The sequence below is a fragment of the Perognathus longimembris genome, chromosome 3, assembly GCF_023159225.1.
Source record: "Perognathus longimembris pacificus isolate PPM17 chromosome 3, ASM2315922v1, whole genome shotgun sequence".
Lineage (NCBI taxonomy): Eukaryota > Metazoa > Chordata > Mammalia > Rodentia > Heteromyidae > Perognathus > Perognathus longimembris.
Genome location: NC_063163.1, coordinates 62,390,134 through 62,533,443, shown reverse-complemented (window position 1 = coordinate 62,533,443; position 143,310 = coordinate 62,390,134). Strand labels below are relative to the sequence as shown.

The window sequence follows — 143,310 nt, the reverse complement described above, 5'->3', positions numbered from 1 at the left end:
CACTCTGCCACTTGAGCCACAGTGCCACTTCTGGCCATTTTCTACATACGTGGTGCTGGGGAATGGAACCCAGGGCTTCAGTACATGAGGCAAGCACTCTTGCCACTAGGCCATATTCCCAGCCTGGGAGACTCTTATCTCCAATAAACTACTCACAAAAAGCCAAAAGTGGTGCTGTGGCTCAAATGGTAGAGCGCTAGCCTTGAGCCAAAAGAAGCTCAGGGACAGCACCCCAGCCCAAGTTCAAACCCCAGGACCAGTAAAAAAGAAAGAGAGAGAGAGAGAGAGAGAGAGGCTTGACAAGAGCTGGAGGCCCTGAGGTTAAGCCTCAGAACTTGCTCACTTGTGTGTGTGTGTATGCAATATACACACACAGATGCACATGTAGAGTCTAACAGGATTGGTGAATTATGGTGGCAAATTGCAGTGTGAAATTGATTACTACTTATTATTTACCTGTATGGCTCTAATCTAAATCACTCTCATTTATCTGGAAGCAACCATACAATCAACACAATAACAGCCCTGCAGCTTGAATTCAAGGACTGAGCACTGTCACTGAACTTTTGTGCTCAAGGCTAGTGCTGTACCACTGGAGCCACAACTCCAATTCTGGCCGTGTTGGAGATTCTGGGTAATTGGAGATAAAAGTCTCATGGACTTCCCTGCCTGAGCTGGATAGAAACTGGATCCTCAACCAGGCACAGATGGCTCATGCCTATAATCCTACCTATTCTACAAGCAGAGATCAGTGGATCATAGTTCAAAGCCAGCCCAGGTAGGAAAGTCTATGAGACACTTATCTCCAACGAACCACCAGAAAACCAGAAGTACAACTTGAGCTCAAAAGTAGTAGAGCACTGGCTTTGAGCACAAAGAAGCTCAGGGACAGGATCAGGCCTTGAGTTCAAGTCCTAAGATTGACAAGGGGGGAGGAGGAGGAGGAGGAGGAGGAGGAGGAGGAGGAGGGAGGAGGAGGAGGAGGAGGAGGAGGAGGAGGAGGAGGAGGAGGAGGAGGAGGAGGAGGAGGAGGAGGAGGAGGAGGAGGAGGAGGAGGAGGAGGAGGAGGAGGAGGAGGAGGAGGAGGAGGAGGAGGAGGAGGAGGAGGAGGAGGAGGAGGAGGAGGAGGAGGAGGAGGAGGAGGAGGAGGAGGAGGAGGAGGAGGAGGAGGAGGAGGAGGAGGAGGAGGAGGAGGAGGAGGAGGAGGAGGAGGAGGAGGAGGAGGAGGAGGAGGAGGAGGAGGAGGAGGAGGAGGAGGAGGAGGAGGAGGAGGAGGCAAAGAAGAGGACAGAAGCTAGATCTTCAGATCTAAGCCTCCTGAGTAGGTAGGATTACAGACATGAGCCACCAGCACCTGGCTCTTCTCAATCTCTCTCTCTGTCTCTCTCTCTCTCTCTCTCACACACACACACACACTCACCAACAAAAGTTTGTTTGACTGATGTTGACAGGCCAATAGAATAGTTCTGCAGCTTCTCATGTCTTTTTTAGCTTTTTTGAGCCTATTAGCCAAGAGTGGTCTGAAACTTGCAATCTCCTTCAGCTTCCCAGTGCTAGGATTATAGCTGTGTATCACTATACCAACTCTGTAATTTTTGGTCTTTTTTTATAATAGAAGAGAGCCCAAGTAATTTGTCAAAGATCAAAGAGCTAGGATTTAAGTCCTGGAAAATCTAACTGGAGAGCTTAAAAACACGAAAGACAAGGCTTTCTCTGGAAAACTTAAGGAATCACAATTACAATGTACTTATAAGTAAGGAAAAGAATCCAAATTAACTTGCTTATACTTGCTTTTTTTTTTTTTTTTTTTTTAGCAGTACGAGGGATTAAACACAGTCTTGTGTTTGTTAGGCAGGAGTAAAACTTAAGGCCTTGCCCATGCTAAGCAAGCATGCTACCAGTGAGCTATACCCCTAGTCAATCCCCTTCTACACTGAGGACAGACAAGGTATCTGAGAGAATAGGAGGGGTATAGTGGATTGAGAATGAAGGGAACACAAAATCCCATGTCTCCATAAACAAATACGTAGCTGTATCTCCAGCACTAACAGCACAGAGAGATGACACTAATCTAACAGATATTGGATGTCCACTTATAGTGCAATTCTGGGGACAAGACCATTTTAGTGGTTCACCCTGAGGGGCCTCAAGTAGAAGTTCCCTAAGGGCTGGGAATATGGCCTAGTGGAATGAGTGCTTGCCTTATATATATGAAACCCTAGGTTCTATTCCTCATTACCACATATATAGAAAAGGCCAGAAGTGGTGCTGTGGCTCAAGTGGCCGAGTAGCTAGCCTTGAGCAAAAAGAAGCCAGGGACAGTGCTCAGGCCCTGAGTTTAAGCCCATAACTGACAAAGAAAAAAAAGTTCTCCTAAGACTCCCCTCACCACTATACTATTGTGTGTGTGCGTGAGGTGCGCGTGCACACACGTGCCTGTTGTCTCTCTCTTTGTGTGTGTATACCTATATTGAAGCTTGAACTCAGGGCTTAGTCATTTTTCCCCTGAGCTATATTTGCTCAAGGCCAGTACTCTACCACTTGAGCCACAGCTCTACTTTCTGCATCTTTGGTGATTAACTGAAATTCTCACACAGATATTCCTGCCCCATCTGGCTTTGAACTGTGATTTTCAGATCTCAGCCTCCTAAGTAGCTAGGATTACAGGCATGAAGGTGGTGGTGCCCTCTGAATGCAAAAAACAATGATGACAACAACAAACAAAGCTCAACTGTGTGTGTGTGTGTGTGTGTGTGTGTGTGTGTGTGTGTGTGTGTGTGTGTGCATGCTAGTCCTGGGGCTTGAATTCAGGGCCTGGAAAGTATCTCTGAGTTTCTTTTGCTCAAAGCACTTTTTGGTAGTTTATTGGAAATATGAGTCTCACAGATTTTCCAGGCTGGCTTTGAACCCCAATCCTTAGTTCTCAGCCTCCTGAGTAGCTAGGATTACAGGTATAAGCCACCATGCTTGGCACAACACTTTTGGGTTTTTTTGTGGGGGGTATTTTTTTTTTTTCAGAAATAAGGTTTGAACTCAGGGCTTTGCATTTGCTAGGCAAATGTTCTGCCATTTGAGCCATGCCCTCAGACTTACTGACTTAGTTATTATTTTAGATAGGGGCTTAAGCTTTTTTGCCTGGGGCTGGCCTTGAACAAGATGTTCCTATTTACTACTCCAGCATAGTTGAGATTACAAACATGAGCTGCTATACCCATCTGACTCAGACTATTCATACCTTAGTTCCTGGAAAGCAGGCTGTTCTTCAGATACAATTTTGGCTTTGGAAGAAAAGGCTCTTTGTTTATAGTTGGATCTGCCCATCTACTATGGAACAGAATTCTCAAATAATCATGAAAATTATAGAGTAGGCCTATAAAAACAGGAAGAAGGTATTTGGGTGCAAGCGCCTATATCTACAATCCTACTCAGTCAAGAGGTTGAGGTCTTGGGGTTGGAGGCATGGCTCAGGTGGTAGAGCACCAGCCAATGAACAAAAGCGTTGGATATTGAGTTGGAGTCCCAGTCTTAGACAAAAGAGAAAAAAGAGGTTGAGTTCTGAGGATCAAGGATTGAAGCCAGCCTGGGCAGAAAAAACTATGAGATTCTTATTTCCAATTAAACAGGACAAAGCTGAGAGTAGAGTTATGGCTTAAGTGATAGAGCACCAGCCTTTTCCAATAAAGCACCCAGGCCCTGAGTTTAAGCCCAGAAACTGGCCAACAAAAGAGAAGAGAAGAGAAGAGGGGAGGGGGAGGAGAGGAAGAGAATAGGAAGAGGGAGGAAGAGGAGGAGGAGGAGGGTTATTATTTCTTTCTTTTTTTTTTTAATTAATTAATTTATTTTTGGCCAGTCCTGGGCTTGGACTCAGGGCTGAGCACTGTCCCTGGCTTCTTTTTTGCTCAAGGCTAGCACTCTGCCACTTGAGCTACAGCGCCACTTCTGGCTGTTTTCTGTATATGTGGTGCTGGGGAATTGAACCCAGGACCTCATGTATACGAGGCAAGCACTCTTGCCCACTAGGCCATATCCCCAGCCCAAGGATATTTCTTTTATTGGTTTTTGAAATTGCTTCTTAAGTATATATTTTGTTTCCTTAACTAGATTATTGGAAGGGTTGCCAGAAGGAGACTGCCATGGGTTAAGGCAGAGGTGGGGGAGGAGGAGGAGGAGGAGGAAGTGACCTCAGAGCCTAGGAAGTCTCTTTCTGCCCCCTTGAGTGCCAGTTACTTGAGTTTCCAGATGCTGGGCGGGACTTCCAGGGTGGGCTCGCCCAGTCTTGCAAGGAGAATGAAGGAGAGGGATCTGTGTTCAGTTTTGCTTGGAGGAAAAAACAAGAGAAGGGGCCATTTTTCTTTCCCAGGTGAGCACAACTACTATAAATACCTCTTAAGTGTCCAGTCAAACATTCAAATGCATTTCTTTTTCTTTCTGTGGTGGTGATAATATTGAGGACTATACTCAAGGAAAGTTCATTAGACTTGAGTCCTGTCCCTATTCTGGAATGGTTAATCCAATTTTAAAGTCATCTTTGAGCCAGCCAGGGTGGCTGATTTCTGTAGTCCCAGCACTCAGCCAAATGTCCACAGGTTTGAGGCTAACCTGGGTGAAATAAGTCTTGCCTCAAAATCAAAAATGAGGCTGGGAATGTGGCTTAGTGGTAGAGTGCTTGCCTAGCATTCATGAAGCCAGCACCACATATATAGAAAAAGTGGAAGTGGGGGTGGGGGGTGGGGCAGCCAGGTGCTAGTGTCTCATGTCTATAATTCCAGCTACTCAGGAGGCTGAGATCTGAGGATCATGGTCAAAGCCAGCAATGCAGGGTAACCCATGAGACTCTTATCTCCAATTAACTACCAGAAAACCAGAAGTGGCACTATAGCTCAGATTGGTCGAGCACTAGCTTGCACAAAAAAAGCTCAGGGACAGTGTCCAGGCTGTGAGTTCAAGCTCCATGCCTGACAAAATAAAAAAGAAAAGAAAAGAAAGCCGGGCCTGGGGATATGGCCTAGTGGCAAGAGTGCTTGCCTTGTATACATGAGGCCTTGGGTTCAATCTCCAGCACCACATATACAGAAAATGGCCAGAAGTGGCACTGAGGCTCAGGTGGCAGAGTGCTAGCCTTGAGCAAAAAGAAGCAGGGACAGTGCTCAGGCCCTGAGTTCAAGCCCCAGGACTGGCAAAAAAAAAAAAAAAAGAAAAGAAAAGAAAAAGAAAACAAAGCCAAGTTTAATATGCCCAGTATCAAAGCTTAAAATATGAGCTGCCTGTCTAGGTCAGTGAAACCCTCCTACCCCACTGCTCTGAAAATTTTGAGTTCTGCTGACTCCTTGGACTTCTGGCACAATTGCCAGTGACTCCTTTACTACTTCAGGACTTATTGTCTTTCTTTCTTTTAATTTTTTTAATTTTGTTTTATTTTGTCTTAAACTCAGAGCCTGAGCACTGTCCTTGAACTTTTTTGCTCAAAGCTGCTGTTCTACCACTTTGAGCTACAGTGCCACTTCTGACTCTATCACTTAAACCAGAGCTTCACTTTCAGCTTAAATTTTTTTTTTTACTGCTTAATTGCAGATAAGAGGCTTATGGAGCTTTTCTACTTGGGCTAAGTTCAAACCTGGATCCTCAGCTCTCAGGCTCTTAATAAGTAGGATTAAAGACATGAGTCATCTTCATGCACTTTTTTTTTCTATTTTGATCCCAAACTGGGACTCAAACTCAGTACCTGATACTTTTGCTCATTGGTTTGCACTCTACCAAGTGAGCTATGCCTCCTACTCTTTTATTTTTTCTTTTTCATGCCAGTATCGGGGTTTGAACTCAGAACCTTGTGCTCTCACTTGGCTTTTTCTGCTTAAGTCTGCACTCTTCTACCTGAGCTCCATGTCTGGCTTTTTGTTGGTTAATTGTAGGTAGAGTCTCACACTTGAGCAACAAGTCCACTTCTTGCTTTTTGTTGATTAATTGGAGATAAGAATCTTTTCTTTCTTCTTGTTCCTTTGTTCCGGTCCTAGATCAGGACTCAAACTTAGTACCTGATGCTTTCACTTAGTGTATAGTGCTCTACCAACTAAGCCATGCCTTCAACTCATATAGGATTGGTTATTTTTTTCCTATTTACTTATTTATTCATTCATGTTGAGATAGGAATATTATGAACTTTTCTGTCTGGGCTGGCTTTGAACCAGGATCCTCAGATTTCAGCATGGTTGCAGAACACAACCAAATTTACCATCGTTAGCGGTGGTATTTATTTTGTTGTTGCTATTGGTAGTAGATATCGAACTCAAGGTCTTGCACATGCTAGGCAAGCTAACACTGAACCACATTCTCAACCTTTAGCTACTTTTTTTTTTTTGGCCAGTCCTGGGGCTTGAACTCAGGGCCTGAGCACTGTCCTCGCTTCTTTTTGCTCAAGGCACTCTGCCACTTGAGCCACAGCATTACTTCTAGCTTTTTCTATATATGTGGTGCTGAGGAATCGAACCCAGGGCTTCATGTATGGGAGACAAGCACTTACCACTAGACCATATCCCCAGCCCCCCTTTTAGCTACTTTTTATATTTATTCTTTTTCCATAAAAATGAAAACAGTTTTGGATATGAATATCACAACACTTAAACATGTTTTTCCCATATTAAACTCAGGAAAATATGAGCTCTTCTCTCATTTTAATTTATTTTTCTTTTAGGTCTTTCGGAAGACACAGCCTCCTGGGAAACTGAGGAAACTGGGAAACTAGCCTTCTGTGGCTAGTGAGGGGAAGGCCCCTGAGCGAATCTCTGTAGACTTGCCCTCCAGCTGCCTCCAGGAAGGGTAAGTTAGCTTCATGCTCTGAATAGCCTCTCTGCTTCTCAGATGAGTAATAAAATATGTGGTTGCATAAGTCAGTATTGCTCAACCATTTGAGAAGATTTGTTCCCAGGAGAGCTCAAAGAAACACCACGAAGATACAGATCGCATTCTGCATTTAAAGAATTCTTATGTTGACACTTTATGTTATTAAGAATATTGCTCCAACACATTTTCCTTCTTAACCACATCCCCTGTTGACTTATTCCTATGCTGAGTGAGCTATGACAGCAACACCAGCTGTGTACAGATGTCTCCCTATATTCAATTCTGAGTTAATTTGTAAACATCAGCAGAAGGTTGTTATGTCTATATGATTGGAAACAAATTCATTGGAAGGGCAAAATTTAGCCAGGCAACCATGGCTCATACCTGTAATCCTAGCTACTTAGGAAGCTGAGATTTGAGGATTGGAGTTCAAAGCTAGCCTGGGCAGGAAAGTCTATGAAACTCTTCTCTAATTGGCTACCTAAAAGCCAGAAGTAGAGCCATGGCTCAATGTGGGAGAGCAATAATAGCCATGAGCTCAAAGCTTAGCAACAGCATCCAAGCCCTGAGTTCAGGCCCCAGGACACCCCCCTACAACACATTACCAGAGAAGGTGAAATTTTGTCCAGGTGCTGGTGGCTCATGCCTGTAACCCTAGCTACTCAAGAGGCTGAAATCTGAGAATTGTGGTTCAAAGCCAGCCCTGAAAGAAAAGTCCCTGTGAGACTTTTATCTTCAATTAACCACTCAAAAACCCAAAATACAGCTGTGGCTCAGAGTAGTAGACTGCTACCCTTGCATAGATAGAGCTCAGGGGCCCTATATTCAAGCCCCACAACCTAAATAAATAAATAAATGGTGAAATTTTGCTTATTATGTGCTCTAATACCTTCCATTCAAAATTGGGATTTTTTTTTTCCAGTCCTAGGGCTTGAACTCAGGGCCTGAGCACTGTCCCTGGCTTCTTTTTGCTCAAGGCTAGCACTCTGCCACTTGAGCCACAGCACCACTCTGGCCATTTTCTGCATATGTGGTTCTGGGGAATTGAACCCAGGGCTTCATATGTATGAGGCAAGCACTCTTGCCACTAGGCCATATCCCCAGCCCTTAATTTAGTATTTTACATTAAGTACTAATAAAACTTGATTTAGAAAGAAGAAAAAGCAAAAGTCCTAAGTCCTCTTGGTTCAACAAAACCAATTTCTCTAACAAAAATGAATATTTAAAAGTCACCCAGAACGTGGCACTGTGGCTCAAAGTGGTAGAGTGCTAGCTTTGAAGGAGAAAGCTCAGGAACAGCACCTAGACTCTGAGTCCAAGTCCCATGATTGACAAAGAAGAAGAAGAAAAGAAAGGGGCTGGGAATGTGGACTAGTGGCAAGAGTGCTTGCCTCGTATACATGAAATCCTGGTTCGATTCCTCAGCACCACATATATAGAAAATGGCCAGAAGTGGCCCTGTGGCTCAAGTGCAGAGTGCTAGCCTTGAGCAAAAAGAAGCCAAGGACAGTACTCAGATCCTGAGTCCAAGGCCCAGGGACTGGCAAAAAAAGAAAGAAAAATAATTGTCAAACGTCAGCCAGAAGCATTTGAGCTAATCAAAATTGCCTATTTATATTGTACAAGTACTAGGACTTGAAATCAGCACCTGGGTACTGTCCTTTAGTTTTTTCACTCAAGACTGTTACTCTACCACTTGAGCCACAGTTTCATTTCCAGCTTTTTGCTAGTTAGAAATAAGAGTCTTATTATGTTTCCTTACCCGGGTGGCTTCAAACCTTGATTCTCAGAACTCAGCCTCCTGAGTAGCTCGGATTACAGGTGTGAGCCCCTAGTGCCTGGCAATAAATATTTAATTGCTTACTTTTTCTTTATTTATTTACTTAGTTACTTACTTGCCAGTCGTGTGTTGCAAATTGTGGCCAGCGCTTTGTCCCGCTGTGGCCCAGAGCAAAGCAAGGATGGAGACCAGACCGTGTAACTGGTTTGGGGTACCAGGGGACCTGCAGGTTTGACACCAGCAACAGATCCAGAGGGTTCCGTGAACAGGTTTTTTTTTTTTTTTGTTGTTTGTTTTGTTTTTTTATTAAGCATCAAATAGGGAAGTATGTACAGAAAGCAAGGTAGCAGTCTCTTAGAAGTTACTGACACAGAAAGGGGGGAACAATCCTAGGATTGGTGACTTCCTGTAAACAGGAGGTGAAGGTGAGAAGCAACCAAACACAATTTCAATAGGCTCCTGCCAGGCTCCCAGGTCTGGGGAAGTTTGCAAGCAGAATAGTTTATACCTAGGGTGGAATCTGTGGCCTTTGTAATGCTAAGAGCAACAGATCTTTCCTCTCGGGCTCTCAGCCATTAAGAGTCCGAGAATGGCATTCCACTTCTCTTTGGCAGACTTCATGCCTCTGGACTTAAGGTTTCCACCATCCTGAGACTTGAACTCAGGGCCGGGGCACTGCTTCTGGCTTCTTTGTGCTTGATGTCACAAAAATTATAATGAAATTATGCTCAGGTGAGTTCACAAACAGAAGTAGAAACAAGCCAGGGACAAAGAGGCTGCAAAGTTCAGAGGGCAAAAGGGAAATACATAGATGCTTCAAAGTATTTGATACTTGATAACTTCAGGCCAAAAAGAATATCTGGGTTTGGAGTTGGAATTCAAAAAATATGCCCCAGAGCTAATAGCTTCTGAAAGTCAGAGGGGGCAGAGCAAGTCTAAGACCTGAGGCCAAAGATACTTGGAAGGGAAGGGGGAGAAACAAGTCAGGAGAAAGCTTGGTATTGGAGGCCTGTGGAGAATGGGCTTGTGACAGTGAAAGATGTCAGAGAAATAGAGATGTGAAGTCAACAGAGAAGTGGGCGGAAGAGATGGCATAGCTCTGTGATTATGTATTGATAAACTAAAAGCCATTGCTGTAACACACACTGGCTGTCCTGGCTACTCAAGAGGCTGAGGTGGGAAGATGGCTTGAACTTAGAAGTTCAAGGTCAGCCTGGACAACCAAGAGGGACTTTGTTTGAAAACAAATGGGCTCAGGCCCCAGTAGCTCACACTGTAATCCTAGCTATTCAGGAGGCTGAGATCTAAGGATCACAGTTCAAGGCCAGCCCAGGCACGAAAGGCTGTGAGACTCTTATCTCCAATTAACCATCAGAAAACCAGAAGTGGTAGAGCACTAGCCTTGAGCTGAAGAGCCCAGGGACAGTACCCAGGCCCAGAGTTCAACCCCCACTACTGACAAAGAAAGAAAGAAAGGAAAGGAGGGAAGGGAAGGAAGGGAGGGCCGTGGGAGAGGGAAGGAAGGAAGGAAGGAAGGAAGGAAGGAAGGAAGGAAGGAAGGAAGGAAGGAAGGAAAAAGGGTAGCCAGAAGCCAGTGTTTCATTTCTGTAGTCCTAGCTACTCAGGAAGCTGAGTTCTAATGATCACTGTTCAAAACCCAGCCTAGACAAGAAATTCCATGACATTTGTATCTTCAATTAACCAACAACAAAAGCCTGAAGTGGATCTGTAGCTTAAGTGCTAATGCACCAGCCTTGAGTGAAAAAGCTAAGGGACAGCACCCAGGCAATGAAGATCAACCCCCAATACTGGCATGAAATAGATAATAAGAACAAATAAATGAAGAAGAGAGTTCTAAGAGAGCAATAATACTTGGGAGGCTGGGAATAAGGCCTAGCGCTTGCAAGAGTGCTTGCCTCGTATACATGAAGCCCTGGGTTTGATTTCCCAAGCACCACATATACAGAAAACGGCCAGAAGTGGCACTGCGGCTCAAGTGCCAGAGTGCTGGCCTTGAGCAAAAAGAAGCCTGGGACAGTGCCTCAGGCCCTGAGTTCAAGACCCAGGACTGGCAAAAAAAAAAATAATAATTACTTGAGAATTATCCTAGGAAAAAAGAGAAAATTAATCTGAGCTCAAGTAGAGATATGAGATATACAAATTACCATACATATTAACATATATATATATATATATATATTTTTTTTTTTTTTTTGCCAGTCCTGGGGCTTGAACTCAGGGTCTGGGCACTGTTGGTGAGCTTCTTTTTGCTCGAGGCTAGTGTTCTACCACTTGAACCACAGTGCACTTCCAGCTTTTTCTGTGTACGTGGTACTGAAGAATCGAACCTAGGGCTTCATGCATGCTAGGCAAGCACTCTTCCACTAAGACACATTCCTAGCCCTCAATACTTTTGTTTGCACATTTCTAATCACTTGGTAGGTAGTTTCATGTGGATGAATTGTGTGTGGCAAACTTGTATATTCACTTGATAAACATTTATCGAAACACTTATATATCAAATTTGTTCACTTCTTCACCAGGATTTCAAGTGTGCAAAATAGAGTGATTGGCACCCAACTATACTGGGTACCAGGCATAAAACGATGAATGTGGACATTATCATGGAACTTACAAATCCTCTGGGATAAGTAAGGAATCCTAAGAGAATGCTACGAGGTAAATGACATTTGGGATTGTTATTATACTTCAGCCAAGAGATACTTCCTTTTTTTTTTTTTTTTGGCCAGTCCTGGGGCTTGGACTCAGGGCCTGAGCACTGTCCCTGGCTTCTTTTTTGCTCAAGGCTAGCACTCTACCACTTGAGCCACAGAGCACTCTACCACTTGAGCCACAGTGCCACTTCTGGCCATTTACTATATATATGGTGCTGGGATTCAAACCCAGGGCTTCATGTATACAAAGCTCTCTTGCCACTAGGCCATATTCCCAGCCCAAGAGATACCTTCTTGTGAGCCTTAGAATTGTGGTGATATGACCTGCTCTGAGAAATCAGGGGTTATTTCAGCTCCGACATGAGTGTACAGAAGAAGCAAATGAGATTAAGCACAGAAAGTATGGTACTGCTCTCCCACTTGAGGTTTTGCTTGTGAAGTTTTAGTTACCTGAGGTCAACTGAGGTATGAAAATATTCGATGGAAAATTCTAGAAATAAACAGTTCATTAATTTAAAATTGTGTCCCACTTTGAGTAGTATGATGAAATCGCAACCTTTCCTGCCTTCGATATGAGTAATCACTTTATCCAATATAGACACACTTTATCTACTGCCTGCCCATTAGATACTTAGAAGCAATCTCAATATCAGACTGTCATGATCTAATCATGCCTATATGTTGAGTATTTACTGTACTCAATTATGACTCCAAAGAACAATCATGGTGATGTTGGCATTTTTTAAATTATTTCAATGTTATTATAGAGGTGATGTACAGAGGGGTTACAATTACATGAATCAGGTAATGAGTTTATTTCCTTTCATATACTGTCATCTGTTCCTTCACTCTCTCCCAGTCCTTTCTTCCCATGTCCACCCATGAGTAGTATAGTTGACTTTCATCAGTGTCCAGTGAGCTCCACTGCTGCACTTTTTCACCCCCTTCCCTTGAGTTCTGTGCCCTCCCTCTGGCCCTCCAAAAGATATACACAGTTTATAAGGTAAAGAAGACAGAAGCATCAGAAAATTAAAAAAACAAATGGAAGAAAGTCCTTCATTTCCATATTTTAGGAGTTCATTTCAGTATTTATATTATTTTATATAAATATGGAGAGGTGCTTAGGCATTGCACCTTTGTGATTCTCTCCCAAGACTATCCTCTGTTGGTCTCACTGTATTTGAATATCTAGAATCCTGTGTAATTTGTCATATCCCCGTGCATATTAGATCTAACTTCTGTATATTATTTTTCTGTTTTTGTTCTTGTTTTTTGCCAGTCCTGTGGTTTGAACTCAGGGCCTGAATACTGTCCCTGGCTTCTTTTTGCTCAAGGCTAGCACTCTACCACTTGAGCCACAGCACTACTTCTAGCTTTTTCTGTTTATGGGGTGCTAAGGAATCAAACCCAGGGCTTCATGCATGCTAGGCAAGCCACTCTACTGCTAAGCCACATTCCCAGCCCCCTAACTTCTGCATATTAGAGAGAACATGCTCTGTTTGTCTCTTTGATTTTGGCTTACCTCATGTAATATGATTTGTTCTAGTTTCATTCATTTCCCTGCAAATGACATTATTTCATTCTTTCTAATGCCAGTGTACAATTCCACTGGATATAGGTACCACATTTTTTGGATCCACTCATCTCTTGTTGGGCATCTGGGCTGTTTCCATATCTTAGCTATTGTGTAAAGCACTTCCTTTAAATGAAAAGGTTTTTTTTTGACTTATGAAGGAAAGAAGAAAAACTGCATACTTCATTTGATGAGCTCTAAGGAAAGAACAAATATTCTACTCATGAAATTGTGAAGAAAAAAACCTGGGTGCCACTGGCTCGTGCCTGTAATCCTAGTTACTCAGGAGGCTGAGATCTGGAAGCCAGCGGGGCACACCAATTCAAGAGCTGCTCCAGAAAAAAAATAGAAGTAGAGGTGTATATTTAGTGTCAGCAGTGAGCAAAACAAGCCTAATAAGAGGGTGAGGCCCTGAGTTCAAGCCCCCAATAACAGTCTCTTGCCCCTGCCCCAGAAGAAAATGAAATTGTCAAGAAAGAAAAATAAAATTATTGCTAGTTTGGCTGTTGTACCTCAGACTGTAGCATGGAATGAGGGTTTATGTAAGATGGAAAATGACTGGGATTTTGTTGTAAGTTGCTTCAAATCTATATATTTGCTATTGGTAATACGACTATTTCCATGATATTAATTCTTCCAGTTCATAAGCATGGGAACACTTTCCATCTTTTAATGTCTTTTCATTTCTTTCTTCAACATTATTATTATTATGTGTTGTGCTGGTTCTGGGCCTTGAACTCAGGGCCTGGTGCTGTCCCTGAGCTTTTGTGCTCAAGGCCAGTGTTCTACCATTTAACCCAGAGCTGTACTTCCAGCTTTTTGGTGTTTAATTGAAGATAAAGTCTCATGGATTTTCCTACCCAGGCTGGCTTTGAATCATGATTCTCAGACCTCAGCTCTGAGTAGCTAGGATTACATGCGTGAGCCACTGGCACCTAGACGCTTTCTTCAAAGTTTTGTAATTTTCTTACCCCCCCTCCCTCCTCCCTCCCTCCCTCCCTCCCTCCCCTTTCTTCCTTTCCTCCCTCCCTTTCTTTACTCCCTCCCTTCCCTTCCCTTCTCTTCTCCTTCCTTCCTTCCTTTCTTCCTTCCTTCCTTCCTTCCTTCCTTCCTTCCTTCCTTCCTTCCTTCTTTCTTTCCCCTGTCACTGTCTCTCTCTGTCTTTCTAAGACCCAGACTCAACGAAATACCTGATTCTTTTGCTCATTGGGTAGTTCTTTAACAACTGAGCCATGCCTTCCAACCCCTAAACTTCCAACTATAGTTTTTATTGTAGAGGTCTTTCACCTCTTTGTTTCAGTTTATACTTATATATTTATTTATTATTTTATTTTTATTTTTTTGCCAGTCCTGGAGCTTGGACTCAGGGCCTGAGCACTGTCCCTGGCTTCATTTTTGCTCAAGGCTAGCACTGTACCATTTGAGCCACAGCGCCACTTCTGGCCATTTTCTATATATGTGGTGTTGAGGAATTGAACCCAGGGCTTTATGTATACAAGGCAAGCCCTCTTGACACTAGGCCATATTCCCAGCCCCGAGGAATTGTCTTTTGAAGGAAACATGTTACCCTTGTTTTTTATAAATATTGTGATTTTTTTTTTCACTCAGACATTAGTGCCTCTGGGGCTAAATGTTTAGTTAGAGGTTTCAGTTTCCTGTGTCCTTTGGGTTGGCAAATTCTCAGAGATTATTTAAGACTGTGTGTCAGGGCTGTGGCACACTCTCCTGTTACTAGATTGGAAGTGTGTGGCTCAGCTGTCAAGCGTTCTATTTCAATGCTCAGGAAAATGTGTGAAGATCACTTCTCTACTCAGTGTGAGGAAATGTCACTGCAAAACTTGTTGTGATTGATCAATAACAACCTGTTGGTTGTGGGGCTTGAACTCGGTCTGGGCACTGTCCCTGAGCTCTTCAGCTCAAGACTAGAGCTCTACCACTTGAGCCACAGCACCACTTCCAGTTTTCTGGTGGTTAATTGGAGATAAGAGTATCAAAGACTTTTCTGCCCAGGCTGGCTTTGAACTGCGATCCTCAGATCTCAGGTTCTTGAGTATCTAGGATTACAGGCATAAGCCACTGACACCCAGCTATGATGCTTTATTTTTAATAGCCGTGTCCAAATGTGTGTGTGTGTGTGTGTGTGTGTGTGTGTGCGCGCGTGCGTGCGCCAGTCCTACGGCTTGAACTCAGGGTCTGGGAGCTGCCCTTGAGCTTTTTTGCTCAAGCCAGCACTCTACCACTGTGGGCCAGGCTTTCACGTCCAACTTTTTCCTGGCTAATTGGAGATAAGAGTCTTGGGGAAGCTGAACATTGGTGGCTCACTACTCAGGAGGCTGAGATCTGAGGATTGTAGTTCAGTGCCATCCCAGGCACAAAAGTCTGTGGGATTCTTATCTCCAGTTAACTACCCCCAAACCATAAACTGGTTGGCTCAAGTGGCAGAGCAAGGCCCTTGAGCATAATAGCTCAGGGATAGCAGCCAGTCTCTGAATTCAAACTCTAGAACTGGCACCAACACACACACACACACACACACACACACACACACACACACACACACACACACACACCCAAGAGTGTGTCTTGGTGATTTTTCTACCCATCCTGTTTTCAAACTGAGATTCTCAGCTCTCAGTCTCCTAAATAACTAGGATTACAAATGTGAGCCGCCCTACGCCTGGCTCAATTCATTGGTTTTAAATTGCACACCATTTTGAGTAATGTGATGAAATTTCTTGCCTTCCCATGTTGTCCTGCACGGAGTCCTTTGTCCAGAACATGAACGCATAAGTTTTCCTTAGTCATGCAACTGTCCTTTAAGTCACTTGGTATAGTCTTTGTTATCAGATGGACTGTCTTGGTGTCTTCGTGTTTGTGTTTCTGCAATGCTGCGGGCACACCAACTATTTCCTTCCCTTCACCTCCTCTCATGACAGAGGCCTTGACTCATCTCTTATCATCACAAGAAAGATGAGAAGTGATTTTAAGAGAGACCACATTCACATAACTATCATTACAATATAGTGCTAAAACAGTAGATTTTGTTATTAGTTACTAGTACTAATCTCCTATTGTGCTTAATTTATGAATCAAATTTTATCATAGGTGTAGCTATGTAGGAAAAAATAGTATTTACAGGGTTCCTTGTTATCTGTAGTTTTCGTCACCCTGAAGGGGTCTATGATATAGTAATAAACTGTAGACTACATTTGCCTTTGTACTTAAGAATCATTTCCTTCCTCCCTTCCTTACTCCCTCCCTTCCTTCCTTGTTTGTTTGTTTGTTTGTTTGTTTGCCAGTCTTGGGGCTTGGACTCAGGGCCTGAGCACTGTCCCTGGCTTCTTTTTGCTCAAGGCTAATGCTCTATCACTTGAGCCACAGCTCCACTTCTGATTTTCTGGTGGTTAATTGGAGACTTTCCTGCCCAAGCTGGCTTTGAACTGGGATCCTCAGATCTCAGCCTCCTGAGTAGCTAGAATTACAGGCATGAGCCACCAGCACACAGCTAATATAAGCTTTTATCTAAGGAAAAAATATCAAGAGTGAGGAAAAGGTATGGTTTTTTTTTGTTTGTTTTGCTGTTCAGGGGCTTAAACTCAGGTCCTCTGTGCTGTCCCTATGCCTACTAGTGCTCAAGTTTAGTGCTCTACCACTTGAGCCACAGTTCTACTTCTGGCTTTTTTCTGAGTAGTTTATTGGAGGTCTCACAGACTTTTTTGCCTGGGGTTGGCTTTGAACTGAGATCCTTAGATATCAGCCTCCTGAGTAACTAGGATTAGAGGTACAAGTCATTGGTACCTGGCCTGGAAATAAGGTTTTGTTTATTTATTTATTTAGTGCTGGTACTGGGGCTTGAAGTCAGGGCCTCATGCACTTCCCTTAGCTTTTTTATTCAAAGCTGGTGCTTTACTACTTGAGCCACACCTCCTTTCCTGGCTTTTTGGTGGTTAATGAAGATAAGAATCTCACAAACCTTTCTGCCTGGGCTAGCTTTGAATGTGGAATTTTAGATTTCAGCTTCCTGAGTAGCTAAGATTACAGGTGTGAGCCATCACCCAGCTAAAAGAATATTTTAGAGTGGTAGATAAATGTGAATTTTCAGTCTCATGAATCAAAAATATTATCAAGTTAGGCACCAGTGGCTCATGCCTATAGTCCTAGCTACTCAGGGGGCTGAGATCTGAGGATCAGAGTTAGAAGCTAGCCCATGCAGGAAAGTCTGGGAGACTCTTATCTCCATGTACCAATGTCAGAAGTAAAGCTGTGGATCAAATGGTAGAGTTCTAACCTTGAGCACAAAAGCTTAGGGACAGCATCCAGGCCCTTAGTTCAAGCCTCAGGACTTGCACAAAAATCTCTATATATTATTATCAAACTTGAAGAATGAATGGCACAGAAGGTAATGGCACCATGTATGTTCTTAGGAATAGTGAACAGAATGACTAAAAAAGGTAATTCTGATGGGTTTTTAGAGAAAAGTGTGCCTGGGACAAGCATCCTGTAACATTTTATTCAGCTATATTAAATTCTACATGCTGTACATGCCCCTCCCCCACAAAAAAAAACAGCAAGAAAAATTTGGGGACTTTGGATGGGATTTCCCTAATCTTAAAGAGGAACACCACAAGTTGAACATTGTAATTGCAGCTACGGAATTAATTCTAAGCCATTTGATGATCTGACAAGCATTTTTTTTTTTTCAGGAATAGAACAATGCCTTAGGGAGAAAATCTCTGAAATTTGGGACTGTAGTTCAGAGATAGCCCTATGTTTTTTCTTTCTTTTTTTTTGCTGGTCCTGGGGCTGGAACTTGGGACCTTGGCCCTGTCCCTGAGCTTCTCTGTGCTCAAGGCTAGTGCTCTACCACTTGAGCCATAGCACCACTTCTGGCTTTTTCTGAGTAGTTACTGGAGATTAGAGTCTCAGGGGTTTTCTGGCCTAGCCTGGTTTTGAACCATAATCCTCAGGTCTCAGCCTCCTGTGCAGCTAGGATTTCAGGTATGAGCTACCAGTGCCGGGCCCTCATTTTCTTTCTTTTTTTTGTTTTTGGTATGGAACTCAGCACCTGGGCTCTGTTCCATAAGTTTTTTTTTTTTTTTTTTTTCCAGTCCTGGGCCTTGGACTCAGGGCCTGAGCACTGTCCGTGGCTTCTTTTTGCTCAAGGCTAGCACGCTGCCACTTGAGCCACAGTGCCACTTCTGGCCATTTTCTATATATGTGGTGCTGGGGAATTGAACCCTGGGCTTCATGTATACAAGGCAAGCACTCTTGCCACTAGGCCATATTCCCAGCCCTCTGTTCCATAAGTTTCTTGCTCAAGAATGGTGCTCGACCACTTGAACTACAGCTCCACTTCTGACTTTTACTGGCTAAGTGTAAATAAGTGTAAATAACAGTCTCATGAACTTTTCTTCCTAGGCTGGAAACCTTGATCCTTAGATCTCAGCCTCTTAATTAGCTAGGATTAGAGGCATCAACTACCAGCACCTGAAAGCCCTAGTTTTCTTTAACACTGTTATGCAGAGAGAAGAAATGCCACTTGTAGGCCAGACTGGAATTATATTAAAAATGCTTTTATCTTTTCCAACTTGTTAGGGGCTTATACTACCACGTCACTGCTTGTTTTTGGTCTGTTTTTACATCATCATATTTTAAGCCCTCTGTTTTACCCTTTAATTTTTTTTTTAGACTTTACTTTATTGTTACTGTAGAGGTGATGTACAGAGGGGTTACAATTACATGAGCCAGGTAATGAGTTTATTTCCTTTCATACACTGCCATCTGTTCCCTCATTCTCTCCCATTCCCTCCCTCCCATCTCTACCCACGAATTGTAGAGTTCCATGTCCAGTGAGCCCCACTGCTGTACTTTTTCACCTTTTTTCTTCTAGTTCTGTGTCCTCTCCCTCCCACAACCACGACCTGAATACACTGTATGTAAGGTAACAAATAGAGAATCATCAGGGGGAAAAAAAGCGTTTTGTTTCCTTATCTTTGGAGTTTGCTTCAGTATGTATATTATTTTATATAAATATAAATAGGAAGAGGAGCTTAGGCGTTACACCTTTGTGATTCCTTTAATTTTTTGTGCGTATACTGGGGCTTGAACTCAGGGCCTGAAAGCTGCCCCTTAGCTTTTGCACTCAAGGCTGGTATTCTACCACTTGAGCCACTTCTGGCTCAAGATCAGAGTTTTACAGACTTTCCTGCCAGGCTGGCTTTGAACCTTGATCCTCAGATTTCAGCTGCCTGAGTAGCTACAATTACAGGCATGAGCAACCTATATCTGGTAGCCCTCTGTTCTTTAATGAAAGTTGTACACACACACACACACACACACACACACACACACACACACACACTAGCTTCATTCTCCACTGGATATATAAAGTGTATGTCCATCGGGCTGGGAGTCCCAGGGTGTGGTGTTCATAGCGTCTGTATGGGGTGACATCCTGGTTGGTCACATCACATGCTCACAGAATGTGTCAGTGAAAAGCCCTCAGAATGTTCAAAAATTGAGACTGGCTAAAGTAAGATGGTTAGATGAATGTAATTCTTTCCTTCAGAGACTCAGATCCTCACACCATGAGGAATGCTCAGAGGAATGTGCTCTTTTGCTTCCAGAAAACCCTTCTTCTATCTTGCAGGCATGAGAGTGAATGCCAAATAGGCTGACTGAGGACCCATGCCAATGTGAGGGGCTCAGCCCTGACTGAAAATTCCCTGGCAGGGTGGGATGTTGATTTGCAATGAAGTCATTACCCTTGAGTTCTACAAAAAGACAAAACTGACAAATGGTTGACATTAGGACCGCTGGGTGAAAAAAAAAAAAAAAACACCACAAAAAAACCAAGCATTTGCTCAGCTGAAATTGGACTTTCAATCTGGACTTGCATTCATAGCCCCACTGTTAAATGCTAAGCATGAATGGAGCCCCACACAGGAGCACTAAGCCAGCTATTCAGTGGAAGTTCTCTTAGCTTGGCAACCACCACTCAATCACCATCTTCTTCACAATGCCCAAAGTCTCGTCTCATAACCATGCACTACTTGGTGTCTGTAGGTGTGTTCTTTAGTAAGATTGGAGGGGACTGGATGTCAGCCAGTAGCATCTATGGAGCTTTTGGGGGCTGAGGGATTGTGAAGAGAATAAACAGAATAGACTAATAGAGGAGCCCCACGCAGAAGAGAAACAATCACATGCTTTTTATAGAGAAGCCTAACAACCATATGCTCAAAGTTAACCCTCCAAGGAAGGTTTCACTACTCAGAGGGCATCACATAGAAATGCAGGCCTCAGCTGGAATCTGAAATGCAAATGCAGCCCACTGCTGGGAAAATAGAAACTTAGGAACATGGTTCCTGCAGGGACAGCCTGTGTAGCTCAAATTCAAGGGCTACAGGCCTGGAAACATCTTTGAAAAATAGCACCCCCAAATTAGGTTCAAAGACCCATAATTTCACACACACCTCCAAATCAGAACTGAACATTTTTTTCATATTGTCTACTCAGAAACACTTTCTGTTTTGTTGAGTGGCTATTAGTAAAAAGCAAAAGATTCAGCTTTGTGTGACAGCAAGATGAATGGCCATTTGGTTTGAAGATAGCTTGTGGCACTTAGGATGATAAGACAAAAGGTATTAACAAACTGCAAACATTCAACTACAGATTTTTGTGTTGCTTTTTATTTTTGTTGTGTGGGTATTGGTTGCTTGAATCTAGGGCCTTGCTTGGCTTTTTCTGCTCAAAGCTGGTGTTCTACCACCTAAGTCACACCTCCATTTCTACCTTTTGTTGATTATTTGGAGATCAAAATCTCATGGAATTTTCTGCTGGGACTGGCTTCAAACTGTGATTCTCAGATCTCAGTAGCTCCTGAGTAGCCAGGATTACAGGTGCGAGCCACCGGCTCCTGGCTTGTTTCTCTTTCCCCTCCCTCCCTCCCTCCCTCCCTCCCTCCCTCCCTCCCTCCCTCCCTCCCTCCCTCCCTCCTTCCCTCCCTCCCTTCCTTCCTTCCTTTCTTTCTCTTTCCTTCATTCATTCCTTTCTTTCTTTCCTTCCTTCCTTCCCCCTCCCTCCCTCCCTCATTTCCTCCCCCCTCCCTCTCTCCTCCCTTTCTTCCTTCCTTCCTTTCTTTCTTTCTTTCTTCCTTTCTCTTTCCTTCATTCATTCATTCCTTTCCTTCCTTCCTTCCCCCTCCCTCTCTCCCTCATTTCCTCCCTCCCTCCCTCCCTCCCTTCTTTCTTTCTTTCTTTCCTTTCTTTCTTTCTTTCTTTCTTTCTTTCTTTCTTTCTTTCTTTCTTTCTTTCTTTCTTTCTTTCTTTCTTTCTTCTCTCTCTCTCTCTTCTTTCTTTCTTTCTCTCTTTCTCTCTTTCCCTCCCTCCCTTCCTTCCTCCCTCCTTCCCTCCCTCCATTCCTTTTTTAGGAATTTTCATTTATTGGCAGAAGTGATACAACTTAACTTTTGCAAACTACAAAAATACACAGTAAATCAGTGTGCTCAGGTATAGGATTTGTGATGATGGAGGGCACCCTTCACCGTGAATAGAGGCCTGGGTTTGCTAGAGTACCAGGGTAGTGAAAACCTAGGTCCTGGCTGGATCAGGGACAATCTGCTCATTACAGTACATAGACAGGAGCAGAAATCCTCCAACAGTAAAGACCATAGGGATAATCTGGGAGTTTGTTTATAAAAGCAGAGTCTTTACTGGGTGCCAGTGGCTCACACCTATAATCTTAGCTACTCAAGAAATTAAGATCTGAAAGATGATCTTTTGAAGCCAGCCTAAGCAAAAAAAAAAGTCCACTAGATTCCATCTCCAAAATAACAATGAAAAGTAGGGCTTGAGATGTGGGTCACATGGTATGGCACCAGTTTAGCAAGCAGCAAGTCTCTAAGTCCAAACTCCAGTACTGACAAAACAAAACAAAAATGCCAGGCACTAGTGGCTTACACCTGTAATCCTAGCTACTCAGAAGGTTTAGAACTGAAGATCTGGTTTGAAGCCAGGAAGCCAGCCTGGGCAGGAGAATAAGTGAAACTCTTATCTCCAATTAACAACCTAAAAACTGGAAGTGGCCATGTCTTAAAGTGGTAGAGCACTAGCCCTGAGCAAAAAAGCTCATGAATGGGCTGGGAATATGGCCTAGTGGCAAGAGTGCTTGCCTCCCATACATGAAGCCCTGGGTTTGATTCCCCAGCACCACATATATAGAAAATGGCCAGAAGTGGCTCTGTGGCTCAAGTGGCAGAGTGCTAGCCTTGAGCAAAAAGAAGCCAGGGACAGTGCTCAGGCCCTGAGTTTAAGCCCTAGGACTGGCAAAAAACAAAACAAAATAAAAAAGCTCACGGGCAAATCCCAGTCCCTGAGTTCAAGCCCCAGAACCAACAAAAAGAGAGAGAGAGAGAGAGAGAGAGAAAGAGAGAGAGAGAGAGAGAGAGAGAGAGAGAGAGAGAGAGAGAGAGAGAGAGAGAGAGAAGGAAAAAAACCCAATGCATTTCTGTGTATTAGCAATGAGAGGGGCTGGGAATGTGGCTTAGTGCTAGAGTGCTTACTAGCATACATGAAGCCCTGGCTCAATTCCTCAGCACCACATAAACAGAAAAAGCCAGAAGTGGCGCTGTGGCTCAAGTGGTAGAGTGCTAGCCTTGAGCAAAAAAGAAGCCAGGGACAGTGCTCAGGCCCTAAGTTTAAGCCCCAGGACTGACCATAAAAAAAAAAAGAACAAGGTGGACATCATGGCATGTAGTTGTAATCTGAGCTATGAAGGAAGCATAGGAGGGAAGATCACAGTCTAAGTCTGGCCTAACAAAAAGCCTGAAAAATAACTAAAGTGAAAAAGGCTGAGGGCATGATTGAAGTGGTAGAGCACCAGCCTAGGAAGCCTAAGGCTTTGAGTTCAAGACCAAGTATCCCCCACACACACAAATAAATATATCTTTAGCAGTAAATTTACACAAGAAGCACAAGGTGTGTGTGTGTGTGTGTGTGTGTGTGTGTGTGTGTGTGTACCTAAAACAACAAAACATCAGGAAGTAGAGATCAAGAAAGGATCATGGTTTGAGTAGAGCCCAAGAAAAAAGTTAGCAAGACCCCATCTTAGCAAAAACCAAGCTGGGTGTGGTGGCATGTTCCTGTCATCCTAACTAGGGGGAAGTGTAGGCAGGAGGATCATGATCTAAGGCTGGTCCATGGCAAAAATGAGAGACTGAAAAAAAATCAATCAAAAGGGCAGAAGTGTGACTCCAGTGTTAGAAAGCCTGCTTAGCAAGCTCCAGGCCCTGAGTTCAAATCTTTGTAACACCAAACAAACCCAAGAAAACATTTTAAAGAAGCCAAAGTTGAGTTACATAAATGAAAATATACCTGCGCTCATGGATTGGACAATATTAATAATATTAGAATGAAAATAAGCTCAGCTGGGTATGGCAGTATACACTTGTAATCCAGTTTCTTAGGAGGTGGAGATAGAAGAACGGAAGTTTTTCAGATATCATGAAATCCTACCTAAAAAAAACCCACAAACTAAAATCTTCCACAGTACGAAAAGTGGAGGGAGGGAAGGAAAAGTGATAGAGGGGGTAAGGTTGATTGGCATACATTGTATTTGTGTATAGAAATGTCACAGTGAGGGAATTGGGCTCCCTCTGTGATGGGACCATTTATCTGTCTCGGGAACTGTTTACTCTCCTATCTGGTTGTTCCGGGCTGCCGGTAGCTGCTCACCGCTTTCGGTCTGAATCTGGAAATTTCGGCTGCTGGCATATGAAAACCATTCTCAAATTTTCCCAGTCATAAAAATGAAGCACTAAGCTTCAGTGTGCCTTGATTCAGACATCCCATGCTATGTCAAAGAACAGAGTTCCATGAGTCTTCTGCAACGTGGTGTGATGGCTTTGGTCTGGAGTATCGCTGGTGTCTGCAGTGAGGGAAGGAACAGATGCACTAGGTGCTGTTTCTTCTCCACATAAAATCTCTCGCTTGCTCAGATTACTGTTTAAAAATGGCTTTCAAACATGTCCTATGATTTCTTTTTTTTCTTATTTATTGTCAAAGTGATGTACAGAGAGGTTACAGTTTCATAAGTTAGGCATTGGATACATTTCTTGTACTGTTTGCTACCTCCTCCCTCATTCCCCCCTCCCCCCTTCCCTTTCCCTTTCCCCCCATGAGTTGTTCAGTTGGTTTACACCAAACAATTTTGCAAGCATTGCTTTTTGTAGTCGTTTGTCTTTTTATCCTAAGTCTCTTGATTTTGGTATTCCCTTTCACTTTCCTAGTTCTAATACCAGTATACACAGTTTCCAATGTACTCAGATAAGATACAGTGATAGTGCAGGTACAACCACAGGAAGGGGATACAAGAGGATCATCAACAATAGAAGCTATGGTTTCACATGGCATGTTGAAAGTAATTACAACAGTGATATAACAGTCATTTCCATAACATGGAGTTCACTTCACTTACCATTGTCTTATGCATTCATAGGGGCATAGCTATTAGGCTCTTGTGATCTTCTGCTGTGACTAGCCTAAACCTGTGCTAATTATTCCCTATGAGGAAGACCATAGAGTCCATGTTTCTTTGGGTCTGGCTCATTTCACTTAGTATAATTTTTTCCAAGTCCTTCCATTTCCTTACGAATGGAGCAATGTCATTCTTTCTGATAGAGGCCTAAACTTCCATTGTGTATATGTACCACATTTTCCTGATCCATTGGTCTACTGAGGGGCATTTGGGTTGTTCCATATTTTAGCTATGTCAAATTGTGCTGCAATGAACATTGTTGTGCTGGTGGCTTCAGTGTGTTCTTGTTTGTGGTCTTTTGGGTAGATGCCCAAAAGTGGGGCTGCTGGGTCATAGGGGAGCTCTATTTTTAGCCTTCTAAGGAATCTTGCCAGAGTGCTGCTTGCCAGAGTGGCTGAACCAGTTTACATTCCCACCAACAATGAAGTAGGGTTCCCTTTTGGCCACATCCCCTCCAACATTTATTATTGTTAGTTTTCTTGATATAGGATATTCTTACTGGGGTGAGATGGAATCTCAATGTTGTTTTGATTTGCATTTCTTTTATGGCCAGGGATGTGGAGCACTTTTTCATGTGTTTCTTGGCCATTCTCACTTCCTCATCAGAGAAGTCTCTTTTTAAGTCTTTAGCCCACTTGTTGAGGGGGCTGTTGGTTCTTTGTGGTTTTGTTTTGGAGGAATTTAATTTTTTTAGTTCTGCATATATTTTAGATATGAGGCCTTTGACCATTGTATGGCTGGTAAAGATCTTTTCCCAATCTGTGGGCTTTTTTTTTTTTATCTTGCGAGCTATGTCCTTTGCCCTGCAGAAGCTCTGCAGTTTGATGCAGTCCCATTTGTCCATCCTTTCTTTGATTTGTAGCATTTCTGGGTCTTTGTTAAGGAAGTTCTGTCCTGTGCAAAGGAGCCCAAGTATTTCTCCTACTCCTTCTTTTAGTGTTTTCAAGGTATCTGTTTTAATTTCGAGGTCTTTGATCCATTTGGAATTGATTTTGGTGCAGGGTGATATATAAAGATCTAGTTTTAGTTTGTTGCAGGTGTTTAACAAGTTTTGCCCACACCATTTGCTAAAGAGGTTATCTTTCTTCCATCCCATTTTTTTAGCTCCTTTATCAAAGATTAAGTAGGCATAGTTCTGTGGGTTCATTTCTGGGTCTTCAATTCTGTTCCATTGGTCTATAGGCCTGTTCTGGTGCCAATACCAAGCTGTTTTTATTACTATAGCTTTATAATATAACTTGAAGTTTGGTATTGTAATTTCTCCAGCACTGTTCTTTCTGCTTAGGATTGTTTTTGCTATTCTCGGTCTTTTATTGTTCCATATGAATTTCTGGATTGCTTCCTCTATTTCATTAAAAAAATGGTGTTGGGATATTAATGGGTATTGCATTGAATTTGTAGATAGCCTTTGGCAATATTGCCATTTTGACTATATTAATCCTCCCAATCCAGGAGCATGGTTCTGCCTATGATTTCTTACTCAGTGTTTTTCTTTTAACTAAAATCCATCTTAAAATTCATTAGATTATTCCAACACCAGTGTCATCAGTGGTGGTTCTTTGTTTGGCTGGTATTTTGTTTTATATTATGGGCTTATCAAATATGATGTCAGAAAACATGAGTTTACATCCACAGTACTTGTGATTTGTACAACCCTGAAAATAATTTAATCATTATATATAATTTAATTGCTTAAAGGTGTAAATAATATGTGCTCCAGAATATATTGTGAATATTAAACAAGACAGCCTTTCCAAATGTAGAGGAGCCTTCATAAAAACTGACTACTGTTCCTGATACTTTATTTTACTTATTTAGTTTGGTTATTATGTAACTACATAAATATGCAGCAGCCCCATGTTAAACTATCTCAAAATCTGAACTTTTATGGCAAGAGTGTTCTGTTATAAATGGACACCAACCCTCACTTGTAATAATTAGAATATCCCTATAAATCTACAATTAAACCCAATGGGTGGTAAAAGACAAAAAGCTACACTTGGACATGGTTAATCACAGGGCTCATTTATGTATATGATCATATAAAAATGATGTTTATTGAAATGAAAAAAAAAAGAAATGTCACAGTGAATTACCCCTTCTATGGCTAATATTTGCCAATATAAGAAATCACTGCTGGCTCCCCCCTGTAATCCTAGCTACTCAGGAGGCTGAGATCTGAGGACCAGGACTCAGAAGCCAGACCAGGCAGGAAAGGCCATGAGATTCTTTTATTTTTGCCAGTTGGAATGCTTGAATTTAGGGCGTTGTCCCTGAGTTTCTTTTGCTCAAAGTTAATGCTTTTTCTGTTTATGTGGTACTGAGGAATCGAACCCAGGGCTTCATGCATGCCAGCCAAGCACTCTACAACTAAACTATATTCCCAGCTCCATGAGATTCTTATTTCCAATTAATCGTCAAAAAAGCTGAAAGTGGAGATATGGCTCAAATGGTAGAGCACTGGCTTTGAGCAAAAAAAAGGCTCAGGGACAGTTACCCAGGCCTTGAATTCAAGCCCCAGGACAGGTGCAAAAGAAAAAACACACGCACACACAATTACCCTGGGTGCTGGTGGCTCACATCTGTAATTCTAGTTATTCAGGATACTTGAAGTCAGGCTAAGCAGAGAAAGCTTATCTCCAATAACCAGAAAAAAAGAACAGAAGTGGAGGTGTGGCCCAAGTGGTAGAGCTTCAGCCTTGAGCCCAAGATCTCAAGGCCCACAGTTCATCTTCACTGGCATGAGAACAGAATCAACAGAATTGAGTTCGGGCTGGGAATATGGCCTAGCGGCAAGAGTGCTTGCCTCCTACACATGAAGCTCTCAGTTCGATTCCCCAGCACCACATATATGGAAAACGGCCAGAAGGGGCGCTGTGGCTCAGGTGGCAGAGTGCTAGCCTTGAGTGGGAAGAAGCCAGGGATGGTGCTCAGGCCCTGAGTCCAAGGCCCAGGACTGGCCAAAAAAAATAAATAAAAATAAATAAATAAATAAATAAATAAAAACAGATTTGAGTTCATAAATAAACTCATTATGGCTAATTAATTTTCTATAAGGTTGTCCCAACTGTTCAATGGAGAAAAATAGTTGTACAGGAATGAGATATTGGAATGTGAAAGAATAAAGTTAGACTTACCTAAAACCACATATGAAAGTTAATTAAGGGTCTGGGAATGTGGCCTAGTGGTAGAGTGCTTGCCTAGCATACATGAAGCTCTGGGTTCGATTCCTCAGCACGACATACATAGAAAAAGCTGGGAGTTCAAAGCCTAGGCAGGAACATGAGACTCTTATCTAGAGTTAGTCACAGAAAAACCTGGAAGTCGCTCGAGTAGTAGAGTGGAAAAGGAGTAAAAGGAGTTCAGGGACAGTGCCTAGACCCAGGGCTCAAGGCCCAGGACCAACAAAAAAGAAAAAAGTAAGAAGAAAACTCACAGAATGAAGGAAAATATTTGAAAATCAGGCTATATATTTTAGTTGGAACTCTTACCACTCAACAGTAAACATATGAATAAACCAATTAAAAGGAGTGAAGGATCTGCATAGACTCATCTCCAGTACACATACACATATAGTTGATCTGTAGAGGAAGAGAGGCCAACAGCATTAGTCATTAGGGAAATACAAATAAAAGCATAATGAGACATCCCTTCCCACTCACTGGAATAAGTCTAATGAGAAGGACAGGTAATAACAGATGTCGACTCAGGAACTCAGATATGAAGAAATGAACTCACTCATTGGTGGGAATGTGAAATGCTACGAGTTTTACAGTTCTTCAAAAAGTTAAACACAGCTTCCCTACAACCCAGAAATCCATTCCTAGGTACATATCCCTCAAAAGTGAAAGCATATTTATACCAAAACTTGTTCACATATATTTAAGTAGAAACAACTTTCCTGGGCTGGGAATATGACCTAGTGGGAAAAGTGCTTGCCTCGTATACATGAAGCCCTGGGTTCGATTCCCCAGCACCACATATGTAGAAAATGGCCAGAAGTGGCGCTGTGGCTCAAGTGGCAGAGTGCTAGCCTTGAGCAAAAAGAAGCCAGGGACAGTGCTCAGGCCCTGAGTCCAAGCCCCAGGACTGGCAAAAAAAAAAAAAAAAGAAACAACTTTTCATGAAGCGGTGAGTAGATAAAGCAATTGTGGCATAGCCTTTCAATGGAATATTATTCAGTCATAAAAATGAATGAAATGCTGATACAAACTACAGTAGATGAAACTTGGAAACACATAAAAGAAGTAAGACACTGGGGCTGGGAATATGGCCTAGTGGCAAGAGTGCTTGCCTCCTGTACATGAAGCCCTGGGTTCGATTCCCCAGCACCACATATATGGAAAATGGCCAGAAGGGGCGCTGTGGCTCAGGTGGCAGAGTGCTAACCTTGAGCAAAGAGAAGCCAGGGACAGTGCTCAGGCCCTGAGTTTAAGGCACAGGACTGGCCAAAAAAAAAAAAAAGTAAGACAGGAATGACTACATATTATATGAGTCCAGTGATGCAAAATGTCCATATTAGGTCACCCACAGTCACAGAAAGCAGTCTAGTGGTTGTCAGGATATGAGGGGAAAGACAGCATAGGGTTGATGGCTAATGGTTTGGGGTTTCCTTTGAAGGTAATGAAACAACTCTGAAATTAAAGAGGGATGATGGCTGCCCAGTCTTGTGAATATACTAATGACTGAGTTGTACACTTAAAATCTGTGTGTAAATTATAACGGATTGAAATCTAAAGATTGTATTAGTGATATTAAGTTAATGATAACCAATTGAATTAGATACACAGAAATTCATAATAACCCAAGTAGTATCAGCATTCAAGTTTTTAATTATCTTTTCTTCAAATATCTGTTTTAAACTGAGTCCCAGTGTCTCAAGCCTGTAATCCTGGTTACTTGAGAGGTTGAAACAAGAAGGATCATGGTTCAAAACCAGCCCAGACAAATAAGTTCCTGAGATCCCCACTTCAACCAATAGTTGGACACAGTGACCACGTGCCTGCCATCCTAGAGCTTTATGGGAAGGGTGATCATGTCTCACTCACATACCTGGGCAGGAAGTAAGACTCTATCTCAGAAAAGGTCTGGAGGGGTGGCTCAGTGATATAGCACCCATCTCCCTAGGATGAGGTCTTGAGTTAAAACCCCAGTATTGTGTAACTCTGTGTGTGTGTGTGTGTGTGTGTGTGTGTGTGTTGCTTTTGCAGGCTGTTTGAAATCAGAGTCCTAATAAAGTCCATACTGTAAAATTTTATAATTGTTGAATATACCACAGCTCTGTGTGTGTGTGTGTGTGTGTGTGTGTGTGTGTGTGTGTGTGTGTGTGTGTATGCTGGTCCTGGGGCTTAAACTCAGAGCCTGAATGCTATTCCTGAGCTCTTTTGCTCAACCACTGAGTCAGAGCTTTACTTTTGTCTTTTTGATGGTTAATTGGAGATAAGCGTCTCATGGACTTTCCTCTTCAGGCTGGCTTTGAACCGTGATCTTCAGATCTGGTCTCCTAAGGAGATAGGGGTAAGCCACTGACACTCAGCTGAAGCTATAATTTTATTCTCCATTTTCATTTTCATTTTTTTTTCCTCTTTGAAGTTTTTTTGAAGACACCTGATAGCATATCCCACAGAGCTTCTCACAGTTTAGGTTGTGTTGCTTGTATTTTGAGTTTTAACATTTTCCTATGTGTTCTTTCTATTCTGTATGTTGGTAATTGGGCTGATCTGCTTATCAGATTCAGGTTGTGTGGGGGAGGGGAGCATGTAAGACATCAAATCTAGAGCCACCAGTGACCAGCCAGTGCTGCCCCATTTTGATGAATGCTTGCCTTTTCATGCCTCGTCTTTTTGAACAGTTTCTTTCTTTTTCACATGACAAGATGTTTTAGATTCATATTGCACATGAAGGAAATTTTATTTTAAACAAGTATATCTTTCTTTTCTTTTTGGTCTATCAGAGGGCTTCAACTCAGGGCCTCAGTGCTGTGCCTGATTCTACCATTTTAAGCCACAGTGCCACTTGCAGTTTTCTGGTGGTTAATTGGAGATAAGAGACTCATGGACTTTCTTGCCTAGGCTGGCTTTGAACCACCATCCTCAAATCTCAGCCTCCTGAGTAGCTAGGATTACAGGTGTGAGCCACTGATGTCTGGCTACAAGTGCATCTTTTCTTTTTTCTTTCTTTCTTTTTTTTTTTTTTTTTTTGCCAGTCCTGGGGCTTGTGCTAAGGGCCTGAGCACTGTCCCTGGCTTCTTTTTGCTCAAGGCTAGCACTCTGCCACTTGAGCCACAGCACCACTTCTGGCTTTTTCTGTTTATGTGGTGCTGAGGAATCGAACCCAGGGCTTCATGCATGCAGGGCAAGCACTCTATCACTAAGCCATGTTCCCAGCCCACAGGTGTATCATTTAAGGGAGACCTGAACCCCAGTTTAAGTGGAGCACAAGTGACTCATGGAAAAGGTGGGGTGGGGGAGAATGATAGAAGGGGTGATTCTGTTCAGGAAGCATTTAGATAAGCATGTTACACTGTAACTCCCTTGTGCAACCTTTTGAAGTTCAGAAAAAAATTAAATTTAAAAAGAATTGAGGAGGGGCTGGGAATATGGCCTAGTGGCAAGAGTGCTTGCCCCATATACATGAAGCCCTGGGTTCGATTCCCCAGCACCACATATATAGAAAACGGCCAGAAGTGGCGCTGTGGCCCAAGTGGCAGAGTGCTAGCCTTGAGCAAAAAGAAGCCAGGGACAGTGCTCAGGCCCTGAGTCCAAGGCCCAGGACTGGAAAAAAAAAAAAAAAGAATTGAGGAAGGAATGGTACTGGGACTTGAACTCAGGGCCTGGACATTATTACTTAGCTTTTTCTCTCCATGCTGGTGCTTTGCCACTGGAGCCATAGCTCCACTTCTGGCTTTGTGGTGGTAATTAAAGATAAGAGTCTCACAGGGTTTCCTGTCCTGGTTGGCTCTGAATTATCCATCCTCAGCAGTCATCGTCCTGGGTAGCTAGGATTGTAGGCATGAGCCACTGGTGTATGGCTAAATTAAATGAACATAAACTACGCAAGACAGACATCTGTCCACTTCAGCCCATGGTGCTTGTGCTCAGCAGATGGCATCAGTGTCGTCCGCTGCTGCACTCACTGACTAAAGGGGAGAACTAAAGGCTCACTAAAGGCTGACTAAAGGGGAGAACATTCGTCATGGATATGACTGAGTGGCATCCAAGGACACTGGGAAATTATAGGGATGAAAAGTTCTCACAATTATCTCTCTCTGGATATCAGCAAGCCACCATGCCTGTGCCAGAGGCCAAGTGGAATTGATGGTGGTGCTGAAGATAAGGAGGAGAGGGCCAGGAAAGAAGAAAAGGAAGAAGATGCAGATATTACTACCAACTGTGTCTACGCCATTCCCCTGGCCCTGCTAAGAGCTTTACAGACCTTATTCCAATTTTCACATTGGCTCACCCCACCATGCAGCCAGGAACACTGAGGCTGACATGATCTTGGCTGGCTTCTTTGAAGGGAAGTGTCTTGGAGCAGGGGAGGGGCGTGACAGAGTCAAGGAAGCTTCTCGAAGCTCCCAAAGGAGCCTGCTCCATTGCTGTTCAAATTCAAGTCCCGCAGTTAGGCTGGCTCAGGCAGGAGAAAGTGTTTGGTTTCACAGAGATATGCAGGGAGGATCTCTGTGGGGTCATTGTATATTTCTGCACCCCAGGATAGGGGCTTACACTCAGGGCCTCCCACTCTCACTTGTTTTTTTCCCTCAAGGCTGGCTCTCTACTACTGGAACCTACAGCTCCAATCTGGCTTTTCACTGGTTAACTAGAGATGAAAGTCTTGGGGACTTTTCTGTCCACGCTGGCTTTGAAGGACAATCCTTAGATTTCAGCTTTCCATGTATCTAGGTATGGGCCTCTGAAGCCCAGCTAAGTCATTACGTGTGTGTGTGTGTGTGTGTGTGTGTGTGTGTGTGTGTGTGTGTGCTAGTACTGGGGTTTTAAACTCCAGGCCTGGACACTATCACTTAGCTTCATGCTCAAGGCTGGTGCCCTCCCCCTGAGTCACAGCTCTACTTCTGCTTTTTGCTAGTTAACTGGAAGTGAGAATCTCATGAATTGAGATATCTGGATAGTGCCCATGATATACATGATCATTACTGATTAAATTTTTCTCCCTGTAAGAAAAAAATCTTATAGAAAAAAGCATCTTCACAAAGTAGATTGGCTCATCTCGGAAAACCACTTAAATGATTCAGGTCAACAATGTCTTTCATTCATTTGGCTAAATAAATTTGCTTCCTTCTAAAGTGAAATAGGGACAAGAGCAAAGACAGTGAGTATGGGAAATGAATGAGGCAGAAAGTAGAACTCTCCACCACTGAAGAGACTGTTCCCTGAAATAGTCCTGAAACAGTGAACATAAGGCTAAAGGTTACACAGGATGCTGTGAACAAAAACTGTCCTGTCTACACATATGGGCAGATGGCAGCCAGTCAGATGGCAGAAAGAGCTCTGAGCGCTTGAGTTACTAGGGAATATAATAGAGATAGAAGAAGAAGAAGAAGAAGAAGAAGAAGAAGAAGAAGAAGAAGAAGAAGAAGAAGAAGAAGAAGAAGAAGAAGAAGAAGAAGAAGAAGAAGAATTGCGGGCTGGGAATATGGCCTAGTGACAAGAGTGTTCGCCTCCTATACATGAAGGCCTGGGTTCGATTCCTCCGCACCACATATATAGAAAATGGCCAGAGGTGGCGCTGTGGCTCAAGTGGTAGAACCTTGAGCGAAAAAGCTCAAGACAGCACAGGTCCTAAGCTCAAGCCCCAGGACCAATAAATAAATAAGTAAATGTAACCGCAGGGAAGATTGCAATGGTGTAGCACATTTGAACAACTAACTTACAGTTGAACAAAAGGAGCACCAGGTACCTGGGGGGCATAACATAAGGATGCATACCGTGGAACTTCACTTCTCCTGAGGCTCTAACATGGTCACACTCCTAGAAGCAATTGTAGTTGCCAGGAGCTAGGGAAGGAGAGGAAACAGGTGTTGCAGTTCAAATGATATCAAGTTTCCATTTCCCAGGATGAATCAGTTCTAGAGCCCCAGTGTAAGACATTTCTTCTGGGGTCATTAAAAAGGGGTTAACAACTGGGAAATCGCTGAGTGGTACGGCATTTGCCCAGCATGTAGCAGGGTTCTGGGTTCACTCGCAACACTAAAAGACAAAAAGTGAACATTTATTAAGAGAATAGTTCATTAAGCTTCTAAAGGTTCATAGCTTTAATTCTAGCTACTCAGGAGGCTGAGATCTGAGGATCAAGATTTGAAGCCAACTCTAGGCAAGAAAGTCCTTGAGACTCTTATGTCCAAATAACCAGCAAAAGCTGGAAGTGCAGAAGTGGCTTAGGTGGTAGAGTGCCAGCCTTGGGTTAAAAAGTGAAGTAAGGCTGGGAATGTGGCCTAATGGTAGAGTGTTTGCCTAGCATGCATGAAGCCCTGGGTTCAATTCCTCAGCACCCATAAACAGAAAAAGCCAGAAGTGACACTGGCTCAAGTGGTAGAGTGCTAACTTTGAGCAAAAAGAAGCTCAGGGACAGTGCTCAGACCCTGAGTTCAAGCCCCCATACAGGAACACACACACACACACACACACACACACACACACACACACACACACAGAGTTTATATTAAAAATTCTTAAAACTGTTTCATTTTAAAGTTAATCAGAGAGTGACAGTCAGCAAGCGTCTTTCATTTAAAGTGTCTTCAATAGCTAGGCATTCAGCAGTGGCTCACGCCTGGAATCCTAGTTACTCAGGAGGCAGAGATCTGAAGATTGTGGCTTGAAGCCAGGCAGGAAGTCTGTGAGACGTTTAAACACCAAACAGCTGGAAGTGGAGCCGTGGCTCAAAGTGGTAGAGCGCTGGCCTTGATAAAAAACAAAAACCTCAGGGAAGGTAACCAGGCGCTGCTCTTAAGTTCAAGCTTCAGGAGGAGCACCTCTCCCCCAAAAGTACCTTTAAGAAGGATATTTCCTTCTTTTTATTTTTAAACATTAAATACAGTGTTCATCTTGAGCTTGGAATGACTTCCAATTCCGTTTCATAGCTGGCAGCCAGGAGTAGTTTCATATGAATTTCTGTCAATGGGCCAAGTTTGAGCTTTGATGAAAACTATGCAATACATTTGCAATAAATCTATTCTTTTGTTGGTGACATTGAAAATACTGAGCCTCCTGCAGAAAGTGAAGAATCTGAAGATCATTAGATCAGTTTTCATAGCACAGGAGGTCAGTGAACTGTTCACAAAGCACAAGGCGCAGATGGAGGGAGGTTCTGCTGAACAAGGAAAGATGTGGCAGGAGAGGATAGGGCAGATGCCTCCTTTCTAGTGGCTTCCAGAACAAGTGCTTTCTATCCTCCTCTACTGTGCCAGCTCCCTCCTTCCTGCTCCTTTGGTTCAGAATGATTGTCTCAAGTCTGGCTGGTGAAGACAGAGTTTTCAAACCTTCTGTGCTCCCGGATCTTCTCTCAGGCTGGGGTTCACAGGGATTCGGAAGCTTGGCTGAGCTACACCTCTCCCTAGTTTTTCTGCAGGACCTTCTTAGAATCTGTGTGTGTGTGTGTGTGTGTGTGTGTGTGTGTGTGTGTGTGTGTGTGTCCATGTTAGTACTGGGGCCTTATGCTCTCTCTCGGCTTTTTTATTCAAGGCTGGTGCTTTACCACCTGAGCAAAACCTCTACTTTGGGCTTTTTATTGGTTTACTGGAGGTAAGAGTCTCTTGGATTTAAATGCTATGCTGGCTTTGAACCTCAATCCTCAGATCTCAGCCTCCTTTGAGTAACTAAGATAATAGGCATGAGCCACCAGTGCCTGACTTCTCAGAATATTTTCTAATTCAGGAAATAAAACATATACAATTACGAAGGAAACCAGTTTTGTTGAAGCATCACTGTGTGTGTGTGTGTGTGTGTGTGTGTGTGTGTGTGTGTGTATGTGGTTAGCTTTTAAATTATTTTTTTTTGTCAGTTTTGGGCTTGAACTCAGGGCCTGCCTAATTGCTGTCCCTAAATTTTTTCACTGAAGGTTAGTGCTCTACCACTTTGAGTCACAGCTCCACTTCCAGCTTTTCTGGTGATTAGAGATAAGAGTCTCATGGACTTTCCTGTCCAGGCTGGCTTCGAACCATGATTCCCAGAGCTAAGATTCCTGAGTAGCTAAGATTGCAGGTGTAAGCCACTGGTGCTGGGCAGATAAAATATTTTTAGTCTATGTGCTAGTTTGTTTATTTATTCATTAAGATCGACGGTAGATCCATCACTTCCAAAAGTTCTTGGTAGAGATAACTACAGTAGTATTTCAGGAATAATTGTAACAATTATAATGTAATGTTAAAAATATCTAATTTTTATGGAAGGCAAAATTAGAGACTACCATAATTACTGAGCTATATTTTATAGTTATAGCAAAAGAAAAAAAAAAGCACTCAATTTCATCTAGAAGCCAGAAAAAAGAAAGCTGTAACTTTTCATCATTGAAGTTCACAATATGTGGGCTGGGGATATGGCCTAGTGGCAAGAGTGCTTGCCTTGTATACATGAAGCTCTGGGTTCAATTCCCCAGCACCACATATACAGAAAATGGCCAGAAATGGTGCTGTGGCTCAAGTGGCAGAGTGCTAGCCTTGAGCAAAAAGAAGCCAGGGACAGTGCTCAGACCCTGAGACCAAGCCCCAGGATTGGCCAAAAAAACCAAAAAAACAAAAAAACTGAAGTTCACAATATCTCTTGTGTTCTATTTGAGGTTAAAAAATCCCTGAACTAAGTTTGGTGGCACATGCCTGCCACCCCTTGAGAAGCTGAGCTAGAAGGATCATTTAAGCCAGGAGTGCAAAGCCAGACTGAGAAACACAATAAGACCTTGACCTAACAAACAAACAAACAAACAAACAAAACCAAAACCTAGGTGCTGGTGGCTCACGTCTGTAATCCTAGCTACTTGGGAAGCTGATATTTGAGGATTGTAGTTTGAACCCAGCCTGGGCAGAAAAGGCCCTGTGAGACGCTTATCTCCAATAAACCACTCAAAAACTGGAAGTGGCACTGTGGCTCAAGTAGTGGAGCACTAGCCTTGGGCACAAAGAGGCTCAGGGACAGCACTCAGGCTCCAAGTTCAAGACTCACAACAGACCAAACAACAACAAAAGCCCAGGTATGGACATGTGTGCACATGTTTGTTATCCTAGTACTAAAAAGGCTAAGGCAGAGAGATCAAGAGTTCTCCCCACCGCTGGGATATAGCTCAGTGGCAAAGCGCTTGCCTAGCAAGTGCAATGTTCTGGGTTTGATCCCCAGTATCCCCCTCACCCCCCCAAAAAAAGACCATAAAAAGAGTTCAGGCCAGCTGGGCACCAGTGGTTCCTGTCTGTAATCCTAGCTATGCAGGAAGCTGAGATCTGAGGATCAAGGTTTGAAGCCAACTTGGGCAGGGAAGTCTGTAAAACCATTAACCATTAACCAGGAAAAAGTGTGTGTGCGTGCATTCATGCATGGGTATGTGTATCTGTGAGTGCTGAAAGGGGTGACAGTGATCAATATGCCTTCTGTTTATAAACTGCTTGTTAAATGGGAAATCCTTTGTTAACTACTTAAAGATAATTAAGCTAGGAATGTGGCTTAGAGGTAGAGTCCTTGCCTAACATGCATGAAGTCCTGGGTTCAATTACTCAGCAACACATAAACAGAAAAAGCTAGAAGTGGCACTATGGCTTGTGTGGTAGTGCTAGCCTTGAGCAAGGGACAGTACCCAGGCCCTGAGTTCAAGCCCCAGGACTGGCCAAAAAAAGAAAGAGAAAAGGAAATTAGTTTTTTTTTTTTTTAATCTGGAAGTGGAGGTGTAGCTCAAGTGGCAGATCTCCTATCTTGAAAGAAAAAGCCAAGCGAAAGCCAGGCACTGGTATCTTAGGCTTGCCACTAAGAAATAATTTTAAAGTAGTAGCCGTGCACACAGGCTCACCTTCTTTATCAAATAAGTATTAATGAAGAGACTTCCATAAGGGAACACTTGACTGTTACTAGTAAATATACCAATTCCTATGGAATGAATCTCCTAGCATTTGGTGAGATCGGCAGCAGCCCTGTGGAACTGCCTTGGCTTTTTACTTCACACTGGGTAGAGTATTCCTGACTCCCCAGTTGTGGAGGCAAGGCAATCTCTTCCTCTCTAGTTAGTGACTTCCCAAGGTTGGGTAAGCACTTCCTAGACAGGGTCAAGTAGCTGCAGTCAAACCTGCTTTGTTCCTTCATTTGGTGATCAGCCAGTCAGTGTGTGCTCCTTGCATTCTAAGTTTCTCAAATGTGGTAGAGTTTTTCTGTCATGATGTCTTGCAGACTGTGGGTTCACATATTTGGATTTGTGTAATTATTCTCACACTGTAGTCCTAAACTCTACTTCCAGCTCCCCCCTCCCCCGCAACCTCTGCAAGCAGTTAACTGGAGATGAGTCTCACAGACCTTTCTGCCTACCTGGCTTTGAACCTCAATCCTCAATGCTCTGCTCTTGCTAGGATGATGGGTATGAGCCACCCGTGCCCAGTTTGGTTTAGATTTTTTGAAGTGTGTTAAGAAAGTATGACCCATACCAATGAGCCAGAGAATGTTGTAGTAAATCCACTATGTAAAAAAAAAAAGTCATAACAATAATAAAATGGGAAATTGGGCACCGGTGACTTACTTCTGCAATCCTAGCTATACAGGAACCTGAGATCTGGAGGCTGATAGTAATAGGGCCAGCCAAGTAAATAAATAAAGGAAATAAAATTTAAAAAGTGGGAAAAAAATAAGCCAGGTATCAGTGCTTCATGCCTGTAATCCTACCTACACAGGAGACAGCTCTAGGTTTGCTTGGTCAGGAAATTCTGATCTCCAATGAATCACCAAAAATCCAGACATGGAGCTGTGGCTCAAGTGGTGGAGCACAAAAGCTCAGGGAGAGTGCTCAGGCCCTGAGTTCAAGCCCCAGGATCAACATAATAAATAAAATATTAAAGTAATTAAAATTTAAAAGTATTTTTTAAAAGGTAATAAATACCTAGCTGAAAGTTTCTGAGAAGGTAACCAGGTGGCTATCCAAACCATGAGGGATTGAAATGATCATCTCTCTTCTGTAGTTCTAATGCAACTCCATCACATACAGCCCTTAGGTGCATTCAGGCAGGTGATGGGAAGCTATCAAAGATGTTCAAAGTGGTTGGGTTAGCTACTCTCCCACATCTCACCACCAGGTTATATCGGACCAGGTTATTGAAGACTTCTGTGTGTGTGCATGTGCACTGGGGATGGGACCCAAGCACAAGAACTTCCGCTGAACTGCACTCCAGAAACATTTCTTAAACATTTCTTTTTTTTTTTTTTTGGCCAGTCCTGGGCCTTGGACTCAGGGCCTGAGCACTGTCCCTGGCTTCTTCCCGCTCAAGGCTAGCACTCTGCCACTTGAGCCACAGCGCCGCTTCTGGCCGTTTTCTGTATATGTGGTGCTGGGGAATCGAACCTAGGGCCTCGTGTATCCGAGGCAGGCACTCTTGCCACTAGGCTATATCCCCAGCCCTTCTTAAACATTTCTAAGCAACATCAGCACATATAGTAAATCAAACCCGCTCTGTAAGCTTGATAAAGTTTTAGCTCTCTGTGTGTAGTTTCTGTGTCCATAATCTTGTTGTGGTAAATACAGCCACATTCCAGCCAAGACTAGCTCTAGCCTGAGTAGCCCTCACACATTCAAGCCAGATCCTAAGGGTGTAGGCTGCAGGCCTTGAATTCTTTCGTGTGTGTGGGTGCGCGCACGCGCGTACGCATGAGTATGCATGTGCATACCAATACTGGAGCTTGAACTTAGGGCCTGAGTACTATTCCTTAGTCTTTTTGCTGTAGGATGGAGCTCTGTGACTTCAAGCTTTGTGGTGGTGGTGAAGTGGAGATAAGAGTATCACAGATTTTCTGTCCAGGCTAGCTTTTTTTTTTTTTTTTGGCTAGTCCTTGGCCTTGGACCCAGGGCCTAAGCACTATCCCTGACTTCTTTTTGCTCAATGCTAGTACTCTACCACTTGAGCCACAGCACCACTTATGGCGGTTTTCTATATATGTGGTGCTGAGGAATCGAACCCAGGGCTTCATGTATATGAGGCAAGCACTCTTGCCACTAGGCCATATCCCTAGCCCCCTGTCCAGGCTAGCTTTGTCACCCTCCTGAGTAGCTAGGATCACAGGCATGAGCCACAGATGCCTGCTGACTGCAGTATTTTATTTTGTTATTATTTTTCAGAGGGCGAGACAATGTAAGTTATAAACATAGATGACATAGTTCCATACTTTTGCGAAAAGCATCAAAATACCTTTGTTATCAAGTGCACAGCTACTCAGGAGGCTGCAATCTGAGGATCACATTTGAAGCCATTCCCAGCAGACAAATCTATACGACTCTTATCTCCAATTAACCAACAAAATGCTGGAAGAGGGGTGTGGTTCAAGTAGCTGAACCCTAGCCTTTGGCAGGAGGATCAAGGAGAACCATATCAGCCACCATTAAACAAAACCCCTGTGGCTGGTGGGAAAATTTGAGGTGGGGTTTTTCAGAAGTATTTTCTCATGTAGTCTTTCTAGCAGGCTTCTCAGGTGATTAATTTCATCATCCTGGTTTTGCAATGAGAAAATGAAGACTCTACAGTATGAAAAAGCTTTGCCCACAAGCAAGTGGGCCATAGGCCTGAAGAGCATGAAAGCAAGTAAGGTTGCCAGCCCAATCATTTCATATAATGTCATTCCCAGAGGAATATTCACATTAAACTCAGGAAAGGTGGCTGTTTCTCAAACTTTATTCAGAATTTCCCAGAATTCTCAGGAAAGAATCTGTAAGTTTATTATGAGCACCAAGTGATCCTGAAACACAGGAACCCCTTTGTCTCTAAATTTCAATATGCTAGATTAGCAGTAGGACTTTCATGTAGGGATCTTGTTTATAAATAGAAATTCATGTCAGAAAGTTGGCTGACTATAGACAATCCAAGAATTATAGAAAATTAAGCTAGGCACCAAGGGCTCATGTCTAATGCTAGCTACTCAGGAGGCTGAGATCTGAGGATCATAGTTCAAACCCAGCCTGGGCAGGAAAGTTAATGAGACTCTTATCTCCAATTAACTTCCAAAAAGCTGGAAATGGAGCTGTGACTCAAGTGGCAGAGCACTAACTATGAGCAAAAATCCCTCAGGGACTATGACCAGGCCCTGGGTTCAAGCCCCAGGACCAAAACAATTATAGAAAATGGAACTAAAGGTATAGTTCAAAAGGTAGAGCACTGGCCATGAGCAAAAAAGGCAAGCTAGACTATGAGCCCTCTATTTTTTCTAAATACAAAATTTTCAGCTATTAAAGCAAAATAATGGGGCTGGGAATATGGCCTAGTGGCAAGAGTGCTTGCCTTGTATACATGAAGCCCTGGGTTCGATTCCTCAGCACCACATATATAGAAAAGGCCAGAAGTGGCACTGTGGCTCAAGTGGCAGAGTGCTAGCCTTGAGCAAAAAGAAGCCAGAGACAGTGCTCAGGCCCTGAGTCCAAACCCCAGGGCTGACAAAAAAAAAAGGAGCTTTTGTTGAAGTAACCATAAATACATCAAATATTTTAAAATGTGGAAAAAAGAATAGTTAACAGCCTCAAATTTCTTAATATTTAAATGATAATTTACCATTTCAGTGATTTTTATTTTTTGTCAAAACATAAATTTACTTAATTTTAAACTTAGATTAATGTGCTTTTGTGTTTTATAAAAAGACAAAATAAGGGCTGGGGATATGGCCTAGTGGCAAGAGTGCTTGCCTCATATACATAAGCCCCAGGTTCAATTCCCCAGCACCACATATACAGAAAACGGCCAGAAGTGGCACTGTGGCTCAAGTGGCAGAGTGCTAGCCTTGAGCAAAAAGAAGCCAGGGACAGTGCTCAAGCCCTGAGTCCAAGCCCCAGGACTGGCAAAAAAAAAAAAAAAAAAAAAAAAGACAAAAATACTTAGTAAAAAGGGCCAGTTTTGTTGGGTACTGGTGGCTCATACCTGTAATCCTAGCTACTCAGGAGGCTGAGATCTGAGGATCCGGGTTCAAAGCCAGCATGGGCAGGAAGTCTATGAGATTCTTGTCTCCAGTTAATCATAAGAAAACTGGAAGTGGAGCTGTGGCTCAAATTCAAAGTGGCTGAGTAAATGCCTTGAACAAAAGAGCTTAGGGACAGTGTGCAGGCCCTGAGTTCAAGCCCCATGACCAACAAGAAAAAAAAAAAGGCAAATTTGTACCAGCTAAGAAATAACAATTACAGTTGTCTAAATCATTTAAAAAAGAATAAATTCAATATGTAGAAGGAAAATGTGCAAAACACATAAGGAATTATAAGCCATAGGAAAAAATAAATGCATCTTCTAGTGATTATGAGTATTAAAAACTATCCTGGCCAAAAAATAAATAAATAAAAACTATCCTGATTTGAAAAAGAAGCTTCTATAAAATGTCAAACAGGCATTATTTGTCTTCAACGTGTTATTATAAATGAGAAATATTGTCTTGATTAAACAGCAATATCAGAATTTCTTAGCAAAAAATGTGGTAAACAGAAAAGTAGATATCTCTCATATTCAAGTTTTTAAGTGTGATCACCATTAAAATGTTCTCTACAATTGATAATAACTACATATACCAAAGTAAAATGATAATGTAAAATATCTTATACTTGAAAAAAGTACTTGAAACAACACTCAAATATCCTCAATGCCTAGATTCTAGAATAATGTTTTTAAAGTTCCTCCCTCATGATGATTATGGCATGTATCTGAATACTTAACCGTTTTTGGTTTTGTCAGTCATGGGGCTTGAACTCAGGGCCTGGGTGCTGTCCCTGAGCTTTTTCTGCTCAAGACTAGCACTCTACCAGTTTGAGCTACAGAGCCACTTCTGGTTTTCTGGTGGTTAATTGGAAATACTAGTCTCATGGATTTTTCCTGCTTAGGCTGGCTTTGAACTGCAGTCCTTAGATCTCAGCCTCTGAGTAGCTAGGCTAATAGGCATGAGCCACGAGTGCCTGGCTTCACTTAATTGCTTCTTAGGTCTTCTCAGTATTCAGTGATCACATTTTCTGTTATTACTAAACAACCATGACCTCTTCCCACAACACTGTTCCAGCGTGGGTTTTACAGGAGGCACCATGCCACAGTAAGAGCAGCTACAATGGCACTCAACAACCCCATGCTATAGCCCAGGTGGAAACAATGTCCAGTCAGTTTCTTGAATCTGGCAGGTGAGAAAGGAGGAGGACGAAACATTCCTGGCGCTGTGGCTCAAGTGGTAGAGTGCTAGCCTTGAGCAAAAAGAAGCTCAGAGACAGTGCTCAGGCCCTGAATTCAAGCCCCAGGACTGGCAAAAAAAAAAACAACAACAAAAAACAAAAACAAAAAACCAAAACAATCAAGTAGGTTACTGTCCAAGAGAAGCTGCAACAGGAGAATCCGGCAGCTAGGGATGTTGTAAACAAAGACCAGAGCCCTTGGTTGGGAGGGGGTGGTGAAGGTGCGGGACTCCCACTGCCCTACCCACTATAGCTGAGTTGGTATAAGCTCAGGAAGCTGTGAGACAGCTGTCTTTCCTTTACTGTCGGAAGTTGGTGAAGTTTTCCCAGCAGAGGACTTGGCACAGGGCCCTGCACTCTTGCTTGGCTTTTTCACTCAAGGCTGTCCATCTACTGCTTGAGCCCCACTTCCATTTCTGGGTCTCTTTGCTGGTTTATTGGAGATAAGAATTTCACAGACTGTTCTGCTCAGGCTGGCTATGAACTGCGTTCCTCAGACCTCAGTCTCATGAATAACTAGGATTATAGGCTTGAGCCACCACTGCCCAACTGAAAGTTATAGTTATAGCATCATTCCACATTTGCAGAATGAACTATATATATATATATATATGCTTTAGTTTATGTGAATTCATCTAGACAAAGAAATAGACATATATGTACACATTTTTTTTTTTTTTTGCCAGTCCTGGGCCTTGGACTCAGGGCCTGAGCACTGTCCCTGGCTTCTTCTTGCTCAAGGCTAGCACTCTGCCACTTGAGCCGCAACGCCACTTCTGGCCATTTTCTGTATATGTGGTGCTGGGGAATCGAACCGAGGACTTCATGTATATGAGGCAAGCGCTCTTGCCACTAGGCCATATCCCCAGCCCCTATGTACACATTTTTATATGTATATTTCCTTGTTTAGATGAATTCACATAAACTATAAAACACCAATATATTCATAATGGTTAATGCTTCCTGATAGGATTGTAATGACTTAAAATTTTCTTCTATTTCCTTGATTTTTCTAATAAACGTGACTTTTTTTTTTTTTTTTTTTTTTTTTTTTGCCAGTCCTGGGGCTTGGACTCAGGGCCTGAGCACTGTCCCTGGCTTCTTTTTGCTCAAGGCTAGCACTCTGCCACTTGAACCACAGCGCCACTTCTGGCCATTTTTCTGGCCATTTTCTGTATATGTGGTGCTGGGGAATTGAACCCAGGGCCTCATGTATATGAGGCAAGCACTCTTGCCACTAGGCCATATCCCCAGTCCTAAACATGACATTTTAATAAAATACAGAAAATATTTTTAGTGAAGTAATTGTTCCAATTACTGATACAAAACAATTGTTGACTTGGTACCTATGCCTGCAGAAATTTTTCGTGTGTGTGTGTGTGTGTGTGTGTGTGTGTGTGTGTGTGTGTGTGTGTGTGATGGAATTAGGGCTTGAAGTCAGGGCCATTATTTTCCCTCTTGAAGACATAAGCCTCAGCACGACCTTGTACACATCTTGTTCTCTTACAGAAAGCTGGGACTGGAGCAAGTTATTGAGTCTGGATCTTACCTAAAAGACATGGCTAGAAAAGAGTTAGAAAAGGGCTGGGAATATGGCCTGGTGGCAAGAGCGCTTGCCTTGTATACATGAAGCCCTGGGTTCAATTCCCCAGCACCACATATATAGAAAACAGCCAGAATTGGCACTGTGGCTCAAGTGGTAGAGTGCAAGCCTTGAGCAAAAAGAAGCCACGGACAGTACTCAGGCCCTGAGTCCAAGGCCCAGGACTGGCAAAAAAAAAAAAAAAAAAAAGAGTTATCTATTTCATCGGGACTTTTGAGTAATACATGCAGTTACTTATGTGATTAGTGACACACTTGTAATAAAAGTGGTACAGTTGCTCATGCCTATGTCATCCTAGCTACCTGGGAAGCTGAGATCTGAGGATCAAAATTTGAAGCCAGCCCAGGCAGGGAAGTCTGTACAACTCTTATTTTAAATTAATCACCAAAAGCCAGAAGTGGAAGTGTGGTTCAAGTGGTAGAGCTCAGGGATAGTGCTCAAGCCCTGAGTTTAAACTCCAGGACCAGCACAACAACAACAAAAAACTGGTATTATGAGAAAATAAACAATGGTGAAAATAAACAAATGTCTTTGCTTGAGAACTAAGGCTCCTTCTAGTTACCTAGCCATATTACAGAAGAAAAGCATGAAAGCTGAGGCAAGGCCAAGCCAGCCCACACCTATAGATGCTGGGCTTGGCATGTCACAGGACTCATGACCCCCCTTGCTGACTGCCCCTTCTCATCAAAATGGGGGAGGACTGGTTTTGTAAAAGTTACCTGCTAGTTTCATGTTTCAAGTTTAGCTTTGCTTGGGCTGGGAATGTGACTTAGTGGTAGAGTGCTGGTCTAGCATGTATGAAGCCCTGGGTTCAATTTCTCAGTACCATATAAACAGAAAAGATTGGAAGTGGTGCTGTGGCTCAAGTGGTAGAGTGCTGACCTTGAGCAAATGAAGCTCAGGGACAGTGCCCAGGTCCTAAGTTCAAGCTCTATGACTGGCCAATAAAAGAAAAAAAGTTTAGCTTTGCTCTTCCTGTATCTTGGTCATGATTCAGCACAGGTGAGGACGAGCGATCCTGGGAAAGGTTTAGGAAGATCCAGTGAGTATCAGGCCTATTTGGCTTGAACATGGCAATCATAGTGTGTGAGGGTAAGGAACCTGGATAAGGAAGAGGGGAGAGGAGGAGGCCCACTCTCTTCCCATGTGAGCAGACATCTACCAGGGCCCAGCATTACTTAGGACCAAACCACAGAAAAGAGTGGGGTGAATTGCTAAGCATGGCTATTTTTATGGCTGTACCATTGCCAGAAACGTTCTAGATTTTTAATGTGCTGTGTGTGCTGGTCCTGGGTCTTGCTTGAACTCAGGGCCTCATACATGCAAGGCGAGTGTCTGTCTCTGTCTCTGTGTGTGTCTCTCTCCTCTCCAGTACTGGAGCTTGAATCCAGAGCCTGGGTGCTGTCCCTTAAGCTATGCACCTGGCCTTTTTGTTTATATTTTGTTCTTAAGAGTCTTACTAACTTTGTCCTAGTTGGTCACAAATTCATGATTGTCCTATTTCTACCTCTGGAGCAGCTGACATTACAGATGTGTGTTACCACGCCTGGCTTAGCAGTCTGTCCCTTGCAAATTAGTATGAGGTATTTTGTTATAGAAGAATGGTCTACACCAAAAGTAATGGGCTATTTTTTGACACGAAGGCAATGATGTCACTGAAAGTTTAAGATGACTAAGAGGCACTAGATCATTTGAACAGGAAGTTCCATGGATAGTTTTATGTATTAAACAGATCCCTCGGGCACTGTACACTGAGTAGAGTGGAGACATCCAGACAGGGGGCAGCCGGCTCTCAGGTTGTGGTGAGTGGCTGGGTGGAGGAATATACCTCTGTCCAGGATACAAAGAGCACCTGGCAACTGTGGGCTCCAGTTTCTACAGTTCACAACTTCAGGGGTTTTTCCCTACCTGTAGGGATGAGTAGGAAGAGGAACAGCAGGGCAAAGACACAATGGCAAGAAGCAGAATGTCAGCATCAGGGCAGATTCTATCCTAGTGAGGAGGGTTTTGGAGGGCAAGGAAGGGGGAAAGAGGGATAATCAGAGTTAATGGGAGTTAGTCACCATGCCTAGCTATGGCAACTTGTTATTACATATGAGGTATATATATATATACACCCACAGGCTGGGAATGTGGCTTAGTGGTAGAGTGCTTGCCTAGCATGCAGGAAGCCCTGGGTTCGATTCCTCAGTACCACATAAACAGAGAAACCCAAAGTGGCCCTGTGGTTCAAGTGGCAGAGTGCTAGCCTTGAGCAAAAGAAGCTCAGGGACAGTGCCCAGGTCCTGAGTTCAAGCCCCAGGACTGGCAAAAAATAAATAAAATTTAAAAAGTATGCATATACATATGTGTGTGTATGTATATATGTATATGTGTGTGTATACACACGCGCGTGCACACATACACACACATACAAGCTGGGCATAGGATGCTGAAATTGGAGGACTGTGGTTCAAAGCCAGCCTGACATGGGCTGGGAATATGGCCTAGTGGCAAGAGAGCCTGCCTCGTACACATGAAGCCCTGGATTCAATTCCCCAGTACCACATATATGGAAAACGTCCAGAAGTAGCGCTGTGGCTCAAGTGGCAGAGTGCTAGCCTTGAGCAAAAGGAAGCCAGGGACAGTGCTCAGGCCCTGAGTCCAAGGCCCAGGACTGGCTAAAAAAAATAAATAAAGCCAGCCTGGCAGGAAAGTCTGAGACTCTTTTTTTTTTTTTTGGCCAGTCCTGGGGCTTGGACTCAGGGCCTGAGCACTGTCCCTGGCTTCTTTTTGCTCAAGGCTAGCAACTCTGCCACTTGAGCCACAGCGCCACTTCTGGCCGTTTTCTGTATATGTGGTGCTGGGGAATCGAACCCAGGGCCTCATGTATACAAGGCAAGCACTCTTGCCATTAGGCCATATCCCCAGCCCTCATGTCTATTATTGTCGCTACTCAGGAAGCTGAGATCTGATGAATGAAGTTCCAAGCCAGGCAGAGCAGAAAAGTCTGTGAGAGTCTTATCTCCAATTAAGCAACAAAGAGCCAGAAGTGGAAATGTGGCTTAAACCTTGAGTGTATAGAGCACGAGGCCCTAAGTTCAAGTCCCAATACCAACACATATGCACATGTAGAAAGATAATATACAAACATAAAATTTATATATTACATATACAACATACATATTTATATAAAATATTATACATTATATGCTATATATTACATATGTATATATACACACACGTGTGTGTGTGTATGTGTGTGTGTATGATAAACCAGTTACAGGAAAACAAATACTGCATGATTCTACTTAGGAGGCACCTGGAACAGTCAGGCTCATCAAGACAGACAGTAGCATGGAAGGAATTGTTAATGGGTACTGTCAGTTTTTTTTGTTTTTTTTTTGGCCAGTCCTGGGGCTTGGGACTCAGGGCCTGAGCACTGTCCCTGGCTTCTTTTTGCTCAAGGCTAGCACTCTGCCACTTGAGCCATAGCGCCACTTCTGGCCATTTTCTGTATATGTGGTGCTGGGGAATTGAACCCAGGGCCTCATGTATACGAGGCAAGCACTCTTGCCACTAGGCCATATCCCCAGCCCGGTACTGTCAGTTTGTAAGAGAAATCAATTCTATACATCTGTTTTTAACAACATGCATGTCCGTAACACTACTGAATTGTGCATGTATACCTGCTTGAAATGTTAAATTCTACATGCATTTTTTCGTTTTGTTTTGTTTTTGTTGCCAGTCCTGGGGCATGGACTCAGGGCCTGAGCACTTTCCCTGGCTTCTTTTTGCTCAAGGCTAGCACTCGACCTGTTGAGCCACAGCACCACTTCCGGCTTTTTTCTATATATGTGGTGCTGAGGAATTGGACCCAGGGCTTCATGTATACGAGGTGAGCACTTTACCACTAGGCCATATTCCCAGCCCCTTCAATGCATTTTTATGATTAAAAAAATCTGTACCTAGGGGCTGGGAATATGGCCTAGTGGCAAGAATGCTTGCCTCCCATACATGAAGCCCTGGGTTCAATTCCCCAGCACCACATATACAGAAAATGGCCAGAAGTGGTGCTGTGGCTCAAGTGGCAGAGTGCTAGCTTTGAGCAAAAAGAGACCAGGGACAGTGCTCAGGCCCTGAGTCCAAGCCCCAGGACTGGCAAAAAAAAAAAAAAAAAAAAAAGTCTCATAGAATTCCCTGTCCAGGCAGGCTTCATACCGCCATTCTTAGACATCAGCCTCTTGAGTAGTGAGGATTACAGACTTGAGCTACTAGTGCCCAGCTGTATCTAAATATTAACCTCACACATTCATGGGCTAATAAATATATATGAGCTACTATTAGTTCACCTACTGTTTTATACCTGGTTTTCAAATACCTGGGGTTGTTTGAAGTTTAAAGAAAATATGAAAGATAAAATCAAATTCTTTGTCATAGGGCACCCTACGCAGTAATTGTTTCTGTCTGTCTGTCTCTTCTGGTACTGGAATTTAAACTCAGGGCCTAACAATAGTTTGCATGCTCAAAGCTGGCACTATGTAACTTGAGCAATGCCTCTCATCTTTTGGTGTGCTGGTCTTAGGGCTTGAACTCAGGGCCTGAGTGCTGTCCCAGAGCTTTTTTGCTCAAGACTAGTGCTCTACCTCTTGAGTCACAGTGCCACATCCAGCTTTTTTGTGGTTAATTGGAGATAAAGAGTCTGGCCTGGCTTTGAATCACCATCCTCAGTTCTTGGCCTCCTGAGTAGCTAGGATTATGGACAGCATGAGCCACTGGCACCCTCTCTTGTGTTTATGAAAGCTCAATCTTTGCACTGTTTTTTTTTTTTTTTTTTTTGCCAGTCCTGGGGCTTGGACTCAGGGCCTGAGCACTGTCCCTGGCTTCTTTTTGCTCAAGGCTAGCACTCTGCCACTTGAGCCAGCGCCACTTCTGGCCATTTTCTGTATATGTGGTGCTGGGGAATTGAAACCAGAGCTTCATGTATACGAGGCAAGCACTCTTGCCACTAGGCCATATCCCCAGCCCAAGGATTATTTCTTTTATTGGTTTTTGAAATTGCTTCTTAAGTATATATTTTGTTTCCTTAACTAGATTATTGGAAGGGTTGCCAGAAGGAGACTGCCATGGGTTAAGGCAGAAGTGGGGGAGGAGGAGGAGGAGGAGGAAGTGACCTCACTCTGTCACTTGAGCCACAACACCACTTCTGGCTTTTTCTATATATATGTGGTGCTGAGGAATCGAACCCAGGGCTTCATGTATACAAGGCAAGCACTTTACCACTAGGCCATATTCCCAGCCCTGTACTGTTTATTTTTTAACATCTAAATATAGCATAAAAATTCAAATCAATGCATGAGCAAAATTTGCTATTTCAGCCACTTTTAAAAAACATAACATTTACCTTAGGTTTTTTGGTGTTTTGGGTTTTTTTTTTGTCAGTTATGGGGCTTGAACTCTGGGTGTAGGAGCTGCTCTTCAGCTCAAGGATAGTGCTCTGCCACTTGAGCCACAGCACCACTTCTGGTTTTCTGGTTGTTAATTGGAGATAAGAGTCTCACAGACTTTCTGGCTTTGAACCAAGATGCTCAGGTCTCAGCCTCCTGAGTAGCTGGGATTACAGGTGTGAGCCACCGGCAACCGGCTTCTTAGGTTTGCTTTGACATTTTTCTCATTTAGTGCTGCCAGCACCCAGTTATGTTGTAGACTTTATTTACTTATAAACAAATGAAACTCCAAACTGGTGAATTGGAGATAAGAGCAACAAAAAGTAAATAAACATTTGGACAAGAAACCCCAAATGTTTTCCAAGTGGTTGCACTTATTTACAATCTTACATGAAGTGTACTAAAACTATAGCTTTTCTATATCCTCATCCTGGAATTTATACTCTTTAAAATTCAATCTAGTTTTTACAGTTCTAGAATATGTATTTTAACTTACCCTTTTCTGATAACTAATGCTGTAGGGCATCACTGGCATCTTTTCATACATTTATATTTTGTTTTGTTTTATTTTTTGCCAGTCCTGGGGCTTGAACTCAGGGCCTGAGCACTCTCCTTGGCTTCTCTTTGCTCAAGGCTAGCACTGTGCCACTTGAGCCATAGCACCACTTCTGGCCTATTCTATATATGTGGTGCTGAGGAATCAAACTCAGGGCTTCATGTATACAAGGCGAGCACTTTACCACTAGGCCATATTCTCAGCCCCCATTAAATTAAAGAACAAATCTAAATAAAAAAGCAAATAAAGCCAGGTGCTGGTAGCTCACATCTGCACTCCTAGCTATTTAGAAGGCTGAAATCTTTTTTTTTTTTTTTTGCCAGTCCTGGGCCTTGGACTCAGGGCCTGAGCACTGTCCCTGGCTTCTTTTTGCTCAAGGCTAGCACTCTACCACTTGAGCCACAGCGCCACTTCTGGCCATTTTCTATATATGTGGTGCTGGGGAATCGAACCCAGGGCTTCATGTGTAGGAGGCAAACACTTTACCACTAGGCCATATTCTCAGCCCCCATTTTTTTTTTTTTTGGCCAGTCCTGGGGCTTGGACTCAGGGTCTGAGCACTATCCCTGGCTTCTTTTTGCTCAAGGCTAGCACTCTGCCACTTGAGCCACAGCGCCACTTCTGGCCGTTTTCTGTATATGTGGTGCTGGGGAATTGAACCCAGGGCCTCATGTATACGAGGCAAGCACTCTTGCCACTAGGCCATATCCCCAGCCCCAAGGCTGAGATCTTGAGAATGGCAGAACACCAGGCAGAAAAGTCCCTCTGAGACTATCTCCAATTAACCAGCTTAAAATCAGAAGGGGAGCTGTGGTTCAACGTGGTATAGTGCTAATGCATGACCAGTGTGTGGGGGTGGGGAGGGAACTAAATAAGGGCCTGGGAATATGGCTTAGTGGTAGAGTGCTTGCCTTGTATGCATGAAGTCCTGGGTTCGATTCCTCAGCACCACATAAACAGAAAAAGCTGGAAGTGGCACTGTGGCTCAAGTGGTAGAGTGCTAGCCTTGAGCAAAAAGAAGCCAGGGGCAGTGCTCAGGCCCTGGGTCCTAGCCCCAGGACTGGCAAAAAAAAAAAAAAATAGTAAATAAAAATCAGCCAGGCTGGGATGTAGCACAGTGGCAAAAGTACTTGCCTATTAAGTGCTAAGTCCTGGGTTCAATCCCCAGTACCAAAAAAGAAAAGAAAAAAAAAAAGTCAGCCAGGCACCAGGGGCTCATGCCCAGCTACTCAGGAGGCTAGGATCTAAGGATCTAATTTCACGCTAGCCTGGGCAGAAAAGTTCCTGAGCCTGTTATCTCCAATTAATCAGCAAAAAAGCCAGAAGTGGAGCTGTGGCTCAAATGCTTGAACATCAGCTTTAAGCAGAAAAAGCTAAACAATAAAGCTAATAAGTAAGAGCACAAAATCTTGAGTTCAAGCCCAAATACCAACATAAAAAATGAAATAAAATATGGCTGGGAATATGGCCTAGTGGTAAAGTGCTCGCCTTGGATACATGAAGCCCTCCCTGGGTTCGATTCTTCAGCACCACATATACAGAAAAACCCGGAAGTGGTGCTGTGGCTCAAGTGGCAGAGTGCTAGCTTTGAGCAAAAAGAAGCCAGAGACAGTCCTCAGGCCCTGAGTTCAAGCCCCAGGACTGGCAAAAAAAAAAACAAAAAATGAAATAAAATAAAGAATGCACACACTGAAGTAATGTAACTTGTGTTTAAATGTGATATGACAAAGCCAGATATTAGCCTTGCTGAAAAACTACCCTAACTATTCTTTTTTTTTTTTTGGCCAGTCCTGGGCCTTGGACTCAGGGCCTGAGCACTGTCCCTGGCTTCTTTTTGCTCAAGGCTAGCACTCTGCCACTTGAGCCACAGCGCCACTTCTGGCCATTTTCTGTATATGTGGTGCTGGGGAATCGAACCCAGGGCCTCATGTATATGAGGCAGGCACTCTTGCCACTAGGCCATATCCCCAGCCCCTACCCTAACTATTCTAAAACATAACTTCATTTCTACTGACGCAAACCATTAGAAAACTGTATTTTGATGATGTGATCATTTGACAAGGTTCAAAAATGAGATCTTGTATCTAAGAAATCTCTCTGACATCACCAATAAAACACTATTCCTTGACTGGCACTGGTGGCTCACGCCTGCAAGGTGTAGGAAAGTGCACGAGACTCATATCTGCAATAAACTAGTCAGAAAAAGCAGGAAGTGGCCGCAGTGGCTCAAGTGGTAGAGTGCTAGCCCTGGGCAAAATAAACTCCACAATGCTCAGGCCCAGAGTTCAAGCCCCAGGATGGGGGTGGGAGGAAGAGTTATTTCTTTGCAGTTTTAATGTTTTCCTTTTGAGTCGAGTGCCTTCTAGTGTCAGAATGGTCACACTATGGATGTTTTGAAAAATAGTTGGTATTAGAAATCATAGGACCCGGGCTAGGAATGTGGCTTATCTGGCATGCACGAAGCCACGGGTTCGATTCCACAACACCACATAAACAGAACGCTAGCCTTGAGCACTCAGCCAAGACCCTGAGTTCAAGCCCTAGGAGGGGAGGGGAGAGGGAAGAAAAAAGTCATAGAACCGGAGAGGAACTGAAATGCCGTCCTATAGAAACAAAGCCAGAATACTGTTGCCTGTATGACACATTTCATCCTAAACACAGTTAACGATTTTTAAAAAGCACCTAAAATGTACAGCTGCCCCTTATTTGTTTAGGTCGGCCGTGGGGCTTGACCTCAGGGTCTGTGCTGGCTGCTAGCTCGCCGCCGCTTGGCGCCCCAGCGCCGCGCCTGGTGCGTGAGCGCTTACTTGGATGTAACAGTCTCAAGGAGACTTTCCAGCCCGGGCTGGCTTCGTTCGACTCGTGATCCCCAGATCTCAGCCTCCTGAGTAGCCAGGATCACAGGGGTGGGAGGCGCCCAGCTCAGTCCCAAGGACTTTTCTTCGACCGACGAGAGTTCCTGGCGCCCTCCCGGAAAAGCCATTGCTCTGTCCTCGGGGCTTCCCGCCCCCTCGGGAGAATTGGTCTCCGCCGACGTCGGTATTTTGTTATTGCCTACCGCTGAGAGCGTGGCTGGGCACGCAGTGTCCCCAGCCTTCAGCACCTATGCAACTGTCAATTCAAATTCATTTCGGTGGGGAACTTTCAAAGCCAGCAACGTGACTCACTCCACCCATCCAGCTGGGGCTTCCACTACAAGTCCCGCCCCACGCACGCGCGTCTTGGGATGCTTCCGGAGAGGCGCAGGCGCGCTGGACGCGGACTCCGGAGCACAGTGAATACGCATGTGCATAACGACGCCCCTCCTCTTCTCCCCACCCAGCCCGACTCCACCTCGCCCCCCGCAGCCCTAGAAAGCCTCGTGCTGCTTCTCGCGAGAGAGCTGAGGCCTCAAGCTTGCTGCCGGGGTCGGGGGTTACGGAGATCCTCTCGGAGGCCGAAGAAGGAAGATGGCGGTGGAGTCGCGCGTTACCCAGGAAGAAATCAAGAAGGAGCCCGAGAAGCCAATTGACCGTGAGAAGGTGAGGACCCCGCATCGTGGGAAAGGGGGAGATGGGGGTCTGCCCTGGGCAGAGACGAGGCGTTTTCATTTTGTTTTTTGTTTTGTGGTTGCTCCCGGAGCCTTTCGGAGGCCGCCGCGAGCGCCTCGGGAAGGTAACTTCCGCCCTTTCCTCTTCTTGTTCTTCCCCAGACCTGTCCGCTGCTGCTGCGGGTCTTCACCACCAACAACGGCCGCCACCACCGCATGGACGAGTTCTCCCGCGGAAACGTGCCGTCCAGCGAGCTGCAGATCTATACCTGGTAAGCGCGCCCCGGGGGCCGGGCTGAGGCGGGCGGGCGGGCGAGCGAGCGGGCCCGGAGCTGGGCTGCGGCCGGCGGAACGCCGCGCGCCTCGGGGCAGGCGAATAGGGGTTAGTAGTACCGCGGAACCGGGGCCCTGCCCATCCTGCGACACGCTTTGTTGATGAGACTTTCTGGGTTAAGATTAAGCAAATCCACCATTGCCCTCCCCATGAAGGATGCCTGGCCACAAATGGGGTCCGGAGATATTTTCAAATGCGGCAGCTGAGCCGGATTCTGGGTGCCTCATGCCTGCTAATCCTAGCTACACTGGAGGTTGAGATCTGAGGATGGTGGTTGGAAGCAAACCCAGAGTTTTCCCTCCAGTTAGCCACCAAACAAAACGCTAAGTGGCTCAAGTGGTGGACCACCAGCAAAGGAAGCTAAGGAACAGCGCCCAGGCCCTGAGTTCAAGCCCCCTAGACACGCCCCCCCCCCTCCGAGGCGCTAGAAGGATTCAGAGGCCAGTAAATAAGACAAAGGGGAGTGGGAGTGGCTTAGTGCCTCAGAGGGTACCTACCCCTACCTAATACAGGAGGGAAGCCTGGGTTCTAGATGATTTTACCTCCTGTTAAACCTGTCATGCCCCTTGATCTGAGTAGGGCCGTATAATAAGTGCTGTAACTTTTTGCACTGATGTGTGATTTCAAAAAATATTTTTTTCTTAAAAAGTAACATGAACTTTTGTTGAATGCAATGTTAAGGTTGCCACTTGAACTATTGTTGTTTATTTTGAACTGGTCTTGAAGCTTGAACTCGGCTCAGGCACTTTCCCTGAGCTCTTTTTCTCAAAGCTAGCACACTCTACCATTTAGAGCCACAGTGCCACTTCTGGGTTTCTGGTGGTTAATTGGAGATGAGTCTCTTGGACTTCTGGGCTGACTTCGAGCCATGATCCTCAGATCTCAGCCTCCTGACAGGAGTAGCTGGGATTACAGGTGCTGCCCGTGTGTGTGTGTGTGTGTGTGTGTGTGTGTGTTGGTCCTAGGACTCGAATTCAGAGCCTGGATGCTTTCCCTTTTACTTAAGGCTGGTGGTCTGCCACTTGAGCTATCCATATCTCCGCTTCTGGCTTTTTGCTAGTTCATTAGAAATAAGAATCCTGGGTTTGTCAGCCCCGACTACCTCAAAACTTTATCCTCATTCTCAGCTTCCTGTGTAGCTAAGATTATAGGCCTGAGCTGGCTAGTACTATGATTTCAGCACTTCATTCATTCATTCTTTTTTTTTTTGGCCAGTCCTGGGCCTTGAACTCAGGCCTTGGGCGCTGTCCCTGACCTTATTTTTCTCAAGGGCTAGCAGTCTACCACTTGAGTTTTTTTTGCCAGTCCTGGGGGTTGGACTCAGGGCCTAAGCACTGTCCCTGGCTTCTTTTTGCTTAAGGCTAGCCACTTAAGCCACAGTGCCACTTTGGGCTCTTTCTGTATATGTATGTGGTACTGAGGAATCGAACCCAGAGTTTCATGTATCTGAGGCAAGCACTTTACCACTAGGCTACATTTCCAGCCCATGGCTTTTTTCTGTTTATGTGGTACCCAGGGCTTCTTGCATGCTAGGCAAGCACCCTACCATTAAGCCACATTCCCAGACCCCAGCCTTTGTGCTTGATTCTTGTACTTCAGTTTCATTCAAATGTAAAAGTTCTAGGAAGATGATTGAATTCACAGGAAATAATTACATGGATTGATGAAAAGCTCTTCAAAGATTAAATTGTTTAGTATTTCTTTCTTTCTTTTTTTCTTTTTTTTTTTGGCCAGTCCTGGGCCTTGGACTCAGGGCCTGAGCACTGTCCCTGACTTCTTCCAGCTCAAGGCTAGCACTCTGCCACCTGAGCCACAGCACCCCTTCTGGCCGTTTTACATATATGTGGTGCTGGGGAATCGAACCGGGAGCTTCATGTGTAGGAGGCAAGCACTCTTGCCACTAGGCCATATTCCCAGCCCCTTTCTTTCTTTTTTTTTTTTTGCCAGTCCTGGGCCTTGGACTCAGGGCCTGAGCACTGTCCCTGGCTTCTTCTTGCTCAAGGCTAGCACTCTGCCACTTTAGTCACAGCACCACTTCTGGCCATTTTCTGTATATGTGGTGCTGGGGACTCGAACCCAGGGCTTCATGTATACGAGGCAAGCGCTCTTGCACTAGGCCATATCCCCAGCCCCAATTGTTTAGTATTTCAAGCAAGAGTGGTGTGGCTTAAATTAATGGCCCTTTCAATCTTTAGTACTGTCCCCTTCTCCTGCCAAAACGGTATATTTCTTCCAACTAATAGGATTTTCAGTCTGTTAATTATACTTATGTCCTGAAGGAATAAAGTAAAAGTACTGTCTTTCTTTGTTGTAAAGTCAGTTTTTCAGACGTTCCTTTTTTGTGTGAGATGGGTTCTGGAATCCCCACCGATACCAAACTTTCAAGATGATCAGTTCTTTTAGAAAAGATGGTGTAATATTACATAGAACTTAATGCTCATCTTCCAGTAGAGTTTAAATAATTTCTAGCACAATGTAAATGCCATCTGAACAATTGTGGAATAGTAAGGTGAAAGTTAAGTCTGTTAAACTCAGGGATTATGGATTCAGAACCCCAGATGGTAGCAGTAGACGTCCTGACAAAAGGCGAGAAAGAAATGGGAGTCCAGAGGAGCCAGCAATGGCAGGTTAATCTGCCAGAGACCAAGGCTCTGTGGAGCTAGAGGATATACTCAGAGAAATTGGGCACGTCCAGTACTTTGGATGTTCACTAAAGCGTATATTGGAAGAGAATTACTGAGATCTCTTGGTCAAGCTTCACCCAGGAAAAGAGTTAGGAGAGAGATAGTAAGTGACTTATTGCAAATAACTTACTTACATGATTAGAGGAGCTAGGTTCCATATCTGTAGGATGGCCCCAGAAGGCTTTATTTATTGGCTCATTTATTTATTTGATGCCTGTAACTGGGTTTCAGCTCAAGGCCTTGTGCTCTGACTCTGAGTTCAAGCCCCAGGAACAGTACAAGAAAAAACAAAACTTGAGAGCAGTAGGAGATGGAAGATGTGCTTATAGATGGGTTTGCTGGAAAATGGAATTGTGTGTGGTGTTGTGTGCCAACAACTGTCATTCTCCTTTGGTGCCTGGTAGTTCCTATGGGAAATGCTGCTTCAAGTTTCAGACTTAAGCTTCATTTTTCTACTTGTGGAAGGAAATCCTATTAGCTCAAGGGACTATAAAGTTCTGAGTACAAATAAATATTTCCAGAATTTTAAATATGTGTACTATAGTGGGCTGGGAATATGGCCTAGAGGCAAAGAGGCAAGAGTGCTTGCCTTGTATACATGAAGCCCTGGGTTCGATTCCCCAGCACCACATATATAGAAAATGGCCAGAAGTGGCGCTATGGCTCAAGTGGCAGAATGCTAGCCTTGAGCAAAAAGAAGCCAGGGACAGTGCTCAGGCCCTGAGTCCAAGGCCCAGGACTGGCCCCCCCAAAAAAAAAAAAAACAAAAAATGTGTGTGTGTGTGTACTATAACAAGGCTGTGATTTTTTTTTTTTTTTTTTGCCAGTCCTGGGCCTTGGACTCAGGGCCTGAGCACTGTCCCTGGCTTCTTCTTGCTCAAGGCTAGCACTCTGCCACTTGAGCTGCAGCGCCACTTCTGGCCATTTTCTGTATATGTGGTGCTGGGGAATCGAACCCAGGGCCTCATGTATACAAGGCAAGCGCTCTTGCCACTAGGCCATATTCCCAGCCCTCATTGAAATTTCTAACATTGAGGCTGGTTCAGGAAGTATGTAGAGGCAAATAGTGTTTAAATGGCTTTAAACTTAAATTTAAAAGTAAAATCCAGTATTTCTATATATATTTCAGATACATGTGATAACTTGTTGGTAAATATTTTTGTTACTAATCAAAATCTTCAAAAAAATTTCAGGATGGATGCAACCTTGAAAGAACTGACTAGTTTAGTGAAAGAAGTCTACCCAGAAGCTAGAAAGAAGGGTACACACTTCAACTTCGCAATTGTTTTTATGGATCTTAAAAGACCTGGCTATCGGTAGGTGACTTCTATTTCCTATAATCTTTTGCCCAAAGCTAGCACTCTACCACCCTGAGCTATAGCTCCACTTCTGGCTTTTTGCTGGTTAATTGGAGTTGACAGTCTCATGGACTTTTTGGCCTAGCTTCAACTTTGCTATTCAGATCTCAGCCTCCTAAGTAGATAGGATTATAGACATGAGCTATCTGTATCTAGCAAAATCATTACCTTCCTTTTTTTTTTTTTTTTTTGTCATATGGCTTGAATTCAGGACCTAGATGCTGTCCCTGAGCTTTTTCCCTCAATGCTAGTGCTCGACCAGTTTTTTTTTGTTGTTGTTGTTGTTTGTACCAGTCCTGGGCCTTGAACTCAGGGCCTGAGCACTGTCCCTGGCTTCTTTTTGCTTAAGGCTAGCACTCTTGCCACTTGAGCCACAGCGCCACTTCTGGCCGTTTTCTATATATGTGGTACTGAGGACTCAAACCCAGGGCTTCATGTGTATGAGGCAAGCACTCTTGCCATTAGGCCATATTCCCAGCCCCTGGCTCTACCACTTTGAATCACAGTGCCATGTAGTTTTCTGGTGGTTAATTGGAGGTAAGAGTCTCATGGACTTCCTGCTTGGGCTGGCTTTTAACTCAATCCTTTTATCTCACCCTCTTACCTAGGATTACAAGCTTGAGCCACCAGTGCCCAGATAGTTGTGTTTTTAAACTCCTGTTTCCATTTTACTTTTTTTTTTTTTTTTTTTGCCATTCCTGGGGCTTAGGCAGTCTACCACTTGAACCACAGCACCAGTTGCAGTTTTTTCTGTGTATGTGGTACTGAGGAATTGAACCCAGGGCTTCATGGATGCTAGGCAAGCACTTTACCACGAAGCCACATTTTCCTAGCCCTCCATTTTACATTTTTTAATGTCTAGTTGAACTTTTTTTTTTTGGCCAGTCCTGGGCTTTGGACTCATGGCCTGAGCACTGTTCCTGGCTTCTTTTTGCTCAAGGCTAGCACTCTGCCACTTGAGCCACAGTGCCACTTCTGGTCATTTTCTATATTATGTGGTGCTGGGGAATCGAACCCAGGGCTTCATGTATACCAGGTAAGCACTCTTGCCACTAGGCCATATTCCCAGCCTTGTCTAGTTGAACTTTATACATAAAATTTCTGAACTGTTTTATATAATGTAGCAAATCTAGTTCCTTACCATCTTAATTGACTTATAATCTAACTGTCAATATCTTTCCAACAGAGTGAAGGAGATTGGCAGCACCATGTCTGGCAGAAAGGGGACAGACGACTCCATGACACTTCAGTCACAGAAGTTCCAGATAGGCGATTATTTAGACATAGCCATTACCCCTCCCAACCGAGCACCGCCTCCTTCAGGGCGAATGAGACCTTACTAAATCCTATGTACTTTTTCAAATTTATTTTTCAGCCACTTATGTAAAATAAGATAGATACTTGTTCCCCTGGTATTTGCCATTAAGCCTTTAAATTCTGAAGAATTGTAACACATCTATTTAGGACTTAGATTTGGATGTACTATAGTATGACTATTAGAAAGTCCACGTTTCAAGCTTCTGTAAAATATGAAGAAAAGTGCTCTTAGCATTCTGTGTGAAACTGTATTGTGAAATATATGTGTGCAATCAGTTTGAGTCTGAAAGTTAATGGGGCATGGGAACAAAAAGTTTCATGGTCCAGTTCTGATTTTTAGGAAGTAGTGGAGGAGAAGGGTGAAGGGTATTTTAAGCCATAAAGAGACAACAAGAAAGTCATGGGATTGTATGGAATTGAGCACAGACTCAAGTATGAAAAATGCTACATTGAGCCTGGCATGATCCGAATTTATAGAAGCCATGATCAGAGCTTCTGGATTTAAAAAATGGAATGGATCAGTTTGAAGGTAGGAAACAGTAGAGGAAAATAAGGATCAGGACTTCGAGCAGGGGTATAAAAAATATCACAACAGGGGAGGGCAAAACCTCCCAAATGCTGTTGTGTGCTGGGTACTTTGGCATGTAGCTTGCTGTGGCTTGTGGGGTTAGGACCTGGCTCTGCCCACAGCTCAGCAGCCTTGGACAGGTTACTAGAGTCAAGTCTTTTCTGTCTCTTGAGTATCACCATAAGACTGCGAGTGTTTTGGTTTTTTTTGGTGGGGTGTGGGGAGGGGGTGGGAACAGTCCTAGGGCTTGGACTCAGGGCCTGAGCACTGTCCCTGGCTTCTTTTTGCTCAAGGCTAGCACTCTACCACTAGGCAACATTCCCAGTCCTGCAAGTGAAATTTTTTAAGAGCTTAGAATGGAGCCTTAACAGACCAGAAAGTATAAATACCTGCAAGTAACCATAGCAGTTTAGAACTGGTACACCACGTGATCTTTGATGGCACTATTAGACTGAAATTTATAAACATTGTAGTTGGTAAAAGCCTTATTAGTTGTAGTCTATTAATAGTAGAAAATGAAAACTATACCCTAAAATGAAAACTGGTGCATCAGTGATTCTCAAAAAAAAGCATACTAGTTTTATCTTGTATATACAGAAACAGCCATTGAGAATTCATTGATTCTGCAGACTTGGTGTCTGTTGGTGGTGGCAGGCAGGCCTTGAACCTGGCTTCTGTTGCTGTGGGTTCACCCTGAGGCTCTTAGATTGCTTACCTAACTCAGGCTCTATGGGCTTTAGTGTTATGTATGCTACAAAATTGTTCTTGGAAAATAACCATTTTCCATGTAGATCAAGAGAGTAGGAACTAAAGGCTGTTGAATAAGCTATGAACTCTTACAAAGGCCCTTCTGTAATTTATTCTCCCACTCAAGTAGGTTGACTAGTTATTTCACCCCCTTGCCTGACTCAAAATGGAGTTCTTCCTTTAAAGGCTTGTACCACCAAAAATATAAAAATGCCTAGTGAATTTGTTATAAGGCTAAGACTCATATAGACCCTGTTTTCTTCTGGATTTGAGTAATGATAGCTGTTTCCTGAATGTGATCCTTAATTGCATCTTGCTCAGTGCTTTAGCATCTGTCCTGATGGCCTCATAGGTATTGTTGAAAAGTTCCCCTCTGGAGTGTGTTACAGTACTTGACATCGCCTGCGTCTCACAGTACATAATTGGGACTGCTAAACTTGTCATTGGCTCTAGTAACGTCATCGGTTGTGTATGTGTGGGTCTATGTGCATGTGATGGCTAAGTTTAGTTTAAGGGAAAAAAGAACTAAACTGTTAGGCCAGGTTGTAAATTCATGAAAACTAGACACAAATTCCAAACTTAGTTTTGTGATTTAAGTGCCCAGATCCTGGGCTAGAAACATTACCATGCTTTCCCTCATTTCATCCTCACAACCCTGACAGACTGCTTCCCAGTTATGGGAAGAAGGGCTACCACTCAAAAAGAGGAGCATGCAGATGTAGGGACCCAGTGACAGAAAGAGCTGAAGACCTTATTTGCAGAAAGTATTCATACTTCCACCCTTAGTCACTGCTGTTCATGTAAATTCACAATTGCCTGTCTGCAAGACAGTCATCTAGATTAACTGTAATGCCTTACTCAGTCCTTGTATACTTTTTTTGTGTGTGTGTGCCAGTAGAGGCTTCATTTCAAGTCCTGGGTGCTGTCCCAGAGTTCTTTTGTTCAAGGATAGCACTTTACCGCTTGAACCATAGCACCAATTTTTGCTTTCAGTGATTAGTTGGTGATAAGTCTTGTAGACTTTTCCTTCAAACTCCTACCTATCTCAGCTTCCTGAATAAATTTACTGGGCATGAGCCCCCAGTCTGGCCTCCCCAAACATCTATCTTTATTGATAAATATGGCTGTGAGTTCCATATTTCCTTGGGTTGATTAGCGAGGGCTGTGTATTCAAGTTTGCCTATAGCTGAGACAGTTTACTTTTACCAGAAGTCGTAATTTCTTGGGTAGGTAGTGAAATGGAATGTGCTCGAAGTATGCTTTATTCCATTAGAAAATACTGGGAATCAAACCAGGGACCTTATGCATGCTAGGCAAGTACTGTACCACAATTCCCCCCCCCCCCCCCCCCCCCCCAGTCCTGGGCCTTAGGGCCTGAGCACTGTCCCTGGCTTCTTTTTGCCCAAGGCTAGCACTCTGCCACTTGAGCCAGAGCGCCCCTTCTGGCCGTTTTCCATATATGTGGTGCTGGGGAATTGAACCAAGAGCTTCATGTATAGTAGGCAAGCACTCTTGCCACTAGGCCATATTCCCAGGGCCCCCCTCCCCCCAATTTTTAATGTACTGTTGGTTGAAGATAAGGGAGGAACTTCTAGATAGTAACAGAGGGCAGAGACTAAAGGGAGGAACTTCTAGATAGTAACAGAGGGCAGAGACTAAGAGTTGGGATGGGAAATGGGAGAGGAAAATTGATCAGATTTCCTCATCTGAAAAATCAGGCAATTGCTTAAAAAAAAAAAAAAGACTTCAGTATACATAAAGCATTTAGAACCATGCCATATCTAGTGAAATCTGAGTACTCAGTAATAATTCAGTAGACATGCTATATACTTGGGTAATTAACATATGCAAAGCCTTTGCCATCATTGAGCTTGAGGTCCACTGGAAAGATTAAATGTATGTCCAAATATTTTATTACATGCCCTACCAAGTATCATGACAGAAAAGAAGAGTACCAATAATGAGTGGATGGGTGGAGTTGAGGGAGAATGTTGGAAAGGTGACAATGATCAAGATGTGTTGTACTCATAAATGAACATGTTGAACTGAAACCCATTTGTACACTATTTGAAATGGGGGACGGGGGACTGAATGAAGCTGTTTAAAAAATGAGGCTGGGTGCTGGTGGTTCATGCCTGTAATCCTAGCTGATTAGGCTGAGATCTGAAGATTGTAGTTCAAAGCCAGCTGGGGCAGGAGTGTCCATGAGACAATCTCTAATGAACCACCAAGAAAAAAACCTGCAAGTGGAGTTGTGGCTCAAGTTGTAGAGTCCTAGCCTTGAACAAAAACTAAGGGATAGTCTAAAGTCTTGAGTTCAAGCTCCAGGACAAACAACCAAAAAGTGGGTTTAAAATGACAAGAAAAAGAGGGGCTGGGGATATGGCCTAGTGGCAAGAGTGCTTGCCTCGTATACATGAGGCCCTGGGTTCAATTCGCCAACACCACATATACAGAAAGTGGCCAGAAGTGGCGCTGTGGCTCAAGTGGAAGAGTGCTAGCCTTGAGCAAAAAAAAAAAAAAAAAAAAGAAGCCAGGGACAGTGCTTAGGCCCTGAGTCCAAGCTCCAGGACTGGCAAAAAAAAAAAAAAAAAAAAAAAAAAAAAAAAAAAAAAAAAGAAATGACAAGAAAAGATAGCTAAATTTGAGTTTATGGACCATTTAGCTGAAACATGGGGGTAGGGCTTGCTGATGTCAGCCTAGCTGACTGGAGTCCTCACACCTTGGTCTTTTAGAATCCCTGGTCTTCACACACAGGTGACTATTTCCCACTTGGCAAGGAAACACAGAGGAGCTCTAGGCAGTAAACCTACTGCTCTTTTCCATTAATCAGGGTCCCAGGCTAAGGCTGGCTTGGGGAGTAGCACATCATTGCCTGGTGTGCTCAGTGATGCTTGGCTGAGCCTAGCAATAGAGCTTGATGGTGAAGTTTTATTTATTTGCCAGTCCTAGGGCTTGAACCCAGGGCCTGGTCACTGTGCCTGAACTTGTTTTTGCTCAAGGCCAGTGCTCTGCCACTTGAATCACAGCTCCACTTCCTGTTTTTTCTTGATGGTGGTTAACAGAGATTCAAGGACTTTCCTCTCTAGGCTGGCTTTGAACCACGATTCTCAGATCTCAGCTTCTTGAGTAGCTAGGATTGTAGGCACAAGCCACTGTTGTCTGGCCAGTTTTTAAGGGCAGTAACTAAGCAGGCAAGCACCATGGATAGGAATTGCTTCTGGATAGGAATGCCTGCATTGAGAGCAGTCAGTGAGCAAGAAACCCTGTGGCAGGAAGAATGAGAAGCTGAAAGGTGGTGCGACCAAGGCACAGGTTGGAAGTTTGAGAAGCTGGATGGGGTCATACAGGCCACATGGTCACTTAGACTAGGCTAAGGATCTTATCACTTGAAGAGCAGTGAGGACACATTTGTAAAAAAACAACAACAAACAACCCAGCATTTGAAGCTTAGGAAGCTGTGGTACTATGCTGTCACACAAGCTAGGCTTGTAGGAGCAAGGTGGTAGGGTCATGGAAATACGTCTTGGACAAACTAAATCTGAATGATCAGGGCCATCATAAAAGTGGAGCTCCTTTGCAAGCAAACAAATGCCTAGTCTAGGACCAACCTTAAAACCTTCCTGCTCCATATCCCGTCTAGCCAACTGACTTCTGTATCTCCTTGCTTCAACAGGACTTGAGTTCTACTTGTAGGGCTACTTCCTCTCCTCAGCCCTCTCTCCAGTGTTCCACCCATCTATCTCCAGAAAGCCACCAAAATTCATCAGTGTTGTCAAAGTCAACTTTGCCAAGCCTATCAGTCAATACTCTGTCCTTTTAATTTGAATTTTTAGTAATAGTTAAGGAAATCTACAGTGATAGCCTATAGTGATAGCTCTGCCTGAAACATTTCCTTCCTACTTCACTAGCCTCATCCCACTCTCCTTTGCTAGATCTGCCTCCTCATATCCTTTAATGTCTAGTTTTTGGAACAAATGGCAAGTAGTCAAAGATTGTAAAGAAACTTAATTCAGGGGGCTGGGGATATGGCCTAGTGGCAAGAGTGCTTGCCTCCTATACATGAGGCCCTGGGTTCAATTCGCCAGCACCACATATACAGAAAATGGCCAGAAGTGGCGCTGTGGCTCAAGTGGCAGAGTGCTAGCCTTGAGAAAAAAGAAGCCAGGGACAGTGCTCAGGCCCTGAGTCCAAGCCCCAGGATTGGCAAAAAAAAAAAAAAAAAAAAAAAAAGAAACTTAATTCAAAAGATGAACTAGCTGGATGTGAGTGGTTCACACCTGTAATCTAGCTACTCAGGAAGCTAAAATCTGAGGATCAGGGTTTAAAAACAACCCAGGCAGGAAAGTCTGTGAGATTCTTATCTCCAATTAGCCACTAAAATGTTAGAATTGGAGCTGTGGCTCAAGTGGTAGAAAACCTTGAGCAAAAAGAGATCAAGGACAGCACCCAGGCCCGGAGACCAAGCCCCAGGAGACAGACACAGACACAGACACACACTCTCACAATGGACTAGACTTTACCTTGATAAACTAGCCAGTTGAAAAAGATTTATTGCCCATTATATAAACAAACAGTAATTCTTCCATTTGATTTTCAAAGCACAATTAAAGAATCATCTTTACTTTGAACTCCGAAAAGCTAAGAAATTAGATAATGACTTTTCAGCTCTTAAATTTGGAAGGATCTCAGGCTCGATGGACAGGCAGTAGTTCTAGAAACCCAGAGGATGTACAGAAGGATCCCTGGCCCAGGGTTAGTCAGAACCTTCCAGAGGAAAGTGCTGTGTGGCCAAGCTAGAGAGCAAAGCTAGAAGGCACCAGTCAAGTGGTGCTGTGAGAATGTTCACCACAATGCGAAGCTGGGAGAAAGAGAAGACAAGCATCCTCACAGCAGTGCCTGCCTCCTTCCAGCTGCCTCATACTGCCACCTTCACTGCACACAGTGCAGTTACCTATGCCAGAACGTTAGTTTAATGCTTTCTCTGTAGTTTGCAAATAGCAAATCAGGGACTAAAGCCAGGGCATCACACATGCTAGACAATGCCCCCAGCCCTTTTGAATTTTTTTGCATTTTGTTTCTGAGATGGGGTTTTGCTATCTTTGGCCTGGAACTCATTATGCTTGCCACTTCCCAGGTAGGGGAGTTCCAGGAACGTACCACAGGCAGCCATTAGTGCTTTAAGGGCCAAAAAAAGACTTCGGGACAGTCATGAAACAGATGGACAGAGCTGGCAGACAGCAGCAACCACCTGTCCACAAGATCAGAGGTGTCTGATCAGAGTAGCTAATAAGCAATAGCATTTATATCTTAAAAACTGTACAATTCCTGACATTACTTAAGTCATTCTATTAGGTTAAACAGGTTAATTTAACATTGAGATGGTAATCATCCTTAAAAATCGGATGACTCAACAATATGTCTGCAAGACAGGTGAAAACAAATCAAAACTCCACAAAACCCAAGTTAAACCATCACTGTCCAAGAGGGAGGAGAATGTGTAAGTCCAGATCTGCTTATACCGTATTCTGCTCTACAATAGATGGTTCAAAGGAATTCCTGCAAACAGACAAATAAAACTGTCAAGGGAGGATAATTAAAAGTCATTAGCAGAACAGATGATAACTAATATTTACTCCTATAAAAACAACAACAACTGGGATTAGCCAGGCCCTGGAGGCTCCCACCTGTAATCCTAGCTACTCGAGATGCTGAATCTGAGGAGGACTGAGGTTCAAAGCTAGCTAGCCCAGGCAGACACATCTGAACCTCCGTGTCTAATTAACCAGAAAAAAGCCAGAAATGGAGGTGTGGCTCAAGTGATAAAACACCAATCTTGAGTGAAAAAGCCAAGGGGCAGGGCATAGGCACTGAGTACAAGGGCCTATTCTTGTCTTTTTGGTGCTGGTCCTGGGTTTAAATAAACTTGGCCTCGGCGCTGTCCTGGAGCTTTTTTATTTTTTGCTCTACCACTTGAGCTACACCTCCAACTTCTAGTTTTTTTTGTGTGTCTAATTGGAGATAAGAATTTCACAGATTCAGGTTCAGCATGTGGCTTAGCAGTAGACTGCCTGCCTAGCATGCATGAAGTCCTAGGTTTGATTCCTCAGTATCACTTATACAGAAAAAGCTGGAAGGGGCACTGTGGCTCAAGTGGTAGAGAGCTAGCCTTGAGCAAAAGAAGCTCAGGGACAGTGCTCAGACCCTGAGTTCAAGCCCCAGGATTGGCAAATGAAAATAATTTCACAGAATTTTTAGATCTCAACCTCCTGGGTATCTAGGATTACAGTCATGAGCCACTAGTGCCCCATATTTTGTTTCTTTTTGATGCTTAGTGGTGCATAGGTGTGCATACACGCATGCACGTGCACACATACACTGAAGAAAAAAAAAAGGAAATAGGGTTAGATTTCCATTCACGTAATTAAACTAGATAATGTGGAAATTTGGGTTTTAGCAATCTCAAGTTCTATATGAAAAGTAGAGACAGACATTTTACCTAATGCTCAAAGTCCACAAATAGCACTCAAACTTTCCTTATCATGGGGCCACACTCACCTTCACCAGTTTTCCTTGTTGCCAACATCTCGGATGCTTTGTCCTTCATATCTGAGGAACCCTTTCCTGGGAGGCACTGCTTTTACTGCTACTGGAGTAGTGAGGTTAGATTTGTATTTTGATAAAATCTAAAACAAAAAGCAAATTACTTTTTACCAATCATGTAAATGACATAATCTGGAAGAAGTTCTAAACACTCAAGAAAAGCCATGGAAAATTAAAACATAAAGGTTATTTAAAACACTGAGAACTGCTTTAGCAGTTCAGTAGATATTCAACAGCAATAAAAAGGTGGAGATATTAGAAATTCAATTTGCATAGAAAGTTTGCTTTCTGAAGCCTTTGAAGATACACTGAGGTTAATGGAAACAAGTAGTGATGTATTTCTGAAAGCAAAATTAAGCCTATAATTTACAAAAATGTTAAAGAAAATATACATAGGTAAAATATGAAATGCCCCAAAGAAAAATCAGTTATAAGACTAATTATAAGAGGGGCTGGAGATATGGCCTAGTGGCAAGAGTGCTTGCCTCGTGTACATGAGGCCCTAGGTTCGATTCCCCAGCACCACATATACAGAAAATGACCAGAAGTGGCGCTGTGGCTCAAGTGGCAGAGTGCTAGCCTTGAGCAAGAAGAAGCCAGGGACAGTGCTCAAGCCCTGAGTCCAACCCCCAGGACTGGCCAAAAAAAAAAAGACTAATTATAAGAGAAGATTCTGAGATATCAGCAATATATTTTTCATGCACACAGTGGTCCTTTAGAGGCTGGGGATGGCTCTCGGTGGTAGCATGCTCACCTGGCATGCGTAAGACCCCGAGTTCCCTGTCCCCAGCAACACAAGGAAAAAAGCAATTTCCTTCTTTGGAAAGGAGAAAAAGGAGGAAGCCAGGAGAAGTGGTGCTTTCTAAACTCCCATGAAGACAGACATGTTCAATTTATCTCACCCAATTTATAAATTTCTCAGGAAAACAAAAGACAAAAAAATTTAAAAATTCAAAAAAGATTTAACAAAGATTTTGTTGATATTTTAGGATGATTTAGTTCCACTGGCATTTGGGCAAAGCTCTCCATAAGCCAGGGACATTTCTAGAATGGTTATAATAATTCCATGTACCTGGGGCTGGGAATGTGGCTTAGTGGTAGAGTGCTTGCCTAGCACGCTTCATGAAGGCCTGGGTTTGATTCCTCAGCACCACAAAAATAGAAAAAGTTGGAAGTGGTGCTGTGGCTCAAGTGGTAGAGTGCTAGCCTTGAGCAAAAGGAAGCCAAGGTTCAAGACCCAGGACTGACAGAAAGAAAAAGAATTCCATGCACCTGAGAGGTTTACAGGAATATACTAGATAGGATAAATGTGCTCAATGTACCTATCTATGCAGTTATCACAAAACCACATGTGTTATGAATGTAGGCTAAAGAGAAAAAAACCCACTCTACATACTAAAAGCAAATGTCAAACACCGACTTTTATTACACAGAGTCAAAGAATCGGACTGGTTATGTAGTAGTCAGTAATAGACTAGCAGTGAGGGATGTTAAGAATACAGAATCAGATATTCCTACATCAGAAAGTCATTGTTCTCAAAATGAAGTCCCCAAAGGCTAAAGTTCAAGAAACATTGGTCCAGGTTATTGGTGACAGTCTGGTCTGCAGAGCTGCACAGTAACTGAAGTATCAGCTCATTTAGCCAGCATCACTTCCAATGGACCAATGGACAACATGGAACCACAGCCGAACAACTACTGGAAATACCCTAAGAATACATTCCAGAACACAACATTAAAGAGAAAAACAAGGGTAACAGATTAATATGAAGGTAATATTGCTAAAAATCTGAGGCATTACTAGTTAGTGCTGAGCTCAGGATAGCCATTCCCAGGTGGATTTAGAAGGGCTTCATAGCCTAAAACATAAGCTTTTCCTCAATACCCAAATAAGCACATTAGCCTGATGATAAATAAAAGACAGAATTTAGGCAGTTTAAGGCTTTTCAATATAATGATTTTGAAAAGAATGTCATAAAAAAATAATCTGGAAAAGTAACCTGGAGAATATCTTCTGGAACTGCTGTTACTTCTGGAGGTGTAGGCGTTCTCAGCAGGTTTTCATAAGATGAGATTTTTGGAGAGGAGGGATCTGCAAAGTTCTCAAAGCACTCATCAGAACTTAAAATGATTGAGGCACAATCTTTAACTTCTAAATCATTAGACAAATTATTTGTTTTTGATAATGGAGAATTTGTAGATACCTATACAATAAAAACAAAGGATTGAATTATGACAGTAGATGTCATACATAGAAAATGTTAGTCAACTTGTCAGTTTTCTCGGGGTACCCATTCCAGATTACTCCTTCCTTCCCTGATCGAGTGTTAAACGACATCAAGAAAAACAAAGAAATAGCACACAGGAGACAAAGCACCATCTTCATTCCTAATAAAAAAACTTAGGGTGAGGAAATGGAATGCTGACTGCAAGTCCACCCACTGAGGTAACACACTCACTGGGGAAGATGAGAGTCAGTAGGGACAAGCTGAAGTGTCTGCACGGGAATGCAGCAGGCAGGTTGCTTCCAAGAGCAAGAGAGCAGATCAGAGGGATGCTTAGCATGTCATGGACGTGTTAAGAGAAGTCAGTCTCCCTTAGGTCACAGTTTGTAATAAAGAAATACACAGGCCAGGAATAAATGTCATTTGTTGTTTTCACATAACAGTAATGTACATAGTAAACTAAACTAGCAGGTGGATAACCTGAGGCTGCAATTGATAACAAAGCATGGTTTGTCATCAGCCACACCATCCAACAGACTACACAGGGGCAGTTCAAACTTAAATTACAAAAATAAGTCCTCAGCAATACTGGCCTCATTTTAATCTGAACATTGCAGTCTACAGGACATTTCCACCACAATAACAATTCTGTTGTCTGTCTATAGGACAGGTTGTTGGAAGTGTTCATCTTGTCTCTAAGGAGTGGTTCAATTTTGGTAAGTTTTGTTTTTTTGTTAGTCATGGGCTTCAACTCTGGGCCAGGGCACTGTCCCTGAGCTCTTTAGCTCAAGGCTAGCGCTCTACTACTGGAGTTATATCCCCACTTCTAGTTTTTCCGTGGTTAACTGGAAATGAGTCTCATTGACTTTTCTGCCCGGGCTGGCTTTGAACCTTGATCCTCAGATCTCAGCCTTCTGAGTAGCTAGAATTATAAGCGTGAGCCATAGGCACGTGATAGTTTTGGTGTTTTTTTGGTGCCAGTCCTGGGGCTTGAACTCAGAGCTTTACAGCTCAAGGCTAGTACTCTACTACTTGAGTCATAGCCTCACTTCTGGCTTTTTTCTGGTTTGTTTTTTGAGTAGTTTATTTTATTTACTTATTTTTCTTTGCCAGTCCTGGGGCTTGGACTCAGGGCCTGAGCACTGTCCCTGGCTTTTTTTTGCTCAAGGTTAGCACTCTGCCACTTGAGCCACAGCGCCACTTCCGGCTTTTTCTGTTTATGTGGTGCTGAGGAATCGAACCCAGGGCTTCATGCATGCAAGGCGAGCACTCTACCACTAAGCCACATTCCCAGCCCTTTTTGAGTAGTTTATTAGAGATAAGTCTCATGGACTTTTTTTCTTCTGGGTATGGCTTTGAGCCATGATCTTCAGATCTTCAGTGCCACAGCTGAGCTACAGGCCTGAGCCATTGGTGCCTGGCAGGGTAGTTCAGTTTTTTTTTTTTTTGCTAGTCCTGGGCCTTGGACTCAGGGCCTGAGCACTGTCCCTGGCTTCTTCTCGCTCAAGGCTAGCACTCTGCCGCTTGAGCCACAGCACCGTTTCTGGTGTTTTTTTGTATATGTGGTGCTGGGGAATCGAACCTAGGGCCTCGTGTATCCGAGGCAGGCACTCTTGCCACTAGGCCATATCCCCAGCCCCAGGGTAGTTCAGTTTTGATGGTAATTTTATTAAATAGGAAAAAAAAGCATAAAATTAGACATTAATCTCACCCAGTGACAACCACACTTTGGAGTTTCAATTCATTCTTTTTGTATATTCTCTTCTGTTCTTCCAAATATGACAAGCAACCCCAGGTTAATATGTCTTGTGTGTTCTGTATTTTTTGATATTTCATTTGTTTCCCACATTTTCATATTTTTCCCTATAATTTGTTATAAACCTATGTCCCAATTTGCCTTCAACAAATTTTCATAGTTAAAGGGAATAAAAACTTTTACAAATCTAGATTGCTAAAATCCTAGAAATATCCTCTAAAATATACTATAAATATACTCTAAAAGTTTTTTAGACAGATTGAATCTGCAAGAAGTAGTGAAGCTGAGTCATAAGGATAAAAAGATTATAGTTTCCAGTGATATGAAACTTACCAAAGTTGTGTTCTTGGTAGAAGGAATTTTCAAACCAGGAGTGCGGAATGTAGGCACCAAGGGTGAATCTGTATACTCAGGTATGGAATCTGTATACAATAGGTATGGAATAAAGTTTAAGTGCTGTCAATATACTTTGTGTACTTTATAGGCAGACATGCTTTTCATTAGTACCAGAGGTACTATCAGAGGTTTGGTAAGATTGCAATGTTGTAAGAACAGTACAAAATAAACATAACTCATGTAGTATGGGTTCATACATAGTGAATATGAATTGTACATTTATTATATAATGGAAATAAAAGCAATAAACTCCTAACGGAAAAGAAATTTATCACAATAGCAACAAAGGAGACAAGATACTTACCAACAAATCTATTAAATACTATATATAAGCTGGGTGCCAGAGGCTCATGACTATAATTCTAGTCATTGAGGAGGTTGAGTCACTCAGGGTCTCAATTCAGAGCTAGCACAGGCAGAAATGTCTATGTAACTCTTACCTCCAATTAACCAGCATAAAGTTGGAAGTGGTATTGTGGCTCGAGTGTTAGTGTAATCCTTGAGCACAAAAGCTAAGGAGAAATGTCAGGCTGAGTTTAAGCCCAGGCACGCATGCGCGCGCGCACACACACACACACACACACACACACACACACACATTCCTACATACATACAAACATAAAGGCTGCCAGGTGCCAGTGGCTCACACCTGTAAACATAGCTACTCAGGAGGCTGAGAGCTGAGCAGCACAGTTGCAAGCCAGCTGGGACAGAAAAATGTATGACATTATCTCAAATTAACCACCAAAAAGAGCTGTGGCTCAAGTGGTAGAGTGCAAAGAAAGAAAAAAATAAAAGATAAAAGCTGCAACAAAAGTAGCTACAAATGGTAACAAACACCGCAACACAAGGGAATGTTTCTCTGAAATATCAATGGCTGAAGAAAACACTGCTTTTGTGCTGAAGAAACCCAAAGAAAAATTTTCTGAATATATGTCAAAAAACTATGAATAGGTCTGGTGAAGACTAGTCATTTTTAAACATTTTCCAATAGGTTTGGTACAGATTAGAGAATTTGAAAAATTACAGTTACCATACAAGTGTAGAATTTAAACATTTTATATCCTATGTTTGCTGGGACAAATATAGAAACAGTGCCTAAAACTTTTAGTTACTGAGCTGAAAAAAAAAAACACCTCCCAAACTTGAAATGCTTAGTGTATTCTAGATGTGGCTTAAGTAAGAAATATTATATACAACTTTAACCAACACATTTTTTTCTTATTTTTGGTTGGTTGTGGGGTTTGAACTCTGGGCCTGGGCTGCCCCTGTGCTCTTCAGCTCAAGGCTAGTGCTCTATCTCTTGAGACACAGAGCCACTTTCTTAAGCAACAGATTTAAGGTAAATTAACACAAAGCACAATGGTGTTACATTAAAAAGTTATTTAAAAATTTTTTTTTAGTGTCTTACTGTACGTATATTCCAAGCTGGCCCTGAACTTGCTATGGAGCACAGACTGGCCTCAAACTCACAATTCTCCTTCCTCTACCTCCTCAGAGTACATTTTATTTTTTTAGTATAATTTTGTTATTATTAAGGTTTTTTGTTTGTTTTGTTTTTTGCCAGTCCTGGGGATTGAACTCAAGGCCTGAGCACTGTCCCTGGCTTCCTTTTGCTCAAGGCTAGCAGCACTCTACCACTTGAGCCACAGCACCACTTCTGGCTTTTTCTGTATACGTGGTGCTAAGGAATAGAACCCAGGGGTTAATGCATGCTAGGTGAGCACTCTGCCACTAGGCCATATTCCCAGTCCCTATTATTAAGGTTTATTCCAAGGGGTTACAATTTCACGATTCAGGCAAGCATTCATTTCTCTTTTGGATAATGTCATCCCTTCGTTTGCCTTCTCCCAGTTTCCCTCTTCTGTCCCTGCCCACAAGTTGCATAGCTCATTTTCTCCATAGTGGGATTTCTATGTTTTAATTTAAAGTATTTGAATAGTGCTTAATAAAGTGCAGTGTCACAGATAGTAAGAAAATGACTGGACTGTCTAAGGTGACGAAGCCATTTCTGTACAACGATAGTTTGGGCAGAGTAGGGCTTAAAAGCTGAGTATTAAACCCACCACATTTTTCCCGCTGCTGGATTATGGAGCCCGGAGTGGCCAGGAAGTTGTCATCAGTCACAGGTTCTGTTCTTATGGCCTCCTCACTGGGACAATTCAAGAGGAAATTAAAAGTTACAAAAGAGTTAACATTTAACCTCTAGGAAAATATGGTTAATGGGAGATAAGAGTCTCGTGGTAACTTTTCTGCCCAGGCTGGCTTTGACCTGCGATCCTCAGCTCTCAGCCTCCTGAGTAGCTAGGATTACAGGTGTGAGCCACTGGTGTCTGGTTTGTCATATATTTTCTATGGGGGAAAAGTATCAGTAAATGCAAAAGTTTTTAGCAAAATAGATAAAATTTTACCTTATAAGAAAATTACTTGCCTTTTACTAGTCATCATTTTTTTAAGGCCCCTTGTGTAATCTTCATTTAAACACATAGAGTATTCAGAGATACCAAAGTGTTCTAGTTTAGGAGTTACACACTCAAAGTTGTCCATATTGAGAGTGCATTTTGGGGTTGTAGGCACTTTGACTAGAGGGTATGTAGTCGGTGGAGTGTCAATGGTGTGCTCTTTCATATGGTTGTCTACTGCTTGCTGAGGTTTTAATAGAACTTGGGGTATCATGTATCGCTCAAGTCCAAAATCAGAAAGCTGTGGACTACGTAGAAGATTCTCAGAGACCAAAGGATCAGAGAGCTCTGCCTTCCTATCAGGTGTTGGAAGATGCTTGGTTTCAGCCAGCTCCAGCGGAGGGTCAGTGACTTCTTTCTCACACACTGTAAGAAATCAAAGAGGAACGCACTAGGCAAACATAAATGTACAGAATGTCATGCTTGTAAAAAACAAACCAGGGGCTAGGAATGTGGCTTAGTGGTAGAGTGCTTGCCTAGGATACATGAAGTGCTGGATTCAATTCCTCAGCAGCACATAAACAGAAAAGGCCAGAAGTGGTGTTGTGGCTCAAATGGCAGAGTGCTAGCCTTGAGCAAAAAGAAGCCAGGGACAGTGCTCAGGCCCTGAGTCCAAGGCCCAGGACTGGCAAAAAAAAAAAGAAATTTGGGGGCTGGGGATATGGCCTAGTGGCAAGAGTGATTGCCTCCTACACATGACACCCTAGGTTCAATTCCCCAGCACCACATATACAGAAAATGGCCAGAAGTGGTGCTGTGGCTCAAGTGGCAGAGTGCTAGCCTTGAGCGAGAAAAGAAGCCAGGGACAGTGCTCAGGCCCTGAGTCCAAGCCCCAGGACTGGCAAAAAAAAAAAAAAGAAGAAATTTGTTGAAAGAACACTTGGACATTATCAGAAAATCAGTATTTTTGCTGATTTGGAAGATTTCTGAACAAAGAAATCTTTTTTTTTTTTAAAGTTTTTATTATCAAACTGATGTACAGAGAGGTTACAGTTTCATACGTTAGGCATTGGATACATTTCTTGTACTGTTTGTTACCTTGTCCCTCATACCCCCCTCCCCCCTCCCCCTTACCCTTCCCCCCCCCCAGGTGTTCAGTTCACTTACACCAAACAGCTTTGCAAGTATTGCTTTTGTAGTTGTTTCTCTTTTTTTACCCTGTGTCTCTCAATTTTGGTATTCCCTTTCAATTTCCTAGTTCTAATACCAGTATACACGGTTTCCAATATACTCAGATAAGATTACAGAAATCTTTTTTTTTTTTAACCAGCCCTGGGGCTTGATCTCAGGGCCTGAGGAGCACTGTCCCTGGCTTCTTTTTGCTCAGAGCACTGTCCCTGGCTTCTTTTTGCTCAAGGCTAGCACTCTGCCACTTGAGCCACAGCGCCACTTCTGGCCATTTTCTGCATATGTGGTGCTGGGGAATCAAACCCAGGGCCTCATGTATATGAGGCAGGCACTCTTGCCACTAGGCCATATCCCCAGCCCCTTTCAACAAATTTCTGACACGTATTTATCTGCTCATACTCCATTTTCAGGCCAAATGAGAGAAATAAACCAGTGCTTTAGAAATTCAACACCTACACATAAGATTCCTTACTTCTTCAAGATAATCATCAGGTCTTTTGTTTTGTTTTGGGTGCCTGTCCTGGGGCCTGGTGCTGTCCACAAACTTCTTTTGCACAAGGCTAGTGCTACACCATTTGAGCCATAGCTCCACTTCTCGCTTCTTTGGTGATTGATTGCAGCTAAGTGCCTCACAGACTTTCCTGCCCGGGCTGGCTTCGAACGAAGATCCTCAGATCTCAGCATCTTGGGTAGCTAGAATTACACGCCTAAGCAACCAGCACCTGGGTATTATGAGTCCTTTAAAAATATTTTCTGAAGCCGGCTGCTGGTGGCTAACACCTGTAATCCTAGCTACTCAGGAGGCTGAGATCTGAGAATTCCAGTTTGAAAGCAGCCTGGGCAGAAAAGTGCCAGTGAGAGAGTTTTATCTCCAATTAACCACTCAAAAACCTGGAAAGAGAGCTGTGGCTCAATTGATAGAGTGCTAGTCCTGAGCACACAGAGACTCAGAGACAGCAGCAGGCCCTGAGTTCAAGCCCCACAACTGACAAAAAATATTTTTTCCCTGAAATTATTCTATCATTAAGTCATACAGAATTAAGTGTGGAATAAATTAGTCTAGATTTAGCAAAGTATTATTTTAGTCTCGTTACTGATGTCTAAGTTAAAACAGCTTGTTACAAAAGTAGATTTTTATCCTTCATGAATTTGGGAGCATGTTTATCAAAAGCCTGAGACCCCGGGGAAACACTCAATATGGACTTGAACGGATGTTTTATTTATATGATTGCTTCCATAAAGACACAGATATATAATTAAAGCCAGAAATTACCCAGGTTCTGTAGAACAAAGCAGTTGATACTTAACATGCCCAGCATTGCTCTATGTAAATTCTCATTTAGTCCTTATACAACCCCACACAGTAGCTATATTAAATACTCCCACCAGACATAAGCTGTGATACAAGCTTAGTCAGTTTGCAAGAAACAGCAAGTAGTGGTAGAAGTTTGAACTAAAATTTGACGCTTACTTGTAGCAATTTAGCTTCTCTATCTATGACAAGATTTCACTATGTAGCCTAGGCTGACCTTGAATTGAAATCCTCCTGTCATCAGACTCCCAAATAGCTAGGATTATAGGCATGTATAACCATAATGGGCCTTTGGCTCTCAATTCTAAGCCACTATGCTATACTACTGACCTTCTGTTAAAATTTTAAAACTAGAAACTCACTTTATCAATTTAGGTAAAAATATCTCACTCTATAGAAAAATAAACACTGAAAAGTAAAATAGCATGCTTAAGGCTTCTCAACTATTCACTGGCAAAGCAGTCTAGACCTAGCCTATTCTGTCATATAGATTTACCTTGTTCTTTCCAAATGAAATTGTTCAAACAATTCTTTCATGTAGGAGGATGTTCATGCTCATTTAACACTGTGGAGGAAGCAAAGACTATATATGTGTGTCAATGTACATTTGTATTTTGACAATCTTACCATGTAGCCCAGGCTGGCCTCAAACTTGTGATCTATACTGCACCACTGAGTATTGTTTACTGAATAATTATTGAATGACAAACATATTGGTAGAAACTGAACTAAAAACAAGCTATAGGCCAAGCCTACAGTATAGCTATCTTAATCATGTTGCCTTCCTTAATACTATACCTAATGCTGTAAATAAATATTAGTCAAACCTGAATTTTCTTTGACACGTGGATCATATCCATACTTCTCGAAAAACTCTCTTATTTTTATGATATCCGTTGAATTTTTTTTCATCAGTACTTTTGCTGCCTTTATGAAGCCAATGCTTTCTTGACTTTGCAGTCTTGCTTTATTCAGAAGGGTATTAACATCATCCTTTTATGAGGAAAGGAAATACATTATATATTGTAAGTTTAAGCTTAAAAAAATAATTCACCAAAGAAAAATAATGCATCAATACTGCAGCAATGATACCTTTAGATTCTGGACTTCTGAATGAAGGTCATGTAAAATTCTCATTGGATAATCTTCAAGGTCTACAATATGAATGTAGAAAACAAATAAAAAAAAGTCCAATAAATAAAAAAAATGGAAGAAAACATAGAAAATTTAATGTAGTTTCTCAGAATTATAAAATCCTTGTAGGCATTTATTTAGAATTTACTTCTTGACAACTGCTTAAAAAACAAAAAGGAAAGAAAGAGAATTAAGGCTATTCTTTAAACCTTTATTGAAGTGGCTCATGCTTCCCAAGAGGCTGAGAGCTGAGAATCATGGTTATGAGCCAGCTCAGGGTAGAAAAGTCCAAGAGACTATTATCTCCAAGTAACCAGCAAAAAGCATGGAGACATGGCTCAAGTGGTAGAGCACCAGTTGAGCAAGCTCAAGGACCTGAGTTCAAACACAAGTGCCACCCAAAACAATCACAAAAAATAGCCCACAGGCCAGGCTAGTTTGGTGATATACACCTGTAATCCTGATTACTCGAGAGGCAAACAAAGGTAAATTAAGGGCTCGGATGCAGCAGAGTGGCAAAGTGCTTGCCTAGCAAGTGCAACGTTCTGAGTTCGATCCCCAGTACCAAAAGAGAAAAGACAAAACAAAAACAAAAACAAAAACAAAAAAAAACCACACACACAGTAAAAAAACAAAAAATAAACCAAAGGCAAGTTAAGAGTATGAAGCTGGTCAACGCAAAGGAACAAGCAATACTCAGTCTCAAAACCAAAGTAAAATCAAATGGAGGTGTCTTACATCTGTAATCCTAGCCACTTAGGAGGTTGAGACCTGAAGATTCCAGTTGGAAGCCAGCTCTGGCAGGAAAGTCTGTGAGACTCATCTGTAAATTACCAAAAAGCCCAAAGTGGAGCTGTGACTCAAGTGGTAAAGCACTAGCATTAAGCAAAAGAAAATCAAGGATAGTGCCCCAGGCTCTGAGTTCAAGCCCAGGACACTCACATAAAAAGAAAAAAGGTAGACTACATGAGTCAAAGGCCCTGTGTTCAATCATCAGCACCTGAAGAACAACAAGTTAGTCCATTAAAAAAAAAAAAAAAGAGGGGCTGGGAATGTGGCCTAGTAGTAAAGTGCTCGACTCATATACATGAAGCCCTGGGTTCGGATTCCTCAGCACCACATATATAGAAAATGCCGGAAGTGGTATTGTGGCTCAAGTGGTAAGAGTGCTAGCCTTGAGCAAAAAGAAGCCGGGCACACTGCTCAGGCCCTAAGTCCAAGCCTCAGGACTGGCAAAACAAAACAAACAGAAAGAGAAATAGCTTAATTACATAAACCAATACAAAAAAGGTCCTGAGACATTAATAGTAGTGTCTTCTGATGACGGTTTATGGGATATATTTGACTCCTTTCTTCTCTCTGTCTCTGTCCTCCCTCCCTCTCCCTCGGTCTTGCTCCCTCGCTTTCTGCTCTCTTTCTTTTTAAGGCGCTGGTTTCTATGGCTTGAATACTGTGTCCTGGTGCTGTCCCTTGAACCTTTTTGCTCAAGGCTAGTGCTCTACTATTTCCAGCTTTTTGTTGGTTTAACTGAGATAAAGAGTCTTGCAAACTTTCCTGCCTGGGCTGGCTTAGAACTATGATCTTCAGATCTCAGCCTCATGAGTAGCTTAGGATTACAGGTGTGAGCGACCGGCTGAGTTAGTTTCTTTTACTTGTCTAAATCTGAAGTTTCATGCAAAGCACATTATTTTTACAGTCACAAAACCAAACATTTTCAAATGGTTAGAAGGTCTTAAGGTATATTAAAATCATGACATTTATTAAACACTTGATAGAATTTATAAAAAAATTCCAATAAAAGGAATAATTTTGTTTTGCTTAAAAGTGTAGTATTGAGTACTAGCATGTACATTGGCAATAGCTTACTGGAGAATAATATACAAATGCTTACTGAAACGGTTAAGCACTGGGTAAGAAAACATCACTCAACAGGCATAAAGCAAAAACCACTATAACATAACTACACACTCCAGCCTCGGTGCTGGATTGCGAGCTTGTACCACCATTCCCAGCTTAATTGCTACATTCTAATCTGAATTTTTATATGGTATTTTTATGAACAACTCCATAGCATGTGTAACATTGTCTTAAACGCCTACACAAAGACAGGTGACTGTAATCCTAGTTACTGAGGAGACTGGCATCCGAGGATTGCGGTTCAGACTCCAGGGGCAGGAAAAATTGTGAGACTCTAATCTCCAATTAACCAGCAAAAAGCCGAAAATGGATTAGCTTTGAGCCCAGAAGCCCAGAAACAGAGCTCAGGCCGAGTTCAAGTCATCAGGACCGGCACAAAAAGTGGGGAGGGGCATTCGCAGCCCCCGGGAGCAGTGTTAATCACAATGGTGGGCGCCGACCCCGGCCCCTGCCTCTTCCTCACACGCCGCATCTCTGTGGAAGCACTGCTCACCTCTCACCTCACGTAAACCCGTCCAGTCTGTAGGTTCATTTCACGCGCGGTGGTAGTTTTGGCAGCCGCCCCTCCGGGCACTGCGGGCCGCCGCAGAGCCGGGAAGAGGCGGGGATTCGGGGCCCGGCCCGGCCCCCCTCACTCACCGTTCTCCTCTCCGATCAGGGCTCGCTGAAGCCGGGACGTCTCATCGTCTAGCGTGCTAGCCAGAGTCCGCAGCTTCCCGCAGAAACTCCGAATCGGGTCCATGGGTTAAGAAGCGCAGAGGAAGGGAGCCGGGATGAGGACGACTCGGAGGGAACCCGCCACTGGTTTGAACTTGGTCGCAGCGTTTACGTCCCGAGTGCGCGCATGCGCAAAACGGCCACCCGGCTACGTCCCTGGTGGCGCGCGTACGCAGAACTCTCGCGGCGGTTGAAATCCCGCGTGAAAGGAGCCCGAGATTCCGGTGCGCCAAATACACTTGCTCTACGGCGTGGGCGGCACGGACGTCGTTTCCGGTGGGGCGCTGCCGGTGAGTTGTTTGGCTTAGTCGGTTCTCGGGGAGATCTCCTCTTCACCCGTTTCCCGTAGGCAGGGTTTCCCACTTCCGGTTGGGGAGTCCACCAGTGTCTGTGGGACACCGTCCCTTCCCAGGCGTGTTGTGAACCGAGGTAGCTCGCCCGGCCTAGCCCGGCCCGGCGGTCTCCAGCTCCGTGTCTCCTCAGCCCGCCGCCATGTACCTTACGGCTCTGCTCCGCCGCGGTCGCATTCCGGGCCGAATGTGGATCGGGAAGCACCGGCGGCCGCGGTTCGTGACCTTGGAGGCGAAGCAGAGAATGATCCGTCGCCTGGAGATCGAGAGCGAGAACCACTACTGGCTGAGCATGCCTTACCTGACGGCGGCGCAGGAGTACGGCCACGCCGCCGAGCGCAGGGCCAAGGCCTTTGAGGCCATCAAGGCGGCCGCCACCTCCAAGTTTCCTCCGCATAGATACGTCGCAGACCAGCTCAGCCATCTCAACGTCACCAAGAAATGGTCCTCTTAACCCGGAAGCCTGCACTTCCATTCTGTTGGTTATGGGTTGCCGCCTTGCCCTAGAACTGAAAAAACAAAACTGTCACCACGTGAGCCTCCAGACCAGAGTCTTATTAAAACAAACATGACCCTCTTTGTACGAAACAATTATAACAATAAAATTATGTCGAAATTTGGGGCTCTGATAGCCCTCATACTTAAACACATGCTGCTGCTGTGGCTGCTTTGGAGGGAGGGCTGGTAAAGTATCTGGCCCACAGGTGTGATATGAAACGTTATTTTGAAGGAGCGTGGCAATTAAAAACCAAACTTAGATGTGGAGGTTGTGGTTTATGTATTTGGTTATACCCTGGAGTTTTGTGGTGCAACAATGTAGTTTTGCTTACCTTCAGAAATAAGTGACTGTGGTAAACTTAAGCGGAAAAAGCTCTTCCAACTTAATGTACTAGTAAAAACATTTTCTTAAAGGATTTGACTAGTAAAGGTCGACAAACTGGGGCCAGTGGCTCATTCCTGTAATCCTTGCAGTTCAGGAGGCTGAGATTTGGAGAATTGTAATTTGAGACCAGCTAGGGTAGAAAAGTTTGCTAGAGGGGCTGGGAATATGGCCTAGTGGCAAGAGTGCTTGCCTCGTATACATGAAGCCCTGGGTTTGATTCCCCAGCACCACATATATAGAAAACGGCCAGAAGTGGTGCTGTGGCTCAAGTGGTAGAGTGCTGGCCTTGAGCAAAAAGAAGTCAAGGACAGTGCTCAGGCCCTGAGTCCAAGGCCCAGGACTGGAAAAAAAATAAAAGTTTGCTAGACAGTTTTTAAAATAGCCAGCTAAAAGCAGGGCTGGAGGTATTGCTCAGGTTGTAGAATGCCACCCTGGCAATCTGAGAGGCCCTAAGGTCAAATCTTGTTATTGCAGATAAAAGAAAATAAGGACATTCAACTGAGTTAAAAGGTATTTGTCAGAATCATTAACATGCAAGTACAAAACCCAACAATGGCCATTGCCAGCATTGAAGTCTTTGTGTGTGTGTGCTCACATGTACAACGCATATGTGCACGTGTAGGTGTCAATCTTAGGGCATGGATGCGGTCCCTGAGCTTTTCTGCTTAAAGCTAGCACTCTACCCCTTTGAGCCAGGGTTCCACTTCTGGCTTTTTGCCCATTAGTTGGAGATAAGAATTTCATGGGGGCTGGGGATATAGCCTAGTGGCAAGAGTGCCTGCCTCGGATACACGAGGCCCTAGGTTCGATTCCCCAGCACCACATATACAGAAAACGGCCAGAAGGGGCGCTGTGGCTCAAGTGGCAGAGTGCTTGCCTTGAGCGGGAAGAAGCCAGGGACAGCGCTCAGGCCCTGAGTCCAAGGCCCAGGACTGGCCAAAAAAAAAAAAAAAAAAAGAATTTCATGGACTTTCCTGCCTAGGCTTGGCCTCAAACTGTGATCCTCGGACCTCAGCCTCCTGTGTAGCTAGAATTAAAGCATGAGTCGAAGGCTCAGGGCAAAGTCTTGTACATTGCCAGGCATTGGTGCCCCATGCCTGTAATCCTAGCTACCCAGGCATTTATCTCCCAATTAGCTATCAAAAGAAAAAATGAAAATGGAGCTGTGGCTCAAGTGGTAGAGTGCCTGTTTTGCGTGAAAAAGCCAAGCAAGAGTGTGAGGCCTTGAGTTCAAGCCCTGGTACTTGAGTTCAAGTGCTGGTATAAGAGGGGAAAAAATCCTAAATATCCATCTCAGCTCTATTGCTATAGTTAAAAAAACCCAGAAACTAGTATCAACTGGTGAGCAGTAAATAAATCATGGAACAATACAACAATACAGATGAAAACCACTTAGCAATTAAAATTTAGTTCAAGGTTTATGCTGTACTGAGTTGAGAGTTCCTTTTCTATCTTTCTGTAAGGTGTTTGATATTTTTCATCAGCAAAACATCTGGGTCCTTTTTGTGGGAAGTCTTTCAGAAAATCAGAATTATTTAGAACTAGCCATATTGCCAAATCTATTTTACCAACATGCATTCACCTGTTAAGCACGTGTTCTACCATGCTACCAGCCCTGTTTTGCTTTACTGTAATTATTTTGAGGGTTGGATTGTGTTCCTTCTATGCTCCCTTGGAGCTGGGTTTATATGTAGATCCATATCTCCATACTTAGCTTGTCGTTGAAATGAGAGTCTTGCTGTTTTTTTTTTTTTTTTTTTTTGGTCTGAGCTGGCCTTGAACTTGTGTCCTGATCACTACCTTCTGAGTAGCTGGAGTTACAAGCATGTACCACTGGCCCCAACCCCTACAAATGATTTTTTTTGCACGTACTTGGGTTTGAATTCAGAGCTTGTCAGACATGTCAGACTCTACTATTTAAGCCATCCATCTTTTTAAAGTTTTATACATATGTATTTATAACATATATATGTATGTGTGTGTGTGTGTGTGTGTGTATGTGTATGTATTAAGTTTGTTTGGGCTGGCTTCCTACTGTGATCTTACCTGTGCCTCTTGGGTAGTTGAGAATAGGGGTGTGGACTACCATACCAAGCTATGACTGATTTTTTTTTTTTTATTGCAAAGGCATTTTGGTATTAGGAAGTTTGGGAACTTATTACAATCTTTTATCAGGCATTCTCTGAAACTGTAAAAGAGAAGAGGCTGTGGTTTCATTTCTACTACATGAACTGCTTTTGACAGTAGGATTTTTCATTATGGCTAGGTAGAGGCCTCCACTGACAATACTTCAGCTGGGCAAGGGGGGAATGCTACATCACTGTTCCCCATGTGTCCCTCATGTCACACAGGAAAGGCCTTATTTTCACTAAACGGTGAGTCATGTATTACCTCAATGGAGAAATAGTTTTTTTTTTTTTTTTTTTTTTTTGCCACATGAGGTACAACAATGAGGCACTGGTTTGAAAGGAGAGGGAGCATTCCCTACTAACAGCTTAATATAGAACTTCTCAAGCCTGTAGAACTGTGGGGAAATTAAATGTTGATGCATCACTCAGTCGGGCATTTTGTAATAGCAACATCAGTGGCCTGATACCACTCCAGCAGGAAGGCTGAGGCTTTAAAGATGAAGCTATTTGTCGCTTCATGGTGTAACTATCTCCTTCGGAGCAAAATTATCCCACTTCAGAGTAGACTTGGGCTAATGTGGAAGACTAAATAGTGCAGATTGGAGGGAATCTGAACATTGTCTTCCTGTGTGCTTACATTTCAAAGGAGAGAAAAACTCAGCCTGTAAACTCAAACAGGAATATTTTCTCCGTATTTACATTCCAAGCTCCCTTTCTTGGAAGGAAGAGTGGTAGATGTTCCTATTTCTATGTTAAGTAGAGGCAGTCACTTTCCCTAACAAATCCACTATACATGGAGAGTCCTACAACCAGCCCTTCATTAATCTGCAGGGGTGGGAGACTGAACATGATGGTTTTCTGGCTGCTGTTCTTGCTGAGGATGAATTGCATGATCTCTGACCAGCATTTCTCTTACTGCAAGTAGGATAAGATCAAATCCTCCACTGAAGCTGGGTGTCCATGGGTGATTTATGCCTATAATCCTAGCTACACAGGAGTTTGAGATCTGAGGATTGCAACTGAGATTTGAAGCCAGCTCAGACAGGAAAGTACTTGAGACTATTTCCAACCAAAAAGCTGAAAGTGAAGATGTTGCTCAAAGTGGTAGAGTGCCAGCCTTAAGTAAACACCAAACAAGAATGAGGCTGAGTTCAGGCCCTATTACCAGCACACACACAAAATGTTTAACAAGAATCCTTTTAAGTCCTGGTAATTTTAATAATTGTTTTTGATTTTATTTTGTTGGTGTCAAAAGATATTTTGAAGTCATCTTTTTTTTTGCCAGTCTTGGGGCTTGTACTCAGGGCCTGGCCACTGTCCCTGAGCCTCTTTTGCTCAAGGCTAGTACTCTACCACTTGAGCCACAGCGCCATTTCAGGTTTCTCTGTTTAATGTGGTACTGAATGGAACCCAGGGATTCATGCATGCTAGGCAAGCATTCTACCACTAAGCTACATTCCCAGCCAGAAGATATTTCACAATCTCAAAGTTTAGAGAAACTTGTTGCACAATCCTCCATTTGCCTTGTAAAAGTCCCATATACACGAGATGCACACGTTCTGCAGTTAGTGGCAGGAACTGAAGTTCTGTAAGTGAAAATTAGGCCAGGATAGTGTTATTTATATCTTTATTTGGGGAGGAGGGGAGGGATAGCCTGTCAATTATAAAGAGAAGCACTTGAAATGTTCCTACTATATTTGTTCTACTTCCTTTTTTTGGTCACTATCAACCAGGGCTTGAATTTAGAGCCTCTTGCTTGGCTTTTTGGTTATAGCTGGCCTCTACCAATTGAGCCATGCCTCCAGTTCAGCTCTTTTGTTAATTGGAAGTGTAGTTAGTCTCTCAGGCTTTTCTGCCCCAGCTCATTTCAAATCAGCCTCCTGAGTAGTTAGGTTTACAAGAATGGGACACTTGTCCAGCCTGTTGTCCCTTGTTGTCCCAGCATGATGGGGTCATGCTTTGATGCCCAGACCAGCCTCACTTTTTTTTTTGGCCAGTTCTGGGCCTTGGACTCAGGGCCTGAGCACTGTCCTGGCTTTTTTTTTTTTTTTTTTTTCTTTCTCAAGTCTAGCACTCTGCCACTTGAGCCACAGCGCCACTTCTGGCCGTTTTCTATATATGTGATGCTGGGGAATTGAACCCAGGGCTTTATGTATATGAGACAAGCACTCTTGCCACTAGGCCATATCCCCAGCCAAGCCTCACACTCTTGTCTTTAGTTTTTTACTGTGTCATGTATTTTGAAGCTCTGTAGACCTGTACACATTTTATGTCTTCCTGAAATATCTGACCTTAAGTATTTATTCACATCTGGTAATTCTTAGTTAATATACTTCCTTTTACTGTTTGCATGATGTTTTCCCTTTACTTTCAAACTATTTTGTCTTTGTGTTTAAAACATGCCTTAGCCATAAAGGCCTTGCTTTTTTCTTTTTGAGACGGGGCTTCTTGTGGTGCCCAGGCTACCTCCAAACTCCTGGGTTCAAACTGTTGCCTCCCACCACCATTAAACTCAGCTTTGCCTTTGAATTGTTAATACATTTACATAGAAGTTTGTTTTATTAGGGCTTGAAGTCACAGCCTGGGCATTCAAACCTTTTTATTCAAGGCTACATAAGAACTCTCACTTGAGCCACAGCTCCATTTCCAGCTTTTTTCTTTTTGGTAGTTAACTGGAGATCAGAGACTCTCTGACTATCCTGTCCACTGGCTTTAAACCATGATTCTCAGATCTTTTTTTTTTTTAAACAGGCTTGATTCACTTTATTGTTCTTGTATAAAAATCCTAGGTTGTAGCCACAGCTGGAGCCTGGGTCCTCTGCACGGAGACTCTGGTGTGGTGTGGGTTTTCACAAGATGGTCAGTGAATTCCTGATAAGGAGATTTGGTGAACACAGTCTCTTTCCAGAGATCAGGGGTCAGGTAACTGTAGGTCTTGGAGATGGCAACAAAAGTGGCCTTGTCAAAGTTGCCCAAAGTAGCAGTACAGCCCCTGGCTGAGGTCTAACAGTCATCAATACCAGCCATCATCAACAGCTTCTTGGGGACAGGAGCTGAAACAATCTCAGTGCCTCTGGGTGCGGGGATGAGGAGCACCAGCACAGATCCACAGCGGCATGTCACCTTGCATGGTATGGTGTGAGGCTTGCCAATCTTGTTCCCCCAGTAGCCTCTCCGCACAGGGACAATGGAGAGCTTCGACAGGATGATGGCTCCTTGGATGGCAGTGGCAACCTCTTTGGAGCACTTAACACCCAAACCCACATGGCCATTGTAGTCGCCAATGGCTACAAATGCCTTGAACCTGGTGCATTGGCCAGCTCGAGTCTGCTTCTGCACGGGCATGATCTTCAACACCTCATCCTTGAGGGACGCCCCCAGGAAAAAGTCAATAATCTCAGACTCCTTGAATGGGCAGGGAGAAAAGATAGATTTCCTCCAAAGACTTGATCTTCATGTCCTTAACCAAGCGGCCTAGTTTGGTGACGGGGATCCATTCCTTGTCTTCGGCCTTGCCTCCACGAGCCCCGCGGCCACTACCCCGGCCTTCCAGAAGGCCACTACCGAAGCCTCCTCGGAAGCCACCACGGCCTCCCAAGCCTGGGCCCCCAGGGCCTCCGGACCCTCCTGCTGCACCGGCGTCATCTGCCATTTGGTGTTTTCCCAAGAAGAAGAAGCTGATTCTCAGATCTAAGTCTCCTAAGTCTTAGTATTACAAAGCCACTGCCTGGTTTCAGTCATCTCGTGGAGTCCAGGTCTGAGTACCATTGAAACACTTACCTCTCACAGAACTAGCCCTCTATTTCTTTGTAAATTCCTAAAAGTGTGGTTGCTAGTACACGTCATGCATAATGAAAACTTTGATACATATTGCCAAATTGCTTTTTGTGTCTGTAGTAAGGCTTACATTCAGGGCTTGGGCACTGTACCTCAGCTTTTTAGCTCAAAGCGGGCACTCTACCACTTGGCCTACATTTCCACTTATTTTGCTGGTTGACTGGAGATTAGATTCTAATGGGCTTTCTTACCCAGGCTAAATAGCTTCTGAATAGTTAAGACTACAGGTGTTATCTACTAGTACCTGGCTCAAATTGCATGTTTTTAGTGAAGGTGAAATTTTATTTTACACTCTAACCAAAAGTGTTTCTTTGTCTATAATCTCAGCAACTATCCTAGGCCAAAATAATCATATTGCTGCTTTCATTTGCATTTCCTTACTGAAGCTAGGTATCCTTTTATATCACGGGTGATTCCTATGTGTAAATTTCTTCTGGTTGTATTTTTCAATTATTTTATGATAGGAACTGATTACATAATGCTGGGGGATCGAAGATAGGGACATGCTAGGCAAGCATTCTGCCACTGAGCTACACCCTCAGTCATCCATTTTATACTAGTGCTTTTTCATTTTCTTAACTTTTCCTATACTCAGAACTGTTTTGCTTTATGACTAGTAGAGTGTCACCTGCTTAGAAATACTATCCCACTTAAAAAATTCCTTACCCAAGTTTCTAAATTAGGTGTCTGCCAATTATCTGGAATTTTCTTGGTGGAAGATGTAAGGGTAGAGGCAACTGTTTTTCCCAAATGCTATTACAGTTGTCCAGCATCCTATATGCCCCACAGATACACAACTTTCTTTGAAAGCTAATACATGCACACAGTAGGAAAATCAATAGTATAACAAATTGCTGGGCATTCGTGGCTCACACCTGTAATCCTAGCTACTCAGGAGGCTGAGATCTGAGGATCATGATTTGAAGCCATCCTTGGCAGGAAAGTCTGTGAGATGATTATTTCTAATTAACCAGCAAAATGCTGAGAAGCAGAGGTGGGCTCAAGTGGTAGAGTGCCAGTCTTGAGTGAAAAAGCTAAGGGATCACACTGAGGCCTTGGATTCAAGCCCCAGTATTAGCACAAAAAGCAAGCAAACAAGAAAAAGTATAGTTTACATTTCATGTGGTAAGTAGCTAATGGGAAAATGAACGTAGTAAAAGTACATTGAGCTCTGAAGGTGGTAAACCTGGCCTAGAGGGAGGACTAAGGATAGAAGCAGGGACCAGACTGTAGAAATCCAGGATGGACAAAAAGAATCATTTCATATCAAGATGTGTAGAGACAACCTTGGTTGAAGAGCAGCCTGTGATGAGATGCAAGCTACTGACACTGACTGAACTGAAGGGGTAAAAAACAAAGTCACAAAACTGTCATTTGTTCTACTCTCCTGGTTTCAAAGGAACACTTTGGCCATTTCATAGCTTCCCCTACCCCCAACACAGTATTTCTGAAGTGGGGAAGGGATTCATCTCTGGGCTGCAGTTGGTTCTTGAAAGTATCTTGAAATTTTACAAGTCTGAGAACTGACAATCAGAGCTCAGCTGTCAGTCTCCTTGTTCATTCCGTAGGCTCACATCAGAACTCTGCCCCATCAAAGCTAAAGTCACTACAGTGACTTGAAGGTATTCAAGATGGCAAAGTGGTGTGTGTGTGTGTGTGTGTGTGTGTGTGTGTGTGTGTGTATGTATGTGCATGCACATGCACACACACACTCAGTAAAGCTTTGCCAAGTTTTCTTACCATTGTGACTTGTCCAGAAATTCTTATTCTGCAATTGAAGTCAAGGACCCTAAGTGAAGACTTCTTACATTTAAAAGGAAGCTTCACTAAACCTCCTATCTGTCCAGTGACAATAGGGCTTGAACTCAGGGCCTGGGCACTGTCCCTGAACTTGGTTGCTCAAAGCTAGCCACAGCTTCAGCCCAACTGGAGATAACCGTCTTACTCTCCTTAGATCTAAGCCTCCTGAGTAGTTAGGAGTACAGCATCAGCCACCAGCTCCCAGCTCCTAAATTATGAAACTAAACTATGGTCAGTAAAAGTTTAAACCTTTTAGGCTCTTGAATGAAACTATGCCAACTACAGTTTCATTACATCAAAATTATACCTGAGAGATGTTTGCCCGCATTATTAGCCAATCTCTTCCTCTAACCAACCAATACTTTTTATCAGCTTTCCAAGCTTACCAACACCATTATTCTCATTTTAGAAATACCCATTTATAACATCAAAATCATTGAAAAAAAACCCCAAGATCATATCTTTATTTGTTTATTATAAAGTAATTATGGTTTGGGGGGAAAATGTAAAAATGTTCTGCACACATGTTAATGTAAGTTAGGCCATAAAAAAGCAAAAAGTCAACATTAAGTCATGGTCCAGAATTACACAAATGAGAAATAAATATACAAGGCTTATGGTATTTGGTAAGTAAGGATAACTAAGGTAAACTGTATTTCAAATTTGTTTATATAAAAGCATAGTAAAGATCACTTTAAAATAGTGTCCATCTTTTAAACGAGCATAGATGCATCTGCAGTCATGTACAAATATAATAAACTTAACAGCTTTCTTACTCTCTTAATACAAATTACAATCACTTGTTTCTTATGCAACCTGACAAATTAATAGCGGAAGTCATTAGAAAAATATGGACCTTTCTGAGTCTATATTATATCTTAAAGATTAATTAAAAATACAGTTTAGGTAATATGAAACATATGTTTTTCAGATTTAAATACCTGTTTCTAATGTATTATTAGATATGGTCTTCAGTTTGGCTGAAAATGCAAAAATAGGATTAATTTCTTAACAGATTAAAAATACTTATCCATTGGTAGAAGTCCTAGTTTGTAGAACAAAACGTAAGTGAAACATATTTGTACGTTAATGTCTATTCAACACCCAAATACATAGGTCCTAACACTAAGCCCTTAATACGGATTTGCTTTAGAGACAACTGAAGATCTTACATATCTAGATCATCTTAAAACACTCCTGTAAACATAGTCAAAACTTGCTAAAAGAATAAAATTCAAGTAAACACTGCATATTTGATTTCTTCTAACTTTATAGTTTTGCTCACTGATGACATACATATTTGTCATAGCCACTACACATGTAAAGAGTTGTTTAAAAAGTCATCCTTATGGAAAGGTGAAACTAAGCATTGTAAACATGTTCATTTTTAATTAATACACTGCAGCTGCTCTTTGGTTTGGCATAATGATACTGATTAGAGGCCTCAGGTACTGAATAATCAAGTAAATCTTTACCCAGCTAAAACAACTCTTGTCTAGTTGGTGTTTAATGGCAATGGCAAAACCTGAAATTTTACTTCCTTTTCTTTAAGTATCATCACAGATGTTCAAGTGCTTGAAGGATAAAAGATAGTAACTAGAAATTTTGGTAAGGTGTCATTTAACCTTGGCTCTTCAAACAATTGAGCATTTATTCAATACCAGTTGAATAACCAAAGAGGCAGCCTTTCCCTGATTCCCATGCCACTTGAAGGCTCTTAAAGAATGGCCACTAATATGTATGAATAACTTCAGCCTCGGCTAGGAATACTACTCAGTGCTGGAGTCAATGCCCAGTACTGGGGTGGGAGAAAGGCTAAATATGGCAAAAATGTTGGCTATAGGTTAAAGTAACTAAAGCTTTAAAAAAATTCAGAAAAGGTGTTTACTATGCTATTTAAGAGGATAAATAGCTAATGAAAAGTCAGAAAGATGATAATTCCACATAAATTCCTGAATATAGGTTTAAGGGGAAATTTCTTCCTTACTTGTCAGCCAAATGCATGCAAATCCTTTGATTTACATGCACAAATACAAAAGGACCAGAATGTTTCTGAAAGTGATCAAGTATGTTTAAGTATTTACTAATCCCTTATAATTATGTAAACCATCAAACTGAAGTTATGTTTTTGGTTGGTAATTGATCTCTTTTAACTCTCAGCCTAGTTTTGCAGAATCAAGATTGTTACAATTAAGTGTTGAAACAAAGGTAGAAGAATCTATATTATAGTACTCGGAACAATGTCTTCAAAGCTAATGCAGTTTTTAGTCCAAAAGGGGGAGAAGTTACCTAGTAAGATTTAATATTAGTATAGTGAAAATCCAACAAATCCTTTCAATTGTAAACTAGGGGGATACAAATACAATGTCACACAGAATAGGTGCCATCAGTGAAACAGACATTACTTTGAAGAAGACAAAGTGCTTTTTGTCTGCTTCCTGTATGGCAATAGCCTGGATCACTAAAGCAAAGGCTACAGCCCCTGGAGGAGCAGTCTCAAGTCATTGGGAACATGCTTCTTATGAGTCACTCAACAATATGAGGTTGTAATAGAACAGGAAAGGATGGGTCACTTCACAATGGAAAAGGGAACTCTGCACCTTGGATTAAAGGGTGGGAGGATGTTATGTCTGTGAGCATTAAGTGCCAGATTGTAAAGGCTGCCTTTCCAAGTATTTACTTTATGTTAAGGAAGGCAAGCTATAGCCCCATGTAATAGATAACCACAAAGTTCAAAGACCTCTTTGCAACAAGCAAACCAGGAGGTCCCTGTACCTGCTGATGATCTAAATCTAACTCTGGATTTCAAAGAAGTAGCAACATGGTTTGCAACTGAAGGCCTCAACATGCACTGTTTGGGTCCATTTGCCCACTGGATGAACCAGTTCAAACAGGTTGCCACCTTCTTTGAAATGACTCCATACAGCACCATGAAAAGCTGTTTACAGAAAGGCTTAATCATGCAGGCACACTTCTAGAAGGCTGAGAAATTACACAATTCTAAGCTGTTGAAAACTGTCTCCTACAGGATGAAACCTCCCCTTTCTCCAACTATTTCAGCTTAAAGGTAATGAAGACCTCACTTGGGCAAAACTCTCAAATTTGTGTAAAGTTGCTAATGCTCTGAAGATGATCAACTCACAGGGATGATTAGTTATCAAAAGATGCTCTATCTCAGCAGATCACAAAAGAGATGAGACTATTTCTAAGCTACCCTTAAACAGGCACTCATGAGTAGAGAAGATGAAGGACTTTGCTGAAGTGTTATAAAAGAACACATATGCACTTAGCAACCAGGGCACAGATAACCAAACAACTCTCTTCACTGGTGTAGGCCAAGAGTCCAGACACAGACTGCAAACAGTAATAAAAAACAAACAAAACAAAACCAAATAAACTGGAGTAGCCACTATCTGGTTTATGGAGGACTAGGAAACCTTTGCATCCTGATCAATGTACAGAAGGTACTCCCCAAATACTTGTTGGAAGAATGAGAAGCAAAACTTGGCACTGCAGAAGCCATGGGGTCCAGCACCTCAAAGGCACCCTCTTTCTCCTGTGATCCATTTACAGGCCAACCTGTCATATCTACCTACAGGTGCTGGTAAGATCTCTGCCTGCCTTTGGGAAGCAATCATTGTGGGCTTGTGTGTTTGATTAAGCAGTATAAATAAGGAATAATATTTTTACATTGTATTTTATAGCACACTGTACTATGCTCTGGAACATACCCACTGCTGCCACTGAGCCTAGATTTTAAAAAAAGTACTTCCCATGAGACGGGGCTTGCTCTTAGGATTTTGGCTTGAGACTGGGAATTTAAGTGACTACTCAGGGTTTTAAATTTCTTCCTGAGAGCTCTATTATTCTGAAGTTGTTCGATTTGAACGATCCTGTTACAGGAATACTATAAAAAGTATCACAGTAATTTTTAGTTATTATCAAAAAGGAAATCTGAAAAGTCAACTCAGTAACATTCTAAATACTTTTAAGACTGAGAATATTTAAGCCATTTATAGTATCCTGCCTATTCTTTCTCTTCTAGTCGCTTCTAATCTATGGCATATATACCTTTGTTTCCCTGCCCCATATAAATACCCCTGAAAATTCAACAGACAGTAATCAAGCAGCAGTGAGGACCTAAAACATTTCATGTACTGCCAAATGTTTCCCATGTGAATGCACTATACTACAGTATACCATTGTATTAATGCTTCTTACTAAGCCATCAATGAGTTATACCAGTGTGTTCTATATTCTAAATGATTATACATTTAGGCATCTGAATACTTGAGTGTTATTTTTATAGCCAACAATAAAAAAAACTGTATTAAAAATGTTGAAAAGTATAAAATAGTAATTATAAATTAGCAAACACCCAATTTTAAAAAGCAGTTATTTTCTTTTCCCTTACACAGTACAAGCAAGAGTAATTAGGGTATTATTCACTTTCAGCTGCCAACTGGCCTAGATGTACTTAAGTTTTTAGTTTATGTTTTTGGAAGGACAATTTATATGGCTACTAAGAACTCTAATATTCTAAGTCAGGTATCAAGAAAATACACATGTCATATTAATATGTGACAATAGCTCATAACGTAGCATCTGATGACAGGTACATGTTATTTCCAAAGTAAAAGTAAGTCACTTTTGAGCTGCGAGTCAATGTTGCACAAGTGGACACATGAATTAAGGCATCTTTCTGCTCTGTAGTGCTTCTGTGGATCCAGCAAACTGCATAAAGGCTTCCTTTTTTAAAAAAAAATATATCTTCTGTTATACTTGAATTATTTCATTCTGATGATCACTTTCTTGCAAATAAAATAGAAAGCATTAGTCCACAATGTTTTTATATACCTAGAGAAACAGAAACAATTGAATTATTAGTTAAAATTTTATTTTCTTAACTTTCTCAAAGTATAAAGTGGTTCAGTGGGTTAATATATAAAGGTGCTAATAGTACAAGATAGGAAACAAATCTTTAAAGTATACTAATATTATACTATCAGGTTTTTTTTTCCCCAGTCCTGGAGCTTGAACTCAGGGCCTGAGCACTGTTCCTGGCTTCTTTTTGCTCAAGGCTAGCACTCTACCACTTGAGCCACAGCACTACTTCCTGCTTTTTCTGTTTATGTGGTGCTGAGGAATTGAACCCAGGGCTTCATGCATGCTAGGCAAGCACTCTACTGCTAAGCCACATTCCTAACCCTATATTACCAGTTTAATAAGCAGGAAATAAAAGGATATGACTTTCTTCCCTTGAGGCAATCCAGAAAGATAAAGAGGGGAAGGTGTCTTTTAGTACTCCTTGCCTGTTAGCTTGGCCACCCCTTGAGAACTCAATCTACCTATAATATTCATGTTATTTCCAAAGCAAAAGTAAGTCACTTTTGAGCTGCGAGTCAATGTTGCAAAAGCGGACACGTGAATTAAGGCACCTTTCTGCTCTGTAGTGCTTCTGTGAATCTTCTTGTTCTTGCAACACTTGACTGGAGAAACTTGACTGGAGACTCTTAACAACTAGACACAGAAGCCACTATTTGACTTACTTTAGAAAACAATGTGGCAGGTCTGAGCACCTGTCCCTGGCTGTAGCCATAGCTAGTGTGGGTGGGCCCACTGGTTGTAATAGCAGGTCCTGAAGCTCCACTTCAGACTGCAATCTGACTGGTATGAGACTCCCATCCCCTTGTCTGTGTTTTCATCCTGTCCTCAGTCTTAGGCTCTGGTTCTTAGTCTGGACAGGACCTCTGAAAGACCTGGCAGTGAAGTGGTAACAAGGAGACATCTGGGATTCCAGATGCCTTTGGAAGGAATAGATTTGTGGCAGTGCCCTGTGCTGTATCTCCACAAATCTTAATATTCAGTCAATCACTTAAAATCTTGCTTTGGGCCTTTGACTTTAATCATTCTTCCTTGGATCAAATTTCTTCAATAACTAGCAAAAAAAAAATCACCCTTTTTGCCTTAAACAAATTAATAAGCTACTATTTACTGAAAAGGTTAGTTGTCCACACCAGTCCTCAACAATCTCTTTTCATTTCTTTATCTACCAATACACACTTATTGACAATTACTAGAAGTAGTATGAAAAACCGTATTTTGCCAGATGTTACTTGCTAGTCTCTCCTACACTGTGATATAATTGAAAAGTTAAGAAATTATAACATTTACATTAGAAATAAGCAAATAAACTACATTTGCTCAAGGAAGTTACCTTCATGCTGTCTTACCTTGAAATTATCAAATGGTTAGTTATGAACAAGTGGTACTCAATTTTCTATTGCCACTGTAACATGGTTATTTGTCCCTGCAAGCACATAATTATATATGACATGACAAAAAAAAAGGCATTATGTTTCTGGATAAATGGTAAAATTAATTACATCAAACAACTATTATGTAAAGCATTAAATAGGCTCTGGGCACCAACCATTTTCAACTGTATAGGACACAGGTATGAGTGAAATGCTTGATTTCATGCTTATCCTTGTGAAAATTTCCACTGGTCTTAAAGCACTGAATTGTTGTGAAGCAGCAATAATAAAGATGTCTAAAAATGAGGTTTCCCTAGAAAAGTTTTTCAAAAATCCAACCAATCTTTTCTTTTGTCTGCTTGGTGGAAGATCTGTTATGTTGGCTGGGAATGTGGCTTGGTGGAAGAGTGCTTGCCCAGCATGCATGAAGCCCTGGGTTCAACTCCTCAGCACCACATAAACTGAAAAGACCGAGAGTGGAGCTGTGGTTCAAGTGATAGAGAGCTGTCCTTGAGCAAAAGAAGCTCAGGGACAGTGCCTAGGCCCTGAGTTTAAGCCTCAGGACTGGCAAAAAACAACAACCACAAAAAAAAACAAACCGTGAAAAAAACAAACGGGTGTCCTGCCAGTTTAAGAGGACATTGTAGAGTTGAACTTTTGAGTTATTGCAAGATTATTTTTTCATGCCATCATTTGTAATATGTTTTGTGAGAATGCTTCCAGATTACAGTTCTAAGGTGTGTGTATATGTATATATTTTTCAAAAAAGGTTTACAGTGATCTTATGCAAGAGGTCTAGAAAGCATCCAAATGAAGACTCTATAAATACTAACTCAAAGGAATGTTTAAAATGCTACTAAAAGCCAAAATGTGGGGCTGGGAATATGCAAGAGTGCTTGCCTCGTACATGAAACCCTGGGTTCGATTCCTCAGCAGCACATATATACAAAATGGCCAGAGGTGGCGCTGTGGCTCAAGTGGCAGAGGGCTAGCCTTGAGCAAAAAGAAGCCAGGGACAGTGCTCAGGACCTGAGTTCAAGGCCCAGAACTGGCCAAAAAGTTTCTGTCCTTCAAAAAGGACTGTCAATTCCACTGGTGAGTTTTCAGAGTATTTCCTACAGTTAGTGCAACTGACTAGATGTCTCAAACTATTTTTCTATAGCAGACAGAAGATAAGAAAGGTTAAAATATATTCAGTGAACTCTTTTTTTAGCCATGGCACCAAAAAGTACAATGTATATCCAAGATGTTTTTTCAACTAAGAGCAAGATGCTAAACATAAACACTGCTTCAAACATTCAGAATAGTGCCCACAGACCTTCTCACATCTGAGGGAAGAATTGTGTGGTTGGGTAACAAGACCAAGCTGAACAGGACAGAAGGAAACCCAACCCAAGTCACTACATCTGCCTGCCTATACCTATCTCCCACCGAAGATACTGCCACACACAAACACCCCAGATACAAGACATTTTATCAAAAATTTCATGTTTTACTATTTCAAAATATCACATTTTCTTTTTCCACATTTATTCAATCTGGTGATTTTCATTTGTGCTAATGAAGTCGTATTTTCTCAGATGTTACCTGCTCTGGCGACACCTTCTTCAGCTCCATTTTCTGGCCACTGAGATTCACTGTCCAACAAACGGTTCTTTGACTCACTGAGTGGTTTGGTAGGAAAAGGTTGATTTGAGCCAATACTGAAAAGAGAGAGCAAATAACTTACTACACAGCTTAATATTCACTAAAGGATATTAAAAAATTAATAAGCAGCCAATTAGTATTCCTTCTCCTAAATATGTGAGGGCAAGTCATGAGACCACAGTGCTCTGAATATGCTATCTTGTCAAGGAAAATATGCCCACAACCCCCCTATATTAAATGGCTTTCTACACCCAGGAGTGTGTACTATAACACTGCCAATGAAACCAATTAGACAAAGAAAAAAGCTTCAGAGGCCAATCTGAAATGTTTGAATGTGTTAATCGGGAGCCATAAAGTAGTACAAGGACAGGTGAAGAGCTATGTCTGCGGCCAGTACAAAAAAATTACCTGTCATTTCCCAAGTTTTCTGCTTTCTACCTCTGCAGTTTAGATCTAAGGGGAAAAAATGATTTAGTGATTTAGCGTAGACTTATTTTTCTAACTATGAGAACTAGGGAAGGGAGGGAATGGAGGTGGGAAAAAGGGAGGGGAATTATAGCTTACTGGTGCTTGGAAGGGGTTAGACACTGAGCTAGGTGCTTGGTGTCCACCCTGTCAGTGACCCCTGCAGGCAGGGGGGGAAACTGAGGCTCAGACGGTTTCAACAATTTGTTCAGAACCACAATAAATGTTTGACTCAAAGGTCTAAGACCTACAGTCTTTATGCTGATTTGGAATTGGTATCTGTAATGTGCTTCAACTGTTTTACTCACAGAAAAATGCCTAGCTTCTTTAGAATTCTATCTAAATACATTCTTTCATTGGGTTTATAAAGCTATTTGATCACCATGAAATTATAGAAAATTATTAAGAAAAGAAGTCAATTTGAACCCTCATTACTTGACTGTAGTTGAGATATATTGATACAAATAAAAATGATTAGTACAGTAATACTAGTAAAAAAAAAACAAAACAAAAACCCCAAACCCCAAACCAGTGAGTGTGTCCAGTTTCTATGAAAAAAACTTTGGTAGAAGCCCATAATCAAAACCTGAAAGAAGATCTTACATCCTGGGGGGGGAGGAGGGCTGTAGTATATTTACTTCCTTCCTGGTGAGCCCAGACATCTCCAGCTGCATGTGGCTGTTCTAATGTAACAATTAACTTGCTTTAGACACAGCATTCTCTTTCTGACTCCCCGAAGTGTCCTTGTGCTCACTTTGGGAAGCACATACACTAAAATTCAGATGGCATAGAGAGGACTAGCACAGCCTCTACACAGGGACAACACACAACACATCCCGTGTTTTTAATATGGATGGACTGCGTTTGGATGCTAAAGTGAAATATGGTTATCCTAAGCACATACCACAGATCAGCCCTCAGTTCAAAAAACTTAAATAGAACTTCTCTTTCCCTACCTAGGCTGGCTTACCGAAAGTATAGGTATCCACAGACATGCGTGTACAACACACACATACAGTTTGTTTTTACCATCAATAATGAAAAACTTAAGGACAAGAAACATACCTTCTGGCATATTCACTTGGGTTTGTAACAGAAGCTTGTTCTGGATCCATCCCTACAAGGCGAGTTGGAAAACTGCAACCATCTCCCAAACTGTATAATAAAGAAAGTAATTATTTGAATCATAAAAGTTAAAGTGGTCAAATTGAGTAATTCCTAGGATTTCTAGTTTAGAGGATGTATATCCCCAATGAAGATGTTAACCTTTTTTATATGTATCTAAAAACTATGTCTTCCTCGCTTATGAAGATCATGATGACTAGTTAGAACCTTAAGTGTAGCTATTCAATCATTTGGAGAATTGACCTTTCTTCTCTCCTGGGAGCTTCTTTGCTCAAATTTAGCACTCTACCACCTGGGCCACAGCTCTACTTCTGGCTTTTTAGTGGTTAGTCCAAGATAAGAGTTTCATGGACTTTCCTGTCCAGACTGGCTTCCAATTGCAATCCTCACTTCAGTGTCCTGAGTAGCTAGGATTATAGGTGTGAGCCACCAGCACCTGGTTTGATAATTAACTTATTGTTTCACAATCATTTAAGATACCATTTAGGCTAATGTTGAAATATAAGATATAAGTTCTACCTATTCATTCTACACATTAGCTATACAAATATCTAGTGGTTAAGTTCTTTCCTGGAACACACAAGGCCCTGGTTTGGTTCTCCAACACTGTGATGCAAACAGCTACTGAATGCCTATGATGTTCTTGTAATATCTGAGAACCAAGGATGTAGCAATGAATAAAGGAGAAGAGAAGCTCTGCCCTAAAGAAACTTCTAATCCTAAAAAAAAGTATATCTTCCTTTCACTCCTAGCCAAGACTGATTAACTATAAATTTGAAGTGCCATCGTAGTAAAAAAGAGACCAGTATATAAAAATGATGGACTTCAACATAGGCAGCAGAGGACAGTGGTTTCAGAAAGAAGAAAAATGAAATACAATAAGTGATTCCAGCCTTTTGCCAGGACCTCAGCAACAGGAGTGAAATCCAAGCCGAGACAAGTAGTTTGTATGAAGGTGTCAGACATGGAGCTTTGAGGGCTTGAACCTACTGCATAAAGCTGAGAAAAAGGGAGATATGCAAGCTCAAGCCTGCAATCCTAGCTACTCAGGAGATGGAGGTCCAGAGATCATGGTTGGAGTTGAGCCTAGATAAAAAAAAAAAAAAAAGACTGGGAGACTCCATCTCAACCAGTGGTTGGGCAGAGTGGTGCATGCTTGTTATCCCAGCTACAGAAGAAGCATAATGGCTGGGTACTCTAGTGTGCTCCTGTCATCCCAGCAAAGCAGGCTTGCACAAATAATGAAGACTGAAGTCCAGGATGCCCTGGACATAAAGCGAAAGACCCTATATATATATATATTTTTTTTTGGCCAGTCCTGGGCCTTGGACTCAGGGCCTGAGCACTGTCCCTGGCTTCTTCCTGCTCAAGGCTAGCACTCTGCCACCTGAGCCACAGCACCCCTTCTGGCCGTTTTCCATATATGTGGTGCTGGGGAATCGAACTGAGAGCTTCATGTGTAGGAGGCAAGCACTCTTGCCACTAGGCTATATTCCCAGCCCTGAAAGACCCTATCTTAATGCAAAAAGTGGCTGGTGGAGTAGCTTAAGTGCCAGAGTGCCAATGGAACAAATATAAGCCCTGAGTTCAATCCCCAGGACTGGGGGGGAGGGGGAGTGAGAGAAGGGAAGGTGGGAGAGAGAAAAGGAGGGAGAAAGGAGTTAGTATTGGGAAAGTGTTCAATGGTACAATAAGCTCAACATGAGGTAGGGAAAGGAGAAGGGAGGAGGAGGGAGGGAAGGAAGGAAGAGAGAGGGAAGGAAATGACTACAGATATCTACACAGTGCAGTACTTGTATTTTGCATGAATTTTTGTTTTGTTTTGTTTTTTTGCCAGTCCTGGGGCTTGGGACTCAGGGCCTGAGCACTGTCCTTGGCTTCTTTTTGCTCAAGGCTAGCACTCTAGCTCTTAAGCCACAATGCCATTTCTGGCTTTTTCTATAAATGTGGTATTGGGGAATAGAACCCAGGGCTTCATGTATTTGAGGCAAGCACTCTATCACTAGGCCATATTCCCAGCCCCTAGTACTTGTATTTTGATATTACACAGGTAAATCTGGAAGAAAAAGGATGGCTAGGAAATGAAAGTTAAATAAATGTATAGAGTTTTCACAGCATTGAGAGGCATCCAAATTTGAATAGCCAGAAAGAAGTGATTTCACATAATAGTTCGAAAGACAGAATCTTTTGTTTTTTGTTTTGTTTTGTTTTTTGGCCAGTCCTGGGCCTTGGACTCAGGGCCTGAACACTGTCCCTGGCTTCCTTTTGCTCAAGGCTAGCATTCTGCCACTTGAGCCACAGCGCCACTTCTGGCCGGTTTCTGTATATGTGGTGCTGGGGAATCGAACCCAGGGCCTCATGTATACAAGGCAAGCTCTCTTGCCACTAGGCCATATCCCCAGCCCCGAAAGACAGAATCTTTATTACAGGACTAAGTTAAGCCCTAGAAAAAACAATGCTACTGTTAAAACCCAAACAAAGTGTGAATTCTTTAAGTGTAGACAATAAAATCTAGGCAACTGGGGCTGGGAATGTGGCTTAATGATAGAGTGATTGCCTAGCATGCATGAAGCCCTGGGTTTGATTCCTCAGTACCACATAAACAGAAAAAGCCAGAAGTGGCACTGTGGCTCAAGTGGTAGAGTGCTAGCTTTGAGGAAAATAACCCCCAAAACATCTAGGCAACTGAGCAATGTAGCAGTAGAAATGTCCATTATCCAACCAGGAGTTACTGACATGGAAGGAAGCAGAAAATGTGATCCACAGCTAAGGAAAAACAACTGGCAGACAGAAAAGAATCAGAAAGTCTGGCACTAGTGGCTCATAGTTCAAAGCCAGCTGGAGCAGGAAAAGTCCATGAGATTCTTATCTCCAATTAACTGCCAGAAGTAGAGCTGTGGCAAAGACTGCTATAACACACACACACACACACACACACACACACACAACGTATAACTATGTAGTATATATATGTATCTATAACATATTTAAATATCATCATCATAATAATAATAAAAGGCATAATAAAAGACAAGTAGCAATGAGTCATGGATTAGGAGAAGGGAAAAAGAGATGACAGAAGAAACAACAGTCAACAGTATTTCCAAACTTCATGAAATCTACAAAACCAGAGACAAGAAGCTCAATCTTAAGCACAATAATGTGAAGAAAATGAAACCAAATTATATCAAAATCAAATTTCATGAAAGTCATGATAAGCAGAAAGTTTTAAAAGCAGTCAGAGAAAAGACACATTACATATGGAAACAGGAGAGCTCACAAACTTCTCATGGAAAAAAATGTAAGCCAGAGATAGGGAAGTAATGTCTACAGAATTCTTTTTTAGATTTTTTTCCCCTTTGTTGTCAAAGTGAAGTACAGAGGGGTTACAGTTTCATATGTAAGGCTGTGAGTACATTTCTTGTTCAACTTGTTACCTCCTCCCTCATTTTTCCCCCGGAAGTAATGTCTAGAATTCTATACAAGCAAAAAAGTCCTTCAAATATGGTGGCCAAAGGAGGCCTTTTTAGACAAAAAGCTGGCAATCAGGTTAATTAAGGAAAACCCTACAACTCTTTACCAATATTGACACTTCACTTTCAAATATGCTTTTCTTTTCCTAAAATAACTGAGATTAGACAGCCTTAGATGGCTGGGAATGAAGCATAAATGAAAACATTCTTTCATACCTGAGGTAAAATTCCTTTATGTATTAACTCTTCTATAGGAAAGAAAAGATACACAGTTCTTTTATGTTGAGGGGAGGAAGTATTGGCAGGCATCACTCTACCAACCCTGTATACACTTCTATGATAGATTCTTTGAAGCTATAGCCATTAAGAATACAACTTTGTGATTTTTTTTTCACTTCCAATAATTATTTTTTGAACAAAATAAAGTTTTGGTTTTTTTTTTTTAAGCTGGAAACCAGCGGCTCACATCAAGAATCCTAGCTACTCAGAGGCTGAGATCTGGAGGATCATGGTTTGAGGCTAATTGGGATACGAAAAACAAACAAACAAACAAAAAAACCTGGGCTGGGAATATGGCCTAGTGGTAGAGTGCTTGCCTCGTATACATGAAGCCCTCGGTTCAATTCCTCAGCAACACATATATAGAAAGGGACCAGAAGTGGCGCTGTGGCTCAAGTAGTAGAGTGCTAGCCTTGAGCAAAAAAGAAATCAGGGACAGTGCTCAGGCCCTGAGTTTAAGGCCCAGAACTGGCAAAAAAATAAACAACCAGCAAAAATATGGGCTAGCAGCATGGCTGGAGAGGTAGAGAGCCAGCTAGGCAAGCAAGCCAAGCATGCACAAGGCCCTGATTTTAAGCCCTGGTATTACCAACAGAACAAAATTTTAAGAAATGGGTTGTATTTTATGAATCAGCTTTATTTTTTTCCTACTCATTCAAATACACACTCACTCACTTAAGATATCTAACTTTTTTTAAAAAGGAACAGTAAAAATATATTTGTGATACTCAGAAATTTCATTTTGAAGGCCCCCAGAACTGTCACTGTGAGCCAGGTGCGAGGGCTCTCACCTGTCACTTCAGCTATTTGGGAGGTAGAGATTGGGAGAATGGGGCCAGCCCGGGCAAGTACTGTGGTGCCCATTTGTAATCACAACTATGTGGGAGGCAGAAGTAGGAGGACTGCAGTCCAGGCCAGCCCAAGCAAAAAATGGGAGATCTTCTCTGAAAAATAAAGTAAAAAGGGTTCAGGGCATCACTCAAATGGTAGAGTGCTGGCCTAGCAAATGAGAGGCCCCAAGTTCAAACTCCTGTACTTCAAAACCCTCCCCCAAAGCCCCAAACAAAAAATTACCACTACACATTGCACTCTCTGCATATGAAGACATTTAACCTGATACACAGAGACTACCACCTCCATTTAAAAAATTACCTTGAAAATATTGGAAGTAGCCAGTATTTCTTTTCATCACCAAAGACTTGTCTCCAATTTTTAATATATCCAAGAGAGAAACCATTTCCATCAGGTCCATACGAAAATGTAGGTGAACGGAATGATTCTGTTTCAAAACAAACAAAAGAATATACATACACACATGTATATAGTCACACACGTGTACATATACTTGTAATCTATTTTAAAATAAAAAAGGATGTAAAGTATAAACTTACTGCTTGTTTATATTTTTCACATGGAAAGCTATAATTTAAAATGAATAGTAGTTTTACAACCATCAAGAGTAACTAGAAATGATAAGACATTTGTGGTGGCAATGGTGGCAGATATACCAGTTATACATTGAAATGTCACACTGTGTCCAATAAATACATACGATTACTATGTATCAACTAAAAATTAAAAAAAACTTTTTTTGGCCAGTCCTGGGGCTTGGGCTCAGAGCCTGAGCACTGTCCCTGGCTTCTTTTTCTCAAGGCTAGCACTCTGCCACTTGAGCCACAGGACCACTTCCGGCCTTTTCTATTTATGTGGTGCTGAGGAATTGAGCCCTGGGCTTCATGCATGCAAGGCAAGCACTCTACCACTAAGCCACATTCCCAACTGCTAAAAATGTTTTTTAAAAGACAAAAAAAAAAAAGGCGGAGGGGGAACGGTGACAGGAACAGGAGAAAAATGAGAATATAAAAGGGGGAAGATGAGAGCCTACTTGTGACTTTAGTTTTTCTCTGAAGGACTCACAAATGGGTAAGGAATGCAGGAAAAGATGCAAATCTCCATTTATGCTGCCAGAAACAGGTGAAGAGGCGGGCCAGAACCTCATGACTTGCTGCTGAATCATATGTTCTGAACCTTCAATCTGTAGTTTTAACAATCTCAATGGAATCTTTCAGCTGTCAACACCCCCTCTGTACATGGGGACCCATTAGATGAATGACAATCCAGGGCCTCATTTAGCAAAGGAATTTTGGGAGAAAATTTAGCAATAGAATATTTATGGGTGCTAATTTGAAAGCTACCAAAGGCTCTAGAATAGACAGGGTAAGAAATGAAAGCAGAAGAGAAGGAAAAAAACCTAGGAGAGTGCTATCCTTGGGCAAACAAAGCAAAATAAAAACCCTCAAGAACAGAGCTCAGGCCCTGAGATCAATCAAACCCCATCATCACAAGAAGAAAATTTTTTTTTCTCCATTTCCAGAGATTCCTGAGTTCCAAGTGGATCAATATGTTATGGGAATGAGTGGCCACCAAAATCAAAGGGGCTTATATTTGCCCTTTTGAAATAATGAAATTATCATTTGAAATAATGGCAACAGTTTGAATATAGGAACTTGTTAAACTGTGAGAAAATGACCTCATGGTGGGTAGGTGACAGTTATGAAGGGCAGAGGTGACAGAATAAAATAGCCTAGAAGCATAGAAGAATAAAACCCTGGTTGTAGCAGTGGAGAAACAGCCACAGACCATGTTGTGAGAGGCGAGGCTATAAAGAAAGTGGTAAGCTAAGGTAAGATATTTTTCAAAGTATGCAAACCCATTAATAGGTCATGGAATCAACTTCATGTGGCTTGAAAACTAGGCTACAAAATACCCAAGTTCATTTCACATGATTATGATTAATTTTCTAAGTAAGTGTGCAGTTACTGCATAGTAGTAGAACCTATTCGTGTATTTTTAATGTAATTTTGTATGTGTGATGGTACTGAGGCTTGAACTCAGGCTCTAGCCACTGTTCCTAAGCATTTTCCCTCAAAGATTGCACTCTACCACTTGAGCTATAGCTCCACTTCCAGCTTTTTGGTAATTAACTGAAGATAAAGTGTTTCATGGATTTTCCTATCCACTGGCTTTGAACTCATGGTCCTCAGATCTCAGCCTCCTGAGTAGTTAGGATTATAGGTGTGAGCCAGTGATGCCAAGCTTTTCTAGATTTCATGTGGTCATTTTCTTAAGTCATTCTGATTTTAGCTTGCTTACCTATGGTTGTTCTATTTTTTCCAACTAGCCAGCAGTGGTAGCTGAATAATGAGAGGATGCTGATGAAGAACATTGCAGACACAAAGAACAGGAAAAGCACGTGGAATTTTACATGTGGATCTGCCAGCTCATTCTGAGGAGAGAAAAAAGGAAGAGTTAACCTGGAGAATACTGAATCTCTAAAATACCATTTATCCCTCAGTTCTGGCCTGAAGATGAATTCACCAAAAATTCTCTACAGACAAAGAATACACTAAATTAGAAAAATGTATCCCCAAAGCAACAATTTGCAAAAATAAGGAATTAGTATATTGAAGTATTTACATATGAAATCAGAAAGTCTTTGTTTTTTTTTAAAAAGGCTCTTAAATATTTAAATTTAGCAATGGTTTCTGTCATATGATGAAAAGATGGACTCTTCTACTCTGTATATAGGCAAGCTTTCTCCAACATGCAGAATGCACATCTATGCTAACACACTTGCTTCATGACGCATTACATGCTGTGAGCGGCAGAGCTGTGACGCATTTCCATGTCACTCTTGTGTTACGCTCATCTCTATGGCCGTATCCACTTTAAAGTTATTCGTGCCTTGAGCTGCTGAGCCTACCTGTTCATCCTTGTTGCATTTTCTATAGACACAGCCTTTTAGGTAATTGCCAATTTTGATAAATAAATCTACCACAGGTATTAATGAATGAAAACAGCTCCTCTGCCATTCCTTCTTATGGCTACATGCATTTTAACAGAAGCCAAGTTTTAACCTAGAAGAAATTAGTATCTATTAATAGAAGGAGGAGGAAGCCTTTCGATGTTAGCTTTTACTATGAGTCACCTAGTCTCTCAGAACAAGAGGCTACCTAGTGTAACTTAAAAGCCTTGGACAGACTAAAAGGAAGGTTAGAAGAAGCAGTGTTCTTCCTTGTGGTTGGGCTTTCTTTTTGTTTTCTGTGCTAGGGATTAAACTCGTGGTTCATGAGCTACTACTCAGTCATGCATTAGATCATTCTGACATTTTTTTCCTCTCCCACTACAACCATTATATAACTTTAAAACACATTACGTGCTTCTGCTCCCTTACTATCTTGTGAAGCAAGTTTTTATTATACACAGTCACTAAAAATGTCATCGAAATGGTTATGAGAATGTCATGGCAATGATGTTTTACCTTTGGACAATTCTCTGTGGATTTCCTGCGGCAAAGCTTGTGCAAATAGAGACAATATATTAAGAAACCAAATTTTATACAGTTATCCTAAATAGTTGTGTGGAGGAATACGAAGATATTACTTTCTAAGGGTCATCTAAAACATTTTCACAAAAACTACAAGAAAGCAGACAAGACCATTTAGCTCTTCATGTGCATTTCAGATATCCTCAGTTTAAAAACAGATTTGTTGAGCCAGGTACTGGTGGCTCGTGCCTGTAATACTAGCGATTCATGAGGCTGATACCTGAGGATCATAGTTCAAAGCCAGCTCAGGCAGACAAATCTCAGAGATTCTTATCTCCAATTAATCACTGAAAAAAGCCAAAAGTGGGACTGTGGATCAAGTGGTAGAGATAGAGTCTTGAACACAATAATTCAAGGACAGTGCATAGGCCCTGGGTCCAAGCCCCAGGAACATAACAAAAACCAAACATGAAACAAACCTTGCCAAACAAAAACGCCATGCACTGGTGGTTCATGCCTCTATAGATCTAGCTGTTCAGGAGGCTGAGATATGAAGATCATGATTTGAAGCCAGACTAGGCAGGAAAGCCCATGAGACTCTTATCACCAATTAACTACTAAAGGGGGGAAAAAAGCCAAAAGTAGAACTGTGGCTTAAGTGAAAAAGCTCAGGGAAGCCAGGTGCCAGTGGCTCATACCTTTAATCCCAGCTACTCAGAAAGCTGAGAGCTGAGGATCGAGGTTCAAAGCCAGCTTGAGGAGGAAAGTACATGATACTCTTATCTCTGATAAACAACTCAGAAAAAGCTGGAGGTTCAGAGACAAGAGTCCAGGCCCGAATTCAAGCCCTAGGACCAGCAGTAGAGTAGAATAGAATAGAGCTCAGGGCTAGCACCCAGGCCATGAATTCAAGCTCTAGGACGGCACAAAGACAAAACAAAACAAAAATAAACAAAACTACCTGAACAAACAAAAAGCAAAACAGAGATTTGTTTCTAAAGAGAATATGATGTGTTAGGAAATACATATTTCTTTTTTTTTTTTTGCCAGCCCTGGGGCTTGGACTAAGGGCCTGAGCACTAGCACTCTGCCACTTGAGCCACAACACCACTTCTGGCCATTTTCTATCTATGTGGTGCTGGGGAACTGAACCCAGGGCTTCATGTATGGGAGGCAAGCACTCTTGCCACATTCCCAGCCCAGCAAATACATATTTCTTTGGATATTTGGTTGTAGTCCCCCAAGCCAGATTTGATTGACTTCATACCACCTTGTTTCTATTGCTACAACCATGTTGCAGCTAGAAACTATCAGCAGCCCCAATACATGGCAGCCACACTAACTCAGGCCCTTCTCCCACATACTCAGCTCGGCCATCAAGAGACCCTTTGTGTGTGTGAGTGTATATGGGTATGTGCTAGTCCTGGTATTGAAACTTCAAATTCAGGGCCTAAGCATTGTTCCTGTTTTTTCACTCGCAGATAGCACTCTACCACTTGAGCCACAGGTCCACTTCTGGCTTTTTAGTGATGAATTGGAGATAAAAATGTCATGGACTTTCCTGCCTGGGTTGGCTTCAAACTGTAATCCTAGATCTTAGCCGCCTGAGTAGCTAGGATTACAGGTGTTAGTCATCAAAACCCAGTTCAAAGGGTAATTTTTAAAAGCATGTCTCTCTTCCTAATAGATCTTTCCAGAAGTAATTATGGTTAGCAATTTTTAAATACATTTTTTTCCAGTGAAGACCTGACACATTTATATGTTGTTTTCCTATAAAAGCACAGTTGCATAATGTATGTATGCATTTTTAGGGGTACGGGGGATCAGTACTGGGACTGCACTCAGGACTTTGTGCTTGTTCGGCACTCTACCACTAAACTATGTTTCTAGTCCTTTTATGTTTCATAGTTTTGAGATGGAGTCTCATTTCCCACCCAGGAGTGAACCTGGATTTCAGATCTATTTCATACCTAGAATGAGAGATTCACAACACCACACCCAGTATTTTGTTGAGACAGATCTTGCTATCTTTGTTGTCAGTGCTGGCCTTCAGCCACGGTCTTCTCAATCTTTGCCTCCTGAGTAACTAGGATTACAAACCTGGACCATTGCACCTAACCTACATGTATTGTTTGGACCTAATTTCTTTCACATAATAATTTGTTACTCCTAGTTATTTGGAAGGCTGAAATCAGAAGGATCATGGTTCAAGGCCAGACTGGGCAGAAAATCTGCAAGAGTCTTTCAAAATGGAAGAAGCTGTGTGTGGTCATGTAGACCAGAGTAGGACATAAGATCCTACCTCTAGTGCAGAAAAAGGGCTAGAGACATGGCTTTCTTGCAGAGTGACTGCCTAACCTAGCAAGCCTAAGACTCTGAGTATAAACCCTAGTACAACACCCCCACAACAAATAATAATACAACATCCCAAAGGTTACAGCACATCATCTGTAAAGAGTTGTCGTAGGCATTTTTTGAACTGCACTGCATTTCTTTGTAATTTATGGCATGAGTCATAGGTAACTGACTTACTGAAAACAACAACAAACTTTTAGTTATTTGTCATTTTTACAAGTGTTTAAAAAAATCTAGACATGAAAAATCCGATGGCTCAAACTTATCACCCTAGCTACCCGGGAGACTGAGATTTGGAGAATCACAGTTTGAGGTCAGCCTGAGAAGAACATCTCCAAATAACCATCAAAAAACAGGGTTGGAGGCCTGGCTCAAGTCTAGTGGTAGACCACTAGACTTGTAAGTATGACATCTTGAGTTCAAATCCCAGTATGCCCCCCCCTTCCAAAAAAGGGGCAGGGGTAACCTCTAAGGGGCTGGGATTATCACTTCTGTATAAAACTGTAAGCAGCATTCAACCAAAAAAAGCAGTTACTTCCTCAAAAATTTGTCTTTGTTAAGAATATGGCAAAGAGGGCTGGGGATATAGCCTAGTGGCAAGAGTGCCTGCCTCGGATACACGAGGCTCTAGGTTCGATTCCCCAGCACCACATATACAGAAAACGGCCAGAAGCGGCGCTGTGGCTCAAGTGGCAGAGTGCTAGCCTTGAGCGGGAAGAAGCCAGGGACAGTGCTCAGGCCCTGAGTCCAAGGCCCAGGACTGGCCAAAAAAAAAAAAAAAAAAAGAATATGGCAAAGAACAATCTAGATCATCGATTGAAACTGACTATATCTGTGGAATATACACTGATTAACACATAGAAATGTTTGTGAAAGTAAAATATCCCTGTCGGTTCTGTAATTAACTCAGAGTCTAGTAAAATGAAAATAAAGGTATCCACTTATAATAATGAAGTCATTCTCTTTTTTTTTGGCTAGTCCTGGGCCTTGGACTCAGGGCCTGAGCACTGTCCTGGCTTCTTTTTGCTCAAGGCTAGCACTCTACCACTTGAGCCACAGCACCACTTCTGGCCATTTTCTATATATGTGGTGCTGGGGAATCGAACTCAGGGCTTCATGTATACGAGGCAAGTACTCTTACCACTAGGCCATATTCCCAGCACCAATGAAGTCATTCTTTAGGAATATAACATCTTAAAAATATCTTTAACACATTTTTTTAAGACAGGAAATAAAGACTTACCGTCCAAAATTTTATAAAGTATTCTAAAACGGTTGTTGCCACGAAAAGGCAGTATGATAGGGAATACAACAAAAACAGCAGGAAAAATTTGTAATTAGAAAATCCCACACAGTTATTCACCCTAGAAGAACAAAGAAAGTCACACTATAAAAATAAGAAAGATCACAAATTCGCAGAAATAGAAAGTGGAATGGGGGATGCCAAGGGCTGGTAGGAAGGTTCATGGAGAGTTGTTCAATAAAACATAGTTTGAGTCTTACAAGATGTTCAGGTTCTGGGGAATGTGTAAGTATGTAAATATACTTAACTAGTGAACCATACACTTACAGAAATAGTTAAGGTCATATATTTCACATTTAAAAAAAACCATAATAAAAGACTAAGAAATCAGAAAACTTATAATCATTATTACTTTGGGATGGACCATTTGGGAAACAAGAGGCAGTCTAATAAATATGTCTATACAGCTGAGTGGGTGGCTCACACCTATAATCCTAACTACTCAGGGAGCTGAGATCTGAGAATCAAAGTTTGAAGCCAGCCCTGGGAAAGTCCATGAGATTCTTATCTCCATTTAACCACCAAACAGCCAGAGATGGAGGTGTGGCTTAAATGGCAGAGCACTAGCCTTGAACACAAATGCTCAGGACAGCACTGAGGCCCTGAGTTCAAACCCCTGTATACACACACACACACCCCATATATATATATATATATATATATATATATATATATATATATGCGCATAGGTGTAATTATATCAGTTTTAGTCTCTATTAAATTGACCTTCAAAACATTGCAATATGGGGGGAGGGGAGTCCAGCTCAGCAGAACTTCTTAAGCCTGTGAGGTCCTAAGTTCCATCCTCAGAAGTAGAAAAGAATTTGTAAATTTTCTTCTTCCCACCTCTCCACCCCCTTAGACCATTTCCCCCCCGCCCCCAAGTAAAAAGATGGATTTATTGGGGAAGTAAAAAGTAAACTGACTGGCCAGGGTCGCAGCCCAGACTTGGGAGCTGGTACTGCACACCCCGGGCCATGCTCAGGGTCGGGTTATAAAGGCAAACACCACATGGTCAAGCTTGCCGCACACAGGTGGCCAATCAGGTTACAACACTTATAGAGCATGCCAGGCCACACACAGGTGGCCAATGGAATGGATTCTTTGTCTCACAGACGGTTTCTCTTCCTTTAATTCTGCACCTCCTTATTTTTTTTTTGGTTTTATTTTTCTTTATGTTTTTGTCAGTTGTGGGGCTTGAATTCTGGGCCTGGGCATTGTCCCTGAGCTCTTCAGCTCAAGGTAGTGTTCAACCAAGTACTTGAGCCACAGTGCCTCTTCCACCCCACTAGACCATTTTCTCTTTTGTAATACATACCATGGGCAGTGATGATCCATCTTAAGAATACATCTATGAAACAAATAAGCATAAGAAAATTTATGCAGAAATCAATTTTAATTTCTTATCATTTTGTTCTGACTTAGAAGTTTCCTTTAAATGATACAAGACAACTAACTCAGAAGCATTAGATTAGATATAATTTCTGGTATTTTAAAGTACTGTGTAAGTAAGAGGTCATAATTATTTAGACGGGAAACCAGAGGGGCAGATCTACTTCAGTATACTATAAATATAAAATGACATTTTAATATTCAGAATTTTAATATTCAGAAAGGTCTACCTTAAAAATTAGTTGAAGATAGAATGCACTTAGATGATTCCTATGTTATTTTCAACATTCACATCATAAAAATATGAGAAGTGAATATTCTAAAACATCAACACTGATGAGACTGGAAATGGTTCTTTTCCACATTTTCAAATACAAATTTATATTACTTATAGGCAATACTTTATTTTAAAAAAAAACCCAAATACCCAAATTTGTCTCCCTAGTAGTAACTTTATAATTGCATAAAGTTACCTGCAGGTCAACACAAGAAATATATAACAAGTGTGAATACTAAGCTTAATTCAAGAGCAAGGACTGAGGTTCCAAGCAGTCTTTTCTTTCATACACTTGCTTTCTTGTACATGCCACAAGAAGTAAACTCTTTTATATTTTTCTAGCTAAGTTTATTCACGATAACTGGAAACAAAAACAACCCTCTAAAATTGTTTTGGTTGTCTTTTAAGTTTTTTTTTTTTTTTTTTGGCCAGTCCTGGGGCTTGAACTCAGGGCCTGAGCACTGTCCCTGGCTTCTTTTTTGCTCAAGGATAGCACTCTACCACTTGAGCCACAGCACCACTCCTGGCTTTTTCTATATATGTGGTGCTGAGGAATTGAACCCAGGGCTTCATGTATACAAGGCAAGCACTCTTGCCACTATGCCATACTACCAGCCCTCTTTCAGGTTTTAATATCAGTATCAGTCATAAAAACAGTCAGGAACTATTGGCTCACATCTGTAATTCTAAATACTCAGAAGGCTGAGAGCTGAAGACTGGAGTTCGAAACTAGTCCAGGCAAGAAAGTTTTATTTTCAATTAACTGCCAAGAAAAAAGCCAGGGGGGCTGGGAATATGGCCTAGTGGCAAGAGTGCTTGCCTCCTATACATGAGGCCCTGGGTTTGATTCCCCAGCACCACATATACAGAAAATGGCCAGAAGTGGCGCTGTGGCTCAAGTGGTAGAGTGCTAGCCTTGAGCAAGAAGAAGCCAGGGACAGTGATCAGGCCCTGAGTCCAAGGCCCAGGACTGGCAAAAAAAAAAAAAAAAAGATTATGTTTGCATATATTTTGGCTTACAGAAACATTTTTTCTAGCTCTTTACCCACAGCAAATAGGAGAGGACAAAATGCTTTGGGCTAAGTATTTATTTTTGTTCAGTTTTTTCCTTCAAGCTTATGTGAAGTGTAAAATGTCACTTCCTTCCTCCTTTTCCCATCACTGGTTTCCAGTGTTGGGCTTAAATGAAAGCAAAGGCGTAGTAACACTTACGTGTCGCATGCAGAGCAGTGATGCGCCCGATCAGGTTTGATCAACTGACATTTTTCACAGTATCTGATAGCTACATGGAAGAGGTAAAAGAAGACAATGAAGGATGTGCAAATTTAAATAATCTAATGGTAAGATAAACAACTGTGGTAAATGGACAACTAGTAAGTTTTATTAGCATACGGTAGTTATACAGGGGGAATGACACTGTGAAATTTTCACACATGTATATGTGTTCCAATCAGACTCACTCCTTCCATCACTCTTCCTTATATTACCTATTTCCTAAAATAATTTCAACAAGTTTCCTGCTCTATTGACAGTAATTTCTTTCCTTTTTCTTTTGTGTCAGTTATGAGGCTTGAATTCAGGGCCTGGGCACTGTTCTGGAGCTCTTTTTTTTTTTTTTTTGCCAGTCCTGGCCCTTGGACTCAGGGCCTGGGCACTGTCCCTGGCTTCTTCCCGCTCAAGGCTAGCATTCCGCCACTTGAGCCACAGCGCCACTTCTGGCCATTTTCTGTATATGTGGTGCTGGGGAATCGAACCTAGGGCCTCGTGTATCCGAGGCAAGCACTCTTGCCACTAGGCTATATCCCCAGCCCTCTCTCTTTTTTTTTTTTATTTTTATTTTTTTAACATTTTTTATTTTGTTTTATTTTGGCCAGTCCTGGAGCTTGAACTCAGGGCCTGAGCACTGTCCCTGGCTTCTTTTTGCTCAAGGCTAGCACTCTGCCACTTGAGCCATAGCGCCACTTCTGGCCATTTTCTATATATGTGGTGCTGGGAAATCAGACCCAGGGCTTCATGTATAGGAGGCGAGCACTCTTGCCACTAGGCCATATCCCTAGCCCTCTGGAGCTCTTTTTGCTCAAGACTAGCATTCTACCACTTTGATCCATGGTGCCACTTCCAGTTTTCTGATGGTTAATTGGAGATAAGTGTCTGACACACTTTCTTGCCCAGGCTGGCTCTGAACCAGGATCCTTGGGTCTCAGCCTCCTGAGTAGCTAGGATTACAGACATAAGCCACCAGCACCCAGCTTTAATTTAAAACAAAACAAAACACAACTAAAATGCATTGGGGGAAGTTCTCAAATCAAAATGTCGTAACAGAAGAGAACCTAAGAAATGTTATTTGCCAGCAGTTTCTGAATTAAATAAAGTGGATCCAAACCAAATAGGTAACTTATAGAAAGCCAAACAGTAAGAAAACTAGCAGAGCTGGGCTAGAACACAGATTTACTAGACCTTTGTAAAGGCACAAATAATGTTCAAAAACAGTTATCTTTTCATGTAGTTTTGGAAACTAACATGTATCTAAAATGCTGCATATCATTCACAGGGATTCATAAATTCCCTGGGTTAGGGCATCTAATCTATAGAGCTATGAATTCTAGTTGCTATAGAGCTATGAATTCTAGTTGCTATAAACCAGACTGTTCATAATTAACATATTACTAATATGCAGTAAAAATAATGAATGACAAGGTGTAACACATGCTCAGTTGGGAGACAGGTATCAGCAGGAGGTGAGAGGGTGAATAAGGATGAATACTGTGGGAAAACTACACACACATATGAAAACAGAATAATGAAAGCAATTGAAACAGTTTTAAGAGGGGTCCATGGGAGATAAGGGGAGCAATAGAGAGAATAGGTTGATGGAGTGGGCATAATGTGTATGTATGGGAATGTCACAATGAGTCTGACCCCCCCTCCCTGGTACAATTAAGGCATACTAATAAAACATCTTAAAAGAATAAGGATTATTTAAACTTAGCTATCATATACTGAAAGTAAAGAAAATAAAATTTATTGAAGTTTATTACATGCCAAGATGTTCATGGTCTCATTTATATCATCTAATTTAATGTATCTACCAACACAGATTTAAAGTTATTCTTAACTTAGGTATGTATGTATGTATTATTATTATTGTTGTTATTTATTAGATAGTGCTGGTTACTCTCATTAATTAAGCTTTTTTGTTTAAGGCAACTTTACCATTTGAGTCAGAACTGCCCTTCCTGCTTTTTTTTTTTTTTTGGTAGTTAATTGGAGATAAAAGTTTCACAGACATTCTTGCCTGGGCTGGCTTCAAACCATAATTCTCGGATCTCAGCATCTTGAGTAGCTAGGATTACAGGTGTGATGCCCAGCCACTAATGGCCAGCTTATTCTAATTTTGAAATGAAGAATGAAAGCCTTAGGAAGTTCAAGTAACTTGCACTGCACCAGTAACAGAAAAACTGCACTGTAAAAACTTAGTATTAAGTGCATTTTAAAGTCAATCAGATATCTCCCAAAATATGCAGATACTGAAACTTTTGTTTTCGTTTTTCTGTGTGTGCATGCTGAAGTTTGAACTTAGGGCTTTTCTATCACGTGAGACAAGCCTCCAGCCCATAAACTGTCAATTCCTAAGTTGCACCTCAGGCTGGTTCTCATACAATGAATGGGACTTGCATGTCCCACAATAGTGCCTTAGTTTCTCCATATGCAAAACAGGGACTGTAGTACCTACTTCATAGGTTTTTTTTTTGTTTTTTTTGGGCCAGTCCTGGGGCTTAAACTCAAGGCCCGGGCACTGTTCCTGAGCTTCTTTTGCTCAAGGCTAGCACTCTACCACTTGAGTCACAGCACCACTTCCAGCTTTTTCTGTGTATGTGGTGCTGAGGAATCGAGCCCAGAGCTTCAGGCATGGTAGGCAAGCTCTCTACCGCTTAGCCACATTCTGGTTTAAATGAGTTCATATGCAAAACATTTAACACAGAATAACTCTTAAACTCACCATATTGTCTATCACTTGAATCAATTAATGAAGTATGTAATACATAATTTAAAACAAGCTCCTATACTTAAATGAGCAGCTTAGGCACTCACAGATTCCTCCCATCATAAGGCTAAACCTGAGAAAGGAAGCTGCTGTTTCAGTCATGAACCTCCAGTGAAAGAAGCGGTACAGAGGAAATAGCATGGGCTCAGAGCCCATAAACACGATTTCACAGCTTGGTCTCTGAATATTGGCTGTTTGGTAAAGTTTCTCCTAACCCTCTCCCTCTCTCTCCTCCCTCCTTTATATTTTGATATAGGGGATTGAACTTGGGGCCTTACACTACTGCTTGAGCCACACTCTTAGCTTTTTACTTTCTGATTGCTTTTCAGATATGATACCTATTCTGTGTTTTTTTCCTCACTGGTTTCAGATTGTGATACTCTTCCCTACAACCTCCAGAAGAACTGGGATTATAGGTTTAGACCACGATCCCTAGAACTTTCTTATGTTTGACTGCTCCCCATTCTTGGTAAGTTCTGGATTTATTACTCAGTGATGACACACAATTAACCAATTCAAATAAGAATTTCCAAATGATGGCTTATTAGGAATAACACTTGAAAAATTTTTTTTTTTTTTTGGCCATTCCTGGGCCTTGGACTCAGGGCCTGAGCTCTGTCCCTGGCTTCTTTTTGCTCAAGGCTAGCACTCTACCACTTGAGCCACAGCGCCACTTCTGGCCGTTTTCTGTATATGTGGTGCTGGGGAATTGAACCCAGGGCCGCATGTATGCGAGGCAAGCACTCTTGCCACTAGGCCATATCCCCAGCCCCAACACTTGAAAAATTTTAAACTGTAAAACTTGAGTTGGGGGAAATAATAGGTAGAAAATAAAAATTCATATTAAAATGAGCCCCTTAAGAGTCTATAAACTCCTATTTCCTACATGAGGAACAAGAAATATTTCTCTGCCCCATTTCTCCCTACTTTATAACCCTGTTTTACTAAAATAAATCCTGGCTAAAATTAAAAAAAAAAGTAGGCTGCTTAGAAAACCTGATGAGATAATTACATATCCATCCATATCTGATACACCATAGAAAAAACAGAAAACGGTTTATTTTTTTCTAGTACACATCAATTGTGATAAATCATTGTATATCTACTTAACTATCAATTCATGCAAATGTATCCTGGTAGAAATAAACACCATGGGGGGGGGGGCGGGTAGACCTTACTCGGGTTTGAATTCCGGGCCTCACAACTCCTGGGCTGGCTTGTTCTGCTAGTGCTCTACCTTTTTTCACTGGTTATTTTAGAGATGGACTCTCACATACATTTTTTCCCAGGCTGACAAACTATGATCCTCCAGGTATCAGCTTCCTACCATCAGGGACGAGCAGAATAAAGACACTTTTCATACCTTTTGAAGCTGAGGTGGTATAGATAGGTAAATCTCTTGCTACTCTTCTCAAAATTTCTTGTTGTCTGTCTTGGCTAAATTCCTTTTCATAACGCTCCTTTTCTGAATTGGACAAATGGAACTAGAAAATAAGAAAGATTAAAATTTTAAATCCTGTGAGGTGCAGAATCATGGTCAGGAAAAGTTATGCTTTATCTAGAATTTAAAAAAAGAAACACGCTGGGAATATGGCCTAGTAGCAAGAGAGCTTGCCTTGTATACATGAAGCCCTGGGTTCGATTTCTCATATATATAGAAAAAGCTGGAAGTGGTGCTGTGGCTCAAGTGGCAGAGTTGCTAGCCTTGAGCAAAAAGAAGCCAGGGACAGTGCTCAGGCCCTGAGTCCAAGCCCCAGGCCTGGCAAAAAAAAAAAGGCAGGAGTGACAGGCACCAGCAGCTCATGCCTGTAATGTTATCGTTTTGTTATATATTTTTTTGCCAGTCCTGAGGCTTGGACTCAGGGCCTGAGCACTGTCCCTGGCTTCTTTTTGCTCAAGGCTAGCACTCTGCCACTTGAGCCACAGAGCCATTTCTGGCCGTTTTCTGTATATGTGGTGCTGGGGAATCGAACCCAGGCCTTCATGTATATGAGGGAAGCACTCTTGCCACTAGGCCATATTCCTATCCCATGCCTGTAATGTTAGCTACAACTGCTACTTACAATTTGAATTATATTCTGTGATTCTGAATGAAAAACAGACATTTACACTAATGTCAAGAATATAATCTAGTTTTTGTTTTGCTTCATTCTTCATCTGAAATTCTGATTTTTTTTCCTTAAGTATCTCCTAATGTTTTAACTTTAATTCTTCATGAAAAGTCATCCGAGAGCTTAGGTGGCTAGGACCACTAGCTCTGCCCAGGGGGTCTGTTGAGATTTTACTAGGAAAAGAAAATCTGAATAGACCCTCTTCTCTCCAAATATATATTTTATCTCTGTCTTCATAAGTATATAAGAAGTTATGGTGCTGGTGGCCCACACTCATAATTTTAGTTACTCCAGAGGCTGAGATCTGGAGAATTGTGGTTCAAAGCCAGTTGGGGCAGAACTGAGAGACTTTATCTCCAATTAACCAGCAAAAAGCCAGAAGTGGAGCTGTGGCTCAAGAGGTAAAGCACTAACCTTGAGCAAAAAAAGAGAAAGCACTCAAGTCTTGATTCAAGCCCTAGTACAGGCACAACAAATTTACAAAAGTATTTCAGAGGACGAATATATCAGAAATGCCTGTAGATTGTTAGAGGTATAGGCTCAGACACAGAGCATCAGCCTAGCAAGTATAAGACCCTGAGCCCAAACTTCTTGTGACAAAGTAAAACGTCCTGGGATCAGAGGACAGGAGAATTGTCTGACGATCCTTGCCTGTAGCCGACAAATGAACTCGCAAAGCCTTTAAGATCTTTCTGACTACTGTTTGGGCTGGTCATTTGAGATGGAATGTCTTTTACATCCTAAAATGCATTTGAACTCAGGTTAGAGCACTAATCTGGGAAGGCAAGAAGAGTTATGGCAGCAATACATAGAAAAATAGAATACAGAAGGCCAACATCTTAATGGCAGCTCTACCAGTAATTCTGTAATCTTTGAAAATTCCCTAATCTTTTGAGAGCTAAAATTTTGCAAACACAGCTATCGTCAAGTAACAGAATAAACAACATTGTTAAGCTGTTAGCAGTGATTGGGGCAGCAAATGAATGGGATATTTTGGTGTTTGAGTTAGCAAGTAGAAAAACAAAGTGCTTCTTAAGTATTTGAAACTCCTGGTCAGAATTCCTTAGGATTGTGTGTGTGTGTGCACGCGCGCGCCAGTCCTAGGACTGATGTCAGGGTCTGAGCAATGTCTCTGAGCTTTTTCACTCAAGGCTGACACCTTACCATTTGAGCTACAGCTCAATTTCTGGCTTTCTGGTGGCTAAATAAGAGTCTCATGAATTTTTTTCTGCCCAGGCTAGCTTTGAATAAAGATCCTCAGATCTCAGCCTCTTGAGTAATTAAGATTATGGGCATAGACACCCATACTTGGCTTCCCTTAGGATTTTTAAATTAGAATCTTACAAGTATAGTATTGTTAAATATTAAGAAGTTTAGGGGGCTGGGAATATGGCCTAGGGGCAAGAGTGCTTGCCTCGTATACGTGAAGCCCTGGGTTCAATACCCCAGCACCACATATATAGAAAAAGGCCAGAAGTGGCACTGTGGCTCAAGTGGCAGAGTGCTAGCCTTGAGCAAAAAGAAGCCAGGGAGAGTGCTCTGGCCCTGAGTCCAAGGCCCAGGACTGGCAAACACACACACACACACACACACACACACACACACAAAAAAAAAAACAGTTTACAGGGCTGGGAATGCAGCAGTAGAGTGCTTGCCAAGCATGCACAAAGCCCTGGGTTCGATTCCTCAGCAACATATAAACAGAAAAAGCTGGAAGTGGCACTGTGGCTCAAGAGGTAGAGTTATAGCCTTGAGCAAAAAGAAGCCAGGGACAGTGCTCATGTGCTGAGTCTAACCCCCAGGACTGGCAAAAAAATTTTTTTTTAAATTCCAGACACTTTTAGTTATAACAGAACAACTGTACAGGGCTGGGAATATGGCCTAGTGGCAAGAGAGCTTGCCTCGTATATATGAAGCCCTGGGTTCGATTCCCCAGCACCACATACATGGAAAACGGCCAGAAGGGGCGCTGTGGCTCAGGTGGCAGAGTGCTAGCCTTGAGTGGGAAGAAGCCAGGGACAGTGCTCAGGCCCTGAGTCCAAGGCCCAGGACTGGCAAAAAAAAACACCAAAACAAAACAAAAAAAACAACTGTACAACAAACGGATGGCAACTTAAAGCTACATGCAATCAAAACATACAAGGGAGGATTTCCTGAGATCCTGTGTGCCACCATACTTAGCTTTTCCTGACTATTTTTGTCTCGTTTTGTGCCACTACTGGGGTTTGTACTCAAGGTCTAGGTATTGTCCCTGAGGTTTTTGTTCCGCTCAAGACTATAGCATTCTACCACTTGAATCACAGCTCCACTACTATCTTAAAATTCAATGTGCAGATGACTCTACTGAAATATCTACTAGGCTACTTTTACAATGTTTTCAACTGCTATTACTACTAGGAATTGTTATAATAAAATTAGTTCCTCGGCAATGTAAGAGATTAATAGCTTATAGTTTATTTCATTCACTGTTTATTAAACACCTACCATGGATTGAGAAATTAGGTAGTTTGTAACACAACTTTAAGGGTTGACTAATTATTATTAAAGATCTGATAAATATACTTGAAGAAACTCTAGTAGATTTGACGTGTGTGTGTGTGTGTGTGTGTGTGTTGCCAGTCTTGGGGCCTGAACTCAGAGCCTGGGTACAGTCCTTGAGCTTTTTTTGGCTTAAGGCTAGTGCTCCACCACTGGGGCAGCTCCACTTCTGGCGCTTCGTTGAAGATAACAGTCTCACAGAGTTTCCTGCCTAGGCTGGATCCAAAATGCAATCCTCAGATCTCAGCCTTTTGAGTAGCTAGCATTACAGGCGTGAAGCCACCAAGCGTTTGGCTTTATGGTTTACTTTTCCTCTTAACCAAAAGGTTGACAATGGAGAAGGAATGTATCTACTGATGATCAATATACATAGCATATATGATATGTTCTGCTCTTTGCACACAATATACTTTATTCTTAGGGATTTGCACCAAAGAACCACACATATATTCTCCAAGATGTTTCACAAGGCCTATTTTTCATGATTCTTCCCAAGAGACTATCAACAGTAGACCTAGTAAATAAACTGGACTATATACCATCAAAGAATCCTACACGATAATGAAAATGAATGATCTACCACTAACCGGCTACATAGGTGAATCTCACAAACGGAATGCAAGCCGCACAAGCACACAGACAATGGCTACTACATGTATTACTACATGATGATATGTACTGAGGAGAAAACTAGACAAAATCAACCCATGCTAGTGAACGGCTGAAGAGTGATGTCCATGATATGCATGACCAGAAGGAAGCACGAGGGGACTGAGGATCCTGGGAATGATGCTTCCTGAACTGTATCCAGTAGTTAAGAGGTACATTTAGCTTGTGAGATCCTATCAAGTGGAAATGTATGGCATGTTTTCTTTTTACATGTGTGTTTACTAAAGTGTTAAATAGAAGATGATTTTTTACCATATGATGACAATCTTTAACATGAATATTTACCATTATTATCTAATATTTACTGGGGTAAATCTCATTTAATGCTCACAAACATTCTACAGAGACAGGCATATTTGCTAGCTCCATTTTCTGATTAAAAAAAAAGAATCTCAGAGATATCACATAATGGGGGTGGGGGAGGTCCACTCAGGATGGCCTTGAATTCAAGATCATCCTGCCTCAGCCATCAAAATGCTGAGCTTATAGGCAAGTGCCACCATACTTAGCAAATCTCTCATCTCCTCTCCTTCCTCCCCTCCTCCTTCACTCTCCTAATACTTTCCTTCCTTCTTTCTCCCTCCACCTCTCTTTGTCCTTCCCTCTTCTCCCTCTCTCCTCTACTTCCTTCAGCCTTCTCTTTTAGCCTCTCTCCATCCTTCCCTCTTTCCTCTCTCCTCTCTCCTCTCTCTCTCTCTCTCTCCCCCAAACTACCTACAAACTACCTACTGGTACTGAAGAGTGAACTTAGGGTCCTGAGCTTGCTTGCTAGACAGCCACATTCCCAGTCCTTTTTGTTTTAGTTAGTTTTAAGATGGGGTCTCATGTGTTTTGCTCAGGATGACCTCCAATCTCGAGCCTCCCAATCTCCACCTCCCAGATAACTGGTATTATAGATATAGTTTACCATACCTGGCCCAGGATTATAATTTTGACTATCTTGTTATATGTGTGTGGGGGGGGGGCGGGGAGGAGGAACCAACAAACGAATCACAGTAAGATGTAGCAAGCAATGAGTGACCTGAATCACTTTTGACCACAACTTTCTTTAGTTGTAGTGTATTTGTTCTTACATAAGAAAATATACTGAGGGTTTCCAAAAATACATTACTTCCTTAACTCAATTGTCTCTTAAATCTTTTATTTCAGAAATAGAGAGTACATTTTTAATTTAAGGAAAGAAGCTGGGTGACAGTGGCACATGCCTGTAATCCTCGGGAGGCTGAGATCTGAGGATTATGTTTTGAAGCCAAGAAAAGCAGAAAAGTCTCAGAATCTTATCTCCAATTAACCAGCAAAAAGATGAAAGTGGAGCTGTGGCTCAAGTGGCACAGTGCCAGCCTCGAATGAAAAAGCTAAGAGACAACACCCAGGCCCTGAGTACTGGCAAAAAAAAAAAAAAGTTTTTTTAATATAGAAAGAGACAGAGACATTAGCAGAGCTAAACTAGTATGCCAGTGAACTGCATCTGAGAATAGGCTATGACTCACATTCAAAATACAATTTGTAAACAATTTTATGAATGGAAACAGAACAAATATAGCATAAAAAGTCTTAACTAGATAACACAAGGGAAAACATTTCCATCATCTTAAAGCATTTGTCAATTAACCAACATTGAATTTACCTCTTTGGAGGGGGTAGCGGGAGTTGTGAATATTGTCATCCCATAGGACCATACAAACATAACAAAGAACAGATGGAAAGCCACAAGGTAAACAACGGTCTTTCCTGGTAAATAAAAACAAATAACATTTCATTGAGTCCAGGTGACAACAGGAAAAAGCATTACATAAATACATTATCTGGGTCAGGTGACCAGATCCAATTAAAAAAAATTAAGACTCATTAAAACATCAAATACATATAATTCCTTTACTTGGATACTGACATTACTAGAGAAAATATTCTGTTCCTATAGTTAAGGGATTATCAGCCTGGTCTGCAAAGAAAGACTATCTAAATTGAGATTTGATAAGTTCCTGAGGTTGCTTTAAGTCACTGGGTTGTTTCTTATTCATTTACTTAGTTATTTTGCCTTGAACTCCCTATGTAGCCCAGGCTAGACTCAAACTCATGATCTTCTCGTTCAGCCTCCTTAAGTGCTAATAGGCATGACCTGCCACCATCACAGCCAACTTCTATTTTAAATGTTCGTGTTTTTTTTTTTTTTCTTTTTTTGCCAGTCCTGGGGCTTGAACTCAGGGCTGAGCACTGTCCCTGGCTTCTTTTGCTCAAGGCTAGGACTCTACCTCTTGAGCCATAGCACCACTTCTGGCTTTCTCTGTTTATGTGGTGCTGAGGAATCGAACCGAGGGCTTCATGCATGCTCAGCAAGCACTCTACCTGTAAGCCACATTCCCAGCCTAAATGTTAGTTTTAAACAACTTAAAAATTATTTAGTACAATCAAGACTGTGAATATTAAATCCAATGAATGGTAAATGAAAGTAAATCATGAAGTAAATGGTAACTGAAAGTAAATCACCAATTATAAAGGGCAAATTTAAATAACTCTTCCCTGTATTATTGAGAAAAAGTATCATTTTCATATTCAACATAGGCTAACAAGAAAAATTTTTGGCCACTTCCAATTTCTATCCAAATTGTTTTCCAATAGGGCACCGGGGGTCACACCTGTAATCCTAGCTTTTCCAGGGGCTGTGATGGGAGGATCAAGGTTGGAAGACAGCATGCGCAGAAAAGTCTGTGAGAATTCACATCTGCTTTCATCTCTCTTTTGACTGAGAAATTCCTAGCCAGTGCAGCCTAATAAAACTCTGGGACTTCCTAGTCATCATATTCGAGACTTTAGCTACTCAAAGTTATCTCCAATTAACCAGCAAAAAGTTAGATGAGGTGTGGTTCAAGTGGTAGAATGCTAGCCTTGAGTGAAAAAGCTAAGGGATAAGTGCCCTGGCCCTGAGTGCAAGCTCCAGTACCAGCACAAGATAGATAGATAGATAGATAGATAGATAGATAGATAGATAGATAGATAGATAACTTCAGAAAACCATGTAGGAGCTTAGTCTCCTACTTGTACCACAGTGAGGTCATGTATCAACTCTGCAGATATTATCTTCCATGTCCTTTATTTCCATGTCCTTTATTTTTTTGCCTGGCCACCAGGTTTGTTATTCCTCCTCTACATTCCATTGGACAGCTTTGTGATAAATAGTAAACAGTGAGATACTTTAAACTTAACCATTTACTTACAACTCAGCATAAGATAATAGACTCCTGAAATATTTAACATATATTTTTAGCATGTATTTTTAGATTGTTTCTATTCTCTATGAGAAAAAAAATCAAAATGGACTGCTTTAAAATATATATCTCAGTTAAAGAAAACGAAGCCTTAGTGCAATGCCTAGAATATAGGAAGTACTTAACAGAGGTAGTTATTATAACACGGGGTAACCAGTTATAACAGGGGATAATCAGTTATAATAGAGGGTAATCAATTATAACAGGGGGCAGTCAATTATAAGAGGGTAATCAGTTAAAGAATAATAGAAAATATTTTAACAAAAATTCAAATTTATGTGATTGTCAGAAACTTCTGGTCATATATGCATGTTATAAGCCACAGGTTACAAGTAATGTTAAGTAAAATCTTAGTTAACTAAGATTAGCTCAGTTAACTTTAATTAAATCAATGTTCATAATAAATCATTTATAGGTTATTAATCAAAGTGTTTTCAACAATCACCTGTAAGTGAATTTACAACAAAAATGTTATCAAAAGACTCTGAGAAACATGGTAAAATACTCCCAAGGTAACATAAATAACAAGTTTTTAAATAAATTCTAAAATTCTGTATTTTGTGCATCTGAACTTTTAACACACAGAAAATTGATTTAAAGAAAAAGATAAGACTACTATGACTGAGTCTATTTTTCTTCTGTTACTAAAACTTGGATTTAAGAGTAACATGCTGATTATCTGATTGTCTCCAGTAATTAGAATATATACTTACTAATAATTTATATTATTAGTAAAGCTATTCAACTGTTTTAGAAATCCTCTGTTTTATGTAAAAAGAAAAATCACATTTGGCTGGGCACTGGTAGCTCATACCTATAATCCTAGCTACTCAGGAGGCTGAAATGAGAATTGCAGCTCAAAACCAGCCCAGAAACGAAACTCTGTAAGACTCTTATCTCTAAGTATCCACCAAAAAAACATGGTTCAAGTGGCAGAGTGCTAGCTTTGAGCAAAAAACCTCAGGGTCAGGGTTGGGTGCTTCCCTTGCATACATGAAGCCCTGGGTTCAATTCCTCAGCACCACATATATAGGAAAATCCAGAAGTGGTGCTGTGGCTCAAGTGGTAGAGTGCTAGCCTTGACAAAAAGCAACAGCAACAACAACAAAAACCTCAGGGACAGTGCCCAGGCCCCAGGATTGTCCCAAAACAAATTTTGAATTTTATTTTTGCAATTTATCTCAATGTACTTATAAAATTTTTGCCTAATTTCAGTGAAATTTTGCGAAAAGATTTTTCCCCCTAGGTGTTACCTCTCTGGCAAGTCATTATAAAACTTGATGTTGGGTGTAGTGGCTCATGCTTGTAATCCCAGCTACTGATAGGACAGCCTGGGAAAAAAGGGAGATTCTCCCACCCTCCCTCTATCTTGACAAAAAAGCTGGGCAAGGTAGTACAAGCCTGTTATCTCAGCTAGTGTGGTTCAAACTAGCACCCAGGCAAAAAGCAAGACCCTATCTGAAGAATAAAACGTAAGATCCTTTCTAAACTACTAAAGCAAAAAGGACTAGGGGTCTGGCTCAAATGGTAGAAATGCTAGCCTAGCAAGTTAAACCCTACTACTGCCAAAACACAAACAACAGAACAACAACAACAACAAAAAACTTTCCTTCCCTTGACCTAGTAATATAATCTTCAAATGTAAAGTCTGGTTATTTCATTAAATATCTGTGAATAGCAATTTTCTATTGTAAACAAATGCATAAATAAGAGAACCATAGTAACGTTTAGATATGGTGAAAGCAGAATCTACTGAGAACTGATATTAAGAATCTGTACAGAGAGAAAAGAACACACAAGGCAGAAATACATAAATTTATACATATAAGTTTGAGTAGTAGGTGCCTTACAAATAAAAACACCTTCATTTCATCTAAATAACATAAAATGAATGTATGGGAATAAATCCAACACCGCATTTCATTTTAATTTTTGAAAATGTTAAAGAAAAACAGTTCCTTTTTGAAAAACAAAAATACATTCATCAGTAAGTAAAAAGTATGTGGATTACAATTAAGATACCATACATATTCTACTTAAAATGAGACTGAAAGTGCCTTACCTTTCTCATCTCTAGAAATAGTATCTAGAATAGAAGAAAAAACAGCGAATAAATATACTTTGAGCATTTTGTACCTGTTTTAGTTCAAGTTCAGTATTCATCCAACATCATTTTCATCAAACTTTAAAAACAGTAAGACGCTAATTTTTTTTTAAAAAATTGCTGGTCCAAGGACTTGAACTCAGGGCCTCTCCCTTTTCAAGCTTGTTTACTTACAGCTGGAGCCATGCTTCCAGCCCAGCTTATTGCTGGTTAATTAGAAACAGAATCTCTTGCACTCTTCTGCCTGGACTGGCTTTGAATCAAGATTCTTCAGATTTCAGCCCTCTGAGTAGTTTATAGACATGAGCTACCAGTGCCTGGCTATAAAAATGGGGGTGGGGGGAGCTGGGAATGTGGCTTAGTGGTAGAGTGCTTGTCTAGCATGCACAAAGCCCTGAGTTCGATTCCTTGGCATCACATAAACAGAAAAAGCTGAAAGTGGCACTGTGGCTCAAGAGGTAGAGTGCTACCCTTGAGCAAAAAAGAAGCCAGGGACAGTGCTCAGGTGCTGAGTTCAAGCCCCAGGACTGGCAAAAAAAAAAAAGTGTGTATGTGTCCACGCACACATACTAAGCCATGCCTTCACTCCTCAAATTCTTATTAATAGTACAATTACTCAAATTATTGCTTAGAACGTTGTTATAAAAGTGAATTAACAGTGATAACTGCTAGTTCCTTAGTGATACCTGCAGGAAAATCCTACTGCTCTCTCAGCACTAGCTTATTAGTCTGCAATGTACTTTACCCAACCAAAACTATACTCAAATTAAATGTTAAAAATGAACACATAGGCTGGGGATATGGCCTAGTGGCAAGAGTGCTTGCCTCTAATACATGAAGCCCTGGGTTCGATTCCCCAGCACCACATATACAGAAAACTGCCAGAAGTGGTGCTGTGGCTCAAGTGGCAGAGTGCTAGCCTTGAGCAAAAAGAAGCCAGGGACAGTGCTCAGGCCCTGAGTCCAAGGCCCAGGACTGGCCAAAAAAAAATTAAAAAAAAAAACGAACATATAATACCATCCCATTTAGGGGATATATATTATGTTATTTCAAAACATGCATCAAGGTGTAATAATCTCCAATCAGTATAATTAGCATTTCCATGCCCTTATATATAATTTCTTTATGCATAGTCGTAAACTCCTGTTGGTTTTCTAGTTCTTCATGAAATATATACAAATGTTACACTCTACTATACTATTCTGCAGAGCACCACAACTTCTGCCTTCTATCCATATTGCGGGTATGCATACACACTTGGCTACTGGCACTTTTTTTTCTCCTTAAGAAAACCCGGGGGGTGGGGAGGGAGGACTAGGAAGGTGGCTTAGTGGTGGTGTGCTTGCCTAGCATGCATGAAGCCCTGGGTTCAGTTCCTCAGTATCACATATGCAGAAAAAGCTGGAAGTGGTGCTATGGCTCAAGTGGTAAGAGGCTAGCAGCCTTGAGTAAAAGAAGCTCGGGGACAATGCCCAGGCCCTGAGTTCAAGCCCCAGGACTGGCTTTAAAAAAAAACAACAACAAACCTATGAAGTAGGTACTACAGTGGAACATGTAGGTCTCATTCATTGTATGAAAAGACTTAAAATTCTTTGCCAATTGGACAGGTGCTGGTGGCTTATTGCCAATAATCCTAGCTACTCAAGAGGTTGAGATCTGCGGATCAAGGTTTGAAGGCAGTCCAAGCAGAAAAATCCAGAACACCATTATCTCCAGTTAATCAGCAAATAAAGAAAGAAAGAAAGAAAGCTGGATGTGGCAATACACGAGACAGTCTATTTCCCTTCAGTCTACTGAGTGTTTTCAAGCTTTTAGTATTAAAGTAATTTTACCTTGTATTTACAAATGAGAATAAGCATCTCTTCATTTGTTAACAGGTCATTTTCATTTTCTGTGAACTATTTACATTTATCCATTTTTTTCTATTGTGATTAACAATATTGAACTTCAGAGCTAGAAGCTTTGATTGCTGTCTCCTTATCATATCCACACATTTCCTTCTGGTGCTTTCATGTTTTTGCTTTTTTTAAATTCAGATATAGGCATTTGAAATGGCAAAAAAAAACCCAAAAAACTAAAAACCACAAAACCCCCCAAAACACCTAGACAATCCTGAAAAATACTGTGGCAGAAAGTAAGTATTATAGCTGGGTGCTGGTGGCTCATGTATGCGATCCTAACAACTCAGTAGGCTGAGATCTGAGGATCACAGTTTAAAACCATCCTGGGTAGTAAAATCTGTAAGATTCTATTCTTCACAAAAGCCAAAAGTGGAACTGTGGTTTAAGTGACAGAGGGCCAGTCTTCAGCAAAAAAGCTAAGAGACAACATACCCAGGCCCTGAGTTCAAGCCCCAGTAGTCCCATAGTCCCAGTACCAGCACAAAAAAGTATTATAAAATGAGGAAGACCTGCCAAAGGCATACAGAAACCAAATGGAGGGGGTTTGCTATTGGCCAAATCTTGGCCAATTTGAATAACAGAATAAATATTAGATTATTATCCATATAATAGAACCCACTTTGTATGTATATGTTAACAAGTCACTCAATTAATACATAAATAGGAGGATTAACTATCCCTTGCCATAGAGTTCTAATAAAAGTAGAGGAAATAACGGAATTAGGGAGAAAAAAAAAGCACCATTTAGCAAACAGCACAGTAATACTGTTTCAAATATAAATCCTCAAAATATGCTAAAAAGAGTTAAATGGCTGTATGCTGGTGGCTCATGTCTATAATCCTAGCTACTCAGGAGGCTCAGATCTAAGGATCATAGTTGGAAGCCAGCTCAGGCAGGAAAGTCCATGTAACTCTTTATTTCCAATTAACCACCAAAAAGTTGGAAGTAGAGCTGTGGTTCAAGAGGTAGAGCACAGGAATGGAGAGAAAAAACTAAGGGGTAGCACCCAGCCCTGAGTTTAAGACCCATTCCCCCTCCCCAGTCTCCCCTTCCTCCTAAGCACAGCTAAGTGACATTAAGGAGGAACAGATTATTTATAGTTGACAATGTTTCCTTCCAAGATGCTTGTCTGAAGTTGGGTCTTGTGGAATCCATGCTGGCGTTTAGGTATAGTGTATTTACTCCGGAAAACATGTGACTGGAAAGGAGGGGAAATCTCAGGGCAGGTCGGGGAGAAATGGAGCTCCAACCTCACTCGAGCCCTAGTGCAGCCTGAATCAGGAAGGGTGTGACTCTGGGCGAGGTGAGTCATGCTCAAAGAGCTTGGCAGCTGCCAGCTGGCTGTGGAACACATTTGTCACAAGTGAGCAGCAAGGCCTTCCTGGAAGGCCAATCTATATGGTGTATCTGTGATTCTACCAGAACACTAAACACAAAGAACTGTAACTTCACAGAAGAAAAACAATGTATGACCAACATCACCATACACGGTGACCAAAGGATGCTTCTGTGGCATTCTTGCTGCATTTGATCATGAGGAAATGTTAAGATAAACCAAACTGAAGGATACTCTACAAAATAAGCCTTGAGTCTGTTTTCCCCCCTGTGGTGCTGGTATCACCTGGCTGAAACTCAGGGCTTCATGCTGACTGTTCTATTCACAAGGCTGGAGCTCTACCACTTGAGCCATGCCTCTACTTTTGGCTTTTTGTTTGGTGATTGAAGATTAAGGTCTTACAGAATTTCCTGCCCAAATTGACTTCAAATCGTAATCCTCAGCTCTCAGCTGACTAGCTAGGATACAGACACCAGCTCCCAGCTCATTCTAGATTAAAAGAACAAAATGTCATGGCCAGCCGAATGCCATGCCTGTAATCCTAGCTACTCGGGTAGCTGAGATCTAGGGTCATGGTTTGAAGCCAGCAGGGCAGGAAAGTCTGTGAGACTTTTCTCACCAATTAATCACAGAAAAAGCCAGAAGTGGAGCTGTGGCTCAAGTGGTAGAACACTAGCTTTGAGTAAAAAGACACTCAGGGAAAGTGCTCAGGCCCAGAGTTCAAGCCCCAGGCCCAGCAAAAAACTAAAAACAAAAACAAAAAAACCCCAACTATGTAAACAAACCAAATATTGGCTAAAAGATTCCCAGTAGAAGGAACAGGAAAGGATATTCAGGTAAGATCCTGCCTGGCCTGACTGATCAAAAGCAACACAGCCTGTTCTGGTTGAAGCTTCTGCTTCATTCTGTTCACTCAAACATCAGAAGACATGAAGTCAGACACCGCGGTGGGCCCAGCATCTAATGCCTAGAAGCTACACAAACAACAGGATTCCACAGAGAGCAAATTAAAAGCCACTAGAGGGTGCTAAGCAGGGTAGTAACCATCAACTTTAGCTTTAGAAGATTTGACCAAAAAAAGAAAAACAGAAAGACCAGACAGCACCCAGGCCCATAGTTCAAGCCCAATGATGAACAAAATAATTTAATTAAATAAAAAAATAAAAACTTAGAAGCCTCCTAGTTATCTATCAAAAAAAGAAATTGCAGAACATCCCCAAACTAGTATAATCTCACACCCAGTGACAAATCCTACTAACATTTTAGTGACTTTGGTATTATTGTCTTCAAGTGCTGATGATACCCTTTCCCTTTAAGTTTAAAAAGCTTCTCTAAGGACTTCATATTTTAACAAGCGTGTATACATTGCTCAGTTAATATGTTAGTCAAAATTAACTCTTCCTAAGATTCCAATCCCCACTGGTTCAAAGTTCCCACTAGCATAACCAAACACTGGAAAATGCCAAAGAACTTAGAAAAAGTGTTTCAAGAGAGGATTTCAGGCTGGCTCACACATATAATCCTAGCACTCCAGAGGCTGAGGCAGAAAGATTTTGAGGTTTGAGAAAACACAGTGAAATGAGGGGCTATATAGTGAGATCTTGTCCAGAAACAAAAAGACCAAAGCTGGAGGGGAGGAGGGGAAGATTAATTTTTTTCAATCTTTACCTGGTTTATGTAACTATAACCCCTCTGTATACCACTTTTATAACAACTTACAGTTAAAAAAATTATTTTTCAAGACCTCTGGATCTCTAGTTTAAAGAAATCTCCAGCTGAGACTTGGTAGCTCATGCTTGGAACCCTAGCAATTCAGGAGGCTAAGAACTAAGGACTGAGGTTCAAAGCCAGCTTGTGCAAAAAAGTCAGTGAGATTATTTCCAACTAACTAATGAAAATAAATGTCAAAAATGGAGCTGTGGGTCAAGTGGTAGAGCACAAGCCTTGAAAAAAAAAAAAAAAGGCAGTGGCCATGCCCAAGTTCAAGTCCCAAGACTGACCAAAGAAAAAGAAAAGAAATCTACTCTGAAACTATATAGTCACTTTTATTTTTTTAATGTTGCTTCAATATTTAGGCGCAAGTGTCTATCCACTAGACTTCTATCTAAGCTACTTATACACTTCCAGAAATAGTATGAAGCACTAATCTCCTTAAAATCAGATAATGACAATGTGGAAAGCTCCTTTCTTCCCTTAGACAACACACACATTTCTGATATTACCAACAGTTTATAGCAAAATAGGTATATTTTTGTAAGTGATCTTCATATAAAACCAATTAAGGAAAAACTAGGTAAGAATGTTTTCCTTCACTCACTGGAGACCTTGAGGGAGACAATAAAACTTTTCAGGACTGTTAAGGAACTTTTATGTGTGCATATGCTGGTCTTGGGGCTTGAACTCAGGCCTTGAGTGCTGTCCTGTCCTTTAGCTTTTATACTCAAGGCTGGTGCTCTACTACTTGAGCAACACTTCCACTTCAGGCTTTTGGAGCCAGCCCAGGCTGGCTTCAAATTCTGATCTTCAAATCTCAGCCTCCTGACTATTACAAGTGAGAGCCACCAGCACCTACCTGGCTTAAGAAACTTTTAAGAACAAAAATACCAACTCTTGCCATAAAGAGAAGGCAAGGAGTGTGCCAGTGGTTATTAAATCTTTTTTCCATCCCCAATAAAATAAGAACATTTGTGCTGCCAAAAAAAACCAAACCCTACATTATTCTGTAAGTTAGGTACTATTAGGCCACATTATAGCAGGAAAATAAATTCAGAGAGATAAAGTAATTTATTAAGCACATTGTACATGGACCTTGGGATAGCAAGGAGGCTGAGGGCTGTGGGTTGCTGCTAGTGGGGGAGCTCTTTCCACCCTCATCACATGGAACTCTAAGACGATTAACACCTGACACTATTCCTATAAGCACACAAGCAGCCCAAGTTTAAGTACTGTGGACGTGCAGCACTTGCACTTCAGCAGATGGGTACCTACACTTCAATGCTGAAATAGTAGAAAATGAAGGTGACAGGGCAGTAGCATAGCTCAAGTGGTAAAGCACTTAGTTTGCAAGTGCAAGGCCCTGAGTTCAATCCCCGGTACTGCAATAAATAATATATAAAATAAAGGTGACAACACCTTTATGGAGAATGTTACTTTTTGAGATAAAGTGATGAGTAGGATAAGTTGGAGTGTAGCTCAATGAGAGTACTTTACCTAGCATGTGTGAGGCCCTGGGTTCAATCCACAGTACTAAAGGGGAAAAGGAGGGCAAGTATAAATGAAATTATAGGCCAGGCATAGTGAAACATGCCTCTAATCCCAGCTATTTCAGAGGCAGAGGTAAGAAGATTTGAGGCCAGTCCAAGCAAAAAAAGTTGGTGAGAGTTTATGGCAAAGAATAATCTCAAAGAACAAGCTGGGTAACTCAAGCCTATAATCCCAGCTATGCAGCAAGCATGGGTAGAAGGATCACAATCTAAGGCTGGCCTTAGAAAAAGGTACAAGACCCCTACCTGAAAAAAGCAATGTGAAATGGGCTGGAGGAATGACTCAAACCATAAGTGACACCAAGGCAGGAAGGCAGGAAAGTAAGGAAGAAAACTGCATCAGAGAAGTAATGCTCCCTAGCCATTATAAGTCTTGTGAGCCTACAGAAGAGAGTAGAAATCCAGCCAAGATTTGAGGAGGGACAAATCTGTTCATCTCAAAGGGAATACTGTTTCCTAGAAAACAGATGGGGTAAATGCAGGACCAGAGTGAAGAGAGACACGCTTACTACAATAATATTAGTGACAACGTGGCCTAACAAAACATCCTCAAACTTAGTACCTTTAAGCAACAACCAGTTATTAGTACCTACAACTGTGTGGGTAGCAGTCTATGTCATGATCAGTTGGGGCATTACTCTACCACCTGTAGTCATCAGGAAGCTCCTATATGGCTAAAGTCTATGATGGCTGGCCTCGTTCACACAGCATAAGCTTTGAACATGCATGTGGTCTCTCACTCAGAAGTTGAACTCGGACTCTCTTACATGATGATTAGAATATGTCAAAAGAGATAAGGCAAAATTAATGCAGTGTCTTGAGGCTTTGGCTCTAGAACTCACACATCAATTCCACTAAGATCTACTGGTCTCATCAAGGAGGACAAGGTCAACCCAGATTCCATGAAAGGCTAGACCTAGTAATGGGAAGAAGACCAATTATGATAGCCATTTCACAAAGCAGAGGTCATAGGCTTGAAGAAGTATACCTGCAATGGTATAGAGAAAAGCCACTGGCTTCTAGTTAAGTTTATGTTAAGTCTGCAATATCTTACTAGATATGCACCAGGCTGAGGCTGGACTTCAACATACTGTAATTTTTGTGCCATCAAGTGGATAGAAGCAAATCTTTTTTTTTTCTTTTTTTTGCCAGTCCTGGGCCTTGGACTCAGGGCCTGAGCACTGTCCCTGGCTTCTTTTTGCTCAAGGCTAGCACTCTGCCACTTGAGAGTCACAGCGCCACTTCTGGCCATTTTCTGTATATGTGGGGCCGGGGAATCAAACCCAGGGCTTCATGTATAAGAGGCAAGCGCTCTTGCCACTAGGCCATATCCCCAGCCCCTAGAAGCAAATCTTTTACTGGAGCCTAAGACACAGTCTTCCAAAATAGATTTTGCCCTGATTTCTAATTTGTCCAACACTTTTTCCTTCCCTATTTCTTGTCCTTCAAGTAAGTGGTGGATGCTGGTGTCTATATAAGCAAGTGGGAGACCCTGAATTCAAACCTCAAAAAAGTGAAGAATGACAGAGGAGAGAGAGACAGATAGACCGACAGAAAAGTAGAAGGATTAAGGATGTAGTTCAGTGTCTAGCATGCATGATATCCTGAGTATGATCCAAAACTGCATGTAACAACAAAAACAAAAAGGAAGTTGAATCTTCAAGGAAGGCTCAATTTATGTGAAAGAAAATATGAAAGCTCTTTCAGTTTGAACTTTTTTTGGTAGTACCAGGGCTTGAATTCAGGGACTCATGCTTGCTCAGGTTGGTGCTCCGTTGGCTGGCACTGTAACAGCTTGAGTCATACCTCTGGTCCCTTAAATATATGATTTCCTTTTTTGTTGGTTGTAAGACTTGAACTCTGGGCCTGGACACTGTCCCTGATCTTTTCTTTTGTTCAAGGCTAGCACTCTACCACTTTGAGCCACAGCTCCACTTCCTGTGTTCTGGTGGTTAACTGGAAATAAGAGTCTCAGACTCTCCTGCCTGGGCTAGCTTTGAACCACAATCCTCAGATCTCAGCCTTCTGAGTAGTGAGGATTACAGGTGTGAGCCACTGGCCCTAAATTCAAGCCCTATGACAAAAACAAAAACAACAAAGAAAGAAGCCCTAGAGGCAGAAGGTGATAAACAAGAGCTAGAAAAAGGAATCTATAAAACGAAACATAAGGTACTAGAAATGGTAACTAAATATAGAATGTGTAAGGTTTATTTTTATTATTTAAATCTTTCCAAAAGATAGTCAATTACTGCGGGCATCTGTGGCTCATACCTCTCTCAGGAGGCTGAGATCTGAGGATCGTATAGTTTGAAGCCAACCTGGAAAGACAGGTCTGGGAGACTCTTATCTCCAACTAATCACCCAAAAGGTGGAGGTAGAGCTGTGGTTCCCGTGGTAGAGTGCTAGCCTTGAGTATAAAAGCTCAGGAACAGTGCTCAGGCTCTGAGTTTAATTCCTAGAATAGACAACACTTAAACAAAATATCAATATAATGTGAGTCTTACAACAAATGAAATGCATGACAACAGCAGAAAGACCGGAAGAATGCTTTTGTTTTTTTAAACATAACCCCTGGAAGTGGGCTACAATAAAGATGCATGCTACAAACTCTGAAGCAGTCACTAAGATAACAGAAAGAATTACAGGTTGTAAACTAACAAAGGAGATAAAATGGAATCTTAAAACACTTAAGCTCCATTGTCCTGAGTACCATATACTATCCTATATTGCACACAAAAACATAAGCCCTGGAGCAGAAGCATGTAGGTATCAATTCTGATCATGTGATTTACCAGCTTTATCATCCTGGGCAAATTACTTAGCCTACTGGGTTATTATAAGGATTAAATACAACATGTAGAAATGTCACTATGATCAGAATATCAGAGGACCAGGGATGAAATTCAGTGGTAGAGAGCCGCATATACAAAGCCCTAGTTTTCATATCAAGCAGAGAGAAAAGGGGGGAGGGGGAGGGGGAGGGAGGGAGACTAAAATTTTATAGACGTTGAATTACAATAGCATTTTAAGTAAACTTACACTTCTACGAATCTAAAGACCTCCTATAAAGTTATATATCTATATATTCTGGTGAGAGAGCCAGTACTTATGAAAACGTAAAATACATAAGCATTTTTAAAAATAGGTGTTGGGGAAGGAACCCAGGGCCTTTGTGCATACTAGGCAAGGGCTTTTCGGGTGTGGGGGGTAGGGGTTGCAGTACTGGGGCTTGACTTTAGGACCTAGTGCTATCGCTTGGCTTTTTCCACTGTAGGCTGGTGCTCTCCAACTTGAGCCATATCTCTACTTCGCCAATATATGTGAATATAAAAGCAATATCCCTGAGCTTCTTTTGCACAAGGCTAGCACTCTACCACTTGAGCCACAGCTCCTCTTCCAGTTTTTTCTATGTATGTATGTGGCACTAGGAAATTGAACCCAGGGCTTCATGTATGCTAGGCAAGCACTCTACCACTAAGCCACATTCTCAGATACTACACAGATTCTCTTTAGTTAAAAGCAGATAGTGCAGAAGTAGTATTGATTAAACCTCATTGCCAGACTTTTTGCCAATGAATAATATTTCAAATGTGCCAGACATGGGGCTTTAATTGTTGTACAATGTTTCAACTTATTAATAATCTTGTATAAACAGGAATTTCAATGCCTGCCTATAATCCTAGCACTAAAGAGACTGAGGCAGGAGCATCCTGAGTCTGAGGCCAGCCTGAACCACACGGGTAGAACCTGTCTTAAACACTTAAAACACACACACACACACACACACACACACACACACACAAAACTCACTATATAATCTTTGGGATTACTTAAAGCTAAGTAATCTCCAAGAATGGAAACGCTTAAACCCTTCCCTACAATTCCATTGATTCTAATGGGTAACTAAAGACTATATGGATGAGGGAGAGGGAGAAGGAAAAGAGCTGGTGGCTCATGCCTATGATCCTAGCTACTCAGGAGGCTGTGATTTGAGGATCAAGATGTGAAGCCGGCCCCTGCAGATAAGTCTGTGAGACTCTTAGCTCCAATAAACTAGCCAAAAAAAAAAAAAAAGCCGGAAGTGGAACTGTGGCTCAAGTGGTAGAGCACTAGCCTTGAGGAAAAACACTAAAGGAACAGTGCCCAGGTCCTAAGTTGAAACCCCAGGACTGACAGTTTAAAAAAAGTTATATAGAAGAATCAAAAGATGTAAGTTACATTTGAATGCCTCCTTTCAACAACTATGTGACATACCAAAGGCTCAAAGTCTCAATTCCTATATTCCTATGTCTGCAAATACCTGTGCTCCAAGAGAATGACAGGAGCAGATGAGGTGTTCCCTCTGTCCTCACTTAAGGCATAGAAGAAATCAGAAACAATTTAAACTTTTCACTGCATTTTTTCATCTCATCCTTTGGGGTTTTTGTTTTTTACAAAAACCATACAGAGGTAAAGCCATGCAACATGAACATAAATCACATTTTCAGTGCTCCTGCAGAAGCTTTATCTCAAAAACAAAATCAGAATAGGTTAGAGAGACACTGCTGACAGAATTAAACAATAATGATGAACTTGCAGAGTCATTAACAAAATATGGGAAATCATCATAAAATGATGAGAATTTCATGGTCACTTAGAAATCTCAAGAAGGGCTGGGAATGTGGCCTAGTGGCAAGAGTGCCCACCTTGTATACATGAAGCCCTGGGTTCGATTCCTCAGCACCACATATATAGAAAATGGCCAGAAGTGGCGCTGTGGCTCAGGTGGCAGAGTGCTAGCCTTGAGCAAAAGGAAGCCAGGGACAGTGCTCAGGCCTTGAGTCCAAGCCCCAGGAAAGGCAAAAAAAAAAAACAAAAAAACTCAAGAGATAGTTAAATCTGGTCAATTCAAATTTGCTTAAAAACTGTGTGTGTGCACACTCAGAGCCTTGTATTCTCACTTAGCCTTTTCAGACTTGCTTTATTAGCTTTGATGCTTAAAGGTGCTAGTCTATCATTTGTGCTACACCTCAACTTCCAGCTTTTTGCTGGTTAACTGAAGATGAGTCTTTGGGACTTGTCTGCCCAGGCTGGCTTAGAACTGTGATCCTCAGATCTTAAGCCTCTGTACTAGCTAGGAGTATAGGTGTGGACCACCAGCAACAGGCACAAACACTATTTTAAGCAAGCATGTTGGTATTCAGAATTAGTCGACTAAGCGTCATTAATTATACTCAACACACTAAATATACTCAACACACACTTTTTTGGAAATGTAGTCGTTTATTCTGTATCTACCTGCAACAAAAACACAAAACTATGCCAAAAATATTTAAAGCCAAAAAAAATTTAAAAAAAGAGGTGGAGGTATGGCTCAAAGAGGTAAATCCCAGTACTGCCGCCCCCCACATACATACACACACACCAAAAAAAGTAAAGGTTCTTTCTTTTCTTTCATATTATTAGTATGAGTTCTATGTGATTTTTTTTTTCAAAAATTAATAGTTGTCCTTCAAATAACTGTGGACTCAGTCTGAAGGCTAAGACCTCTGGGATGGGGAAGGGGCAGCATTTTATGTGGTTTTTGTCCACCATGGGGCTTGAAATCAGGGCCTAGGAACTGTCCCTCAGCTCTATCACTTGAGCCACAGAGCCACTTCCCCATTTCCGGTTTTCTGGTGGTTAATTGGAGATAAGATTCTCACAGACTTTCCTGCTAGGGCAGGCTTTGAACCAAAATCTTCAGATCTCAGCCTTCTGAGTAGCTAGGATTACAGGTGTGAGCCACCAGCACCTGTCTGTTTCTTGACAGAGTCTCACTATGTAGCCCAGGGTGGTCTAGGGGCTCTCCACACCCCATCCTTCTGCCTCCACCTCCCAAGTGCTAGGATTACAGGTATGCAGCACCATCCTTGCTTGATTTTATGCTTTCATTTTAAAAAGTTAATATAAGCAGCAAGCTATATAAAGAACCAGGAGGAGCCAGTCAGTAAAATAGTCATATACATATACACGAAGCAGAGGGCTGGAAATGTGACCTAGAGATAAGAGTGCTTGTCTACGATGCATGAAGCCCTGGGTTCCTTCAGCACCACATAAACAGAAAAAGCCGGAAGTGGCTCTGTGGCTCAAGTGGTAGAGTGCTAGCCTTGGGCAAAAAGAAGCCAGGGACAGTGCTCAGGACCTGAGAGTTCAAGCCCCAGGACTGGGGAAAAAAATAATTTACTTAAGACAAGAGTAATGGGGGCTGGGAATATGGCCTCGTGGCAAGAGTGCCGGCCTCCTATACATGAAGACCTGAGTTCAATTCCTTAGCACCACATATGTAGAAAACGGCCAGAAGTGGTGCAATGGCTCAAGTGGCAGAGTGCTAGCCTTGAGTAAAAGAAGCCAGAGACAGTGCTCAGGCCCTGAGTTCAAGGCACAAGACTGGCCAAATAAATAAATAAAAGAGGATGAGTTGAGGGATGAGAATGTGAAGGCAATGGGAATAAACAACCTTAAAAAAAAAAAGAGTAATGGTTCAATATCACAAACACAAGCAAACTCCAATGTTTTGATTAGGGGCTGCGACTTCCATCTTAAAAAACAACCTGGTTCACACCAGCAGGTCAAATCCTTATTTAGGTGAACTGCCAATTCTTTCTCCGCTGTTACTCCAGGGTATCCAGTGAGAATTCCATGATAACAAAACCATCAAGAAAAAGCGGAAGTAGCAAAAGTAAAAACCAAACAAAACCAAAAAATGAGATACCCTTGCCTCCCAAATGAAGGTTATATAAATAACATAAACCACCACCATATCAGCCAAGAAAACCATCACCAGGCAATGTGCGTCCCACTCCATTCTTCCTAAACGAAAAACATTTCGTACAAATCTCAGGATCCAGATAGAAATAAATGAATTTTAAAATGAGTCAAAGACCACCACCATAAAAAAAAATCATCTGGGGCTACTCCCGGGTCCTGTACTCGTCCTCCCCCCTCCGGGGTCCAGTCCCCCTAGTATAGTCTCCCTCCCGGGTCCCGTCCCCGCCTCCCCGGTCCAGTCTCCCCTCCCGGGTCCCGTACACCTGGTCTTGTCCCCGTCCTGGGTCCAGTCCCCTGGTCTTGTCCGCCTCCCTGATCCCGTCCCCCCTCCAGGGTCCTGTCCCCCCCTCCAGGGTCCCGTCCCCCCCTCCCGGGTCCCGTCCCCCTGGTCTGGTCCCCCTCCTGGGTCCCGTCCCCCTCCTGGGTCCCGCCCCCCTCCCTCCCGGGTCCGGTCCCTCTCCCTCCTGGGTCCGGTCCCCCCCTCCCGAGCCCTGTCCCCCCTGGTCTTGTCCGCCTCTCGGGTTCCGTCCCCCCCTCCCGGGTCCGTCTCCCGCCCCTTCCCCGCGGTCTCGCCCTCAGCCGCAGGCCAGCCGGAGACACACCTCCCCGCCCCCACCGCGGCAGCCGGTTCCGCAGGTATCCAGGCAAACACACTCCGGGGGCGACCCACCCCTCCGCAGGTAAAACAACGGCCTGAGGCGCATCCCCTCGCACCACAAAGCCTTCTAAGAAGGCCGACCGCCCCCGTTCCTTCGAAGAAAACGTGTCTCTCAACATTCCGTCACAGAAGGATGGGAGCCGCCCGGTGACGGCGGAAACCAAGAAGCTCCCCGGAGGCCGGCGGGGGCCCTGACCCCGAGCCTCGCGCCCCGCGCCCGGGGGACCGGGCAGCACGCCTGGGGCCGGGATTTCCGCAGGCCGCGCTGCTAACTGAACAAAGCCGCCACCCTGGGTCTGGGCCTCGGCCTCCCCGCCGCGGCCTGGCCCGCCGCCCCGCCGCCCGGTACTCACACACGCACAGCTTCACCACGTACGCGTAGTACGACCAGACCACCACGAAGAAGATGAAGAGCACCGGCACCCAGCCCACCACACGCTGGCAGCCGCGCCACAGCGTCCAGGGCGCCATGTTCGGCGGGTGCTGCTCTTGGTCACTCGATTTCTGCGGGTGACGGCCCGGGTCCCTCGACTCGGAGGAGCCCAATGCCTCCTTAGGCGAGCGCTCACCCGACTCCTTCACTGGCGAGGCAAGGCTAACACGACCGACAGGGCGCTGTGCCTTCGCGATTGGGCGCCGCGCCTTCGCGATTGGGCGCCGCGCCTTCGCGATTGGGTGATGTGCCTTCGGGACTGGCCGCTGCGCCTTGGCGATTGGGCGATGAGCCTGCGTGGCTCCGCCCCTCGGGGCGCACGGCCCGGGGCCGCCCCCATCCCGCATCCCGCCTCCCCTTCCTCCCGCGCCCGCCCCAGTCCGCAGCCCCCCGCGCCGCAGGGGGCGGGGCTTCACGGCCCGAGGAGGCGGGGCATGGAGGGGCGTGGCCTTACTCGGGACCGCCCCCGGGGCGGGGCAGGGGTGCGGTAGGGAAAGAGTGGCTCAATGGCTAGGTGAAAACACTCTCCCAGGTGGAAGATGGAGGGCAGAGACACAATGGAACACATTTAGTTTTAATTCTAGTTGAAATGAATCACCTTGCCAAGGTAGAATGTATTTCTTACACATGGTTCTCCCTCCCACACCCATCATATTGCCATACAATTGGAACTATTTAGTAGTTTTTGAACAAATATTTGAAGGTTTTTTTTTTATACTTACCCATACTTCCCAATTATTAGTCACCAACTAGATGGCATTTCTCATTTCTAAATGATTGCCACATGGTCTAAGAAGGTCTTGACTCTTACCTGGGTTCTAGAAAATATTTCAGATTTCCTTGTTCCTTGTTCCAAAGCCATTCCAGTGTAACCACGTTGGGGAGGAGGAGGGGAGTTTCTTTCTTTAGTGCTTACGGACATGTCCATGTTCTTTGCCCCCAAAGCAAAGGATCCAGAATGGCAATCTTCTTTCTCCTTGTTGGTGATTTTACTCTATCTCTGCTACTGATTGTGACAACAGAATCATTTAAAGACTTCAGCCAGAGTCATGATGACAATCACTATAGTCATAGTGAGAAGAATGACTTAGAGAGGAGAAATTCTGCAGTCTGGGGGACAAGACTAGACTGGGAAACTGACAGTACTATAGATATTAGTTGACAGTGGTCTAAACTAGGCTGCTGGTAGTGAAAAAGCTGATAAGAAAGCTGCTTTAAGCTGAGCACTGGTGACTCACACCTGTAAAGTCTAGCTATTCAGCTGAGTGGCTGAGATTTGAGGATCATGGTTCAAAGACAGCCCAAGCAGGATAGTCTTTGAAACTCCAGTTAGCCAGAAAAATGCTGTGTGGCAGTGACTCCAAGTGGTAGAGTGCTAGACTTGAACAAAAAAGCTAAGGGACAGAGCCCAATCCCTGAGTTTAAGCCCCAGTGTGGGCATACACACACACACACACAAAAGCTTTAGAACTTCAGATTATTTTGAAAGCATCTGGTCTGCTCCAAAGCATAGCAATGGCAGAAGAAAAGGAAAACTGCAAAAACAATTCAAAACCTCAATCCTAGAAAAGAAATTGTGTTGATCATCCTCTAGGATCATGGCTTTTTCTTTAAGTGCTGGGATAGAACCCAAGATCTTACACATGCTGACAAATTGCTGTATCATTGAATTAGAAAAAAAAAGTTAATAGAAACTGAAGTGCACCCAGCTGCCAACTGGCCAGTGATTGATCTCTGGTTTCTCAATTATAACCAC

At 42.2% G+C, this 143,310-nt stretch overlaps 4 protein-coding genes, 1 long non-coding RNA gene and 1 pseudogene across 8 annotated transcripts; 3 read left to right on the top strand and 3 right to left on the bottom strand.

Moving 5' to 3' along the window:
- The first annotated feature begins 51,452 nt into the window (after positions 1-51,452).
- LOC125348436 lies at positions 51,453-66,595 on the top strand. The gene is made up of 3 exons (XR_007210368.1): positions 51,453-51,549; positions 66,321-66,324; positions 66,558-66,595. It is a non-coding gene; the product is annotated as an uncharacterized LOC125348436 (long non-coding RNA).
- On the top strand, positions 53,736-59,852 carry Sap18 (Sin3A associated protein 18). The gene is made up of 4 exons (XM_048341659.1): positions 53,736-53,875; positions 54,046-54,155; positions 58,095-58,217; positions 59,446-59,852. The coding sequence occupies exons 1-4, from the start codon at positions 53,804-53,806 to the stop codon at positions 59,600-59,602; spliced, it is 462 nt and encodes a 153-aa protein (XP_048197616.1). The 5' UTR covers positions 53,736-53,803; the 3' UTR covers positions 59,603-59,852.
- On the bottom strand, positions 65,365-80,696 carry Ska3 (spindle and kinetochore associated complex subunit 3). Its single transcript, XM_048341655.1, has 9 exons — positions 80,464-80,696; positions 77,866-77,927; positions 77,601-77,766; positions 74,303-74,699; positions 73,935-74,023; positions 71,809-71,888; positions 69,495-69,698; positions 67,450-67,577; positions 65,365-66,450 (listed from the first exon to the last, which is right to left on the bottom strand). The coding sequence occupies exons 1-8, from the start codon at positions 80,564-80,566 to the stop codon at positions 67,452-67,454; spliced, it is 1,227 nt and encodes a 408-aa protein (XP_048197612.1). The 5' UTR covers positions 80,567-80,696; the 3' UTR covers positions 65,365-66,450; positions 67,450-67,451.
- Positions 80,697-80,959: 263 nt separating this feature from the next.
- On the top strand, positions 80,960-81,648 carry Mrpl57 (mitochondrial ribosomal protein L57). Its single transcript, XM_048341660.1, has one exon. The coding sequence runs from the start codon at positions 81,034-81,036 to the stop codon at positions 81,343-81,345; it is 312 nt and encodes a 103-aa protein (XP_048197617.1). The 5' UTR covers positions 80,960-81,033; the 3' UTR covers positions 81,346-81,648.
- A 5,001-nt stretch (positions 81,649-86,649) lies between these two features.
- On the bottom strand, positions 86,650-87,561 carry LOC125348433 (annotated as a pseudogene).
- Positions 87,562-90,874: 3,313 nt separating this feature from the next.
- Zdhhc20 (zinc finger DHHC-type palmitoyltransferase 20) lies at positions 90,875-141,785 on the bottom strand. 4 transcript variants are annotated; one of them, XM_048341656.1, is made up of 13 exons: positions 141,475-141,785; positions 127,132-127,155; positions 123,431-123,534; positions 117,849-117,969; positions 113,653-113,722; positions 112,090-112,122; positions 110,712-110,832; positions 105,940-106,072; positions 103,939-104,065; positions 98,975-99,064; positions 97,385-97,500; positions 95,774-95,850; positions 90,875-94,397 (listed from the first exon to the last, which is right to left on the bottom strand). In XM_048341656.1, the coding sequence occupies exons 1-12, from the start codon at positions 141,590-141,592 to the stop codon at positions 95,813-95,815; spliced, it is 1,095 nt and encodes a 364-aa protein (XP_048197613.1). In that variant the 5' UTR covers positions 141,593-141,785; the 3' UTR covers positions 90,875-94,397; positions 95,774-95,812. The 4 variants fall into 4 exon arrangements, 3 of the variants coding, with proteins under 3 accessions (XP_048197613.1, XP_048197614.1, XP_048197615.1); XR_007210367.1 differs by lacking the exon at positions 90,875-94,397 and adding an exon at positions 97,853-97,897 and having other exon boundaries at positions 95,827-95,850; XM_048341657.1 differs by lacking the exon at positions 95,774-95,850.
- Between the last annotated feature and the right edge of the window lie 1,525 nt (positions 141,786-143,310).

Coding starts and splice junctions, on each gene's coding strand:
- Sap18 (XM_048341659.1), top strand. CDS start 53,804: ATGGCGGTGGAGTCGCGCGTTACCCAGGAAGAAATCAAGAAGGAGCCC. Junction 53,876..54,045: donor AGCCAATTGACCGTGAGAAG/GTGAGGACCCCG, acceptor GTTCTTCCCCAG/ACCTGTCCGCTGCTGCTGCG. Junction 58,218..59,445: donor CTTAAAAGACCTGGCTATCG/GTAGGTGACTTC, acceptor TCTTTCCAACAG/AGTGAAGGAGATTGGCAGCA.
- Ska3 (XM_048341655.1), bottom strand. CDS start 80,566: ATGGACCCGATTCGGAGTTTCTGCGGGAAGCTGCGGACTCTGGCTAGC. Junction 77,928..80,463: donor CCTGATCGGAGAGGAGAACG/GTGAGTGAGGGG, acceptor TTCATATTGTAG/ACCTTGAAGATTATCCAATG. Junction 71,889..73,934: donor GCAGCGGGAAAAATGTGGTG/GGTTTAATACTC, acceptor CAGATTCCATAC/CTGAGTATACAGATTCACCC.
- Mrpl57 (XM_048341660.1), top strand. CDS start 81,034: ATGTACCTTACGGCTCTGCTCCGCCGCGGTCGCATTCCGGGCCGAATG.
- Zdhhc20 (XM_048341656.1), bottom strand. CDS start 141,592: ATGGCGCCCTGGACGCTGTGGCGCGGCTGCCAGCGTGTGGTGGGCTGG. Junction 113,723..117,848: donor TACCACCTCAGCTTCAAAAG/GTATGAAAAGTG, acceptor TCTTCCATGTAG/CTATCAGATACTGTGAAAAA. Junction 97,501..98,974: donor CCAAGTGAATATGCCAGAAG/GTATGTTTCTTG, acceptor CTCTCTTTTCAG/TATTGGCTCAAATCAACCTT.